Source organism: Lissotriton helveticus, chromosome 6, assembly GCF_964261635.1.
Source record: "Lissotriton helveticus chromosome 6, aLisHel1.1, whole genome shotgun sequence".
Taxonomy (NCBI): domain Eukaryota; kingdom Metazoa; phylum Chordata; class Amphibia; order Caudata; family Salamandridae; genus Lissotriton; species Lissotriton helveticus.
The window spans coordinates 1,690,431,210-1,690,575,388 of NC_136067.1; the positions used below are offsets into that span (position 1 = coordinate 1,690,431,210).

The window sequence follows — 144,179 nt, forward strand, 5'->3', positions numbered from 1 at the left end:
TTTTGTATCATAGTTTATTTTATTCTTTTCCACTATTTTTCAGCAGCAGCTTTGTTTACCCACTGGTCCTGACGAAAGCCTATATACTTTTTTAGATGTAAAGGCTGAAACATGTTGACCTCTCTATACACCTAAGCAGTTTATAATTGATACTGCGTTGCACTGCTTTTTAATCCTGTCACTTTGGAAGAGCTAAGGAAGACTTTTTTTCATCTACACTAGACAGTTTTAACTCACTTATTGAGCTGCACTCTCACCACACCTTACTACTCACATATGGGATTTTAGCATCCGTAACAACTGTTGACAACGTAAAAAAACATCCCAGAGCTCCTACCTCATAGTAAGGGAGTTGTAGCCCTCAGTGGGACCAGGTTTTCCCACTGGGAGGAGAAGCCCATATGATAAAGCATGCCCTCTATGATAGGCGAGGGCATTCGTCCTAAAAGGGATTGCTCCCCTCTTTGGGGTTCTTTAGGGAGTAATATTGGTGCTGCCTTGTGGCCCCCGTGCTTGCCTAAAAACTTGAGGCCTGCAGTTGCTTTACTTACCTGCAAGCAGTGTGTCTTCAAACACCCCTAGTCTCCATTGGGTAACATTGGGCCTGATCTTCAAATGTGACCCCTGCATCCAGCTGCCCCTGTGCCGCTGGTGGTGCAGTGTTTGTCCTTAGATTAACCTTGCCCTCTGCTCACCCTGCCACCCAAAGACTGGATTAGTAAATTGGTTACTTACCTGTGAAACCCCTTTTTTATTTTCTTCCATAGGTTAACATTGAAAAGACTGAAAAGTGCATGGAGTGTCCACTTGAAACTGACAATAATTCCTATTTAAAAACGCACTTACCTTTTTGCAAAGATCTTTGTCTTCAAATTAACCTTGAAAGAAGCTAATTTGATCAAATTGGTGTTGTTCTCCTTTTTGTTTTTGAGTCATGTGTCATTTATTGGTCATTGTGAGCACAACAAATATCTTATACTCTACGTAAGGCATAAGGCTGCTCGCCCACACTACCACAAATAGAGCATTTTGGCTTTGAATTGAGTACTGTACACTTCTGTGGGAATCTTGAGATTCTGTGCACAGTATACACCATGTGGTATACCATATACAGCGCCAGCTTCCTACAACATCCAACTATGTAAACAGGGCCATACTCTACTCTGGACATTTTTTGAAATATACACTAGCAAAAAGCAAAAATTCTGCTGTTCAGTTTTATATTGTCATGGTAACCCTAGGTCGTTTGGACAGGTCATATTCTTCCTCATTAAACTTTTCTTTTGCTTTCAGCTCCCTACGCAACAGCTTAAACATTCCAACATATAATCCCTGCCAGATCTTTTCTGTGGTGGACAACAGATAGTGTGCCTCCGGTGGCTTTGTCCCCATGTATGACAACTTTTTCCGCTTGTTGTTCTCCTGCTGACTTACCTGTCCTTGTACAAGATCCTCCGTCCTTTTGTGCAGTCTCCTTTTGTGTACCTCCTTCTTTTGTATCTGACTTTTGTTCCTCTGTGCCTAAAATAGTGTCCTTAACATACCAGTACATCTGTAGACATGTAGTTTTCTCCTTACCATTCCCAGCCTCCACCCCAATTGACAACATAACAGGGGCAGACAAAGTGGCCCTTACATCCTTACCTGGAATTAAAGTCAGTGCCCGCTCCGTAGTCTGTTGCCTTGTTTCTGTGGCCTTGCCAGTAGAAGTCATCTGCCCTCCAACCTGGTGTCAGTGGCTCTGGCCAGCACTGTGTCTATAGCCTGTAACCCACTAGGTGGACACTGATCAACAAACCCAGCCCCCACCACCCATGGACCTTCCTACCCCTTGCTGCCACCTCCCCTGCTACACCTTATCAGTCACATTACTGCCCTAGACTCGTCCTCCTCCAAGCTATCCTCCCCATAGTCAAAGTCCATACAACCCACCAATTCATCTTTCCTTGCCCACTCAACACGAGGTGGTACTGCCACCAGATATTGTACATTATACACCACCTAGGGTCTACATGCCCCCAAATCCCCTCCACTGGCCATTGTACATGCAGACCTTGCAGCACCCTTTCCAGCCCTTCTTGTATCCTCAGATGTAACCTCCAACCACTGCTCTTCACCTCCTACTTTCCCTTTTCAAATAACCCAGTCCTCTTGGGAAGACCCTTCCACTACCGCATATCTCTCATCTGACATTACTACACCCGGTGCCTAAAACAGGGATCACCCATTCCACTCCTCTGGCTTGCTTTTGAATCACTGTAAATCAAAGGAGGGACAAGGAGAAGTTATAATAGGTTCAGCATCAGAGCTCCTAAATGGACAATCTAAGTTCCTCATGGGGGGTGAGAGGGTAGATAAGGATGTTAGAAGGGACTGGCTGGTAGACCAGAGGGATCCTGGGGGGATGAGGAGGGGATCGGATCTGAATGCCCTCACACACGCCAAGGGTGTCATGCTTCGTCATTGGTCTACTCCTCGTCGGGCCGATGCTGCAGTGCCTGACAGGCCCCTCAGTGGGGGCTCTTTAGCTCAGATCTTTTGGTCTTAGCCTTATTGATGAATGCAAGTGAGGGAGTGTTAGTGTAGGGTGGTGTGTAGGTGACTGAGTCTAAAAAATTGCATCAATACTTGGAAGACCTAGGTTTAGCCTCTCCTGAGGAATTGGAGAGAAGAAGGCTAACCATTGGATCAAGATTAGGGTGTCCCAAAAGTCTTTTGGTGAGGGTAAGAAAAAGAAAGGGTTTGTTATTATCTCCACTGGAAAGATGTAGAACAGTCTAAGAAAAAAAAGTTAAAGAGTCTTTTAAAGTCCCACAAAAACCTGTTGAGGAGGGTGGGCCCAGAGGCACCTCACAATCCAAGTGTGGGTACCAGGGTAAGAACAATGATTTCAAAAAGGCTTGATGTTGTGAGGCCAACAGACACCTACATTGGGGCTGTTCCTGTCTCACAAAGGCTTCCACTAGGGCAACCCCAGTTACCACTGAGGTGGTGAGTTTCCAGATGGGATTCTTGGTGTGTACTAACCAGGTCAGAGGGCACACTGAAGCTACCTTAATCTCAGAGGCTGGGGTTGAGGCAACTGCCCTGGCTGTCTGGCCCAGTACCCTGGAGAAATGTAGACAACAGCCACATATCAATGGGGTTAGAGTGGAAGCACTGAGGGATATAGGTGCAAGTGCCACCATGACAACTAAAAAACTGGTATCCCCAAAGCAGTATTTGGCTGAATAAACTTAATTAGTCACCAACGCTGATAACCATACTAAAGTTCATCTCATGGCTATGGTGTCCTTAAAGTCGGGAGGGGTTACTAGCCAAAATTAGGTGGTTGGGTCCTCTGCCATCCCATTACAGTGTCTGCTAGGGAATGATCTAGAGCCATCAGCATGGGCCGGGGTAGAGCTAAGATTCCACACAACCATGCTGGGAATACCTGAATGGGTGTGTGTAAAAACAAGGAGCCCAGAGCAAAGCCCAAGACAAAAAAGAGGAGTTGGAGCCTGGAATAATGACCCAACCCTTCGAGAGAAAAGGTAAGAAGGCTGGGAAACCAACATCTGAGCAGCCACAAGTTCAGGTCTCCTTTCCTCTGGGAGACGACCTGTCAGCCCTAGAGGGAACGGAGCCCTGGGTACCTGGCCATTCCTCAGGGGAAGAGCTGTGCCATAAACAAAGAACCCAAGACTGCAAGCTGCCTCAAAGGGATATGCCAGTGGCTCCCACAAAACCTATTGGGAGGAGGTGTGGCGTCTCTGCAAAACAGAGTTCTCACTCTCATTGACCCATGACATCCCCTTAGCTGGGCATCTTAGCCAGGCAAATACTTGGAGTAGGAAAGTTGCCCACTTCTACTGCCCAAACATGTCCCAGAAAGTGAAGGAGTTTTGCAACACCTGTGTTACCTGTCAAGCCAGTGGCAAAATGGGTACCCACCCAAAAAAAAACTTAATTCCACTTCCAGTGGTTGTGGGTCCCTTTGAAAAGGTAAAACATCAGCAAACAGATTTATAAAGGTGGTAGTGGATAATGCCACCAGGTATCCTGAAGCAGTTCCTCTTGGGACAGTTACTGCTCCTGCTGGTGCCATGTCCCTAATCAGTATCTTTACTAGAGTGGGCTTTCCTAAGGAGGTGGTGTCAGTCAGAGGTAGTAACTTATTGGCTACCTAAAAGCCATATGGGCTGAGTGTGGGTTAGCATACACGTTTACAACCCCATGTAACCCACAAACCAATGGTCTAGTTGAGCAATTCAACAAGACCTTGAAAGGTATGATCATGGGGGGAGGAAGGGGGTGTTCTGAGCTTGCCTGGTCTCAAGATGGACACTTTCTAGGTAAGCTCCGTATACCATTGTATCATCCAAGCAGCAAATTACATGCTCGCTGCCGCACTGTAAAGTGCATGAGATGCACTGCCAATCGGTGTGCTGTCCAAGCTACTGGGGGACGGGGCAGCGCTGCGTCCTTGTAGGGCCTAGTGAAGACGAGCGCTGCAGTCTATTACCAGCTGAGACGTGGCGGCGCGGACACCAGTAGTCTTGGGGCCTGTGGCCTGTACCAACTTCCGCTGGTGAGCGGAGTACATATCTTGCCCTGATGGCGTCCTTGTGGCTGGCGGCGTCTGGCTCGTTGATGACTGGTCTGGGTGTGGATGAGCAGCCCGTGTGGCTTTTCGTGTGGCCCCATAGCCCGAGGCAGCAACCTCGTGTCCACGTTGGACGTGAGCGATCTTTGTGCCCAACCAGTGGACGGCGGATGGCACTGGGTCCTGGTTGTCAGCAGATGGGGGATATGTATGTGTCTGGGTGTGAGGGTGTTTGGTGAGGATCTAGCACGCTGCCGCTAGCAGATGGGGAGCAGACAGCGAGTCGATAGCAACTTGGGCCCTGTTATACTGGTTCCCTCAATTCGGCAGCGAATTACTGGGGAAGGCCTGATGAGACGGCTGGAGAACGGTGAGTGGGGACTTTAATTGCTGGCCGGCGGATGAGGGACACATTTAGATGGTATCGCTGGGCAGAGGGCCTGGTTACTCTGCGGCCTGGCACCAGAAGATAGACTGGGGACTTCCCATGCCCACTATCAACTGTTGCGATCTACTAACGACTTAGGGGTTGGATTTTCCCCCCTCTGGTATTCTCCTGTTTGTTTCCCTGCTGTGCTACCCCCACAGGATTTTATTAAGCAGAGACTCCTGCCTGGACCTGAAGATTGAGGTGAGTGTAGTGAGGATTGATTTGTAAACCCTTGCTGGCGTGGCCTGAGTATTGCGTGACTGGGAGCCTTGTGGCAGCTATGGTTGGGCTTGGACATTTAAAGACTATGGGCAAGGTGGATGAATCACAGTCCAAGCTGCAGTTTGAGCAGCGCAAGTCGAGACAGAGGGATATAGGCACTGACAAGTCTCACGATAGGCAGAATGAGGACACCAAGGAGTCTGAAGGTGATATTCACCGAATTTTGACAGCAATGCAGAAAAGCTTGTCTACTATAGATGGCAAAATTGACTCTCTGGCCTTCTGGATGGAATGCATGTCTGAGCGGCTGGACTAGCATGCCAAGTGCCTAGATATGGCAGAGAGACGGGTGTCTGAAGTTGAAGATGCTCAGATGGAAACAAGTAATGCCCAGAAACAGATGGGGTAGCTCCTTAACATCCTGCAGGACAAGGCAGAGTATTTGGAGGCTAGATAGAGGAGATGTAATATCTGTAACACAGGCCTTCCTAAATCTACAGCTATGGGCAATATGGAGGCGTTCGTTGAGCAGTTCTTGGTGCCACTCCTGGGAATCGACACATTTTCAGCCATGTTTGTCGTTAAGCGTGCCCATGGCTCCCTGGGTGCTAGGCCCCTACCTGGTGCTCCCCCGGGTCCTGTAATTGCTAAATTATTAAACGATAGGGACAGGTATGCTGCGTTGAGGCAAGCTAGAAAGAGACGCGATCTACAATTTGAGGGTTCCTCGATCTCACTTTTCCCGGACTTCACCATGAGGGTGCAGGAGTCGAAGTGACAGTTTGCTCCCTTGAAGCATCACCTATGTGAGCAGAATTTGGAATATGCAGTGTTGTACTCGGCCAGATTGAGGGTCATCATGGATGGCGAATCAAAGATTTTCACTGACCCAAGTCACAGCAGAAAGCCCTCAAGGAGTACATCAAGACTGATGGGCAGAGAAGAGACGCTGAGGAGCTGGCCGTGGTAACTGGCTGAGACCTGGAGGAGCAAGGCTAGCTTGGTTGACCTCTGGTTTTCTCTGAATAGGTATGTCACATACGGACTGTTGATTGAAGTGCACTGGAGGTGATTCATGGATGCCTGCTGCCCGAAGTTTGAGTGGATAACTTTCTATGCTTGTGTGGGGATGGGGTCAGTGTTGATTGAGATAGACATTGAGACTTTAGATCTGCCGCAGCTTGCTGATGGTACACTCTGGCCTGGAAGTAAGGCCTCTGAGTAGGCGGCAGTGAGACTACCTCTACTTCTTTGGGATCCAGTAAACTGTTGCTCGATGGATGTAAACAGTGTTCAGATGGCAAAGTTTTATTTCTGACTTTGTTGATTTCCAAGCGGTGAGCTGGTAACATCCACCCCTGTGTGTTACCCATTGTATGGCTATATGCCAGAAATGTTTCCTGTTTGTTACTGTAATCCTTATTGGAGTATTCTTAAATATGGGGGGGAGGGTGAAATTTAATCTATACCGAGTTGGGGATTGCATAGCGTGGGTGAGGTTGCGGGATATAGTGGGCTTTTTTTGTAATTACAGTGTGTATACAGTACTTACATAATTCTTGAGCAGTGCACCGTTATATGAGAGAGGGGTGGAGATGCATGGATGCTATGGATTGTGCAGATCCAATTAATGTAGCTTGGAATGACGCAGGGCCAGTGCAATGGAGTTCACTTCCTCACATGGAATATTAGGGGTCCTAATGATTTTAGAAAGACGTAAAAGATGATAGCTTATCTTATAGGCATGAGATTGATATCACCTAATTACAGGAGACCCATTTGCCTACAGATAGCAAAATGCTTACGGGTAGGCGTTTACATGGTCCCTTTCATGCGGCGTGGTTCACTACGCATGCCAGGGGGGTGCTCACCTGGGTCAACCCAAGATCAGGGATAAAGTTGGAGGCGCTTAAGGCAGACCCATAGGGCAGGTTTGTCATCTCTAGATGTCGAGGGTGGGGAGTACACCTAGTTATAGTTAATATCTATGGACCTAACTCGGATAATCCGCAATTCTATCACAGCTTGTTTGGGCGCCTGAAAGGGGAGTCCTCTCTACCGCAAATATGGGGTGGGGATCTCATCTGCGTGCTGGACACGGCATTGGACCACTCCAGGGGCCCTGCTCGGCACCCTTCGGCTGCAGCTAGAGTCATCACTGATGTGGCAACTCAGTTGAATATGCTAGATGTCTGGCGGACGTGCTCACTGGCTGCGGGGGCTTTACCCACTAGTGAGCCTGCATGACCTCTATACCAGAATTGACAATTGATTTGTCTCTAGACCTTTGTATCCTCAGATTCGCACCTGCTTGACTCACCCCTGCTCCTATTCAGATCACTCTCCAATAATGCTGGACATCGAGAGCCCTCATAAGAGGCCTGCTACCTTTACATGGCGGTTTAGGCCATACTTGTTAGACATTGTAACTTGACATACAATCTACAGGCTGTGTTTGGAGCAATACAGCATATTAAGCCGGAAACCAAAGCTGCTGCAGTCTTTCACAATGCTGAAAAGGCCTTTGACTCTTTCAAGTGGGCCGGCAGTATTGAGGCGGATGGATGTGGGAGAAGTTTTCCTGTAGTTAGTTGCGGTCCTATACAACTCCCCCACAGCCAGGGTAAGAGTCGGGGATACTGTCTCTGCCCCAATCAAGATATCAATGGGGCAGTCATCAGGTCTGCCCCCTATCACCTTTGCTATTCGCTCTGGTGGCGGAGCCCTTGGCATGTGCATTAAGGGACTATCATGGGCACAGGGGGATCCACTTCCCAAAATATAATCTCATAGTGTCGTCCTACACAGATGATACCCTTCTGTACATTAGGGATCCGGTGTCCAATCTGTCCCCAGTGTTGGATGAGGTGGTAAGATATAGTGAGCTCTCATGCCTCAAGATTAATTGGGCTAAGTCAACTATTTTCCCATTGTCCCCTCACCATGGAGCCTATTGAATTAAACTATCCCCTAACATGGACTACTGAACCTGTGTGCTACTTGGGAGTAAAAGTTCATACAGACTCTGAGCTAGTTCTCAGCGAGAACTATGGCAAAGTGACTGCTAAATTTGAATATGAGGAACACTGGATCCGCTTGCCCTTGTTTCTATTGGGTTGCATATCTCTCATGAAGATGGTGGTGCTCCCAAATTTTTTATTTCTGTTTCTTAATGTTCCGATGGTTCTACCTGCACACATCTTCAAGGTCATTCATTCATTATTGGTGAAGTTAGACTGGGCCGGGAAACACGCATGTGTCAAATGGGATATTCTCACACTACCCTACTCCATGGGGGGCCTTGGGGGCCGGACTTAGAATTATATTATTGTGCAGTGAAAGGGTTAACATGTGTACCACTGGGTACACGAGCAAGCTGGCTTCCCACATGTACAGATTGAAACAGTTGCTGCGGCGCCCTCTCCTCTCCCATTGTTGTAGATTCAGGCCTCTTCCAGGCATGCAGGTATTTTATGGACTCCGTTAATTCTGCTACTCATGCATGGCAAAGTTTGTTAAAAAGGCAAGCAGGCACTACCTTGTATACCCCTTTGACCCCAGTGGAGTGGTGCCACTGGCTGCCGGTATACCGGGAAATAGAGGTGGTCCACGCGTTGGCACAAATTAACATTGTTAAAATTGGGGATCTATTTCTTGAAGGCCCGGCTCGAGGATGGGCTGATATTGAGGCGGAGGGACATGTTCACACACTGCTTGCGCAGTTACACTTTCACAGGGTGAGGCATGCCATTCGCTTGGTGAGGACATGTTGGAACCGCCTGAGATACCTCCTTTTCTTTCCTACTGCCTACGGATTCTCCTAGTAAGATAGTCTCCAGTATTTATAACATATCACAGGACTATCATAGGAATCACTTCAAAAAGGCTAGGTTGGAATGGCAAAATGATCTTGGGGAGGCTCCCGACGTCACCTGGGGATATTGCTGTGAGGTCACGCAGCATGAATGGGAGACACCGTCTCATACATTTTAAGTTCCTTAATAGAGTTTATTATATGCCTGACAGGTAGCACAGATATGGCCTCTGAGACACAAATGTTAAATGTTAAATGTTGTATACTTGTAAAGCGCACAGCTGCCCCAGCAAAGGGGCGTCCCGGCGCTGTATGCCGCTGGGGAACCCGTCCTGGCTTTCCCTGTGGGATGGTTCCTACTGGGAATCCCCAAGGTGGAGCCAGGCATCCCCTGCGTTGATGGGGCCGTTGTGGAGATTAGGCAAGCTAATGCCCAGAGTTGCCGAGTGGGACACCAGGTTAGAGTAGGCACCAAGGCGAGAATTGTCGAGTCCGCTGACCCTGGTCCACGACCCTGCCGTGTCGGGAATTGAACCCTGGTCCCGGGCCGACTTCTGCTCCCGGGTCTGCCGCCTCAACCAGTGAGCCACACCACTCCACAACAGAATGTGAGCAAAGTAGAGTCAGCACAGCTGGGTTCTTGCGCATCGCCTGGTCGTGCCCAGTGATTGTGAACTACTGGAGATTCATTTTTCGCATGCTGAGCGAAATCTCAGGGTTGTCACTGCCATTGGACCCACTATTGGCTTTGCTAGGTTGTACAAGGCGATTGTGGAAAGATACACGCCGATTAATAGACATGGGTCTACTGCTTGCAAAACACAGTGTTGCGATGCGATGGGCTCAAGGACCAGCTCCTACTGTCGAAAACTGGTCAAAAGATATGGTTTATTGCAATACACAATTGGAATTGTATAGTGAATTACTACAGCCCCAGAATAGCCCTAAAAGTTGGTGGGTCTTTATCAACGTTATTTAGCTGGAAAGGAGACGGGTGTGACTGAAGGGGATGGCCCTGCCTGATGGTGCCGACTGAGACAAGGGTTTCGCACTGTGGGTTGATTTGTCGACAACCCTGTTATTCACTGCATGTGTTGTAACCCTGTACGTACTAGATTCTGCTAGTAGTTGATCAAACATTGGATGCTGTAAATCCATGTATATTTTATGCACTTAATTACATTGATGTGTCTCCACATAACATACTGAGTATACGCTTTGCATTCTTTCTATTACCGCATCGTCTGCTCAACACTGATGTACCACTGTGAGGACTTTTTGTTATCGTATTCACGAAAATGTAATACAAAAATTAAATTAAATAAATAAGGTATGATCATGGGACTCCCTGAAGAACTCAGAAGGATATGAGATGTCCTTTTGCCATGCGTAATTTTTACCTACAGAGAAGTGCCACAGAATGGAGTGGTATTTAGTTCCTTTGAGCTACTGTTTGGTCATCCTGTGAGGGGACCACTAGATCTAGCAAAGGCTGGGAGATACATCTCAAAGAGGCCAACCTAGATTTTGTGTACTGTGTGCTTGGACTATGCCAAGTAGACCCCACATTGCCCTTTTTGAAGCTATCTTGGTACATCATTATCCGTGACAGCTCCATTGTTTTTACTTTCTCAGGGGGATCACTTTAATAAAAGTCCCCTTGGTAATCCTTAAGCTATTTCCGATCACCAAGAAACCACCCTACACCCCCTCAATTGAATTTATCAATATGGCTAAGATCAAATGATCAAAGCTAAAGAGCCCCAGTGAGGGGCTTGCCAGGCACTGCAGCATCGGCCCAACGAGGAGTAGCCCAATGATGAAGCATGACACCCTTCTGAGTGTGTGATGGCATTCAGATCTGATCACTTAGAGACTCCCCCCGGATCCCTTGAGAACCCCACCCCTGTTCCTACTCTCACCCTTATCACCCCTATGAGGAACTGTACCCTTATTTTGTGCAAGATTGCCTGTGAATCGCTTTAGCCTGCTTCTGTGGCCGCACCACACTGCCCGTCTCAGTTTTGGTTTACTACCCTGGGGAAGACGCCTCGGCACCTGGCCTTCTTGCCATGACTTTTACCCCACCCCAACATGCCCTTCATTATGCTAGGTATCTCTGTTCCCCTGCAGGCCAAGAGTCCAAGCGGTAAGCGTCTTGCGCTGCACATGCATTGAGTTATGCCGCTTGTCTGCGGTCCTGCCACCCTCACCCCACTCCGACATCTCCCTGCTTTCAAAAGCCCTCCCTGAACCCACAAGCGGCCCGTCCAACTACCTAGGCTTCATAATGTCCACTGGCTCTGCCTTGGGGTGAAAGCCAATATTGCTGCAGCTAGCCGGACGAACCGACACAGAGACTGCTCCCCTGTCCAACAGGAAATCAAGGCACCCTACTTCGCGCAATAAGCGGAGCAACCCCTGCACTCTGTCTTCTGCCATGAAGTTGGAAGAGGTCATGTGACAGACTGTGGTAAAAAAAAGTCAATTAATAATCAACAATCAATAACAATAAGTTTAGTTCAAATGTCAATCAATAAATCTTTAAAAATATTAATGTGGATTGCATTTTCGCAAACTGGAAGAGAAAACACTGGGTGAAGGAAGAGCAAGGGTCTTTCCTGCATTTTCAAAAGGTAGCACTTTAATTCATAAGGAATCACTGGTCAAAGGAGGTGTAAGCACATCTGTCGAAGACTATAGGACTGATAAGGGAATCATAACGAGGGGGACCAATGTCATGGGTAATCTTTTAAACCACATATCACTGATGAGAACATGAAGGTGGCCTGTGCTGGGGGCTCCCAAATGTGAAGACTGTTCTTTAGTGATAGATGACTCACAGTGTCATAGGATGTGGGCATTTCCAAGGAGGCACTAGAACAAAATATTCAAAAAGAGGGTCTAAGGGGATACTCTTTAAAGACCACCTGGTATCAAACCCCCCATTGACAATATGACACAACAAAAGAAATACAACTGGTCTATTAATACGTAAACATGTGGAAAAAAAAAAAGAAGAAAAATGTCTGTGGTCAGTCTGGTGATGTTCGCAGGTGAGAATGAAATGAATCCCATCAGTCCACCCAACGACAGAGCATCATCATCTGGGATTTGAGGAGGAAGTTGGTCCAGATATAAGTGACTCACTAGTTATAAACGTGTGTCACCTTAATCCAAATCCTCCAGTGATGGATCATGCCAAGGACACGTGTGTATAGTGGTGAGTTTCTGGTTTTGCAATGAAAAACAGTGTGCAAAAAATCAGGAAAAAAGTGAATCTAAAATTGGCTACCACAATGTCAAGAGAAACTTTATTGCAGGAACATTGTGGTGTCAATAGTTAAAAGCAGGTGCAAACAGTTTTAATTAATAACTGTTGATAGTTGGACAAAAAATATAGGGGGGTCTACATGTTTCAGCCTAAATAGGAGTATTTCATTCCAAAGGCTTTCGTCAGGACCACTCAAATACACTACTGCAAAACAATATTAGTGATAAAAAGAATACCATGCATCCTACCATCCGCAGTTGTCTGGTGTGTAGGAGGTAAGTTTTCAAAAAGAGGGGGATTCTTTCCTGCAAACAAATACAAAAGAAAATACAGACAGTGAACCATAGACATAATATATACTTTAATCACATATAGGTCAATCATTGACACCTCTCTGTCATAATAGATCAGAAAAAGTACTTGGTAATAGTTATAACTCACCCAACTCGTCGTGGGAGAGTGCCTCACCTTGCCTGGCAACAGCTCAGGTATGGAGGCCCTGCTCTATATATGAATACAAAAGATAAAGGACTGTTATAGTCTTCCTCTACCGACTTCCATAATGATTTAAACAATGGTACTAATAAAGTGCAAACAGATGGGGCAGAAAGAACCTGGTCTCTCAAAAGGTGTATATGCTCTTTTAAATGCCCACTTGGGTGTTAGATCCAAAGGCGTTAATATAGCGCTAGTTGTCATTGATCTAATACATAGCGCACCTAAAAGCAAGATAATATGCAGAAAATATCTTCCAAAGCTGGGTCAGAGTTTCATATTAAGTCTATGATAGGTATCATAGAGTAGCATAGCGTAGCCAAAGGATACTGCTCATGTTGTCATTAATCAGGCAATGAGCTTGGAAAAACGGCAAAACATAAGGGCAGAAGGATCTAACCAGAATATGCCACCGAGATCTCCATCTCGTCCCCTCCTTCTCAAACTCCACTGGTTACCGATTCGCCAGCGGACGAAATTTAAGATCTGCTGTATTATTCATAAAGCACTATTTGGCCTTGGCCCTGGTTATCTGGCAGAAAAATTAATTCCCTATTGTCCCTCGAGATCTTTGAGGTCTAGTACTCATCATCTACTGGCAATCCCTAGAATTATGGGGAGAGAAACTAGGAGGAAAATCTCTATCTTATCTTGGACCAAAATATTGGAATGAACTTCCCTTTTCCTTAAGAGAATGTCCTAACCACGTGGCCTTTAGGAAATTATTAAAAACTACCCTGTTTTGCTTTTAATAAAATATTTCACATCCTCCGCTGCCTAGTTATGACGTCTTCATAAGTGCAGAGAAACTCCTCGGAGTCGATTCTGGCGCTATACAAACCCTTAAATAAATAAATAAAATAAAGAACACTTGCATGTGTCCTGGTCAGCACGGAGTGCCTAGAGGGCCAGGGAGCTGTAGCGCTGGTGGGTCGGAGGAGCAGGGTCCCTAGCAGTGGTCGGGGCGTGGACCAGGAATAGGAAAAAGGCAAAAAGGAACATGAAAAGGAAAGGAAAAATTAAAAGGCAAGAATAGGGAGGAAAGAATCAGGCACAGAAGCGGAGACAAGCAGGAGGAGGCACAGAAGCCTTTACCACCAACCTTGCAGCAATGGGGTAGGCACTCTATGGTAGTGCTGCATGAGGGGAAGAGTAGTGTTCTGACCAGGAGGTCAGAGGCCTTGGTGAATTAACTCAGCAGACAGCGCTTAGCGGATCACGAGTGGCAATTACAACTGGAGGCAGGGTAGGTTCTCTTCAACGAATGTGGATAAACTTGGCTTGATCTGTTTGCCACCATCAAAAATGAGCAATGTCAGCACTTCTACAGACTAGTGTTTCCAAGGCATCTCTCACTCATACGTGTGTTCCGCCTTAAGTGGAATGTGGGACTCCTGTTTGCCTTCCTGTCGATATCACTCCTGTCTCACACTCAAGAATATTAGGACCAACCTGGATAACTTGGACCCAGAGGACCCCAATTGGGCACAGAGAGAATGATATTCAGAATTTCCTGGGCTTGAGTATCTGTCCTCTGATGTGGCTGTGTCCACTGGGAGGACCTGCTACTGCAGTAGCAGGGCTGGGTTCTCAGCCTAGGCAGTCGAAAAATCCATGTCCATGCATGGAGATTGAGTGGCGACAGCTGAACACGTTTTTGATCTTACTCCAGAGGTGGTTGATATCCTCTTGCCAGCCAGTTATCTCTTAACTAAAATTAACAATGCCAGTTGTTGGGACAAATGTGTTGCCTGGTACAGTACTTGGAGCACAGGTGAGTGCGGACCTTCTATACAGATTGTACCAAAGACCATTAGGTGAACTCTTTGTGGAGTTCACTGGAGTGAACAGTCATCAGCGTAGCCAATAGGTTGCACTTTTGGGACCTTATAAGTGTTTAGCCGTGCAGCACATTATCCTGGGTGCTGTGCCACCAGGGATTGAAGAGCTATAAAATTATTGCACACTGGGTCATGCAGTCTGATTCAGGAATACATGCTTTCCTCAGGAAACAATTATGGACACATTCAAAAGATTTTTAACGCATAGACAGAGTGACAAGTGCATTGATGCAAGTCAACTGCTCAGAAAAATTCTGTGTGCAAATGAATCACTAGAGCATTGAACAGCCTATGAGAAAAAGCATTGAAAAACGTTTCAATGGTTGCGACGTCACATCCCTCCTCCCCCAGGCCTCTATTCACCAGGTGCCCTTTTCCAGAGTTTTCCATTTAAAACAATACACGCACCATCCGTTTACCAGCAGGCCACACTCCCGCCCTGTGTCCCAACTCCCTCGGTACAGGAGCACTAAACATGGCAACAACATCAAAATGCTCCCATTTGTCAGGAAATGGACAAATAATAAACTGTGGCAGCAATGGCTGGGAGTTCTAAACAAGCAAAAGGAAAAGTGGAGAATTTAGAGCAGTGACAAAAATGGATTAAAATACCGGACAATCTACAAACATTGCAAAGACCAAGAATTTAGTGAGGTATTGAATCATATCAGCAGACCACATAACTATGAGGGGGGGGCTATGTGATCCATTCCACAGTGGCAGGGGCAGTATTTGTAGTTTCACTGCACCCGAACACACGCCAGACTGTTCTAGGTGAGTGTTCCCTATAAATTCTGGTTTCCTGACCTACTTTTCCTCATTTTGTCACATGCAGCAAAGCCAACTACCTCTTGGCAGTATCCACGTTTCTACCGAGTGCAGGTGGTGAGAGATTAAACTAAAATGTGTGCAAGCCACTGAAAGCTTGAGCCAGATGCCTGGATTTGGTGCAGCGCATTGTCCCTTGAGCCCAAATAATCCGAGCTTCCATGTGGCTTCTGGCTGTCACTCATGCTGTAAAACTAAAGTGACACAAATTACAGAAAAACACATTACTAACATTAACCTTTGATGTAAACTATGAGAGGGCACAACATGCTCATCTAGTGGCTGAATGAGCAATGTAAAATCAGAAAACCAAGGATTTTTCCTGGCTTCCCCGCTTGACCAACTAGTTAAAACTGCTTGTGCCTGATGCTTGCAAGCTTAGAGTGATGTGCGTGCAAATCCTGCATTTCCAATCCCTGGTGAGTTGCACTGCTACTGATGAAACAATGCCAATGGAGGTACCATTGGGTGAGGTGGACTGGCATCAATGGTCCTGTGACCTTAGTGACAGTCACTGTTGCTCTAGGGTGTGCTGCTTCGTTGGATTGGCCAGATGACTGGAGGTGAATTGCAGTACGGATTGTGGTGGACAGGCCTTCAAGTTTAACCCACACTTACCAAAGCTAGGGTCCAACTGTTGGTGCTTTGACAGCAGCGCTTCTAAGATCTAGTGGGGTCTTCTGAGGTCTAGCATGGGAATGTGCTCCCTCTGGAGAGTGGTCTGGTCATGAACCATGATTCATAAGTTTCAAATTCAACAGCTCGGGCCATAGTGCCACATCCTCTACCGCACTGAACACCACACTGACCCACTTAGAGAAACTTGCAGTGCTTTCAGCTACAACCCTATTGTGCCAGGCTATAAACACCTAGATGTGACTCAATTCAAATTATGCACTAGGCAAGAGTAAGTATTATGCTGTCTGAAAAAAGTAACAACAGCCTTGAAAAAGTTAACACTCATAGTGAATGCAAGATTAAGTAAAGAATGTGAAATGTAAGCAGGAACAACGTGGTGATCTTTTTTATAATTATTCAGAAATCAATGAGTATTTTTGCCTGAAAAGTTAACATGACAGCAGTATGGTTTAAAAAGATCACATTCCTAAACACAGAGCAGAGGTACACATTTTATAAACTAAAGTTAAAAAAACAGATGACACAGATCACATTAAACGATTTCCACTCCACGCATCAACTAAGTATTGGAGTACTTCCAGGAATGGTGCGCTTCCCCATCTGGGTAAAACAATTCTGTTCAAACAAAAAGACCAAAAAACAAAGGTAGCACTTCACTTGCAAACTATGAAAAGTGGCGCTAATGTGTTTGGGTGTGAATAAAACCAATCTGGCAACTGTGCGACCAGCCTGGCTTGCTTTATTTAATTATATATATATTTGTAACCTTTTCCTCTCCCCGTCTCGAGGCTGCACTTTGGAATTCAAAAATGTCATAAAAAGACAACATTTCCAGCAAAAGTGTTTTTCTTTTTTGGGTCCATTTCAAAGGGGAACAAATAGAGAGACTATTAGGGTAAGAGTCAGTGTTTTCACCAAGTAAGGAGCGAGACAGGAAGAGAGGGAATAAGGGGATGGAGAAAGAGAGGGGGCAGCTGCCAGCAGCAGAGCAGAAGTGGAGACTGTCCTTGTCTGATCGGGCAAGAAGCAAAAGATAGTCCGTTTCCTTCTCAGCCCTCCCCGTCCATTCTCGAATGGCTGAGTCTTATCTATAGGCCTTACCTATTTCTGCCATTCTGAGATGCATTTTTTTTAATATTTCTTTTCTATTAAGAACAAAAACAAGGTCACAGACTTTTTTTTTTGATTTCAATAAAATTTTATTGATGAGAATAATGGTAAGAATAATGAATATACAATGCAATACAAGTGATACAATCGATGCAATAGAGATATGCAAAAAGGGCTAAAATTGATAGGAAAATCAAGATATTATATATATATAATGAACAATAGCCCATGAGAGCTATAGATTTCATTCAAGTAAAAACCTCTACCAAGGCATTAAAACAAATGTATCACTATCAAATGTGGAGAAGGGGATAGGGGAGGAAACAGAAAGAGGAAGAGAGGAGAAAAAGAGAAAGAGTAAAGAGAGAATGAGTAGGAAAAGAAGACAGTAAAGAGAGAAGAGAAAAAAGAGAGAAGAAGGATTCCCACAGGACTAACCCAGCCTAGAGACCAAATAACAGACAACAATTAGACAGACACATCAAAAGGAAATTGAGGAACCAACCCCTTGGAAGACAATTCCATATAATCATCCAAAGCTTTCCAAACCCCACTAGAGATAGATGGAGAGAGGTGAGCTTGATCAACCGAAGTATGAGCACTACGTAAAAAGGAGACCCAAGCCCACCACGTATGATAGGAAACCGATGAAAAGGATTTCCACTCCATAAGAATAATTTTCACCGCTACAGTCAGGAGAAGATCCAACAACTGTAACTCCAATGGATCTAAAGGAAGAGGAGTAGGGGCAGCCAGTGGGCCTAATAAAATTACGGGGAAGGAAAGTTGGAGCTCAATACCAAAGATAAGAGAGAGATGTTTCTGAATGAGGTTCCAAAAAGGTTGAAGCAAGGAACAATGAAAAAACATATGAGGAAAGTCGCCTGCCAACAGGCCACAGCTCCAGCATAAGTTGTCTTCTTTAAGGTTAAGTGAGTGAAGACGTACAGGCGTCCAATGAAGAAGATTAATAGAAAAAAACTTAGACTGCATTAAAGAAGGTGCGATTTTATTACGAAGAGAGAATTTACCAATTGATTGCCAAGTTTCAGAGGAAATATGTTCTGTAGTGGCATGATCAAAATGATGTAACCATTTACGATGAGCAACCGTCTGTTCAGGGAGTGAAGCAGAGGACAAAAATTTATAAATTTTGGAGGCTACATGACCAGATTTACTCCAAATATTAAAAAGTGAGATAGTAGAAGAAGTAGGATGAAGACGAACTTTAGCAATGGCCACCTTAATTTTAAGAAAAGTATAGAAATCAAGATTTGTTAAGGAATGGTTCTGAGCCAAAGTAGAGAAGGGTAATGGTTCGTCAGAAGCACCATATAAATGTTTAACAAGAGAGATTCCTTTGTCTGCCCAATAGGAGATGAGGGTGGGAGAAATGATAAGCTTAAATTTGGAATTCCTCCAGATAGATGTCCACCTGGTTTTATGCAACGGAATTGCCACCTTCTTGTCTATTTTCCTAACTGCCGCAATTGTATCAAGAATTATAGACCGGGAAAATAGGATATGCAAAGTGGATGCAGTGCAAAAAGAGGCAGTAGGCAAAGGAGATGCTAAATGCTGTTCTATGAGTAGCCAAGAAGGAACATGCAGAGATGGCGGAGAAAACCATAAAGCACCTTGAGACGCCAAAAAAGCAGTCTGATATTTCTCCCAGTCAGGAAAATTACAACCGCCCATATCACAAGGACGACGCAAAAATTTGTAGGCAAGTCGAGCACGTTTGTCATTCCACAAAAATGTAGAAGTCAGAATATCGATTTCGCGAAAAAAGGAATATGACAGTTTAATCGGCAGCATGGATGAAACAAAATTAATAATCGGCGTGATCATCATTTTGAAAGTTTGGAGGCGACCCCACCAAGAAATATGTTTCGGAGACCATGTATCCAAAAGACGACGCACTTTAAGTATAGTCTGAGATTCATTATAGGCAATAGTGGTAGTCAAAGTAGAACAAAAATAAATCCCTAAGTATTTCAAGTGTGTAGACTGCCATTTAAAGCCCGCTGATCCCATATGCGAGGGGAAACAATAGGCATTTAAAGGGAACATTTCCGTCTTGCCTTTATTTAGGGTATATCCTGAAACCGAAGAGAATAGAGAAATGATGTTAGAAATAGCCGGGATTGCCAGAGCGATATCATCCGAAAAAATAAGAACATCATCTGCGTATGCAGCAGTTTTAATACAGTGAGGGCCAAAAGAGAAACCCTTGATATCAGGATGTAGGTCAATCAAACGAAGAAGAGGATCAATGGATAATAAAAATAAGAGTGGGGATAAGGGACAACCCTGTCGAGTGCCCTGACTGAGATTGAAAAAAGAAGACGTCGCACCATTAACTCTAATGTTAGCTTTGGGTTGAGAATATAAGGACATAATCATATTAATGAAAGAGTCACCAAGATTGTGCGCGCATAAAACCGCACGAAGAAACGGCCAAGAAACCTTGTCGAAAGCCTTTTCCGCATCAAGGGCTAAGGCCGCGGCAGGAAGTAGAGAGCGTTTGGCAACACCGAGAACATGACAGAAAGTGCGGATATTGTCTCGCGCAAGACGGCCTTTCGCAAATCCAGTTTGGGAAGGATGAACAAGAAGAGGGACAAAGGATTCTAGTCTTTTGGCCAATATTTTAGCAAAAATCTTTGCTTCCATGTTAAGGAGAGAGATAGGTCGGAAGTTTTTTGGATCCGAATGATCTTTCCCCTCTTTCGGGAGCACTACAATAGTAGCTTCAGCGGCCGTACCCGATACAGACCCATCTTTAATAAAAGAGTCAAAAACAGATTTTAATTTGGGGACAAGTGTAGGGAGAAAGGTTTTATAAAATAAGATTGGATACCCATCAGGACCCGGAGCTTTACCAGACCGAGTAGCTTTAATCGCAGACTCGATTTCGTCGGGGGAAATCGGTTTATTTAAAAAAGAGCGATCAGCATCAGAGACCGACTGAATCGGAACCGATTTTAAAAAGGCTTGACACTGGTCAAAAGAGGACTGATTAGAGGGAGTATACAACTTTTTATAAAAATCACGAAAGACTTCCAGTATCTCTTGTGGTTGGAATTTTTTAGAACCGGCGTGGTCAGTAATAGAAGAGATCTGCGAGGATTTAAAAGAAGAGTCCTGAAATTTTAGTGTAGCAGCCAAGATTTTCCCAGCTCGATTTTTTAACAGCAACTTCTTTGATTTTTGAGCTTGTACCCCAATATAGGCTCTTTTAGTAACAATGGTATTATATTTGTATTTAAGTAACTTTATTTGTTGTAAACAAGTTGGATCCTTAGAATGCCTGAAGGAAGCTTCCAAAGTCTTTATTTCAGATGACAAGTCCGTAAGTTCTTTTTTAATAGCCGAATTACGTTTGGACATACATTTAATGACCTGACCACGGAAAGTACATTTAAAGGAATCCCATAAAACAATTGGGGAAGAGACAGAGCCTTCGTTCTCACGAAAAAAGGTATCAATATCTTCAGAGAATTCAGCAACCTGAGAAGAATCATGTAAAACTTCGGTATTCAATCTCCACGAGCGAGCTCGTGAACGAGGGGAAAACGATGATAAAGTAAAAGTGACCGCAGCATGATCAGAGATTAAAATAGGATGTATAAGCGGAGAAGACGAAGATGAAACAAGAGAAGAATGAACTAAGAGATAATCAATACGAGAGAAGGAAGAGTGAGGCGAAGAGAAGAAAGAGAAATCACTACCAGTGGGGTTATGAAGACGCCAAATATCTTGAAGCTGAGTAATGGAACACATGTTAAGCATTTGTTTGTGGGATTTAGGAGGACGAAACTGGAATGCAGAATTCCTGTCTAACAGAGGGTCCATTGGTAAATTGAAATCACCACCAACAATAAGATTGCCAGAGTGCGGGGTGTCATTTAGTTTTTTGGTAACCGATTTCCAAAAGGACGAATCATCAATATTAGGTGCATAAATATTCATCACATACAAATCATGCTGACCATCCGACAATTTAGATAATAACCAACGACCCTCAGAGTCATGCTCAGAAGAAAGGAGCGATAACCCAGAATTCTTTGAGACTAATGTAATAACTCCATTTCGTTTACCCAGGGCATCAGAACAACAAACATCCGAAACCCATTCCTTCCTCAAAAACAACGCTTCTTTGTTAGTGAGCTTGGTCTCTTGAAAAAGAACCAAATCACACGACAAGGATTTACAATAATCTAAAATTTTTGACCTCTTCACCGGGTGAGTTAACCCCTTAACATTAAGGGATAATACATTCAAACCTGGCATGGAAAAACATAAAAATCAAAAAAAGACAACATGGGTAACAGAAACAAGACCAACGACAGAACTACAAGGAGCCAATGATCAAACAAAAGAACCACAGTAGGCGGGTAAATTTGGGGAATCCAAGAAAAAGAGAAAGGGAGAAGAGAAGAAAAGAGACAAGAAAGGAGGGAGAGAAGAAGCAGGAGGGAAGGCCTAAAAGAGACCAACATCATATTAGGGAGAACGTGGAAAGGCGAGTAAGGGACCCGTACTAGGCAAATAAATAGGTAATAGCAATAGCCCGAAAGAGCTATGGTGACCAAATAGCAGGAATAGGGGAACTGGTAAGAAACAAAAGTAGCAGCGCACAACAACTGAATAAGAGAAATAAGTAAATTACATCTAATAAAATACATAAACACATTTAGTTAACAGTGTAATAAAGAGAAACATAGTTATAGTACCAAATATAATAGAACAAATTCTAAAGAGAATAATCAGCAAGATGTAAAGCAGGAACACTAGAGTACAGCATGGCAAACAAAATTTAAATCCTACAAAAGAAAACTGCATAGTGAATAAGCAATTTATAACTGCATATAATAGCACTAAGACTTCGACAGCATATCAGGGAGAACGTGGAAAGGCAAGTAAGGGACCGTACTAGTCGAACAAACAGTTGATAACAATAGCCCCAAAAACTATAATATCCGGATGGCAGGAAAAAAGAAACTGGTAACAATCAAAAAACAGTCCCGCCAAGCAGCTTAATAACGTAAATAATCATACTCTAACTGAGATATTGCATAAGCACATATAAAGCAGTCAATGGCTCGAAACATAGCTATATTACGAAATATTATTAGAAAAACCTGATAAGAAAAAGAAAAGCATGAGGAAAATCATGAACAGTAGATTAATGCATGACACGCAATATGTATATCCTAAAAAAAAAAAAAAAAAAAAAAAAGAATACCTACATATTCAATGAATACACTATAACTATATATAAAAAAACATTATATATGTGAGAGAAGAAAAGTAGGAAAATATCAGAATATGAGGAACAAAGAGAAAAAAGAAGAATAGAAAATGTTCCACACAGAAAAAGCAAAGTAACTTTGAAGAGATGAGCATCCAAGAAATGGAGAAGGAAGTCGAAAGAAAAGATGACAGAGATGAGAAATAAGAATAATGGAAGACAAGTAAAAGAACATCATAGAAGAAACGATTAAATGAGTAAAAAGAAAGAACAAAAAGTTGAAGAAGCGGAGTAAAATAGGGGGAGAAGAACACATTAAAGAGATATTAAGAGGTACTATTAGAAAGAGAGCGAGAAAGGGAACAAACAAGTATGAATGTCAGAAAGAAGGATAGAACAGAAATGAGTGTGAACATAAGAAGAACAGAAGAATATCATGAACAGGTATGGACAATAAGGTCGGCCCATAAGCACAACAGGAGAGAAGAGAGAACCAAACATGCAGAGAGATACATCCAGAGATAAGAAGAAGACAGTTCAAGTGCCCGAGGCACCAGGAGACTGTGAAGTCGCTTTTTGAATCTCCATCTCTATCTCCAACTGGTTGTCCAGAAAAGTATTGAGATCAGCCGGTTCCTCAAAAATTCTAGAACGTCCTTTATAAGTAATGCGGAATTTCGATGGACCAGAAAACGAGATGGGAATACCCATCTCAGAAAGACGTTTACGAAGATTCAGGAAGCCTTTTCTCCTTATAACCGTATCTCTGGCAAAGTCCTGAGAAATTGAGATCCGATTACCTTCCCAGACGACTTGTTTAGCTTTCCGCATATGAGAGAGAATCAGTTCAGTATGCTGATGCCTCAATGGTTTAAAAATGATTGCTCTTGGCTGGGTAGCTGTCTTAGACCGAAACGTTGGAACACGATGTGCTCTTTCTATCTCAAAGTCTCTGTGGAAAGAGATTTGTAGGGTATCCGGAATCCAATGGGATAAGAACTCTATCATAGATGAAGATGATTTCTCTGAATCTTCCGGCAGCCCAAAAATGCGTAGGTTAGATCTACGATTACGATCCTCCTGCTCAGTTAGGTCTCTGCGCAATGCCGCCATTGAGCGCTCCAAGTGGTTGAGGGATCTGGATTGTTTATGCATACCATCCTCTGCACAACTGATTCGTGATTCCGTAGCAGATACATGAAGAGAGAGGGCTTTAAAGTCATTCCTGATAGCAGACACCTCCACTTGTAATAAATCCGTGTTAGTTTTCGTGGATTGCGCAATATCATGCACCTCATTAAGGCGCGTTAAGATGGTGTCCAGCGTGGAGGTAGTGTCTGACTGAGCAGACTCAGGCGTAGGAGACACCGCCTTAGGTCTTTTCAGTGACGTACCAACATCTTTAGCGTCTTTGTTACTCGTGGAGCGACCCATACTTGTAGCCATGAAGGAGTAACCACAAAGAAAAAATATATAGGCACTTGAAGGAGAGAGAAGAGCAAAAACTGCGCAGCCTTCAGCCCAAAATAAGAAATACAGCACACTGAGCTGAATGGGCACTTATAATAAAATAGCGGCGGACTTATATGTAAGGCAGACAGGTAGCCAAAGAATGATAAAGCTACAATTAAATCAGGAAGGCACAGCACGGAGTTCGCAGGAAAAAAAAATCTCCACACCTGAATGAGAAAGTTGCACTGAGAGAAAAATAGCGCGTAGACAGCTTAATTCCCAGCCAAGCAGCAAGAAAATAGCATAAAATAGGCAAAAACGTTACCAAGTGCAGGCAACATAGAAGAAACTCACTGGGCAACCCCCACGACCTGCAACATTGCAGCGAAGCCGGCACTCCTGAGGAGATAATGTCACTGCGTCAAGGGAAGGAAATGGCGGCCATCCGTGAAGAAAACGAGCGTCAGATACAAATCATGCAGCCGGTGTCAAAAGCAGCAGGAAAACCTCAGCAAACAGCTCCCCTCACATTCAGGGGCAGTCGGGGAACAGAGAAATCAGCCCGACGGGAAAGCTCGCCTCGGAGCTCAAGCGCAGTCCGCCATGCAGAAGCGGCGCGCAAGCCACGCCCCTCACAAGGTCACAGACTTACTATAATTCAGAGCAACAATGCGAAATCAATAGTACTTAGCATACAGTGTTGTACATACTTTTACAATGTTACCAGCAAACATGAATTATTAAGGTGCTGACTCTACTAAGGAGGGTTGCATCAGCATAGTAGGTGGTTGACAAATATTACCGCTGTAATCTTTCCATTTGAAATGCATTAATAAAAAAAAAAAATTTAAAGGAGGAGGCGAAAGAGTGACATGTCCATTTGAATGGGCAGTTTAGGTTTAACCCTATTGTGTCATGGGGGGATGGCAGACTGTACTAGGGGGCACTGGGGAGGACACCAATTTCACCTGTTGGCACGAGGCAGTGTTATGGCAAGAGCTACGAAAGATTTGTGAATAAAAAGACCCTGCAGACGAGTGTAGCAGGGATTAAACAGCACACCTGGGGCACTGTGATCATTTGGGTTACCCACAAACCAACATGCTTGGCGACATGCAGGGCCCGACAAGCCCCTCTCCCCTGACTTAGCCATCTACTTCACCTGCCTTCCCCTCAGCTTGCTGCCTCCTGCTTCCCCACAGCAGCAACCACGAAGTGCACTGAGGCGGCCCACCAAGGCACTAGAAGACGCCTTCCACTGAGGTGGCCATGATCTTCACATCGCTCTGGGGCGGTTACCCGAACATGGCACTCTCACGCCAGGCCAATAGGGGTGCTTCCACACACTCAAAGAGCTACAGGACTCCCTGCCCAGCCCCAGAGGCCTACAGCTACGACAACCTACCGACAAGCTATAGTGAGAGCAGTTAGATGCACTAAGTGACAGGATAGCGCATTCTATGTCTGTGTAGCGTGTTAATGCTCCACAATCACTGGTAGTGGTAACGCTGCCACGGAAGCTTCAAATTGAATGGTAAACAGTGTTGCCAACAGTGTTGCCAGATTTTGAGATCCGTCCCACAACCAAAGCCGCTCAAGTATAAGCCCAAATTCAGCCCAGCGCAGACCAGTGTCAGCCCAAAAATCAGCCCAAAGTCGTAACTCTCAAATTATGCTGAAATAGTCATCAGAAACCACTTCAAGGATGAATGTAAATTATATTCAATATACAGATAGTGGGAGGGGGCTAACTGAGCACCTCTGCTAATGCTACTCATTTTCAAGACCCGTCCCCACTGTGACTTTGCAACTTGTAACAAGCAATGCTAAAGCTACAATAGCAGAAAATACTGAGAAAGGCAGGAATAGTATTTTGTGCTAATTACTGCTCCCTCTAATTTGTATTTTAAGCAACTCCCAAAGTTAATACCCCGTAGCCCCCGTTTACCTCATAGCCCTCAAGCATCCCTCCCTCCTTCCCGAATGGAGTCCGACAACCTCCACTTCTATTTCATCACCAGCATATTTGTCAACATTTGGAAACAAATCAGAGGGAGATTCAGAGACAAACCCAGAGTTAAAATAATTACCCCTTTTACTTGTATTTTGGTTGTGGGGACTTTAAGAGTTAATTACGTAAAATACACCTTTTAGCTTCCAAAATGTGCAGTCTCCTGCCTAAATTGAATAGTAGTACCACCTATCGGAGAGGATGTGGCGTTACGGCCACGGCCATGTGTTGGCGGCAGCAGTGTGTACTTCCCTCACACAGAACAGGTAACACACAGACAGTAGCTCAGCACCCTTCACGTATTTATTTATTTGAGAGTTTTATGTAGCACTAGCTAGACCCAAAGATATCAGAGCACTTTACAACAGCAAATGTTCACATCAAAGATAACAAGTCTATACAGAGCATCTGGGTCAGAGTGCTTTACTTATCATATAGCAATCATTCCTACTCTTACTGTAAAGAAAAAAATTGACTAAATCTATCCTGTGTGTAACCTCCGTTTCTCAAGTCCTGATCACCAGAGGGTCAATCTTATAGCCCTTGCAGCTCTCTCCTGTTGTATATCTTGAATCCCTGTGTCATGCATGGTCGTCAATACCTGCGGCATAGATACCCACACCGCTAAATCTTCAGCAGCTGTTTTGCCTCTTTTGTTTGACCTCATATGTAAGCAATTTAGCTAGTGACCATTCTATGTCTCTGTTGTTAGTGCTCACTGTGGGGCCTCATGGGCGAAGCCAGCTATTAGACATTCATCGCTTGAGTGTAATCATTTTTTACTCATTTTTAAATCCATTGAACTTTGAGCACAAATTGGGTATCATCAGGGGGCGGGATGGGAGTGGTATCAAAGTTGAAATTTCTGCTTCTGGTCGGTATCACTACCCCTAACTCCAGGCATTCCGAGATGAAATCCACTGAACAGGGAATATCCTACTTCACCCTGAGTTAACTGATAAAAAACTAACCAACGTAGGAAATGGGGTCACAGAAGACTGCTGTGCGACAGGCAAGGAGTCAGAAGAATGTGAGTGGACAGAGCAGGGCAGTTAAGGGTACATAATGCTGCGGAAGTGATAAGGTGACACCTTGGCTGAGACTGTTCCCGGACTCAGCCTTGGTGGTTTTACCATGAGTGTCTTCTCACCAGTTAAAACCAGGCTCTGTATTCATTCACCAGGTACTTCCAGGTGTGGAAACACTGGGCCACTCCGAAATGGCCAAAAGCAGAATCACCCTTATAATGACTGCCTTAATGCGAAATTAGGTAAGCCCTTGCTGTCTCATTCAGGCCCCATGCTGCTTTCCAAATTCAGCCTTGTCCCTTAAAGACCGAGTAAACATTCTTTGGTCATCTATTCTTTTGTGCACCTTTGTGCTATCGCTTTAAGTTCCAAATCAGCAAAACCTTCAACCCCTCATCCTTACCACACTCTACTGCTCTTCTCACAACACGTAATGCCCTTTCTATGCACATCTATGGTAGTTAATCCTACATTAAAAGTTCTCTATCAATGCAACTCCTTCCAAACTCACACGTTTCACTTGCACATGAAATACAGGTGCTGCTAGAGAAACAAAATATGAGGGCTATGCTGCACGGAAGGTGCATGTTTTAACACTGCAGTGAACAATCTTGTGTTTGTATATTAAAAAGATGTACTCCATGGACCAAGGAACGAGGCTTCTATGAGAGCAGGAGGGTACTGTTCAGTTTTGAACAGGTCTGGTTAGTTTGGAGGTGTTGCAGTGAGTTAGCCTTTTACCAGGCAATGACAACCTGCGATGGCCCATACATGTTACGCTGCTGCTGTCTCCCTTTCTGGATGGAATGAGGAAGGTCAGCAGCGTTGTGTAGGGCTCCTGGTGATGAGAGTTAAAGTGTTGTTTTGGTCCTATCAAGGTGTGGCCACGACTGCCAGCTGGGCCGACCCTTTTGATTGTTGCCCGAATACTTGTGTCTGTGACCAGGTATGACATCCATACGGGGACGCGGCAAGGCCCACCAGCGTATAGTGTACCAGTTCAATACGTTCACACGCTCCAAGATATTTGCAGCACAACATGCGAAACTTTTATTGCACTTTTAGTGCCATTTTTGCACTGCTTTATTTTTTTTTCATAGTTGTGTTTCGGATTTTAATTGTAAACATGGTCATCTTGTTAGAGGATATATCATTGTTCCCTAATATATCTTAATGGCTTGTGGGTATGCACTATTTAGATATACATGCACATCTAACCTCTTAGTATCCTGTGCAACAAAGAACAGTGTGCTCTTACTTACAGTTTATTGCGCATTTAACACATTTTAAAGGGATGGTCACACACAATAAAAGCATTTGTAATAAATGGTCCTTTGGAATAGATGAAAATACTTTGCCTCTTTGTTGCAACGGATGCTGTGTGGATAGCTGTATAATTTTAGAGCACACTTTTGTAGTGTAGGTTTCTCGTCAAATCAAAGGCAATTCAGTTGATACGAGGATTTTCGTAAGCTTTTTTCACTTCTACGTAATGCCCGTATATGCCTGTTGACAATTTGCCTCTCCTTTTTCTGATTTTATTTATTGAACCATTGCGCATGTGAAACTTAAATTTGGCTCCAGCTTAAGAGCAACAGAAAAGACTCCACAAGGACGTGCGCATATGCGTGTGCCTATAAGAGAGTCACGCTTTTAGTTGCTAAATTGGATTCGAGCACAGATCGGGGGCTATATCTGATGTACTCATCATTCCGATCTTAAAGCGGTCGCTGCAATGCTTTATAAAGCAAAACCGAACTCGTTATTACTGAATCAGGCATTTTGTCCTTCACCCCTCTTTCTTCCTAATGGATTATTCAGCTAAACACACATTTCCCAAATACTGACCATTTATTTGAGCTATTGCTGATGTCTATAAATGAACTTACTTCAATTTGTGACTGCTTCTACATGCTGCGGCCAGGCCCCATGAGTCGATGGCCACAGCAGCACAGAGCTGCACCACCAGGCCGGGTCCAACAGTCTGAGACTCAAGTTAAAAGTGGCACAGTGCATAGCTGCCACGGTTTCAGATTGCTTATGTGTGACATTTTCATAATTTCAGTGTAATTATGAGTGACATTCAACGACTATGAGTGACACTTTCTCGAGAGCAAAACTCAAGTAATGAAGATGAGGGAAACATATATATATATATATATATATACACATATATATAACAAATTACAGCCATTATAGCAATGAGAAACCCTACGAAGATCTTAAAAGTAATGCAAAACACCAGAAATGGAAGGGAACTATTCAACATGAAAACACAGACTGCATATAGCTACCACGTTTTAAGAGTGCTTATCAGTAACATTTTCATGGGTTCAGAGTACTTACATTGACATTCAACTACTAAATGTATGACACTAAGAGCAAAATCAAGAAATTAAGTTCATGGAAACATATATACATAAGAAAAGGGACAAGCTATGAAAACAAAATGAAACTGCTGCAAATCACCTGATCCTACTGACAAACGAGTGTATGCCCACAATCTAAATCCTACATGATTTTACACTTGTGATCAGTACTGCTGCTTTCAGAACCACAGAGAAATTGCATCGATGGTGTAAAGTTGCCAGACTATGACTGGGAAAGGGCAAATGCTAGCAGCAGTAGAACTTAAGTTACACAGTGTGCTATGTGTGTCTTTTAAAAACAGCCTCACAATGACAGGAAACAAGTCAATTAGTTTACTTTGCCCATGCCCTAAAAGCAGGGCTTTAAGTGGGCTGGGTCTCAAGGGGTCTGAGCACCGGCAGTTTTTTTCAGGGGGCCTCGAAACGGGTCTATCGGGCTCTGTTTTGAGCCCTGTCACAGTCGGGCCGTTTTTTTCTCGGACTGCAGTGACAGCAGTTTGCTGTCCGCTGCTCACACTGCTCACTTCTCAGTAGTAGAGAAGTTACTGACGTTATGCCAGGTGAGCGTTGTGGGGGAAGGGAAATCCTTTAAGAGTCATTTTCTTTCTGGATTTCTCTTCTCTTTCTGAAACTCAGGAGTAGCAACATTGTGCGGTAGGGTCACCAGGGATTTAATTGGAAGCTTTGTCAATATTATATACAAGTCATAATTGCAGCTTATTTATCTTCTGAAACTAATAACCATTGACAAAGCCAATATTCTTTACTTATTGTAGGTATGTTACTTGTATCAAATATCTGGATGCACTGACAAACAGCAAAATACAAGTTGGGCTGCACACTATGCTAAGCACAGATTTTTTGCGTAAGTGATTTACAGCCACGACCCTAATTACACTGGCCACGCCCCTTTGCGATAACCCCCCCCCCACACACACACACACACACACACAGTTTTTTCATCCCGCTTAAAGCCCGGCCTAAAAGGGTCGCAGCAATGACTTCCTAGGGCCCGGCAAAACTTGCGGAGACTCTACGTGGCGTGTGTGACCGCTCATTGTAAAGAGCGCCGCGCGGGCTGGTCAAAATGTATTGACAGGCCGTCATTGGTAGCGCTATCGCTCGCTATAAATTTGACGGCCCAGTGACCCCCTAGACTGTACACCCACAGTACCACTATGCTAGGTTGGCTGCCAACACGTTGCAACAGCAGCAGGCGCGCTTGCAGTGGGGTGCTGGTGGGAACGACGGAACAAGGGCACTTTCCCTTATTGCAGTTTGTGCTGACTCTGCCCCCTGTGCCTCGGAAGCAAAATCTCCCGATGGCGTGCCAGCAGCGCCGTAAGGACGCCGTTCATTGAGTCCAGGGGAAGGAAATGATCCGTCCTCCTGGCGTCAACTGCGACGGCTGATGCAGCTTCCACTGTCTCAGCCCCAGCCCCAGCCCCGAGGCGCACCTGAAACATGAAAGCAGCCGCGCTCGATCTTCGGTGAGTTCAGGGCGAGCAGCGTTTCAGATCCCACCCCCCACTCTTAGCTCGTCACAGTGGCCAGTTAAGCTCCCCGCCGGTCCTCGCCGCCCAGCGACCGGCTTCAGCCTGCCGCCATGTTCTGAAACTGTGCATCCCCCCTGGCCCCCTTTCTAGTTTTGAACTGTGAACAATAGGGTACCTGGGATTTCCCGTTAAAGTCAATTTCTCTTCCTTACAACTTTCAGTTAATCCATACACTCCTTGTAATTGTGTTATTCTCCCCCTTTCAATTTTTGCACCTTATGTGATTGTGTGAATCCATGTGTTGATCTTGCCACAAAATGCTACTAGTGAAAGGATTTTTTAATAAACTTGAAGTTGAGGGGTGTTGATTAAGCATGCACAGAAATTGACTGATTAATTGAGCCTCCAGTGTATATCTGATTTACGTACGATTACATAAGTAGTTATTTGTATTCTACATATATAGTGCAGCCCTAGTCTGAAAGTACAGAGCTGGACACCCAGATCAAAAAAGGTATTATTGAGCCACATCTGGGCTACCCCAGTGAAACATGCTGTATCCCTGTAGTTTGCGGACACTAAGGGTAGCGGGGAGGGGGGGGGGGAGGGAGGTGGGAGGTGGGGCGTATGGGGGATCGGAGGATCTGTGCTGCAAGTGTTTAATCACATTAGATGTGTTAACATGAAGTTTCTGTTTGTGACTAATGAAGACAGCCAGAACGGGGCATGTGGTGGACACACTCTGATGAGCTCCCACCACAAACCATGTATATATCCTTTAAACATTAATAAACCTAGCACCAATCCCGACATGTCAGCCTCTGACAGGGCCTCAACATTTAAGCAAAAAAGTGAGGCACAACTGCTGTTGGTGAGGGAGGATGAGTTGCTTTTGGGCCTTGACTAAAGAAACAACAGAACAATTGGCCTGACGTCCCATTCTCCAACAAGTTGGCCACCGGTCTCTCATTTATGTCACCAGACTGCAGCTACAGTGACGACTTCTATATGTGTTCATTTTTGAAAGAGGGTGGTTTAAATCTAGCCTGTCACAATTCACTTCAATCACGAAACAAGGTCTACAGGTTGATTTGAAGAGAGGCAGTTTAATATGCTACCGACTAAGGCAGTTTCCTAACTGAATACTGATCTGGAAGACTATTTCCAAAGGACAGGGGTCAGCTATGATCATGGCCTCCTCGGTAATCAACAAGCTGATACCTCAGATATCCCCTCCATTCACGTAGACAGAGCTTGAAACTCGAGAGCCTTATACTATAACAACTGGAGACCAGCCCCAAGGTACCTGTCAGAGTTAAAAGTAGCTAATCCCTGCAGCAATAGTCTGAGTCAGAGGGCACTCTGCCTCGCAACAAACTAACATGGAAAATACAGTAAATGAATATCACAATGTACATATATATGGTACAAACGTAGCGTACGAGAGTTAACCGTGATCAAGGTGTCGGAGTACACTGAAACGTGTTGGTTAGCGATGACCTGAGATTACTTTGAAAGAATAAAAGAAAACACTTGGAAAGTGCCCGTGTGTGCGATTCCATTTCTTCTGAAAAGAGGGTGGAAGGATATATATATATATATATCTATATCATATCTCTACTGAAAATAAGTTTCCCGGAATGTTATAATTAGGCTCACATCTCACTCGAATGTGAATAGTCACATGAGTCTCTGAGTGCATCTGTAAATGGGCTTATGTGAGTTTATAGATGGGTCTCTGAGTGAGACTGTGAGTGGGTGTATGAGTGGATATGTGAATAAGTACACAAGTCTGCGACTGTGGCCAGCGAGGGTGTTTATAAAAATACAGATACTTTGTGTTTTATATTTCCACCAATATTCGAGGTGTTGCTGCAGTACTTGCAACGCCCCCACAACGGTACATTGGCACCATGCTGGTGGTCGCTGCGGCGTCTCGAAAATTGTACATGATTTAAAAAAATCAATTTTGGACACATAACTTATGTCACTAACACCCCCGTTCTTCAAGCATAGGGTCAGAATACCTCCAACCTGGTCCCTTATGTTACCTTTTACAGATATTTTCAGCCCGGGAACAGTTTCTGATCGATAAAATGGCGGCTGCAACTGTCTGTGCAGGGTGTGTCGAGCCAATCACAGCATTCGCGTTTTTTTAAATTAAAAAATTATATTTTTATTAAACTTTCAGTTTGGTGAATACATTTTTGTACAGTCATCACCACATTTTGGGAACATATTTGTTACATCGCATATGTCCTGAGGGTGTTACAGAATCATCACTGGTTACAACAGTGATGTAATTTCAGCACAGCATGCTGTATACACACAGTATATCTCAATAACTGTTGCGAATGTGGGTAGACCACTGTTGATCATAACATACAGGCTGTTGCGTTATTTTATGATTCATAAAGTCTGTTACCAGCATAGTGGGTGTAGCTATGTAGTTGACGAGAACTGAGAAATCAATGAAAAACATTAAACCTAAAGTCAACCGGAAGCACCCCACCCACCACCCTGCGCAGATCTGTTTATAACTTCAGTGTCTGCTGTCTATGCGTTCCCTCCCTACTATGGCATGTAGATGTGTATGTGTACGGATCAGATGTATAGCTCGTGTCAAATTGTCACAGACCATTTGGGACTGCGGTGCACACAAGCGATTTCTGTCTGCAGTGTTATTCTACAGGGGGTTTCCCTCCCTCCTCAGCCGTGTTCTGTTGTATCTCTGCCAGGATTGCATCCCAATATGTCACAATCGGGACCTGCCGTAAACCCATAGTTTCTTCACGTCTCATAGCAATGCTTTCCGCTTTAGCCCCTGCTAATACTGAGGGATGTCATGCCTGTACATGGGGGGAGGGGGGGAGGCCGGGAGGCCAGTGGGTGGGGGGTGGGGGGCGGGAAGTCCAGTGACTTCCATCTTTTAGTAATCAGCCTCTTGGCTGTCACTAAGCCTAAGCCCAGAGAACAAGAGGTTACCTTGGTGCTGGGGGTTCTGCGGAATATATGTAGGAGATATGTCGGCCATTCAAAAGGTATCTTGTGCTTGGTGCAACTATACAGTATGTCGGCCACTTCCCTCTAATGTGTGGAGATAGGTGCAGCTCCAAAGCATGTGTATTAAATCGGCATCTAAGACGGCTCATCTCGGGCACACGGTGTCCTCACTGTGAAAGTACCAATTAATTTTGACATGCGTGAGGTACGCTCTTTAAGTTATGTAGTACCGAATTTTCCTCCACCGCATATTTCTGGGGATACGTGTCAGGCTTTCTAGCACCTGAGCCCACTCTGACTCTAAAATCTGGCAGTCTAGATCTTGTTCCCGGCTGCGCCGTAGCGAATGCAAGCCTACCGCTGCATGCGTCCTGAATGAGGCTGCGAACCATCGTGTGAGGTGGCTGCCTTGTCCCATTACATGTAAGTATTGCATGGTAAGGTGTGACTGCGGCTCTGTGTGTTTGTCGCCCCACTGGGCTGTGAGCGCGGTTATAAGCGAGTGGTGCAGCATGAATTGCCCTAGCGGAAGTCCCTCTTACTCTACCAATGTCATGTATGATATATGCGCTCCATCACGGTATAAGTCTCCAAGTGTTTGAACACCCGCCTCTTGCCATTCCCAGAGTTCAGCTACCGTGAGTTCTGTCTGACCTCTGGAGGACCCCTCTAAGGGCTTCGCTGGCACATAAGGCATAATACGCAGGACTATGTAGACTCTCCTGCGAAAACATTTGTATGCCACTCCGAGTAGCAAAGGCTCCGGAGACCTCGTCTTTGTGCCAGGGTGGAACAGTCTAACAATCTGTGACAGTAAGTAAGGTGGCTGCGTGTTTGCTCTGTCTTCACAATATGGATCGGCCAGCCACCTCGCTATCCATTGCAGCTGGGCAGCCAAGTAGTAGTGTTCGAAGCATGGGGCCGCTTAACCTCCCTGGTCTGCGGGCAAATACAGTTTCTTCAGTGCCACTCTATGCCTGGAGCTGACCCATATAAAATTTCTGACTAGCCTCTCCAACGTGACAAAGAAGGAAGCAGGAATATACACGGGTAGATTCGTAAAATAGTATAAAAACCTCGTAAGAGTGACCATTTTAGTGAGCGCCACTGCCCATTACGGTAAGTGGAAGTGTGCTCCAAAACTGCATTTGGGATCTAATCGCTATTGTTGCTCTACCCAGATTCCCATCAAATAAATCCTTTAGCTGACTGTATATTTGTATACCTAGGTAACGGAATGTGTCTTCATTCCACTGTACCCTTCTGTCACCAATGACGAGGCCCGGGTTGTGTTTCCCCTTGCCAAATGAGTGTATACAGGACTTGTCTACATTCACCTTTAACCCAGAGATATTGCCAGCGCAAAAAGGAGGGGAGACGAACGGCACCTCTGCCTTGTCTCCCTCTGCATCAGAATTTCGTCCAATATGGAGGGGTCCATTTTGACCCTGGCAGTTGGTTCGGTGTAGAGCAGTCTGGTTAACTGAGGAATGTAGGGCCTAGATTATACTTTTCAAGCGATGCAAACAGGTAATCCCATTCTGAGGAATCAAAGCCCTTCTCGAGGTCTGATATCAGACAACTAGCCCTCGGCCAGGCACCCACAGAGTCAGCTGCCACCCTGAAAAAGCAGCGTAGATTATGGGAAGTGTTAGGAGAGGGCACAAAGCCGTTCTGGTCCGTGTGAATAAATGTGGGAACCACCTGTGCTAATCTGTCTGCCAAAAGTATCTTATAATCAGTATTGAGCAGAGCAAGGGGCCTGTAGGATCCCACCTCCATGGGATCTTTGTCGGGTTTCAATAGGGATACTAAGAGCGCCTCTCGTAGGGAGGGAGGGAGTCGACGCCCCTCTGCGGGAGCTGCGTATAGGGCATGGAGGCGCTGCGTGATAGATACCTGATACGCCTTATAGTATTCTGCCGGCAGTCCATCCGGTCCTGGTGATTTCTCCGTGGCCAAGGAAGAGATGGCATCTCTCATGTATTTCACGTTGTGTTTGAAGCATGAGCCCCTCATCATTCCATAGTGCACCTATCGGTGTGCGTGTGTGCTCCTGTCATCAGCCAGGTGAGCATATGACCTGCCCTATCCCTGGTGGCGTGTGTTCGGGCCGTCTGTGATGCGTAGTTGTGGCAACTAAGGCATTCCAGGTGCTCAGCGTGAACTGCGCGCAGTACCGCTTGAAGGCTCGAGTCCCTTCCCACCCCCTTACCTACCTACTCTTTCTCAATAGCTGTGACATTTTTTCTTGAGCGAGTTAGACAGTTGCTTACGGATATTCCAGGTGGCTCCCCTGCAATGTCCTCTCATCCTTACTTTGAATGCTTTGAATGCTTCTCATTCTACTACTGTATTACTTGTTGTGCCCTCTTGTATTTCGTATTATGCCAAGATTGCTGTCCCTAGTGATGAGCTAAATGCTGGGTCTTCCAGCACAGGAGGCTGGAGTCTCCAAGTGGGGGACAATCTACCTCCCAGGTGAGCTGTAACAGCAGGGGCTTATAGTCAGAGTGCGTCTGGCCTAGATATTTTATTAGTCAAACAAGGGGGAGTAGTACTTGTGGTCCCACCAAACGGTTGAGTTGCACATGGAGACTATGTACTGCGGAGTAGTGTGAGTAAACCCACGTGTCTGAATTGAGGGTGCGCCATATGTCTAGTAGTGCCCAGTGCATGAGCCAATCTGTCAGGGCTTGCGCGTTGGATGTGGCGGTGGTACTATTGAGGGGTGGGAATGAGCTATCTGGTTCTACATTTAGCACTGAATTTAAGTCTCCTCCCAGCAGCCATGGAATTCCACTCCATTGGGAGAGTGCACCTGTGAGGCGGACAAGAAAAGAGGCCTGTTCTACGTTCGGGCGTAGATGGAGCCTATCAGTATCATTTGACCATTAAAACGACATTTTACGAACACACATACCTGCCCTCAGTGTCAACCATTTTCCCATCGCATATGAACGGGACTCCAGCTTTTATCCATACTAATGTGCTATCCGTGTGATCTGAGTAAGTGGTACCATAAACTTGGCCTCTCCACCTCCTACACAAGCGTTCTAATTCTACATATGTCGTGTGTTTCCTGAAATAGAGCGCTGCCAGTGGAGCGGCACAACAGATATGAAAAGATCGAGTATCTACGAGTAGGTGTGTGCATACCTCGCACGTTCCAGGTGACTACATTAACTTGTGTCATGCTTGGATGTCATATCAATTTGAGGGAAACCCAAGGCAAACAGGACATGATGGTTCATATGGTGTATGTGTGCGCTCCGGGATAGTACTAATAAAACCAAAACATATGTTTGAACAATAACATACATAACTGTTGGCGGCGAACTCAGTAGTCACGTTCCTCCAAACTGGAGTGCCCAACTATGGCAATATCTATTCCAGTGTGGTTTCTGGTAAGGGTATATGTGTGGTGTGGCTGCTTAGGGTGTAGTTGTCCCTCTGTGTCAGAGTGTTAGTGCCTACCATCCCAGCTGATACGTGCTTGTGGGTGCATGCGAAATTTGTGTGTTGGTATTCCTGGAGCTTTGTGCAGTATGTGTATGCGTATTTCCGAAGCATTATTATCTAACAATGTTCATACAAACATAAAAGTATCTTAGCGAGGCATGGCCTTCGGGGCCAGTACTTGCATGTACAGTTCCTCTCTCTGTTCGTTGGGCTAGCGGACAATCTGATAATGTCATCAGCTGTCAGTGGGGTGACATTAGTTTGTTGTGGATCGTCTAGATCTTCAAGCCTGGGACACTTTGAGCCACTGGCAGTCGTTGATCCAGAGGGACTCCGATCCTGGTCTCCCCGGTGCACTGCGGTCCCGATCGCTGCAGCCACTTGTATGGTATCTTGTCTTCCATCCTCCACTGTTCAGGATAAGGGGCTGTGGAGGCCAAGTCCACGTTTTTGGGACCTCCATGTCGACTATTTCTTCTGCCTGGCGTCTTAGAGGAATCCACTGCAGGGGGCCTGGGACCCGTCCATAGCCGACTCCTCCAACCAGTCCCAGACCTCAGCAGGCGAATCAAAGAAGCAGATCACACCTTTCGCCACCACTCTGTCTAGCTGGGAACAACAGGGAGTATCTGAGCTCCAGTTCACGAAGCTAACGCTTCACTGCGGTGTAAGTGCTCCTGCGTCGCTGCGCCGTGTAGTCCGGGAACACCATAGCTGGCTTTCCACGGACCTTGAGATCTGCCATCTTGTGGGTCTCCCACAGCACAACATTTCTGTCCCTATAGTTGAGGAGTTTGAAAAGGAAAGGACACGGACGAACACACGGAGGAGGTCTGTGGGCCGGCACTCGGTGCGCCCTCTCAGCTATGAAATGAGACTACAGGGCTCTGGGAGGCAGGATAGCTTGGAGCCAGCTTTCTATGTATTCGTCTGGGCTGCACCCTTCTTCGACATCTGGAAGGCCCACCACCCAGACACTGTTGCGTTGAGAGCACCCTTCTGCATCCTCAACTCTGTCCTCTAGTACATGCATGCGGTCCAGCAGGTCTTGTAGCGCCGCAGTGTGGCTTTGGGTTATGGGTTTCAGTTCCGTTAGGGATTGGTCTTGCGAGCTGACCCGTTCTTCCAATTTATGATGGTCAGCGCGCAGTAGGGTAAAGTCCAAGATGACCGTATCGATTTTGGACTCCAGTGAGCATCTTTTTTGGTCTAACGTGGCCACGATCTTCTCCACTGGCACCAACACAGAGTCGAGTTTGGCAGAGAGCGAAGTGTGCGGCACGTCGCTAGCATCATCTCAATCTATGCGCGCTGATTCGGAACTGCCAGTGCGGGCATTAGTTTGCTGAGTGTTAGTGCGTAGACGGCCATTGCTAGCTGCTGTGCTGAAGGCATTCACCATGTGCGGTCAGCAACTGTACCAGTAGTGTAGTGTGTGTCAGCTTGGGCTGCACTGTCCAGTTGAGACGTGGCGCGTATCGGGCAGTTCTTGGGCCTCCTGCAACCAGTTGTCCGTTTGTGGCTCTTGCCCAGGCGCAGCGCGAACAAAGCCTCCCCAGGGAGGCGCAACTCCAGTGGGCTTCACCAGGTACTAGGCAATATCCCCTCCTCACGGAGCGCTCCTGTAGTGCCCCTTCGACTGTCAATAACGCCTGCCTATTGTCCTTTCCAAGGGACATAGTATGCCTCCAGCGTGTACTGAAAACGCCTTGTCACATGCGCACCCTGTCACTGTGACCTGGGCCCGATCCAGCCCCAGTGCTCACCGGGCCATGCTGCTGAAAGGAACACAAGGTGCTACTCCATAATGCCATCCAGATTGTTCCGGAGGGCCGCCTCCCCTAAGGCACAGCAACAAGGCCCGTTGTCTGGTCTACAAGAGGCTCCTTTCTGCTGCCAGCTCCCCGACTGCGCTCAGGTCGTGACCTTGGTGCCCCGCTCCTCCATATGTGGGCACAGCTGGTTATGTGTCTCGATGGGCTTGGTATCGTCTAAGTGTGCAGGCAGGTCCTGCTGCGCTGAGCCTCCCTCCGTAGCTTGTCGGTTGAGTCTTCCTGCCTCCTTCACACATGGGCGATGAGTGCACTGCGGAGATCTTCGCTGCGAGCCCCCGGCTCTCCCTCACACAGCTCCTCACCTGGCGTTGCTCGTCACTGTCCGGGATCAGCTGTTGCCACCCAGGCTCGAATCACGGAGCTCCATGCCTCCTCCCGCATGCGCTCTCAGAAGGTAACGCGGCCCGTAGCCGCCCGGCGATCTCTCCCAGCAGAGGGTCAGTCCTCAGTCATAAGGCGGCTCCACCAGGCTTTCGATATTGTCTGTGTATATCTTGGAGCTCATGCCTGACCTCAGCTCCGCATTGCCACAGTTGCGAGCATCACTGCGGTCACAGCCATTTCCTCCAGCCGCGTTTTAGGTGCTCGTACTCGGATCGTAATACCGTATGTGTGAAGTTGGCCTGGTATATGATGTCCACTATTCTAGTGAGCACCTTGCACCAGTCAAATCGACCCTTATTGATGGTAGGTTGTAAAGTCAACCTTATAGAAAGCTATGCTAGTGGTAGCTGTGGAGAGCAGCCTTCAGGCTAAGACTTGGAGGCGAGTTAAGCTAGTTATTTTATCAATTATAATCTCTTGAATGATCAAATGAAAGCACACCACACAAGGTATATATCAAATATATATGTATTTATTCTAAGCACAACCCCTTTGGACTCTTTATGAGGTCATAGGTAAAAGTACAATACAAGGAAGTTAATTAGCAGACGATAAGTTGCACAGTATACGTTATGCCCTAGGGGTCTCACAAACCATATACTAAAATAGTGGTATAAGAACCACGTGAGAATTAGAAAGCAGGCCTAGGGCCTGTGGAATCGCTGGGGCTGCCTAGAACCACAAAAAGTTGGGATGTAGGAGGCCCACGGGAGTCGCGTGCAGTGTCTAAACACAGCAGCGGGTTACCATTGACTTTCTATGGAGAACGAACAAGTTACAATTTTACAGATTAAGGGCACGGCACTTCTAGGTAAACTACGATGGAACCCTTTTAGTCCAGGACACTTCGAGAGTCAAGACCCACGGGAGCACCGGAGTACTCGTGTTACCTCACCCAGGGAAGCCGGTGCATAGGTGTCTTTTGGTGTCGGGTTTCGTCGTCGATTCCAATGGAGAGCTGCGAAGCAGTGCTGCAGGCGACCAGATGAAAAGTGTCCAGGTGGATCCAAGGGTGGATTGGAGATGTGAAGAACCTGAAAGCAGAGGAGACAGAGTCTGGGTCACTAGCCAGTGACCAGGATGGCGATAGGAAGATGCCAGCCGATGTCGGGTGATTTCAGGTGAAAAGGTGAAGCTTGTCTCTTCAGCCACGAGGACCACGAGGCGTCGACGACGACCAGGAGCTGGATTCGAGCTGTCCCACGAAGGATATAGTTGACTGCGGTGTCTGTATCCGGATTGGATCCAACAAGCCTTGGCAAACGCAATCCACGCAAGATGTCGAGATGGGCTTCGGTGCAGACCAGCAAGGTCTGAGGAACTCCTCCTTTGGAGAGTAATGGGAGCAAGCTTGGAGCAACCAGGAAAGCTAAAGAAAGTGAAGATTGATATTCGTGTCAGCTCACTAGCCAATGGACTAGGAACCTCAAAGACGCGCCGAGCTGAAATGCACAAAGTGGGCCTCTGAGCTTCGGTGCAAAAGGTGCTCGGGGCAGGGGCTTCAAATAACCCAATGCACAACTTTGGGATACCTCGGAAAGTAGGTGCAGTAGCAGAAATACAGGATGTCCAGGAGTTCCGGTCCCACGTCTCTCGTGTCCGCCACAGGTCTCAGCTTTGATGGTCAGTGTCAGAAAGTCCGTGCCCTGTGTCGCAGATTCTTCGGGATCCGGCGGGAGCCTCGAAAATGCAGACTGGCAAAGATGAAGTTGGTGCCTGTTTGATTACAAAAGAGGGGGTAGGCCCAATAGACAGGACCCAGGTAGGGCCTTATATAATTTAAAAGAGAGAAATCCTGGTATCCTAGTTATTTAGTCAAAATTTTTCCAACAACCACACTATATTCTTTTGGTGATTGGGTCATTTTTCAACCTATTTTCTAAGGACATTGTCCTTCATGTAGAACACATAAATACCATACACATATTTACATACATCTCAATTTACACAATACTTACAATGATGTACAAAACCAACATTTTTTACAACATACACAATATTTTTTGCACAAAACTTTATACAAACAAGACTACATCAAAACAAACCAATGTGCCACATATACTCAAGTAATAGCTTAATTTAGATATCATTAAGCGTTTTTAGACTTTCAATTTAATCTTGAATCAATGATACCTCTTTTTTGATCCTTCATCCGCTTCCTGCTAATTTAATAGCAATTGCCGACGCGTTTCGAGCCTCACAGATTCTTTATGGGCTCTCATCAGGGCATGTTACTTTCCACACATTGGACACATCTAGAACATAAATGAAACACAATATGACTTATTAGACCTAACCCTTTTCCTACTACTTCCTGTGCCCTTTATTGGAACTTGTGCACCTACCTGCCAATGTCGCTAACACTTCTATTTTTTCAGTGTTCATGCGTCTTTCTCACTATGGATTAGTTGATCAACTCTTCGTGATTTTCTGTGAACAATAAAGTTCTATTTAAAAAACCTGAACCGATACTCAATTTGATGCGTGGCACAGCTTTTTCATGCTAAATAAACGTACCTGCGGTGGCGATACACTTTTTCTGTGAGCTTGCTTTTTCTTTATCCACATGTAAAATGGCTCTGTTGAGGAAAATCAACAACCCCATAAACGAGTGGCCTTTTATTTATAGCACATTCGGTAGGGGGAGAATGGATATTCTAAACGTACCACTCGACAGTGACACTCGTGTTTCCCAAAAACATTCAATTCCCATCTGCTTCGCAATATTTCTTTATTCCTGCGGATCAAATAGACATCGGGTCTTTGTTAAGCAGCCACACGTCTTTCATTGTGCCCATTTAGTTATTAGACGGCAGTTTTAACGCTACGCTCACCTCTCATTTGCTGCTTTCGTTGGCCTCCAATCGCTTCACTCGTCTCCCCTCGCTCTACCAGACCATCTCATAACGGAAGGCGCAGAGTGCTGCAGCCATCCGGAAACATAACCAGCAGCGCTAGTGTTGCTGGGAATTGTAGTACTGATACGATAGCCACAAGTACTACAAAATTTGACTCGTATAACGATTACATGGTGCCGGTATATAACCTACCACAGTGGCGAGACCTATTATTTTTAAATTTGGAAACACCTTGATATTGTTTTAAAAATCATGCGAGTTCTTTTTCTTCCGCACTCAGAGTAATTATCGAAAACACATGTGGAGACATAACTCCATGTGCTGCTGGGAATTGTAGTTTGTGATTATAAAACTTAAACCCCTGCGCAGGATTCTAAACAGCTAATACCACAAAAAATATCAATTGATGACAATCATTATTCTCATATTGAATTTTGCAATAAGCATGATCACAAATCTGATCTGAACTTGAAAATACACCCTGCAGATTCTGATTGAATACACACTATAGATTACAGTTGCATGCCAGCATATACAATATTTATAACAAACCAATATCAGATCCTCGAGATTTCTGACATTTCATTCAATCCTGACTGGACACTGCTGAATCGCATAATCAAATACGCCTCTTTCTTCAACAAAAGAGACTCCACATCTGCCACCTTCTTGGATATGTTATGTTATGTTAAAATACATTTATAAAGCGCACATACACCAAGGAGGTTTCTTGGCGCTACCATGTCTTCAGAGCCCAGGTTCGAATGCAAAATTAGAAGGCTTGGTGAAATAGCCAGGTTTTAAGACAGCTTCTGAATTTAAGAAGAGTGTCACAGAAGCGTATGTCGGAAGGGAGAGAGTTCCAGAACATGGGCGCCAGGACTGCAAACCTGGCACCACCAGTGCGTTTTAGTCTGTAGTAAGGTGACGATAGCAATAGTTTGTGGGCTGAGCGCAGGTTGCGGGAGGGAGCGTGTCTGTGAATCAGTTTATTCACAAATTTTCGACTTTTCCCATTAAGGGCCTTGTAAATGAAGCAACCAACCTTAAAGGCACAGTGCTGGATTATACGTAGCCAATGCAGTTGTTTCAAAAGGGGGGTGATGTGAAGATGTCTGGGTGGCGAGTAATCAGGCGAGCCGCCTGGTTCTGGATCATTTGTAGGCGTTTGGAAAAGATAGATAGGAATGCCATGGTAAAGAGAATTGGCATAATCAACATGGGACATGATCATAGCCATAATCACCTGGATTCGTGCTTCATGGGTGAGGAACCTGCAGATCTTTTTTATTTTCCTAAGTTGGAAAAAGTAGGTAGAGATCACTGAGCCGATCTGGGCCTTCATCGTGAGGTCTTGGCTGATCATGACCCCTAAGCTTTTGGCCGTGGACGATGGAGAAGGAGCTTGGCCAAGTTCCTTGGGCCAAAAATGAGGGCCCCAGGGGCTCTTGGTGATACCTCCGGTAAGAACAAGCTCTGTCTTATCCGGATTGAGCTTGAGATGATTACTGTTCATCCACTGACTGATTAACAGTATAGTGGATTGAAAAGTGAGAACGGACTCCTGAGAGTTACTAATGGGGAAGATAAGTTGGAAGTCGTCTGTATAGTTGAAGGTGCAGACTTCACATTCTCTCAGAGCTTGGATGAGGGGAAGAAGATACAGGTTAAATAACAAGAGAGAGAGTGAGGTACCCTGAGGGACTCCACAGGAGATGCTCATTCTGGGCGCAGTAAAGGGTGCAGTGCTGACTGCCTGAGATCGATTCTCCAAAAAGGAGATAATCCAGTCCAGGGCGGGTCCCGTGATTCCCGCGTCTCTGACACGATCGACCAAAAGATTATGGTCGACTGTGTCAAAGGCCGCAGAGAGGTCTAGCAGGACAAGGGCCTGCGAAGAGCCGGAGTCAATCTTGTCACGAAGAGGGTCTAGAACTGTGAGGATCACCGCTTTGGTGGAATGAGCCGGGCGGAACCCAGCTTGGTTGGAGTCAAGAAATTCAGAGTCTTCTAGAAACTCAGTGAGACATCTCGTGACATGCGCTTCCAGAACCTTGGCAAGGTAGGGTAAGAGGGAGATAGGGTGGTAATTAGTTAACAGTTGGGGGTCAGCCCCGGGCTTCTTTAAAAGAGGAGTGACCATGGCTATTTTAAAGGAGGCAGGGAAAATACCCTGGGAAAGTGATTGGTTCAGAAGATGGAGTGCAGGGCAAGGAAGGGAAGTGAAGATTTCTTTCAGGATGCTGGGGGGGCAGCAATCCGTGGGAGAGCCTGACTTGACTTTAGAGAGTAGGTCCAAGAGGGCAAGCTCGGTGATGCTGGGAAATTGCGAGAAGGTGGTGTGGTTTTGGACCACGGTGGGACAAGGCGCGGGGTTACTGCAGGGTGGGATGCTAGCCTTAATCAGTTCAATTTTTTCGATAAAGAAAGAGTTCAAGGAGTTGCAGAACTTTTGCGAAGGGACGGGTCTGACGGAGACTCTGTCAGGATTGGACAACTCATTTACTATAAAAAAAGATCTCTTTAGTGCGGTTGGAGGTGGACAGAATTTTGGAAGAGAAGTATGCGGCTTTGGCGGTCAAGATGGATTTTTTTATAGATCTTTAATGAGTTGATATAAAGGCGTTTGTCTTCTGGAAGGTACTTGCGTCTCCAGGTTCTTTCGAGTTGCCTTAGGCCTAATTTCTGAGTTTTTAACTCGTCAGAAAACCACTTATGAGCTTCATGGCGACGGGGGGCACGTGCTTTCTTAAGGGGCGCAAATTTGTTACTATTGGCAAGCAGGCAGCCGGTGAGCTGTTCGGCAGCAAGGTTGATAGAGGGGTTGAGAGGGGGAAGGGAGTTATTGAGAGAGCTATGGAAGGATGTTTTGTCGCTTATCTTCCAATTTCTGTAAGTGCCCTCTCCAGGGCAAGATGATTTGACCGAAAAATTGTCAAAGATGGTGAATTTGATAATATAGTGGTCAGACCAAGTGCATGGGAGTACAGACACAGGGGACATGGCTATATTAACGGACCAGATCCGGTCAAGAGTGTGCCCCTTGATATGGGTGGCAGTTGTCACTTGTTGCACCAGATTGAGCCCCAAGAGTAACTCACCGAGTTCGATCGATTGGGGGCCACCCGAAGGGTCATTGGCCCAGTAGTTGGAATTCACCAATACGCATGACCTTCCCATGAGTGGCCACTAAGTGTGCAACCTGTTCGCCCAAGGAATGAGGGACCAGGGGCATCCTTAGGGGGGCAGGACACATACTAGAGGTGTCGTGATCGATTCGCATTCAAGTTTGAGCACTAGATTGTCCACCGAGGGTAGGGTAAGGGGGGGAGCATGGAGTATTTGCAGTCATGGCGGGTGATAATAGCCACTCCTCCGCCCACTTTTCCCTGAGGGCGATTCGCTTGAATGAAGACTTAGTCAGAGGGGAGGGCAGCTAGGATGTCGGGGGAGGATTCCTGAGACAACCAAGTTTCGGTGAGCAACAGAAAATCAGGTTGCTCAGATTTGAGCAGCAAGAAGATGTCTAGCTGGTACTTGACCAGGGAGCGGGTGTTAAGGTATATAACAGAGAGTTTCCGAGCGCCGTTCGGCTCCGGAGTCTGGGCGGGGGTAACTGGTTGAGAGGAAACTAATTCAGGGAAAGAGGTTCTGAGCTGCAGGATCCCCTGAGATTGTAGAGTAGTACATGTCAGGGTATCAAGGACAGAAGGCAGCGTGTGCAGTGCCAAGAGTTGCATAGTGCTGTAACGGATAGAGATTTGGGCATGGTGGCAGGCCCCAGGCCCCGTGCAGGCACGGACGGGCTCGGCGCGCCCGCTGCGCGCTTCCGCGATGTGGTCGGCATGCAGTAGCCGCTGGTGGTCTAAACTCCGCCCCGCCTGCACTGCGATTGGCTGAGGGAATCAGCTGTCAGTGGCAGGTCCTTCCTCGCTCGTGAGTCAGCGAGTTGCAGGAGATTTTACCCCAAGGTGAGTTGATTCCCCAACACAAATGTTTTAAAATAGCAAATTTAAAAAAAAGCACAACACAGATTTTAGCAAACGATCTTGGCGGTCATAGAAACAAAGATATATTTAATGCAGTCATCACAGTCCATTTAAAATCCCTTTCTGAATGTCCTGCTATCAGAAAGTGCTCTACCATTGGAGCAGTTATCACTTTTTTTTTATCCTGGACCTGTGTTGTGTTATCCTCTGATTAACCTGTTGATTTGTTTTCCCCATGTACAATTTAGCATAAGGGCATACTATTGCATACACAACGTTCTTAGATTTATAATTAGTGAACATTGTGTGCTTCCATTTAACCTCTCTATGCATAAACTCAATGCCCTCTATGGTAGAATCACAAGCGACACAATTGCCACACTTATGGTGGCCCTCCACTGGTTTTAGTCCCCATTGGCTGCGCAAGTCTTTGTTGGCTTCTTTTGGAAAAATGTCAGACCTAACTATCTCTTGACCTATGCTCTTGTTCTTTTTCTATTTCATAGCCAATAAAGGTCTGGGGAAAGGACATTCCAAATTATCCAGTAAATGCCAATTTCTTAGCACTATTTGTTTAAATGTATTTGTGTCCGATCCGAATGTTGAGACACAAACCAATCTCTCTAATGGTGGTTTTATCTTTTCTTCTAACAATGTTTCCCGTGGTGTGAACCACGCTCGCTTCTTAGCGTGTTTTAGCATTTTCTTTGGATAACTTCTGGCAGACATTTGATCACAAAAGTTACCTGCGTATTGGTCAAAGTCGCTCTTCGCAGAACAATTACTACGAATGCGTAGCAGTTGGCCGTAAGGCAAGTTGTCTTTTAAACTCTTTGGGTGTGCACTATTATAGTGTAGAATTGTGTTCTTGTCAATTGCTTTTTGGTGTAATGCTACTGTTAGTACCTTCTCTTTAGAGACAACTTCCACGTCCAGAAATGTTATTCTGGTCTTACTTTTGGTGTAACTAAACTTGATGTCTGGATGCCTGCAGTTCAGCCACCCGAAGAAACTCTCCAGGGTCTCAACTGGGCCGACCACAGGCACCAGACATAATCAATGTAGCGGAGCCACTGCTTGACATTGTGCGAGAAGGGATTATTGTCAAAAATGAATTTGGCCTCAAACTGGGCCATGAAGAGGACCGCCATCTCCGGTGCAAAAAGACATCCCATGGCGGTCCCCTTCGTTTGCAGGTAAAACACATTGTCAAACTTGAAGTCGTTCTTTCTAAGGGCTACCTCGGCTAGACTAAGAATAAAGTCCGTAGAGACTCTATGTGGCCTTGGTCTTTTTTCTAGCTACAACTCAATCACTTCAAGAGCTTCGTCTTCTGGTATCTGAGTATACAGGGAGGTGATGTCAAAGGTCACCATCCACTGTTCAGACTCATCAAACTCAACTCCCTCCACCTTCAGGGCTCGACAAATCTAAAAAATCTTACTTGACCTGCAGGTCGAGTGAGTAGACTTTTCTACTCGACCTAACAGCAATGCACTCGACCCACAAACTGATCGCATATGAATTTTTTTTCAAAACATTTGCAGCGCCAACAACCCAAGAAAACGTTGGCCAAATTAACAGCAAATGTTATTAATTTATCACCCAGTTACCTCCCTATGTGTGTATCAAGGTGCCGTGGTGAACGTTTCTGCAAACGTACATGGCAAAAAAAAAACATAAACTTTATCATGTCACTGAAATAACACACATAACAGTTAAAAAGTTCAGAAGGTTGGTATTCTGTCTCGGGGACAGGCAGGGAGTCCCACAATTTGGGAGCTAGATAATGAAAGGAACGTCCGCCCAGTCGGGCTCGTCGGACAAGAGGAACAGTTGCCAAGGCCAGGGAAGCTGACCTCAAAGTGCGTGGAGGCATATAAAAAGCCAGCCTGTGTCTAATATATTTGGCTCCAATGCCATGGAGCGCCTTGAAGGCTAGCATGAGAGCCTTAAAAGCCACGCGCTTTTTGATGGGGAGCCAATGCAGTTTTTGTAACAGTGCCGTCGCGCTTGTTCTGCGGTGGAAGCCAAAAATGGCTCTAGCAGCGGCATTCTGTACAACTTGCAGACAAGAAATGAGAACATTTGGCAGGCCCAGGTAAAGCACATTAGAATAATCCAGGCGGGAACCTATCAAAGCCTGGACCATCACTTTCCGGTGACATAGAGACAACATCGGGAGGAATTTTCTGAGCATTTTGATGATACCAAAACACTTGCCCACGAGGTCCATGACCTGGGGTTTCAATGTCAATCCATCGTCAATCTGTACACCCAGGTTCTTAGCCCTGGAGGATACCGCCAAGGGAGGGAACATGTCTGGTGGCCACCAAAACTGCCACCTGGGGTCTGATGGACAGCCAAAAAATAGCAGCTCCGATTTATTGGAATTGCATTTCAGGCTGTGTTGCTCAAACCATTGGAAAACCACTCCTAAGCAGCCACTGATCTGCACACCGTCGAAATCAGCACCCTTCGGGCAAGTAAAAAGAAGCTGGGTGTCGTCAGCATAGGACATGATCTGGGCACCATGGGACTCCGCCAGAGCCGCCAGGGGTGCCATGTCGATGTTAAACAAAGTAGGGCTCAGCACAGAGCCCTGCGGCACCCCGACCTCCAATGGCAGCATCTCGGTGGAGAACGGAGGGGCCCAGACCGATTGTCGGCGACCAGCAAGGAAGGACTTACACCAATTGAACACTGCTCCCCTCAGCCCGATCTCCTTAAGTCTGCACAGCAGTCCGCCGTGGGGAACGGTGCCAAAGGCCGCCGACAAGTCCAGCATAACCAGCAAGGCCTTACCTCCCGCGTCCAGCACCTCTCTGATGGCATCTGTGACTTCAAGTAATGCCGTCTCCGTGCTTAAATTTATACGGAAACCCGACTGAGTGTCATGCAAGATGTTATTAGTTTCCAAAAAATTGGAAAGAGAGGCGTAGACGTGCTTCTCCACGACCTTAGCCAAGGCCGGGAGAAGGGAGATAGGCCTATAGTTGGCATGCAGCAAAGGATCTAGACCAGGCTTCTTCAGAAGCGGCAAGATCAGGGCATGCTTCCATGCCTGGGGAACCACACCCGTGCTGAGCGAACAGTTCAGCACTGGGTTGACAAGATCGTTTATCACTGGGGCCATTTTGCCCAGGCATGTTGCAGGACAGGGGTCCAAGGGTGAGCCAGATTTAGGCTTGGACAACAAATCAAGAGTAACAGTTAATGAAAGAAACGGGAAATTGGCAAAAATAGGACCATCATCACGGGAAAGAGAGGGGGAAGAGGCACTCATTACAGAAGGCGTGATCGGGATATTGGTGGGGAATGAGTTTTGAATATTTTGAATTTTTAGAGATAAAAAAAGAGGCCAGCTCCGATACCCAAAATTCAGAGTGTTGGTGCGTGGGCAAAACAGAACTGGGCGCAGTAAATTCTTTAACTATAAGAAAGATTTCCTTACTAGCTACAGTGGCGGCCTCAATTCTCCTAGCAAGGTATGCTTTCTTTTCCAGGATGATGCTGCCATGATATGCCTTGATGGAGTCTCTGTAAACAATTTTCTCCTGGGGATCATAATGACGGCGCCAAGATCTTTCGGCTTTTTTACAGCTGCGTCGCAGGTCCGCAAGAGAGGCTGTGAACCATGGGGCAGATGCCCGCTTGCCGCTTTTGCGGGGGTCGAGGCAGGAGCAAATTCATCAACTCGATGTTAATTCGTTTTCGAACACTGCCTTTGGAGACTGTCTTCTCTGCAATCTTGCTTTTTTTCTGTCATCTTACTAACCCCTGTCCTATTCCCCACTACTTGCAAGTACTTCCCACATGTTCAGTTTTACAGTTGTGACAGCATAATGGCTGGAAAGCACAATGCAGTCTGTCGTTACTACGAGAGAATTGTTGCTTCTAGGAACAAAATCCTCTCTATACAAATCTACAAAATAAATACTAACTGATCTACACAGGAAACTGAGGAGCTGCCTTGGAACGATTTATCTGCAAATCAGGGTCAGGTAAAATCACTCTTAGAAATAACACCACTACACTCAAATCACCGCCCCTCAACCTACCCTAATCTATGCCCCTCCACCCTACTGTACGCCCCTCCATTCTACGCCCCTCCGCTCCACGCCCCTCCGAGGCCCCTCCGCTCCACGCCACTCCATACCCCTCCACTCTACCTTACGCCAGTCCACGCCACTCTACACCAACATACACCACTCCATACCAATCTATGCCACAGAGTCATGACATTATGCCACTCCACACCCCTCTATGACACTCCACTAACAATTGGACATGCTGAACAGCAGCCACACTGGTGTACAATATGGCTAAATGACCTAAATGACATTGGCAAAACCAATAGCACCTGCAGAGGTGAGACCAAAGCTTGGTTGACTATTGTCCCAGTCTTAATATTTCTGCGCACAAGCTGGGCCCATTCCACACAAGAACAGACAATATCGCATCAATGGATGCAGAAAAACTAACTGCATAAAGGGGGAGACAATTCTGCTCATGGGCCCAGTCAACCGAGCCCCCTCTTTTCGTCATGGCCTGCACCAAAGGGCCTGTCCTCTATCTCGCTGGATGAACACCAACCTGAAAATTTAGTTCAGGCTGTCCCTCTAAATCTACTTCTTTAACTCGGCATATAATTTGTACGGTCCTACATGGAAATTCAAAAGTCCCCCATCACCAGTCAGGCCATGACTACTTTTCTCCAAGGCTTTTTCATCATGCTAAGGGGTATTCAGAGGAGGGTATCCAACATAATTTTCCTGGAACTAACCATATCCCTGTCATATGGGGGCGTAAGGCGCGCTTTTACTACTGCAAAAGTTGAGCTTTTCCTTCCGGATCGCAACAGAGGGGTAACCAGGCCTTTAAGTGGGCCGGGTCCTGCCAGTGCTCAAACCCGCAATTTTAAAAAGCAGGTGCTGAGACGGTTCCTTATCATGATAGGATCTCTGTTTTTGCCCTCAGCCGCCGGGAGAAAAACACATTTGAAATGATCAGCATTATCACCCTTCATTGCCTTTGAGCTAACTTCAAAGAAACACATATATAGTACTTTCACAGTCTCATCATGTCGGAACGGAAGTATTTTCAATATTTTATATAGTTATGCCAAAGGTGTTGCTTATTTATCTTATGCAAATAACGATTGACAAAGCCAATGATCCTATATTGTTGTGGGTGTAATGTAACATGTTGTGTTATATGTCTGGATGCAATGACCGAAGCAACAAAATACCAGTGCTCAGCACAGATCTTTAGCTTAGGTGTTTTAAGCATTGCCAATAATGATATCGACCATGCCCCTTTGAGAGATCCCCAGTTTATTCATCCCACTTAAAACTCTTGGTGTAACACAGGCTATAGTACGTTGCATCGCCGCAACAGGTGGTCCCTGATTTAAACTAAAGCCTTTGAATACCTGTGACACATGACTCTTTGGCCTGGGACCTGCATTACGTTCTGCAGGGACCCCATCATTTTGTGTTATACCACTAATAGATTCCCTGGTTTTGTCAATATTAGTCACGTTGGTGACTGTAAGGACCACCCAGTATCTTTCTCACCTTAGTACCAACACTTATCAAGTGCCTTCACTTATCAAGTGCCTTCATCCAGAATTCACTTTTAAGATTTCTCCACCAGCATTGTAAATGAAGTCTTGGGCTAGTGCTGCTTGTTTCATGCAGGGCCATAATGCAGCACTCTGCACCCTCTGTAGCACGAGGGCACCCCACCCTTCAGAGTTCCCAGGCCCCATTCACTCTAAAACCTACTTATATGAGTAAGATATGGACGGATATGGTGCTCTCATCACATTTTGCAGTGGCATTCCCTCATTTGCGTTACACCACCAGTCGATTGGTTTCTGTGTGTGAGGGCAGGACTCTTCCACCGTGCTTATTCAACTGTACATGTAAAAGCCATTGTGATGTGCTCCACATATGTTTGTGTTGCTTCAACATTTATTTTTCACTCCGACTCTGATCAATCGAGGTATGCCTTCAAAGTATACTTCCACTTCATACCCCCACACATAGCAGTGGGACGATTGGACGTCCCGGTGGTTCTGTCAACCTCTTGGGTATCTTCGGAAGGAAGTAAATTACTGGAACCCGAGGGTACTTTTTAACTAAAAATTCAAATTCTCTAGGGCCCAGCATCCTGTTCAAAGCCTTATTTCAGAATCTCTGTGAGTTGGCCTTGTATGGCAACAGTCGGGTCAGTCTCAATCTTTCTGTAACATTCTTGATTCATCATTTGAGATATAGCTTCCTTCATGTACATTTCTCAGGGCCAGATCACAAGGGCTCCCCCTTTATCTGCCTGGTTGATTATTACAGAGGTGACATTCTTTAAATCATAAAGGGCCTTCTGTTGGTTTGACGTGATGTTTTTCTTCCAATATTTCTTTCGTTTCTCAAGCTGTGTTATTGAGGACATGACAGCCTGCTCATAAGCTATAATCTCCTTTGGAATGTTTGGACAGGGTGGTCACTCCTTGACCACAAGGGAGATTTCTTGTGTCTTCCAGTCGAAATGGAATGTCGAAGGTCCAGGAATTATGTATCGGAGTTTCGTCCAGGGTAATCTAAAGTCCTAGGGACTGGGGTTCTATACTTTAAGCAAGTTTAGGGGTTGGACTAACTCGAAGGTCCCTCCTATGGGTGAACCTGGGGAGAGGTGGTTACACCCCTTCCCCTTTGTCCAATTTTGTGCCAGAGCTGGGGCTGAACGCCCCAGCAACCGGTTTGAACTGGGAAATGCATGGAGCACCTTGTGTGTCCCAGGCAGTGTCTGAAAAGCATTCACTGAATGCAACCCACCCTTCCCCAATACACTAAAGCCTGTCTGGGGAGTTGCTAGCACCTCCCTGGACAGGAAACCTATTGTCCAGGCCTCCCCTGTCGGAGTTTCGTCCAGCAGCAGGAGGGCAGACTCGTGTCTGTGGCAGAAGCATCCATTTTGTGATGCTGGGGCTCTGTTTAACTTTAACCGGGTTTACCAGTAACTACATGTCTCCTCCCGCTGGAAGGGTGGAATGCTTCCCCCGCCGCCAGAACTGGCGGGGGGGGGGGGGTAGTATTCCAAAGTGTTTGACACCTTACACGACATGTTTTGATAAAGCCAAACCAAAGTGAGCATTAACCGCGAGGTTTATAATGCACTTAAGAGTATAAGGTATGGCTATATCATAGAACAGCTATAAGGAGATGGTTCCGAAAGGATTGTCAGGGCCTGCCATAGGAGTGACTTATAGATTACTATGTGTCTATATATAAGGTAGATATAGATGTACTATATCTAAGTAAGGGGTGATTACACCACCTTACACAGGCTGTAAGGCTAACCAGGGGTGGCACAATACATGCTGCAGCCCCTGGTAGGCCTAGGGTGCACCTATGCCCTGGGTACCCAAGGTACCATATACAGGGGCTCACAAGGGTGACCCAGTAACCAATCTGGTATGTACCTAAAGTACATGGTATCATTTTATAGAGAAAGCAGATAGACTGGGGCCCTGAATAGCAGGGTCCCAGTCCAACTAGGTCGAAAACCAGCAAAACACCTGGCAAAAAGTGGGTGTAACAAAAACACAAGGAATGCTAAGCATTCCTTGTGTTTTTGTTCATGGGTAGATTTGGGGGATAGGATGCAAGCTGGTCTTTAAATTATCTTTCCCCTTAGACCCTCCTCACGTTTTGTTTTTTTTTTATTTGAAAAAGTGGGGGTAACCATATAGTTAGATTTCCACCTTCCTACATCGTAGGCCTCAGAAGTCTTTTACAATGGGGCATTGTGTTCACACGGATTTCTGGGATCACCAGCGACGGCCGTGGTAGGTTTCCAGTCCACCCCTTCGTTGTTCAGGGGAGGATGGCCCAGGATGCATGAGTTTTTCAGGGGAACCTAGGAACTGAAGACAGAACTCTTGCTGCTCGCTGCCGCCACGCTGGCTTTCTAGCCACACCCCCCCCCCTCCCCCCACCCCATCACAGGTTTCCCGTTGGTGCACACAGTCGTGTTTAACCGCAAAATTGTCACAAAATATCCATGGTCAGAGATATTATTATAATTTTTAACTTGCGTTTCTCTAAAACTACTGGCATTTCCTTCAGCAGTTATAGCTGTAGGTTCGATAGCACGTTCCTACGGGAATTAACATTACAAATGCACCCTGATTTTATGCCTCTATTTCTCGGTACCCACTGCATGGATCATACCCAAACTGTCCATGAGACACAGACCTACCTTGACACTTTTTGGGGATATTTTCATGAAGATTGGTGAAACGACACCAAAGTTATAGCCAAGTCAAAAAATGCTTTTCCTGTGGAAGCATGGTCCTAACTATAAATACCTACTGGGCAAAAAAATATATATACATATCTGCTGTTACCTCTAGTTAGCCCCACACAGCTGGATTGCTGAGAGGCGGTCCGAGGCTACACCCACACCTTTCTTCTCCACCACTCTGCAAATGCACCTCCTGGCGCACTGCTGCTTGGGGGATGAAGTCCACGTTGGTCCTGAGGACGCAAACGGACCTCATTTCCCCACTATCAGACGCGCAGAGAGGCGTGTTTGCAGAGTGGTGAAAATAGTGGCGTGGCCTCTAGCCCTCACCCAACAATCCCACTGTGTGGGGATTGCTGGAGCTAACAGGTGAGCTAGTTGGCCCCTAAGGACTCTCAGCAGCAAAGGAGACTTCGGCTCCCAACCAAGAGCATGCCAGGCGGCACGTTTGCTGAGTAGTGCAGAAAGGGGGCGGGCCTCTGGCGAGTTGCTGGCTTCTGATTTTTTAGGTCTCACCTACGCAGCGCCATCCGCTGCATAGGAGACCTTTAGCAGTCGTACAGCTCTTTTTACAATCACATACTCGTGCTTGTGGCGGCATACAGCTTGCGGGAGTGCACAGCGACGCGCGCATGCGTGGCCAATGCTTGTTGGCTTTCTTTTCGCGGCTCACAGTGTCTACATATCTTGTGTGTCGTCAGCTTTCCCCCATTAACATCTCTCCCACAACAATTCCCTCGTGCAGCCCATGCTGAGTTATCCGCTATAATGTGGCTCGCCCAAATCCTTTTTTTATTTTAAATTATATATTTTATGAAGCGCGGAATGCTGCGCTCGATCTTTATGGTGGCCGTCTGCCTTTCTTTTATTTTGGCCAACTCGTCGCACAGTTTTTTGCAATATATATTTTTTTAAACAAGAAGAACACTGCGCCTGTTTTGTTGTGTGCCTCGGCGTCCGTATCAGCACGCCCTGCTTCTGGGATGGCGTGCTTCATATTTTTATCTTTTATTGCAATGCAAAACAAAGCTGCGTGAGCGCTCGCCAAGCTTGAAAACAAGTCAATAAAATTTACTAATAAGGAAGATCCCTGTGCCACCCCCCGCACGTCACTGCCTGTAATTTTCTGTGATTTCATATGTCGTGGCGTCAGCTCTCCCCCTGTTAACTTCTCTTCCACAAAATTCCCTTGTGCAGCCCACGTTTAGTAATCTGCATTAACATGAAAGAAGTTACCAGTTTTCGTTTTATACTTTAGATTGAGATAGATTCCTGAAAGTGAAAACACTGGTAACCCCCAGCTTTAGAATGATGCACTGTTTCTTTGATAGACATCGAATGATTTAGGTTTGGGATGCCACGGATGGTGTGCCCAAGCTCATAAGTCACACAAAGTATGTCTGCTTGCACTGTCCAAAATATAATGGAGCTCACCCAAATTAAAAAAATCTTAACTCTGCAGCAGTACCACCTTTTACTGCCATTCAACTTCAAAGAGACCAGTTACAATTCTTTCAATCTCATTATTTCAGAACTGAAGCATTTTCAATATTCTTTACAATGAAGCCATAGTTGTTACTAATTTATCCTGTGCAACTAACAAGCATTGACAAAGCCAATAGTCCTGGCTTGTGGTAGGTATAATGTTGCTTGCGGTATTATATATCAGAATGATTGATAGAAAAAGCCAAATACCAGTCAGGAGGCACACTATGCTAAACACAAGATTTTAGATTAGGTGTTTTTAAGTCACAACCATAATTACATATGCCATGCTCCTTTGAGAGACCCCCCAGTTTTTTCATCTGACTCAAAGCCATGAATGAATGTATCTATGCACTGTTATTGTAGTATAACCTAGAACAAGACTTCAAGACCTAGTATGTAGTATTTGTATAGCTATTCAATCCCTGATGGCACAGCACCCAGGATAATGTGCTGTATGGCTAAAAACTTATAAGGTCCCAAAGGAGAGACCTTTTGGCTATGCCAATGGTTTTTTTTTTTTTAGGGAGGAGGGGCTGTGCGACCCCCCTTCTCTTGATCCTGTTTCGGCCCTGGGGACCCCATCCCCCAGGGCCTGACTCATTGAGAAAAAAAAAAGTGGGGGGGGGAGGGGGCCTCCCGAGGCCGATTTCTGCCCAGGGGACCCCATCCCCCGAGCCTGGGCCATTTTTTGTAGATTTTTTTTTTAAGGGAGGTGGGCCGCATGGCTGACGGCTGCCCTTTATTATTTTTTTGGGAATTTTTGGATGGGGGGCCACCTGCGACCGATATTGCCCCGGGGACCCCATCATCCCCGGGGCATGGCCACATCCTTTCTTTTTTTATAAAAAGAAAAATGGGTAGGGGGCCTGCATGGCCCGCCTACCCAGGCCATTTTCGGCCCCGGGGACTGCCCTTTATTTTTTGGAGAGGGGCCCCTCCTGCGGGCAATATTGCCCTGGGGACATCATCCCCGGGTGCATGGCCACATCGCAGGGGACAAGGTGGGAACCTCAAGGCCCCCGCGGTCCCTGCTGGCTACCCGCCTCCAGCAGGAGCCGGCATTGCTTTTTGGCAGAAGGAGCTGCATACATGCAGCTCCTTTTGCCCAAAAGCAATTCTGCTTCGCGTCATGGAAGCGAGAGCATTTTTCCTGCAAAGCAGAGTTTGATATTGCTTCACCAAGTCATAGCAAACTGCAATGTCCCAGGGGTGGGCACCCTAGGACATTGCTAGAGCCGGCCCTGAGGGTGGCGGTCCCCTGGGCCATGGAGGGATCTAGTAGGGGGGGCCGTGCGGCCCCCCTCCCATTTGTTAAGAAGCCCTGGGGAGGTGGTGGTCCCCGGGGCTGCGTTGGTGGCTTGAGTCCCCCCGCCTTATTTTTAACAAACCCCTGGGGAGGTGGCGATCCCCGGGGCTGCGTGCCCCCCCCCCCCCGCATTACACAGACAGGCCAAGGGAGGTGGCAGTCCCCCGGGCATGCGGGGGCCCGCACAGGCCATCGCATCTCATTTGTCATTGCCCCCAGGGACCTGGCCCGCCCTGGGCCTTAATGAAAACTAAGCGCGGGAGCAACGCTTTGTTATTTTGAAAACATTTGGCCGGACTTGCGGATCCAACAGGAATCTTGCCCCCCCCCCAAAAAAAATTACAAATGCTTTTTTTTGGCCCTGGGGGTCCATGTGGGACCCCCTGAGCAGGCCTAGAGGGTCAGGGTGTTTCTACCCTGCCCCCTTTTCTTGATTTTTTGACCTTTTTTCTTGTGACATCAACCGAGTAACAAGATGGCTGCCAACACTTCCTTGTTCGAAGGGTTGGCAGCCAATCAAATCTCAGGCACAAGATCGGGACGGCTTGCGGATCCTCCGTGGCCATATTTTTATATCTGAACCAACTTTCTGCCAAATTCGGTTTCATTCCGTTAAGCAGTTCAGGCTGTAGCTGTGTCTAAAGTTTCCTATGGAGATTAACATGGAGGAAAAGCATTTTGGGACTACCCCTTTTTCTCATCTCCCGCTTGAAGAATCACCTTGACATTTTTAACACAACAGATGAAGTGAGTGGCCCATTGTTTTAAAAAATTTCACGAAGAACCGTCAAATCGTGCCAAAGATATTGGCAAAAGAAAACATGTTTTTTTAATAGAAACAAGGCCCTAACTAGAACTACCTTCTGGCAACTGCCAGTAGGATGTGTATATATATATATATATATATATATATATATATATATATATATATATATATTCCCACAGCCCCTAAATACAGGCTACCTTAAAATTATCCTTGCCACCCAAATACCCTTCCCTACCCTAAAATTACTATTGCCAACCAAATACCCTAACCCACCAAATACCCTAAAATTTCCCTTGCCACCCAAACATCCTTACCCTCCCTAAACTCTAAAATTACCCTTGCCAACCAAACACCCTTACCCACACTAAACCCTCAAATAACCCTTTCCACCAAAATATCCTTACCATTAACCCTAAAAATACCATAGCTACCCAAATACCCATACCTTAAACCCCAAAAATACCCTTGCCACCCAAACACCCTACCCACCCTAAACCCTAAAAAGTCACTTGCCACCCAAAAATACGTACCCACCTTAAAAATACCTGTGACACTAAATACCCTTACCCATCCTCTTTTTTTGACAAATACTCAAGAAGCTGATTGGGACTTGTGTATAGAAAGAGGAGCACCAGCACATTGTCAAGATTGCTTCAAATCCGTCCTGTTTGAAGCTGGCATCGAGGAGACTCCAGGAAATAACAAAGCATAGATGCTGCTAGAACTGACTCAGAGCAGCAGTGGTGGTAATGGCGTTAAAGCACACACAGACGCACTAGGCATCAATGGGTGGGAGCCCTGTCATGAAGCATGCCACTAACTAGTTTTAGTGGGTGAGGGTTCTTTTAAAAAGCAAACAGGAGTCCCTACTCATCTGAGCAAGGGGTCTAGGAAGATTAAGGTAACAGGCTCTTTTAGTGATTCTCATAATTTTATTAGTCAACTCTGCTACTCAGTTGAGTTCTCCACTGTCACATAATTCCAATATCCCTGGTTATATGTAACACATAGCAGTACAACACATGTAGTACATATTGGTCATTGCGACCTCATACTTTAGACACTCGACTCAGTTGGCTCCTAGAAAAATAGTATCTGGGACATAAGCCTTTAAGATCATCTCCTGGAAAGTTAATGCCCTCAATGACCAAGCATGGTACAGTATGGCAGTTTTTATATAGCTTTAACCCTGGGGGTACTCTTGCACGAGACACACCACCGTGGGAGATTCGGCTTCAATAGACTGTCATGCAGTTTTATTTAGGGGTTCCTGAGGGATGTCCATTCTTTTACAGAAGAACTTTAACTGTAACTCTGGTCCACACAAACAAGATGAGTATATTTGCTACAGATTCAGTATGATTAGAAGGGTATACTTGGACTTTGGTTCATGTGTACACAACTCACATTTTCTTATGAGACACAAGGAGAAATTAGAAGAATGCTGTTTGGAACGCCATTGGGCGCACGCATAATCGGGGGAATTTTAATGCCTCAGGGGACAGGCACTTCTCCATGCTGTTGATCTGGGCTGACTCATATGGGCTCTGTGATGTATGTGGGATAAGGCACACCTGGATAGAGTGTTTTTTTTTATTCTGGAGCACATCGCTAATTTTCCAGAATAGATTTCCTTTTGATTCCTGCGGCTGACTTTCGTCATGTTAAGGGGATAGGATAGCAATACAAATAGTATAGGCAACAGAATATGTTGCACTGACATATGAATCTTGGTCAAGGTATTTACAATATAGATTACCCGGCATAATAACTATATTAGTTCAACAAAGACCAAAATTGCTTCATGCCAGGCTGCGGAACCCGACATTGCTTTTATGAGATGCCAAGAATTAACTGTGCATTATTTATAGACTTCAAGAAAGTCTTTTGCTCGCTACGGTTGTAGTGCCCATGGCAAAACCTGCAAAAACTTTGTTTCGTCCTATCATTTATGGCTTTCATACATCTCTTTATCACAAGCCTTGGGCACTAGTGAGGGAAAATTGAGCAATATCATTCCCCTCTCCTATAGAGCAAGGCATGAGATTATGCTACTCGTATTTGCTTTGACAATCAAACCCCTGGCTATTCGGATAAGGAAAGATATAGGCATATAGATTCCTCCACATGTTCGGTGAGGGACTGGTGATGCAGGTTGCATCCATCTAGTCTGGAAGTGCCTGATGATAAATTGTCATTGGCAGAGAAAGTGCTTGATATTATCGTGCTTTCTCTGCCAAACTCTTACCAGAATTGTTTCCATTTGAGATGATGAGAGAAGAGGATTGCTCGCAACACGCACATATGCTGATAGGAATGGTCTGCCTACAAGCAAAAGAGAGACGTTGTCTAGAACAGGAAATCCACCCCCCCCCCCCATCCCCCCACCAATTAAGGCCCTTACGGACACTTGTTTGATGGATAGCAAAAATTATAGAATGGATTAGGTGTGTGAACCAATGTGCAATCGCAGACATGGTGGTACACAGGACACAAGTCCTAAAAAACGAAGTGGGGGGACGCTCAAAGTTAGATAGTGTCACTGGAAGTGACGTCACGACAGCAAGTGACGTCACGAAAGGTAGTCCCCTCTCATTACTGGGAGTCCTTTACTTTGACCCTCTGTCGCCCCTCCGTGCTCAGGGCCTGGCTGGCTGACTTAGTGCATCATATTTGTCCAGATTTATGAAATTAGTAGATTAATGATGCATATTTAAAGTGCCAAGAAACGACTGGTGTGTGCTTTACATATGGTTTTGTTATAGAGCCCCGCGATCTCACCAACTGTGGCATGGCCGAATTTATTCGTTTCTCTCCATCTCACGGGTCGCCCCGGCAGAGCTCCGGAGCCTTAGGCATCCAGCTCTTCCAGGAAAAAACTGTGAGGCAAGGGGGACGGTGTCCACCTGATAAAAACCCGTTCAAATAAGTGGGGGGACGCCGTCCACCCACGTGGTACCCCGACTCGAGCCCTGGTGGTACACCAGTCGAGAGGCTGATATGGGGACCCTGGTGGAACCATTTCAGCTTGATTTCTGACCAATGAACACTTCATATCCAAATGCGCCCTTGAGTAAATCCCTGCGATTGTAATAATGTTGTCTGAACCTATTGCTGCATAATCTGTGAAACTAATAAAATGTGATTATAAAAACAAAGCCAGAAGAGATTTACTACTGCATTTGTCTTTGATGCCAATTTATTTGGGCAGCGTTTTCAAAAAAAAAAAAACATCACCTCATGACTGCACATCCTAGTTCCACCCCCTTTCTGCTGCCACTCAATGACCCCCACGTTATAGTATCCCAGTTATAGTATCCCAGGGGTGCCGCTCGTAGTCGTGTGACGTGAGGAGCCTTTCTGTGCCTGATACCTTCACTGACTCTGCCCCTTGACCTGGGAGCCCGTGTGCTCGGTCACTGCTGCTGCCGGGAGAGGAGACCACGCCCTACCAAACAGGAGCGGGACTGCGAGGACCAGAGGTGCTTGCGCTGTAACATCTCGGGCACCTGGTGCCTCTTCCCGCCCCCTCATCTGTGGGACCTTTAAAACGACTCGCGGCCCCCGCTTCGCGGGAGCCGCTCGTAGTGGTGTGACGTGAGGAGCCTTTCTGTGCCTGATACCTTCACTGACTCTGCCCCTTGACCTGGGAGCCCGTGTGCTCGGTCACTGCTGCTGCCGGGAGAGGAGACCACGCCCTACCAAACGGGAGCGGGACTGCGAGGACCAGAGGTGCTTGCGCTGTAACATCTCGCGCACCTGGTGCCTCTTCCCGCCCCCTTCTATAAAGGCCGGACTCCGAACGCGGGACGCGCGCGAAGACCGGGCAAAGAGCGGGCCATTTAAGGCCGTTAGAGGCCGACTAGGGCCGGGCCGGGCCACCCCCCTAACTCCCGGGGCAATATAGACTTTAAAACTTATTCAAACTCAGAAGCATGTCCCCTAGAGGATCCAGAAGTAAGACTGCGGCAAAAAAAGGGCAACTCACTGGCCCCATAGATAGTTTTATAACGAGGGCAAACTCCTTTATAGACCAAAGTATTTCACTTATTGAACGCTGGGTATCCCAAGACCTACTAGAGGCTAGAAGATCATCTATGGGACACCTGGCAAATGCAAGAACACCGGTATCTCATAAGGATCAAAGACATAGTGAGGGTGGAAATAAAAGGCAGAGCCTTCCAAACATAGTTGACCTGTCGGTCTTGCAATTATCGCAACTCTCGGAATCCCAATTAACATCAGATTTAGAAAAAAACCCAGAGCTAGTCTCGCACCCCACCCCTGAAGAGGTAAGACAGGCAAGAGAGAGGAGGGAGGGAGCTATAAAAAAGAAGAAACAGGAGGCGATAAACAACATACAAACAGGTAAACAAACATCACCTAGAACAGAGATAATAGAGAACATACGTAGCTCCCCTCTACTGGAAAACCAGAATAGGCATACCGCGGTGATACACCATCTACACGATGTCTCACCTCCTATAAATCTAGAAACAGCATCTAATGCACCACTAACATACGAACTAGATCAAGAATATAACACAGATCTATTAGCCAAAATTGGAGATCTTCTACAAAAAACCCTCATACCAATACAAGCTACACTAACAAATTTAGAAAAAGCGATAGCTGAACTCTCAACCCTGATGAAACCGAAACTAAACTCTAACCGTACCCAAGAGGCACAAAAAACACACAAACCAGTGACGGCTGAGCCGTCTAGCCTAATTTCTGTGCCCCAAGTTAAAAAATCGACCCCTACACCGACCGTAGCATCAATGCCCACTAGTACGACAGTGGCTAAGAAAAAAGCAACAGACAATCCACCTGTAAACACCTCAACTGTAAAAAATAATACCCTTTGTGACCCCAAAAGTACAGCTACGAAAATAAAACAACCCCAAATAAACAGAGAGAGGGAGAGAAATCAACCGAGCGAAACACGCCCAGTAACCCTTCCACCAGAAGCAAGCCCATTTGTAGTCATCCTGACTGGCGTTCCAGAATTGGTGGATCTAAAATCCGAACCAAACTGGTTGCTAAAAAACAAGATTCAACATTGGCTTAGTATAAACCGCCCACCCCCCTCTTACTGTTCAACGAGAATCTTGATGGTTAGAAGAGCCCCTTGGGTTGGTCAGGGAAGAAAGACTATACAGGGCGATTGTATCTTAATCACATTTGAAGACCCTAGAATAGTGGAGCACATCTGCTCAGGGGAGGAGTTTAGCTTAAATGGGGGATTGGCACAAAGCGCCTCTCTTTTTTCTATCCACCGAGATTTCAGGACGGTCCCTCCCAAAGTGATGGACCCTGGTACACAGTGGGCCCCCGCTATCGGGGAAGAGAAAGGGAAGAGTGGAGGGGACAAGAACACCGGAGAAATTATAGAGAACAATCTCGCTGGGAGGGCTGGAATGGAATACCATTAATGAACATGTATAGTGGCTTAGAGTCAGTGGACTGACCATCACAGCCAGAAGACCCTGACTCCCCAATTCCACATAACCCCGACATTCATCACAATTCCCAAACTGATAACACCCCTATGAGTGTCTCTCCCCCTTTGACAATAGTTTCCTGGAACACTGCGGGACTGCGGTCCAAAATTGAAGATGGGAGTATCATGCATCTTGTGTGTAGACACCAAATAGTCTGCCTACAGGAGACATGGTCGCCAACAGTACTTCATGTACAGGGCTATAGGACGTATTTTTCACCTGCTTTGGTGGGCCCGAAGGGCAGGCCAAAGGGAGGACTAAATATCCATATAGCTAATACCATCCAACAAATGAAACTAACTACCATCGAACTGGACCATAATTTCCAGATCATCTACCTCTCATTACCTAAAAACGAGTCTGTTGTCCTTATTAATTTTTATAACAACCTTGAGGAACTGCAGCTCCAGAGAGTATTGGGTTATCTATACGAGAAACTAACCACCCTAAGGCAGAAAAGAGGAGCAAAGGGCCCTGTATTTATAATATGGGTAGGGGACTTCAACTTACACTATTGTAATCTCTCAGGAAAAAAATGTCCAGGGATGGTGATAGAGGAAGGTAACACCCCTACTCATTTTTGTCATAATAAGATTGGTGGAATAATGAATGATCTTATATCAGACCTTGATCTCCAAATAGCAAATACTCTAGATGGTAGTACCAAACGCCTGGAACCGACCTATTTGGGAAGGGGATTCAACACAACGGTTGATTATATACTAATATCCTTTGGTCTTCAAACTGGAGCGAAGCACTTTGAAGTTATACCAAACACCCTAAGTGATCACTCAGCCCTTAAATTGGAACTGAATTTAATCCATCAACAATCCTTAGCCTTGACAATAGACAAAGCACTGAGTCAGAATAACATAACTCTGGGCCATTTAAATGGATATACAATAAAGTGGGGGAAGATAAACCCCGGGGCACTTACTGAAGAGCTGATTAAATCAGTATATCCACAGATTAAGAAATGCCTAGATTTAATGACAGAAGACGAGGAAATCCTTAGTAACTTATCACAAATTATGGAAAAAATTAAATCTCTACTTGCAGCAAAACCAAAAACTGGTCCTCCTCACAATAAAGGCTGGTTCAGTCACGATTGCACCCAGGCTCATACTAAGCTCAAGGTAGCACTAAATAAAGACGATAGAGACCCCCTTCAAATAGCAACATTGAGAAAGGAATATCTCGCAATTCGGAAAAAGAGAAAGGCGGAAATAAAGCAGGCTTTGTGGGACGAACTTCATTCTAGCGCCCAAGAAAAAAATAGTGAAGCCTTCTGGAGAGTAGTGAGAGCGTCTTTTCTGGAAGACGATAAAACCCCAAAAATTGAAGTCGCCATAGAAGAGGCAGTATGGGTCTCGCACTTCTCCAAAATATTCCAAAGTCAAACAACAGATCAAGAATCTGAAGGAGAAAATTTAGCGGCCCCAACTTACCCTATTCAAATAGACTTTGAAATCTCGGAGGTCCTCCTGGCCCTGAAATTAAGTAAAAACCGAAAAGCTCCAGGGCCGGATGGAGTCCCGGTAGACTTTTTCAAGCACAATACAGACCTTTGGGCCCCTATTATTACTAGGGTATGCACGGCAGCTGCAAGGAAAGGAATTCTGCAGTCCTGGACAAGGTCCGTGATGGTTCCGATTTTTAAAAAGGGTAATCGCCAGGACCCTGCCTGCTATCGTCCAATATCCTTGTTGGATTCGTTGGGAAAGATAGCAGGTAGGGTGATCTTGGATCGACTCCAGCAGTGGGCGGAGGAGAGAGGCATCCTGTCTGAGCTACAATTTGGTTTCCGGGAGGGATTTGGAACAGTGGAACAGGCCCTAAATCTTCCTATCATTATGGGGAAATATATACATGCAAAGCAAGACAAACTCTACATGGTATACGTGGACTTGTCTGCCGCGTTTGATTGCGTCTCACACGCCAAATTATGGTCCGTGCTGTCACAAATGGGGGTAGATTTGCAACTTTTGAACTTTCTAAGGGAACTGTATTTGAAACCTTCTGCTAGAGTCCGCTTCGGCACAAAGGGCGAGCTGTTGACGCCATTTAGCGTGGAGCGTGGAGTTAGACAAGGATGTGTCCTGGCCCCTTTCTTATTCTCCCTCTATACTAACAACTTGGAGGTTGAGCTCTTGAAGGGTGCCCAGGACCTCCCACAGGCAAAACATCGCCCGATTCCCGCTCTACTCTATGCGGACGACGCCGTCCTGCTGGCACGGACTCCTCGTGAACTTCAGAGGGTACTTACCAGATACTCTTTGTTTATGGGCAGCCTTGACCTCCACATGAATGTCACAAAGACTTTCGTGATGACGGCAGATACAGGGAGGAAACACCCTAAAGACTTAACCCTTAAAAAACAAAAAATAGAGTTTACATCTGAATACTGCTATCTGGGCATTATAATAGATAAGAAATTGACTTGGAAAGTGGCAGTAGAAGCAAGGAAACACTGCATAAAGAGAGCCATAGCAGCCCTGGTCTCCTTCTCGCAAAAACTGGGAAAACGACCACCCTTGGAATTACTAGAAATATATAGAGCCAAATGCCAGTCAGCAGCTCTATATGGGGCTGGCGTATGGGGACACATGGATGTCTCAGCCCTACAGATTGCAGAGAATGTTTTTTTAGGTTCCTCCTGATGGCCCCAAAGCGATCCTCAACGTATGCATGCCATGTTGAACTAGGCGTTCCATACATTGAGGATCTGGCAAGAATACAACCTCTACTTTTATGGCGCCGTATCTGGACCTCGGAAAAGAATGCTCTCACCAAGTTGATAGTGGCAGATGCTATGACACTAGACCACGCTCTAAAAATAAAATGGCTAGCCTACATTAAGAACTTTTTAATTGACCTAGGGTTAGAGAAATACTATCTCACTCCTGAAAAGATCTGCGAACTTTCGAAAAAGGACCTAAAAGTTCTGGCCCTGGGACATTTGGACAATTTAAGGCTTCTCTCTGAAGCAGGTAAACCATCTGTTCAACATGCTATAATGGTACAATCCACCTTCTCCATTCAGCCCTATCTAAATCTTGAAATCAGTATATTTGATCGTTTTCTTCTGACAAGATTTAGATTAAACCTATTTCACAGATTAACAGCATTCCCACTAATGAACGCATGGGATCCAAATCTACCCCACTGTCTTGTGACGAAAAGTCCGCGCAATCCACTCTACATGTAGTTATGTTCTGCAAATTCTATAATGAACATCGAAAACTGTGGCTATTATCCCTGTTAAAATCTTGGGGTTTTGGACAATGTCGTCCTGCCCTGCTCTGTCTACAGCTCCTAGACACAGAAATTACCTGTTATCACGTACTAAACTTTTTGAAATGCATATTTAGACACAGGAAAAATTTGTAAAGTAATCTCCATTTGATTAGTGCACTCTAAATGAACTGTGAGTAATTGCCTTCTGATTAGTGCACTTCAAATGAACTGTGAAAATGATTTTTTGTACGTGAAATTGTATTGTATTACATAATTTTATGATCACAAATTTTTAAAGGAAGAAATTATTATGTATTAATACTGCTTTTATGGATTTCTAATTTTTGAAATTCCGAATGAAGAAATTTTATATAGTATCCCAGTAGAATATTTTTCAATTTTAACCCTGAACAGGCAAGTCCTTTGCAGACTCCTTGGTCTAATATTTTGGGAGGTACTCAAACGCAATGACTTTTAATCGGTACACTAAAACGTCAAACATTGAGTTTTTCTATGCTTGTTTGTCGGTGCAAGCAGCTATAGCTGTGCTATAATCAGCGTAGTAACGAGTTTTTTTGATGTTTTATTATGTTTTTCGGTTTACTGAATTGTTATAATGGGCCATTTTGGATGCAGGTGGCATAGATACCTTACACTAGCACTTCTGCAATATACCTTACACTAGCACTGCTGCAATATACCTTACACTAGCACTTCTGCAATATACAATATTATTTTCCACGTTTTCTGTAATACCAACTGCTGATGGTTCTTGTTTGACATCGCGCTGAAAGCGCTTGCAGTTTTATTTTCCGTTTCTTCTTCCCAAAGCACAGCTTCTGTTCAGGCGTTCATTAAAATGTTTGCCTTGATTCCTCCTGTCTTGCGTGAGGCATTTGCCCTTTTCTGATGCATTGCAGCCATGTCTGATATAACTATTGGCCTAATTAGCACTGCTTGGTGATTTGAAACTCCTGTCAGGCACCATTATGCTCCCTGGAACGGGAATGCGTGTACGGCTAATGCTGTGATCTCATCCCCATTCAGTCTGAGGCGCGCTGAATGCTGATTTGAAAGGGGCTTCTAAACTTGCTAAGGGAAAGCATGTCGCGGCTCGCTGGCGTTTTCTCCCTGTTCTGAGATCGGTGTTGGTCTTACAAGAGTGCCTTGGTGACTTTCTAAACGATGCTCTGCAGAGCTAACACCCTGTTTAAACTCGTCGTATTCTTGTTTTGTATCAAGCCCCCTCCCTACATTTGCTGCAGGTTCTCTATTCTGTTTTTTTCCCCTCATTTTCTGAAGTGTTTATCATATCTAATGCTAAGGCAAGGGATCCGCCGAAGGGAGCTTGCATATAGCACCCTGAAAGTGGGGTTGTGAATGATGAGATTTTAATGGTATTGCTATTTGGTGACAATGCGCAGCTGGACCAATCGTGGCCAGCTCCTTCAGCGATTGGCTCCCGGCTTCCATCTGCAGGGCTGTAATACCTGCTCTCTTCAGAGCTAGAAACGCAACTTCAGCCAGCCAGGCGGTGCTCCTCGCTCGTGCTCAGGCGCGAGCCTGCTTCAAAACGAACGCAGCTGGCAGACCGCGCGGCACATGCCAGCTGTTTTGTTCCGTGTTTCAGGCAGCTTTAGGGGCAAATGGATTTGGAAGTCGTGAAGAAGTGGCTAAGAAATGAAACCCCGGATCAGACTTGAAGCGGCCGACTGGTTTATTCCATGGAAAAGGTCACCTTGTCTTTGAGGCGAAGCTATGGTTCTTTCTTACTGGGATTGCCTGACCCCTTGGGTTTCCGCTTCATTTTCTTGAATGCTCTAGACCTATTTGGGCTGTCAAGCTGTACTCATGGTAGATGCCAAGGGAAAGAACATGAAATGCCTCACCTTCTTCTTAATGCTTCCAGAGTCTGTGAAGAGGTCGAAGAAAGGACCGAAGGGAAATGCCAGCAGCAGTAGCAAGTTGCCCCCAGTTTGCTATGAGATCATTACCCTAAAGACCCGAAAGAAGAAGATGGCTGCGGAGATCTTTCCGAGCAAGAAACCGGCCAACTCCAATTCAAACACCCTCCAGCTGTACCACCAGCAGAACCTCAACAACAACAACACCATCCCCGCGCCGAACTGGCAGGGGCTGTATTCCACCATCCGAGAGCGGTAAGAGAGCTGTGGTGTGCATTTAGGCAGATAATGTGCATGCCAGAGGGAGACTTTTCTTAGGTTTACGGATTTGATGGTGGGTGGTTTTAAAAGGACTGTTTTGAATGAACAAAAGCGTACACACGAGTGTGGCTCACTCAAGAATAGTGAAAGTAGTGCATGGGGTGGGGGGGGGGGGGAGTTGTTGGAGTGAAATGGCCTTTCCTTTTAACTTGTTATAGTTTACAACTTGCTTCGTTTTGTCATCTTTTTTGCATTTGATTGTATTTATTTAAAATGACTTTAAACTTTTTAGCAAGTTACAGTAAGCGTGACACAGCGTAGTAGTGGATTCTTAAATAACACGTTCCCTTTGTTTCTAGAAATGCAGTGATGTTCAATAATGAATTGATGGCCGATATTCATTTTGTGGTGGGGCCACCAGGCGGGACAGAGCGGCTGCCAGGGCACAAAGTAAGCATTCCTTGTTCGTATATGTAATGTGAGTGTCCCCGGTGCATTTAAGACATCCTGCGGGATCTGCGCTAAAGCTAGTGACCTTTCTGAATGGTGCACAGTCTCTTCTTGGCTATGTGTTGGTAGAAGGTGCACACTAGAAGACTACTAAACAGATCTTTGCAAGCACCGTTTTCAGCTCTTTGCTGGGCTTATTGCAAATGTTAACAGCATGGCCACTTACTATATACAGTTAATAAAATAAAAAAAACGGGAATCTTGTCTCTTTTGTTGTTTAGATGCTTGATGTCCTGGTTAGGAGATGCTAGTGCTCGCCCTCTTCCTACTGCAGGCAAACCCCTTAGGGGTTATGTATGCTTTATATCTGACCCCTAAGAGACCACGTAGAAGTGAACCTTGTTTTACAATCCCGTTAACGGGGGGGGGGGGGGGTCTAGCATTGTGTACAGTGTGCTGTCTTGATTGTTTTTGCTCGATGTGGATTAGCTTTTGCAGTTTGCTTCTCGTTAAAAACTGACATAATAGCCAATGTGCCTTTACTTCAGGTGCTTCTTTCTGCTTGGTGGTCTAAACGGCCTTTTACTTTCTCGTTAGTATGTTTTAGCTGTTGGGAGTTCCGTATTCCATGCAATGTTTTATGGAGAGCTCGCGGAGGACAACGATGACATTCGCATACCCGACGTTGAACATACTGCATTTCTCGCTATGTTGAAGTAAGCATTGTTATGTTGCCGGTTAATATGTACAATACATTTCTTATCATACATGTTAATAACAAATGCAATCACGCAGTGAATGAGCTGCGTTCTGCAAACGTGGCATTTCTGCTGCATCCAGTTGTTAAAACGTGCACACAGCGAGAAGCGTCCAGCTCAGCAATGCCTGCCTCAGGATGAGGGACGCAGATTTCCTATTTCCTTACCCCACTTCCTGAAGAAGACGGACGCTAAGCTGGAAGCAGTCCCTAATCGCTGGCCGCCAGAAAGTGTTGCTTAAGTTTCTTCAGCATGCTGCTGCCCCCGCATCTCTCTATGGCAGATATCTTAAAGTAATGAGATTATCGGTCTGTCCTTAACAACCCTGGTCCAATTATTGAATCAAACGCTGAACTGTGGCAGTAGTTTGTCATCTGCGCATGGAGCTGCCTTTCTGGTTAACGGAGATAAACCTTTTCCTTTGTTGTAGGCAGGTTATCCTTTCGATGTGGACGTCAGTGTGAGGTTTTCATGGTGTGCTTTAGAAATCACAGCCGCGTTTAAACCGCTATTTCAGAAACGATTTCCGAAAAATATTACATGGAACTCATTTATCTTCTAATTACAGCAATGCATTTTGTTGATATTAGGGTAAATCTTTTTGCTTTTCAAGATTTTCCAATTATTCTGCATAATAATTACGATAAACAGGCATTTAAACAATGTAAACTGCAGCAAATGTAGCCCATCCGATTACAGTATTTGGAAATACATTTTTGTAGAAAAGTAACATACCAGCCTTGGAACTTTTTTTCACCCTCAAACAGGAAAGTGCTTGCTAATGAATTAAATAGGGCCATCTACCCTGCAAATCGCACCACCCTTCTAAATATTGGTCACCTCCATTGCCTTAAAAGAGAGTACCTATCACAAACACTTTCTAAGAGACCCAATAGGTTGAGTCGTATGAAGTTGCTATGTAGCTTTTCACTTAGAGAAGCATTAAGGTTGCATAAGAATGAGCAGGTCAGTGTGAATATTAATGGTAATCGTACTTGTTACAAGATTAATACATTTCGAAAGTAACACTTGCTCAGATCTTGAATTCTTTTCTGGTTCATCTTCTCCATATTTTATTAAATGAACAAACCTTGTTAGAATTTAAATGCCCAGCCAGAACCACAGTCTATTGTTCTTTCAGGCAAACTACTAATTGTGTATTTTTCCTATCGTGTAGTTGCTCGAAGCACTGGTTCTGGTGTGAATGTATGACATTGTTCTGCATTCTGTCCATCAATTGTTCTTTTATCATCTGCCAACCGGAGTGGGTCGGGTATGACCAGATGTGGATCCCGTGCTCTCCATGCCACTGGAGTCAAGCTATCCTGGCTGATGAGGGGTGAAATTCCAAAACCAGTCCTAGGATGCTTGTTTCTAGTCCAGGGAGAACCTGGCCTGGCAGTTCGGGCTGGACTTTTCCCATGAGGCTAAGGGTCAAGACTGATTTGCATATGGCTGGGTTCAAACTGGAATGGCATGGTGAGCAAAAAAGCGATGGATTTAGGCCGAGAGCTCTGTATGACATTGTTCTGCATTCTGTCCATCAATTGTTCTTTTTGCTCTGCGATATTGGTCCATAAAGTACAGATACCAGGATGTCCATCTTTAATGAACTAAGATGGGAAAATCAAAAAATGAGGAGAGCTAGAAAGGATTATCGGGAGAAAAAAAGTAAAATAAGCAAATCTTGCCAACTTTTTACAGCCTGTCGACCCCCCCTCCCCCCCACACACAATGAAATAATGTGAAGCAGCGGTCCATCCTATGTATGCCCCCACAAAAAGGATCCCTCTCCATCCTAGCTTAGGGAAATGCCCTGGGCTTTAAAAAAAATCAGTTGAATTTCAAAACAAAGGGAACTAATCACAGTATCATAAACGTAGTAGTGACCTATTAAACAATCAAACTCTGCTTACATTGAAAATACAAAATGCAGAATAATAATTTTAGCAATATTAGATCTCTCTCGCTCTCTCTTCCTCCCCCCCCTCAAAATGGAAACAAAAGTATATCAGAGTGCCATGTTCATGTCTAGAGGAGACTGCCCTTATATATGGCCACCATATCGTGCTAGACCTTAAAGTTGTACTTATTTGGTTGCAAACTTTGTGTTAAGACCTGGTTAATGTAGTGGCATAGGAGTTAATTGAGCTTATGAGAGGTTACTATTCCATTGTATCTTCACAGCACAAATTGTTTGTTGAATGGCACTGTATTCTTTGTCCTGGCTCTGGTTTGAAATTATATACTTTTAACTTAAAAAAGCAACCATTATGAACAGGAATTTGAAGTTAGCAGAATACATGTTTAACCTACAGCAAATTAAGAGTACGGATGTGTCTTTGACATATCGCAATTTCTGATAGATACTTCTAACTGCATATTTTTCACCTTTAGATTATCCACAGGTGCTAGACTGGATTTGGAAAAATTTCAGCATAGCACCTGCATGTCAGTAGGTGGTGTTGTGCAGCTCTGTCTTCGCACCGCTACACCCTGCAAGTGACTGCTGGAGCCACTTATAGGCAGCACTCAAGCACTGAGCAAAACCAAAGGGGATGATGGACTGAGTGTTGAACAATGCAAGCACTCACCCCCAGTCAACCGATCTGGGTTTAATCCATCATCATTTTTTAGCTCACTCCGCCACCCCAGTTCAGACATGGCCATATGCAAATCAGTCTGACCCTGTGCCTCATGGGAACAGTCCAGCCCGAACTGCCAAGCCATGTCTTCCCTGGACCGGAAACAAGCATCCTGGGACCGGTTTCTGGCTAATCAGCCGTCATCAGCCAGGCTAGCTTATAGGCACCACTCAAGCACTGACATCGGCCCCTTTTTTTCCACACCATTCATTATATGTGGATTCAGAGCAGCCTCCTTACCTTTTTCTCATCAGTTAAGGTTTTTTTTCTCTCAAAATGTCTTTCTAGTCTGCTAGGGAACATGGCCCTCCTAAACCTACTACAAGGTTTAAGTCACGTACTGACTGCTGCAAACATATTTGCAACATATTCCCACAAGGTTTGTCTCTGGTGTTTTCGCCTCAAATCCAAGTAATTAGTGGCGTGTTCCCTAATGCACCAGAAGGCAATCCGGGAATGCAACGCCAAGCTGGTCACCAAACCTAGAAAAAGGCATGCAAGTCCCGTTCAAAGGATAGGACACAAACCCGTTCTCACTTTTTGGGCTATTCCTGCGACAGGCCGTCATTATATTCCAAGTCTTCAGGTAAGTCCAAGTCAGACTCTCCACTCTCCTTCTAAGAAGCCACAAGGCGTCCTGGTGCCTCTCGGTCTTTCTCCCAGATCCCCACTGAGGAGCCGATTCCGCAGCTGATCCTAATGCACTCTGAATTTCCAGGGCCGACGGCAATGCCACAACAGATTGAGGCGTTTAAGAATGCCGTGCTTCGATTCTTTGGGTCCCTACTGTTTCCCTCTGACAAGCCTTCGGGCCCCACTGATCCCCGGAGGCCTCCAGTAGGAATAACGTGAGCGGTCAACCCGCAGTGCTATCTGTGGCTCCTGAAACCACTTCGGGTTCAGCTCAGGCTTTGGAGCCAACTCTACATCTGCCGCCACGACCAATGTTGCTTCTGCCTTGTCGATGCCAGAGGAGGACACCAATCCCATTGTCCTGTCTGCCTCAGAATCAAATCAGTCTTCAACTCTTCCAAAGTTACATCACTGCAAAGTTTCAATGCACTTGGCCCCAGTGTCTAGAAAGAGTTGAAAAGAATTGAGGCATTTGGAAAGAGTATGTTTTACAAGCTGGCTTCGACCTAAGGTCAGTCAGCAGCATTTGCTTGTTGGGTAGATACTCCCAGGCATTATGTAACATGGTTGCAGAGATTTTGCCAGGAGTCCCTGAAGAATTCTTCACCAACTTGGCACAGACCCTACAAGATGGCAAGGATATGGCCAAGTATGTCATACGGTCATGTCTTGGTACGAACAGCTGTTTAGGTAGAGAGGTCGGAACTCGCTACACATGTCGGATCCACTGACTTTTTAGGTGACGGTCAAGCGTTGCTCATGGATATGCCTTTTGACAGGTCTCTACTTTTTGATGAGAGGGCTATCTCTGCTCTAAAGCGATTCAAAGAACGTAGTCACTGCAGACTCCCATGGTCTCTCCACACCGCATGGCCATATCCCATTTCAAGGCATTACTAGGTTTTTTGTCTACCAGAAGTATCCAGACTCGCCACCCCAAAAGCAGGCACCCCAGTACTTTTATAGGAGGGGTAGGGAAATCCAACAGACAACATCCCAGCTCGCAGAGACAGCAAACCTTCCAGCTACCAGCCCCTCCAGCAGCAGACTCCGAGTCACTTAAGTTTGTCTTTAGCGGCACATGACGACAGGTGTTTCCTGCAGATAGTCCAATGAGGCTACATCAATGCTTTTCTGCCTGCCCCATCTTCTGCCCGCCCCATCTTCTGCCCGCATCAAAGTGGCTTTCAGGGGACCATTTGTGCTACAGGAAATTCAGGCTCTTATAGAACAAGCATTTGCAATGCAGTAGGTCTCGCAATCACGCGAATTTGAGCTATTGGCATTGTAAATGACAATGCCTTTTATTTATGTTTTGGGTTTAAAGACATAAATAAAAGGCACTGTCATTTACAATACTTATAGCTTAACCTCTTGCAAATGTGAGACCTATTGCATTTCAATAAAGGTCCTTCTCGACCGCTTGTTAGATTGTAAATATCAGAGAAAGAGACTGGCCTGCGACATCTTCAAAGAACTGATAAATATTGCAGTGAGAAAAATGTGCAAGTGTTGTAAATTACACAGAAACAAAGTGTTTAGTGAGAGTTGCATATGGTCCAAACTATAAACACAAACAAAGCACTCCAACACCTTTTGCTCTGTGATTAAACTGTCGTGGCTGAGGAGGAAGAGCGTGGGGGCTATTTCCTGCCCTCCTAATTTGAGTGTGCAGTGTGGCATTGCGTAATGTCATTGCTTTCTTTAGGCCTAATAAAAACACTCCAGCTGTAGTAGGGCCCAGGCTTCACCTCCTGGTGCAGGGCGGGCTATGCTTTATGGCAGGCATGGAGGGAGGGATGTCTCGGTTGCAGCACCGGCCTCGTACAGTGCCCCCGCTATTACTAGTGAGCGAGAGGCGCTGGTATTGGTGGTATTGGTGGTGGCGGTATTGGTAATGGTGGTGGTGGTATTGGTATTGGTGGTGGTGGTGGTGGTGGTGGTATTGGTTTTGGTGGTGGAGGTACTGGTATTGGTGGCGGAGGTATTGGTGGTCGTGGTATTAGTATTGGTGGTGGTGGTAGTATTAGTATTGGTATTAGTGGTGGTATTGGTATTATAGGTGGTGCTATTGGTGGTGGTGGTATTGGTAGTGGTGGTATTGGCGATATTGGTGGTGTTGGTGGTATTGGTAGTGGTAGTAATGGTGGGGGTATTAGTATTGGCGGTGGTTTTGGATTGGTGGTGGTGGTAGTGGTGGTGGTATTGGTGGTAGTGGTGGTGGGGGTGTTGTGGTGGTATTGGTGGTGGTGCTATTGGTTTTATGTGGTGGTGGTATTGGTAGTGGTGGTATTGGTGGTGGTGATGGTATTGGTCGTGGTGGTGATATTGGCAGTGGTGGTGGTATTGGATTGGTGGTGATTGGTGGTAGTAGTGGTGGCATTGGTGGTAGTAGTGGTGGTGGTGGTATTGGTGGTGGTGACATTGGTGGTGGTTATATTGGTGGTGGTATTGGTGGTGGTGGTATTAGTGGTGTATTTTGTGGTGGTAGTAATGGTGGTGGTATTGGTTGGTGGAGGTACTGGTATTGGTGGTGGTATTGGTATTTTTGGTGGTATTGGTGGTGGGAGTGTTGGTGGTGGTATTGGTATTGGCGGTGGTGTATTGGTGGTGGTGTATTGGTGGTGGTGGTTTTAGTGGTGGTGGTATTGGTGGTGTTGGTAGTTGTGGTGTTGGTAGTGGTGGTAGTATTGGTGGTGGTATTGGTGGTGGTATTGGTGGTGGTATTGGTGGTGGTGTAGGGGGTGGTATTTACAGTGGTATTGACAGTGGTATTGGCAGTGGTGGTATTGTTACTGGTGGTGGCATTGGTGGTGGTGGCATTGGTGGTGATGGCATTGGTGGTGATGGCATGGGTGGTGGTGACATTGGTGGTATTGGTGGTGGTGTTGGCTGTGGTGGTATTGGTGATGGCATTGGTATTGTTGGTGGTTAGGGTCGGCTTTAACACTACTGGCCTGTGCGACAATGTTTGTTGGCCCCCCCCAACCACCTCTGCCACGGATTCCCACACCACCGCCCTTTAACAGTGCCACTCAAGTCTCCAGAGCAACTGTCTCTCGGATTCATTTAGTTTTATAGCCACATTCATACCATTGTAAGGTGTCAGAGCACTTTACATCACACACACATTGCACAGAGACAATCATAGGTGCTTAAAACAGTGTATAGGAAATATTACATCGGACAGGACTACAAGGTGTAGTGTAGGAGTTACAAGTCACCGATACTGGTAGGCAGTATAGTTTAGGAGTCTTTATTCTGGAAAAGCACAAATTCAGAATTTAAAATGTAACTCCATTGTTAGGGGTTCTCTTTAATAACAAGATTTATTCCAAATGAACCCTTTTGGCAAGATTAGGATAATGAAAGACTAGGCATAAAAACATATAGCTCTAACATAATGCTTGCAGTTTACAGACAGCTGTTTGATGATAATAGGTATGTTCCATATTAGGATTTTGACTTACAAACGACAAGTATCAAAAGGAGCTCTCTTACAGAAGCAGTAACCCACTGACCTATTTACATTACATGCACTTTATCTGCATGGTACACATTCTTAGCAGCAGTCATTTTAACCCACTATGCTACCTTTGGATTAGTCAAAACTTCCACTAGACAAACCTCCATCTATTTCCAGGAAGACGATTTATCACCGGAGTTATCTTGACGTTTTAATTATTGCCTGATAATTGCTAGAGGCCAGGAACGCCACAGCAGGTGCTCTTTGAATGACTATATACTTGCAAAAAAGGCGTTACATAAAAGGGTAAACCCAAAAATCACTCGGACCTGGGTATAAGACAGTACAATAGTGGGTGGTCCCAGTAATGGTACATCCAACAGTGTATAGAAAATATATAAACATGTTTTTACAAACTCAAAGAAAGCATATTTATATTTTTGCAGCAGTGTTATTTAATCATACTGAACATATATATAAATTGAAAAAACATTTAAAAAAATGCAAGCGCCCAGAGGGAAAAGGGAAAAGAATATTGAAAAGTTGGTGATTTGGGTGAGAGTAGCGGGGTAGGTGAAGTTAGAATATAGTGAGTATCACAATATTCTAATTACTTTGTATATCATTTAGCAGAAAGTTTTCACAGTTACAATGAATAATACAATGTATCATATAGCCATGTATAGCAAGCAACATAACACAGTAAAGCAAGTACTGTTGATTATACTGGCAACATATGAAGTGTTGACGTTTCGACCCCAGAATGAGTGTAGGTCCTTGCAATACTTACAAACGGGTCTTCCTCAGGACTGTGGTGATGGGAGGGGGGCGTGGAAGGGGGGGGCCCTAGGGATTAAATACAAAGTGTTTTAACACAACTAACCGCTAGAGAAGGAAAGTATACAGAATAAGGGTAACAATCCCCATTATTTATCGTGAAAAAATGAAGGGGGGCCTCACAAGAAGTAATTGATGAGACAAGTGGGGCATTAATGGCTCCAAGTGGATGAGAGCAGAAAAGCACCTGCAAGAATGAGGTGCAGATCAATAAACCCTTGCATTTGTTTGGGTTAAGTATATTGTGATCATTGATAACTATAAATCTCTTACTTGAAGGTTTAATCAAATAATTTCTGTCCAATCCATATAATTTGTTTATCAAAGAAAGAGAAATCTTGGTTGCCTCTCAAGGATTAAATCTGAAATAGTAGACAACATGGAACAACTGCTATCAAAGGGCCCGAAATAAAACAAAACACAAACGGTCGGTAAAGTACTAAGACCACTTTCTCAGGGCTAAAGTAATAAATACCTGTCTGTAGCTTCAAAAATAGAGTCAAAACCTTTGCTACCACAATCTGAAAACATAATGCAAAGGGAATATCAATGTCCTCTGTCTCAATTAGACTATTATATCAACGTGGATAAAGAAAGCAAAATTGCCCAGGAGTCTGGAAAAGCAAGCAAACTAACAGCGATTACCGGATTAACCGTATAAGCGATGGTGGTAGCGCAGTACTGAATCTGCAAATGAAGACAAACAGGGCCTCAATTATGGATAATACCTTCAGAGCATCTTTGCCTCAATAAGCGCCCGTTGCGGTGGCACCGATCGCACCGCCCTATATCCGGCCCTGATGGTGGTGGTATTGGTGGTGGTATTGGTATTGGCGTTCTTGGTATTGGTGGTGGTGGTATTGGTACTGGTGGGAGTGGTATTGGATTGCTGGTGGTGGTATTGGTGGTGGTGGTGTTGTTAATAAAACAGGCTTTTGAAAACAACCTGTCGGGTATCTTTAAGCAGATAACATGTAACACAGATGTGCTGTTGTCAGTTTCAGCCCATTAGCACAGGTTTATGTGCTACCTGGAATTCACATGACTTAATTTGCTAATATTTTCTAAATTCATTTTACTTGGGGAGGGGGAGGGGGGGGGGTTGAAAAAGACATGAGATAATGCTGGGTTAAATTGATTGAAAGCAGTTGCCTGTGTGACGTGGGCGGCTGTGCTGCTTGAAAAAACACAAGCGGTTTCGGCTGAAGCAGCGCATGTCCGGCCTGCAGTAAGACAAACTCAATAAAATTGTGCTGACAGACTAAATAACAGGTCCCGTGTAACAACCGAAGTAGAGGGGGCCAGTGGGCATGGGAGGATACAAATGAAGACTAGGCTGTACTAATGAGGGACTAACAAGCCTATTAACAAATCCAAAGGCAGGATTTACGAAAGACAATGGCACGAGACAATGAAAAATATGGGTGGAGACTGGGCGCGTCTTCTCTTCCATACTGTACTACAGCTGTCTCGCAGAGCGAGCAGCGCACGCACGCTGCCGCTAGGCTCGACCTAAAAAGGAGCCATAGAGAAAGTACCTGCCTATGAGATCGGAACTGTATGTTACTCCCATTTCTTCCTAAGGTCGGAAATGGGCAGAAGAATTCGTCCTCTTAGATTTTCAACTTCTCAGTTTATTCCTGCGGAAGGACAAATTCAAGATTATCATGCTGGCCATGGTTCCCTCTGCCCTGGATCCAGGAGACTGAATTGGCTAGGTTTGGACCTGCAGGACGCCTGTTTCCATGTTCCAGTCTTCTGGCCCGCAGGTGTTACCTGCGGTTTGAGGTGGGCCAAGAGCATTTCCAGTTTTCCCTGTTCCCATTCTGCTTCCTTTAGCCCTTCGGCGTTCCCAAAGGTGATGGCGGTAGTTGCAGCATACGTTTTGGAGGTCAGTGGTACGTGTCTAGGCTGTACCTCGATTTCTGCCTTTTAAATGCGGACTCGCCACAGTCTGTCGTAGACCACCTGCAGATGGCTGAACTTCTGTACATCGCTGGGGTTTACGACCAGATTGCCAGAGTCACACCTGACTTCTTCCTACAAGCTTCCTTTCATCTGAGCCATCCTTGATGCGTTGCATTTTGTGGTCTTCCTTCCTGATAAGAGTCCAGGAAATGCAGGTTATAATCTACATGTTTCAGCCTCAGTCAGTCCTATTCTGGTCCTACGTCTGTGAAGGTGGCTCTGATGGTTCTTGGCCTATTGACTTTCTGCTCGTCGATTGTGATAGATGGTACATGTGGTCTCTGCAGTGTGATCTGAATCCTTAGTGGGCCCAGTGCCAAGAGGACCTGTCAGATTCCGTCCAGGTTTCGGAGGAGGTTGCAAAAGATCTGCTCAACCTCAATTGGACTAGTGGCAGGTCCCTCTCCATACTACACCCAGTGCTAACAGTGGTGGCATGGGTGTCAGTGCTGGGTTGAGAGGGTGATCTGTGAGAGGTGGAGAGCAGAGGACTCTGGTCTCCAGTGGTGACCTGTCTCTACATCAGCCTTTTGGAGTTGCAGGCCATTCACTTGGCTTTAAAAGCCTTCCAGCTTTCCATCTAGGGGAGACTGGTTCAGGTCCTTAGTGACAACGCAACCGCCATGTTGTATTGCAACAAGCAGGGGGAGTGGGTCCTGGTCCACCTGGCAGAAGGTCCTGTGCCTTTGGAACCAGCTGAATCTCTGAGGCATTCCCTTATCATCCAACAGCTGGCAGAATCTTTAAACGCCAGTGTGGAGGAGTATGGCTCAATGGTTAGAGCGGCAGACCCTGATGCAGAGTTCTGGCCAGGGACCAGGGTTCGATTCCCACCTCGGTGGGGTATCGGGCTCAATTTCCTCGGACCTGTTAATTCTCGCCTCGGTGCCTATTCTAATCACGGGCCCCACGCTGCAACTCTGGGCAATAACTTGCTTAGCCTCCACACCGGCCCCAACAGCGCTAAGGATGCCTGGCTTCACCCTGGGAGTGCCCAGGAGTGGACACTTCACAGGGAAAGCCAGGAGGGGTTCCACAGCGGTATGAGTATCAGCGCCAGGAAGCCGCATAGGCGACACCGCAAGGTGACCGTCTGGTGACAGTGCGCTCTATAAGTACCAGGACATTTACATTTACATTTACAGAGTGGACTAACTCACCAGGTGATGCCTGTTGGATCATGACGGTTAACCCCCAAGGTGGTGCAGGCAGTTTTCCTGCAATGGGGCAAACCCTGGCTTGATCTTTTTTCCACTGATGAGAACTTGCAATGCCAGCACTTTTGCACGCTGAAGTTTTGAAGCAGAATTTCTCTAAGATGCATTCTGCCTGAAGTGGAGCATAAGACTCCTGTATGCCTTTTTGCCTCTTCGCCTCCTGCCCCAAATTCTGAAGAGCATCTGGAATGAACAGGCGAATATCATCCTGATGGCTCCAGATTTGACAATGAGAGTATGCAACCCGGAACTCCTGGGCATGAGCACCTGGTCTGCGATTAGGCTGTAGTTTTGGGAGGATCTTATGTTGCAGCAGTAGGGCAGTATCTTGCAACCGGGCCTGCGCAATCTACACCTCCAATGAGTGTAGATTGAGCGGCTTCATCTGACTATAGTTGCTCGCCCTCCCAAAGTGGTGGATGTCATCCCTGCTGCCATGCGTCCTCCTTCAAAGTCTGTGTACGCTGGACACATTTGTGGCCCAGTGTGGCACGCCAGACTGTTGGATGTGTTGCTGTTCCTTTTATCTTTAGCCCAGCAAGGGCTTTTAGCAAACATGTTTGAAGGTTATCTTTCAGCGTTTTTAGACATTTTACATTGACCAGACCAACCTTTCTTGCTCAAATCACCTGTTGTAATGCAATTTCTTAAAGGTTTGAACCACATTTCCGCCTAAATCCTTTGTGATGCCACTGTGGGACCTTACTGTGGTCCTTACTTTCCTTATCTGTACCACTTTTGAGCTGTTGCACAACTGTCCTCTGTGTCTCCTGACCCTGAACATGGTCTTTCTGTTGAAAGCTGGCTCTGTATATACTATACCAAAATGAGGTATAGTGTGCACAGAGTCTATTGAAACCCGAAAGGTAGGCAGAGGTAAAAGTAGATGGCACCTTACTCTATTTGTGGTATTGTGGTCGAGCAGTAATGCTTTATCAGAGGATAGTGTTAAGCATTTGTTGTACACACTCAATCAGCAAATGATATCACACATTTAAAGACTGAACCTCAGACCAATTGGGTTTGTATAAAAATATTCTTTTAGTTATTTTATTTCCAAGAACCAAGGAAGCCTGATTGCACAGGTAGGCAATAAATACTTTACAGTAGTAGTGCAGTTTGTAAACAGTTTGAATTGTAATTTTATATGCACTTTGATTTGATTACAGTAGAGCTACTAGTAATGCAATGCTTTTGATATACTGTACATATGCTTTAAATGGGTTTTCAATAGAATGTCGAAATAGATTACTTTACAGATTGCTTTTCTTACACAGTGTAGTATACCTGGATACTGCACTAGGACATTTCATGTAAACAGGTTAGTAAAAGCGTTTTTGTTATTTAGTTACTGTTTTAAAGGAATTCTTAGATTTCCAACTCCACACTTAGAAACTTTTTATAGAAAAACAGTCAATGTTAGCCTATGGAGAATAATAGGGTTATCGGTTCAAAGGTAAGCGTTCGGTTGTGGGAATTGGTATTCTGGGGTTAGACTCAGGGGTCCCCCAGGGTAAAAGATGCACTCGTGTTACACTCTCAGCTGCACTAGGGCGGCCAGGTGCAGTGTGCTGAGGCCCAGCGTTATCCATTGGGGTATAGGGGGCCTCCGGTTGGTGGCTGCTGACGAGCAGGCCACTGGGTTGTGGGAGCAAAGCTCCTGGACTTAAGCTCAGGGCAAATAAGGGTTCAAGCCAGCACACAAGGTGCACCCTCAGCGGCACTGGGGTGGCCGAGCGCAGAGTGTTGTTTTGGCGTCTGGCACCCTTTAGCTTTAAACAGGGATTCTCCGGTTTGCAAACTCACTGCAGGCTCGGGGACGAAGGTCTTCTGGGTGTGACCACCACTTGGAGAGGTAAGTTGGGATGCTGGGGCTTGGCTAGGCACCGTTGGTTGGGCCACCCAAGGCTGTAGGGTGTCTGGTGCAGGGTGCCTTTTAGGGTCGGATCTTTTTATCAGCTCCTGGTCACGGTTGGGGGGACCTTTCCGGTTTGAGGCTGCAGGCTTTGGCTGGAGCTTGAGGTAGGACATGGATTGCTAGATCTCATGTCAGGATCGCCGGGGAGACCTCCTCTTGGTGTTGGGCCACTCTAACTCGGGCCGTGAGCATCGGGTGCAGAGTGGTGCAGATTCTTGGATGCTGCCAGAGCTGTAAATTGATACTTGTATAGCGCACTACTCACCCGCAAGGGTGTCAAGGCGCTTGTACGAATACCGCTGTGGAACCCATCCTGGCTTTCCCTGTGAGGTGTCCACTCCTGGGCATCCCAAGGTGGAGGCCAGGCATCCTTAGCGTTGTGGGGGCCGTTGTGGAGATTAAGCAAGCTATTGCCCAGAGTTGCAGAGTGGGACTCCATGATTGGAATAGGCACCGAGGCGAGAATTATCAGGTCCGTGGAATTTTGAGCCCAAGACCCGCCGAGGCGGGGAATTGAACCCTGGTCCCGGGCTAGACCTCTGCATCAGGGTCTGCCGCTCTAACCATTGAGCCACACTTCTCCGATGGTGAACAAATCTGGTGTTCACAGGAAATAGAGGCTTTTCCTTTGACGGCAGGGCAGGTCCTCTGGTTTCTTGAGGCTGCTGGCTGCAGGACACACCGGGGTTTCGCTTCTGCAGGTTCAAGGTTGCGACAGGCCTGTATGGCTGGGGCCAAGTCAGTAGACGTCCTCCTTTTGTTAGCTTCAGCACAGCTGTTTAGTCCTTCTTCTTTTATTTCTTGTCTTGTCTGAGTTCCTGGTTTAGGGCTGCCCCCTAAATACTGTGTTTAGGTGGTGTTTTATGGGTCTCGAGGTCAGTAGCCAATGGGCTACTGACCTTAGTGTGACTACACCCTTGGTGTGCTCACCCCACTTGGGGGAGTGAGCACAATCCCTAATCCTGATTCAGGAGTGCCTGCCATCTGCTAGATTGCGGGCCCTGAAGAGTGGGCTTCACCTTGCCTCTCCCACCTAAGGGGTGGGGTTGGCAGAGGTGGGCACACCTTCTGGGCTGGCTAATTTTTCCCGGCTGTCTTCTTCCCGAAAAAGGAGGGGAGACAGGAAGGGGGCCTGCTCCTGATAGCAAGAGAGGCTGACGGTAGCCTGACAAAGGCTGCAAGGCCTTTGAAGCTCCCCTGCCACAGATGGCTCTTCCTGGCCTGGGGGAGGTGTGAACACTTCCGCCAGGAATCGTTTTGTTTCTGAGGTCAGGGAGCGAAGGCTCCCTCCTTAGGGATCCAGAAACATGTCTCGTGGTGGCAGGCTGGTGTGTACCAGTCAGGGAACCCACCCGAGGCTGGTCGTTTTTAAGGGGGCATCTCTAAGATACCCTCTGAGTGCATTTTTCATTAAATCCCACACTGGCATCAGTGTGTGTTTAATGTGCTGAGAAGTTTAACTTAACTGAGAAGTTTGGTGTCTTCATTGCAGCCAATATGGTACTGTAGAGTTCGTAATGACAACCTCCCACTATATACTCTTAATTTCAGCACTGCACTTACAATGTCTAAGAATTTACTAAGACATAGTAGGGGTACAGGGCTCATGCACCTGTATCCTCCCCACTGGTATAGTGCACCCAGCTAGAGGGGTGGCTGACCTATGCCAGGGCAGTGGGTTGTAGGCATGGCACACAATGGTGTGTGCCATGTCCGCTATTAATTTTATTCTGCACCAAAACATGCAGCCTGCAATGCAGTGTGTGTGTGTATGTGTGTGTAAAGGTACAGGACCTTCAAGCTTGGCACAATAAGTGCTGCAGCCCTCGTGGGCCTTTCCTGGCCACAGTGCCCTTGGTACCCATGGTACCTTTTACAAGAGACTGACACATGGCTAGAGAGGTCCCAATTGGGGGTACAAGGTACAGTTTTTGGGAAGAACACAAGCCTTGGAAACATGATTCGCAGGGACCCAGGGCACATCATGTCAACGTGCTTCAGTACTCTGGCAAAAAGTGTCGGGGGGGTGCAACAGAAACCCAGCTTCCTACACTTTCTCATCGCAATAACCTTAGCTTGTCGTGTGAGTGAGCTTTATCAGTACAACTGCCCTAAACCAGATTCTTTCCGGACAAACGAGTGCTGAGGACTAGAGTTGCCTTTATACCGAGGTTGTGATTCCCTCTTCTGTCAGACAGACAGTCACATTTCTGACATTCTTTGCCCCACCTCACCCTCGAAATAGAAGAAGAAACTTTATTGTGTGTACCCCAAAAGGGGATCTCAGCTTTTACATGGATCGCAACATCAGATGGATGATCAGCTTTTTGTAGGGTTCTCTGGGACAAAGAAAGGCAAGGTAGAGCAGAGAAGGACTTGCTATACGATGACCATGAAACCGACTCCAGAAGGATTGAGGGTCCATATTACCAGGGCCAAGGCTGCTAACACTGTCCAGGCACCTGGGGTGCCTGCCCTGTATATTTATTAGGTTGCATCATGGGTATCAGTGCACACATTGACAAAATACTACTTCCTTGAACACAAAGTCTGACGGGAACCGCATTCTGGCCATTCTGTCCTGCAGGAGTTTTTTTATCTGAGCCATTCTTCAGATCCAGCACTGTAGGAGCTACTGCTTTGATATTTAGTCAAAAAGTGACATATATGCGGTTAGAAGTATCCATCAGAAGAACAAATTATTTACCTTAGGTAATTCTCTTCCTGGTGGATACTGACGTACACTCTCTGACTGACACCCGGGGATATTCTAAAGGTAAGTAATTTGCAATTAGAGTATCCACCAGAAAGAGCGTTACCGAAGGTAAGTAACTTGTTGATCTAGGTCCACTGTTCTATCCATTAAGACAGTGCTATTTTGGTAATGCCACCAGGACAGTTTATTCGGGTCAGTGACTCTCTATACATAACATGTTCAGTTGTGTTCTAATAATTTTGGTTATGACTTATAAATCAGCCCATGGGTTGAAATCTAGGTTGCATAGCCATATTGTGGCTAGGTGAAACAAACAATCAGGGCTACATTCGGTGTTAGACCAGACCAGAGTTTTATTAATAATAACAATTATACATTTTATTGTTTTGATTAATCGGAAATGACAAACAATTAGATATCTAAAACAATTTCATATTATTGGTCGTATACACATGTAGCATAAAAAGGCATGATTACATAAAATACTAGGAAATACTTTCTTACGCCTTGCAGGTTTCAAGCAATATAATATTTAAAACATAATATATAAAAGGTGTTCGTAAAATTCATTATTTTAAAGAATATCAGTTAAGAGGGATGCATGTTGGCGATTAAACAGATAGGTATAATACTAAATATGCCAATTATAAGTAATGTAGCTTTAAAAAAAAGCAAAAAATAAAGTCTGTTGAAATGTCTTGGCATGTATGTCACCTCACAAATTTGGTGGGTTACCATGCCCAGACCAGGCCCTAGCAAGAAGCTGTAGAATTTCTTAAATGTCGATTGTGCGATAGTACACTGCATGTTCTGCATCTCATATGGACAGCGAGGTAAGAACACAATTTTTGCAATTGCCACATTACCTTTGACCGACAGGCAATTTATTCCAGAAACCTCTAGCCCCACCACCACCACCACCACCACCACCACCTCCACTCTGCCCATATTATATTCATACTGCTTCTTTGCTTTGTGTGCCACTTGCGTAACCAACTAGCAAAAATTTTCCATTTACCAGCGCAGGCCCGGGGGGCGTGGCCGAGAGCTGTCTATGGCGGACGTGTAGCTGAGGAGCTCCGTCCTGAGCCCTGAATACACGCGGATTATCCTGTCATCCTGCACTTTTACCTCCCCCCATCTGCACTCCCGAAGTTCAGGGAGTGAGCGGCGTACCTTCGGAGCATTCCACCCCTCTTGGACGCCGCTGAGGCACTGCGGACCTGCGGAGATCCTTGAGGCCTGAACCCTCGTGGCAAGCCGCGGACTAGATTGGTCTGGGGGCGGGGCTGCTGTGCTGCATTGGCTGACTGCTGGCGTGCTCCGGAGGGGAGCGAGACTGCGGAGCCCGGAGGCGCTGGCCGGGTCGGCGCCGGATGCGGTCCCCTCTGCCGCCGCACTATCTCCCTTCAATCTACGAGCCCGGGGGCCCGCTCCAGCCGACCTGCCCGGATCGCGGCTCCGCCGCCGCAGCCGCCCCGGCTCCTGCCCGGACAGCGAGGGGACTCCGCGCCTGATTGGCACCGGTAAGGAGCTGGGACCTGGGATAGACGCACTGCAGGCACTACCGCCCAACTCCTTGTTCCTGTGGTGGACGCGGGGATCACCCGCTCCGGTCTCCCGCAACCGCTGGGTCCGGCCGCCATCTTGCTTTCACCCAGCACCCCGGGCCCTTCCAACGCCCAGCGCGGAGCGCTGCATTGCACCGGGCGCACTGCGGCTGTGGGTCTGTCACAGCCCTGACACATTGCGCGCCCCCCCCCCCCCCCCCCTGCACAGTGAAGAGGGGGTGCCTGAACGTTCCTGCGGGGCCCGGCCACCTGAAACGCCCGTGGAGGTTCCCGGGCTACATAACTCCTCCGGCTCGGCTGTGGTGACGCGACCTCCTTCTTGCTGTCTTCCACCGGACCCCCCGTTGGTGGCCTATTGCCCCTGCACACCACCCTAGGTGGCCGGAACCACGACTGGGTGGAAGACCACCCACTGAGCACCACTGCACTGACGAGGATCCTGCGCTGTGGGCCTGGCGTGGCTCGAGGGTGAGACTCTTTATTCTTTTCTCCGTGGTATCTCTGGTGACTGCACGGACACCTACATACATTGCCCTGAGTGTCATTGCCCTGAGTGATATCAGGCGGCGCGAACCGTGCGCGTGAAGTACGTCTGCTGCCCCGCCACCCTGCACACCAGGTCAATGGGGAAGCCCCGAGGCAGGACCCAGGGACTTAACGCACCGGCGGACATGCAGTCCACCGGCTCGGAGGACCCCCTAACCTCATCCACTGCGGACATTATCCCCCCGACTGGGAAAGGCTCGCAGGACGCCAAGCTGGACCTCATACTTAATGAAATACGGGCCACGCGGGAAGCTCTGGAGTCACGCATTGACAACATGGCGACGGGCCTCTCCCTCCTCCGAGCCGACCATAACAAACTTGCAGAAAGGGTGTCGGAGCAGAAACTTGCGCTGAATGACCTCATTCCCCAGCAGACGGAGCACTCGGCGAAGCTGGAAGGCATGGAGAAACAACTCAGGCAACTGTGGGACAAGGTGGATGATGCGGAAGGGAGGGCCCGCCGCAACAACGTCCGCATCCTAGGCATTCCGGAGCGCAGCGAGGGGAGGAATCCCACCCAATTCGTGGAGGACTGGATCAGAAAGTTGGCGGGCCCGGAAGAACTCACGTCGCTGTACAGTGTAGAGCGGGCACATAGAATGCCGTCGAGACCCCCGCGACCAGGGGCACCCCCACGCCCCTTGATCGCCCGACTCCTTCACTACAAGGACCGCGATACTGTGCTAAGGCTGGCCCGGGAGAAGGCACCAATTCGCTACGAAGACAAGAACATCTCCATATACCCTGACTTCACGCCTACGGTACAGAGAGCTAGGTCCACCTTCCTGGGGGTGAAGCGCAGACTGAGGGAAAGAGACTTGAAATATGCCCTCCTGTTCCCCGCTCGCCTCAAGATTCTTTATGAGAACAAATCCCACTTCTTCGACTCACCTGAGGAAGCAGCGGAGTGGATGGAGGTTACGCTGACGCCGCCGACCTCACAAGACCCTCTTTCGGCATCTGGGAGTGCGAAACACAGGAATCCATCAGACCGGAGTCACCAGGCTTCTAATAGAGGGCGAGCCCCTTCACAAAAATCTCCCTCACGGGAACGGCCCGCTGGGAACCGCTTGACCGGCGGATCGTCGGTGGTACACCTCACTGAGGAAGCCCTCGCTGCTCATGATGCGGTCACTGAAGGGGATCAGACCGGTGTCTCCGGCACACACACTGAGGTGTCGGGGTCGGCGGACAGTCTACAATTGTTCCCCAAGATCACGGCGCAGACGGCGGAAGACTACTAACACTGGCAGCTTGCACCCTGAACGAGTTCCGGGTGGTAATGTATGATCTACGCATTTCCTCACATGCTGGGAGGTAACTAGCAGGTTTGGTTTCACGGAGGGCTGCCGCACCACCGCAGGCCAGTACAAGTTAGACGCGAGAGGCCCACTCTCCCCCTCCGTATGCACTTGGAACTGTTTACTTTCTGCCCATGTTGGGCACCCTGGTTTGGATCACGGGCCCGTTGGCCCGAGGACCTTAATGTTGAGGGGTTAGCTGTTTGCACGACACTCTTATCATATGGCATGCTGCGCTTGGCATGGTCGCCCACGGTCCCACCATGGTTACATTGCAGGTTTAGTCATGGGACCGCTTAACGTTTATGACATGTGCACCTGGAATGTGCGGGGTATGGGCTCGGTTCACAAGAGACACAGGATACTGGCCCAACTAAATCGCAGAGGCGCCATGATAGCCTGTCTGCAAGAGACACACCTGAACTGCGCTGAAGGCTTGAAACTCAGGAAGAAGTGGAGGGGTCAACTTTTTGCCACGTCCTACTCGGCGTTCTCCAGGGGGGCGGCAATTTGGTTCCGCAATTCTGTTCCTTTTAAGCCGATTGAACAGCGAATTGATAATGAGGGCAGATACGTGTTTGTGAAGGGCCTGTTGGATGGGGAAACGATTGTGATGGGCTGTGTATACTCGCCAAATTCTGGCCAATCTGATTTTCTGGTGCATGTCAATAGGGTCCTTGCGGATTGGGTGGATCATCAATGGGTGATTGGAGGAGATTTTAATGCTGTCTTGGATGTTACTCTAGATAGGTCTCACCCCCCCCTACATGCCACGGAAAGCAGGAGACAGGCGGATTCGCTGGCGCAGTGGGCGGAGGGTTGGGACCTGGCAGATGTATGGCGCAGCACACACCCACTGGAAAGAGAATACACCTTTTTCTCCCCCCCGCACCAGCTACACACTAGGATAGACCACGTATTCTGTTCCCGCTCCCTACTGGGATCGATCGTCCAAGCCCAACACATGGGGAAGACCCTCTCGGATCATAGCTCAGTGGAGCTCTCCTTGCAATGGGGCCGGATGCAGGCCCCTGTCCCGACCTGGAGGTTACCCATAGAACTGCTTGAAGACTCTGTCTTCCGGTCATCCATGGCGGACGCTATTGAGACCTACTTTACTTCCAACGCAAACACTGCCAGCTCCAGACAGGTAGAGTGGGACGCTTTCAAGGTCTACATTAGGGGGGAGGCGCTGGCCTCCCGAGTGGGCAGGAGGAGGGTGGTAATAGATGACCTAAAGGAGGTGGAGGGTACACTGGCAATGCTGGAATGCGAAGCTGCAGGCGCAGGCACACACTTCACTCCATTACAAGAGGCGCATATTAAGCACGCAGAATTGCTGGAAGACTTAAGGCTCCTAGATTACAGAGCATACACGGTCAGACAACACACGCAGGCGGATAGATCGGGCCCTCTGCTGGCCCGCATTATAAGGGACTCTCCGGTAAACCATCCGATCTTGGAAATATCGGACCAGGACGGATTGCTTGTCTCGTCCCAGGTGGGCATTAACTCCGCATTCCGGGACTATTATGCCACACTTTATGGTCCACACCAGTGCCTATCCGAGACCGCGCTGGAGGACTTTGTAAGGGACCTTGAATTACCCCAACTCACAGACGGGCAAGCAGCAGACCTGAAGCGTGACGTTACTATTGCGGAAATTAGGCAGGCAATACGTGCTCTCCCGAAGAGCAAGACCCCCGGAATGGATGGACTACCGGCTGAGTTCTACGCTGCGTACGTGGACCTGCTGGCTCCGCGCCTCCACACTGTTTACCTGGAAGCGTTGCGCACTACCTCGCTGCCCCAGTCCTCCCTCCAAGCCCTAATAACCTCCCTTTTAAAGCCAGGTAAAGATGGCATGCACATGGCTAATTACAGGCCATTATCTCTCCTCAACACCGACTGCAAGATTTTGAGCAAGATACTAGCGATGCGTTTGGCGCAATACATCCCGCACCTGATACACCCCGACCAATGCGGGTTTGTGCCGGGGAGGAGCACGGCCATGAACCTTAGGCGGCTTGCTCAGTTGATGCTCCGGGACCCGGCGGTACTGGGTTCGGAAGGTTGCATCTCGTTGGACCTGAAACAGGCCTTCGATTCCCTCAGATGGGATTTCATGTTCATTGCGCTTGCAAGGTTCGGGATCCCGTCCGAGTATATTGCATGGGTCAAACTGCTCTATACTCGTCCCACGGCCCGAGTGCGCACATCCAGACACATCTCTAGTCCAGTGGATATAGCAAGGGGCACCAGACAGGGCTGCCCGCTCTCCCCACTCCTGTTTATTCTGGCCCTCGAACCTCTGCTCTGTAAGCTCAGGGCGGTGGCTCCCCATTATGGGATTCGGAGGGGCACGACCACCCATGTGGTCTCCGCATACGCGGATGATATTATCCTGTACTTTCGTGATTTGAGGGGGGACCTTGCTTCTGTGTCTAAAATATTCGAGGACTTTAGGCTTTTATCTGGCCTCACCATCAGCGAGTCCAAGTCCTACGGGTTCATGTTTGCAGCACCTGACCAACCCACACCATTACCCTTCGCACCACACACGTTTCAAATGGCGGACTCCACCTTCCGCTATCTCGGGATACAAATCTACAGAGATGCAGATCTGATGATCGATGGCAACCTCGGCCGGGCTATGAGAGCGCTCAAATCCCAAATACAATTTTGGTTGTCCTTGCCCTTGTCGGTGGCTGGAAGGGTTGCCATCTCTAAGATGGTGATGCTCCCCCGCCTCCTTTACTATTTTACCAACTTGCCTTTTCTGATTCCCGCCTCGACGTTTAAGTCACTGGATACTCTCCTCACGGAACTCATATGGGGCCCAGGGCGGAGACGCATAGGCCTTGCCAAACTACAGCTCCCCGCCGGTGCAGGGGGCATGGGAGTACCTGACTTTCGGGCCTACAACTTTGCATGCCAGCTGCAATGGCTGGCCTACTGGCTAGCGGGTCGGAACCTGCACGAGGTCGACATTACAGAGGCAGACCACTCTAAAGGGAAGATACATGCCCTGCTGTTACCCCGCTCAGCCTTGCCAGGCGATACCCCGCCGCTGCTCCGGCTTGCCATCCAATACTGGCGGAAGGCCCTGAGATATACCACCCCGGCGACGTCCTATGCCCCCACGATCCCACTTCTGGGTGTCCCACTAGAGGCGGGCCCACTTACTACTCACATACTCACGCCTTGGCATGACACTGGCGTGACAACCGTAGGGGACCTTTTTGCCGAGGGGCGGCTACTGTCCTTCGAAGACTTTAGGACTACGCATGATGTCCCCGGGGGATCGTTCCTCATGCATGCCGGCCTTCGCCATTACGTGGCTACTAGATGGGCACCTGGAGGACTGGAACCTCCCACTAATCCCTTGCCAACGATGCTATATCTTATGGGGACGGGGAGCCATCTCACTAAATGGTTAGCTGCTAGTATTAAATCGGGGAGGACACTCCCGCTATCGCTTCTCAGGGCTAAATGGGAGGGTGATATGGGTAGACCTCTACGGGACAAGGAATGGGAGCGCATCCTCCGGTTCCCCAAAAAAGTGGCCAGAAATCCCAAATTCAAGTTCATTCAGCTCATGCTTCTCCATAGGGCTTACTTGACACCTCGCCGCATACACGCCATGTTCCCTACTGCTGTAGACACATGCCCCCGATGCTTTGCGGATGACGCATCATTGCTACACATGCTGTGGGACTGCCCCAAGCTGGGCTACTACTGGTCCGTGGTCGCCGGATCACTCGCCAGTGCAGGCGCCTTAACACGCACTCCCACACTGGAATACGCACTACTGGGGTTGGGACCCCCGGCGCGCGCTAGAAGTGTAGCAACACGCTTTGCTGACCTGGCCATGCTCTTGGCGAAGCGGGCAATAACGATGAGGTGGAAGTCACCTAAACCACCTGACCCCGAGCTATGGAGGGCGGAAGTGGCGAGGTGGAGCAAAGCGGAAGGTGAGGCGCTGCAGCGCGAAGAACGCAGAGGTCTTAGGAAAACGCCGATCTCCTTGGATTGGTTTGCCATATTGGGGATGTTCGAAGCAGAGGGGGATGGGGACTCTGCTGATTCGATGCCTTAGCACTGCACTGTGTCCTACGAATTCTGAATTTCATGTGCCGCGTCTATCTATGGTGCACTAGCTAATGGCGCGGGATATCCCGTGCTGCTCATGATGTTGCTCATGACTATCTGTATCTGTATTAATCAATACTACTGAGTGGAATAGACTCATGGGTGCCACCAGGCATGACCTAGCCTACACATACATGTATTACGAGTGTCGAAGGGGGGGAGGTTCCTGAGGGTGGAGGGGGGGGTTTTTGTTCCGGTTAGTTCGGGGAGCTGTTACATTATTAAGTATACCACAAACTACAAAATGTACGATGTACTTGCTGATATTCTGTTCACGAGAGCATGCCACCTTCTCATGCTGATCCTAACTGTTGCCTCTGTATTGATGCTCGTGTTACTATGCTAATAAACAGATTTTCAAAAAAAAAAAAATACCAGCGCAGGCCCAGGAAACTGAGTGGACCTGCAGTACCTCTTGTCCATCCCACAAAAGTAAGATAAGTGTCTTGTCCATATTCCTCCGGAGGCCTGACAATCCTGCAAAGGTGCACAATCTGCACTGCCTGTGCCAGGCTCCTTAAATGTACCAGTACATCATCTACATAGAGGGACACAATATGCTCAGTGCCCCCCACCTGTATTCCCCAGACCAGCATTACAATTCAAAGAAATGCTGCATCAGTGGCTCTATAGCCAGCGCGAACAGCAGGGGGCAGGGGACAGTCTTATCTGGTACCCCGCAATATCTCAATCTTGTCAGAGTCCTGCAACCCCGAGCGCACCCTGGATGAGGGCTCAGAATATATCAGGGCTATTCATTTGAGCATCAGAACCCTGTAGCCGAATCAAGGCAGCACCGCCCACAGGTATTCTGAATCACTCATGTCAAATGCATTCTCTATATCCAGTGCTTCCACCTAAGTCTCTGGTCCGGAATCCCGTACATAATCCATGATGTGTAAGCCTGCGGATGTTTTGATGGGTGCTCCTCTGGGGATTAACCTATATTGAGTTTTGTGTTTAAGCTGACCAATTACCACTTGCAGCCTATCAGCTAAGATCTTAGAGAGGACCTTCACATTCACATTGATCATTGACAGCAGGCAATATGATCCCAATTCCTCGATTTCACAAACTGGTTTAGGGAGCATGATGATGAGAGCTTCCCGCATGGTCTGGGGGAGGGTGCCCCTCTCATACGCTTCAATATTGTCCTCAAGCAGGTGCTCTGCCAGTACATCAGAATAAGTAGCATAAAACGTCATTGGGAGGCTGTCGGTGCAAGGGCTTTGCACCTCTGCAGACCCTTGATCACCTCCTCGATCTCATCTCTGGTCAGTGCCAGGTCTAACATTTCTCGTTGTGCTGGTTCCAACACATTCAGTTTTAGCCCCCTCAGGAACTCCTATACTGCAGATCCATCCCAGACGGCTCACAGACCATACACCAAGATATTGTTGTAGCTCCCTGCTAATCATGGGTTGAGTCATGTCAAATCTGTTCTACTCCAGCTGCAACGATAAAATTGGAGAGATCTGGCTCTCCCTGTCAAGTCAGTAAGCCAGGAGGCAACCTGGGCGGTACCCTCCCTGTGCAACAACAGACGATATTCCCTCAATGTAAATTTGTCGAGCCTATCCCAGGTTTCCCCCACCTCCTTCTGGACCTCCAACAGTCTGCCCTACGCCTTCTGGGCACCAGCCAGTGCATCCTCCCTGTCCCTCGGCTCCCTTCCAAACTGTCGCTTAATGCTGTATGCTCTAGAAAGACAGTCGCCTCTCAGTAACACCTTCGGGTGTCCAATTCATTAGCTTTAGTTCCGGTGGACCCCCAGTGGTCCTCTGGGTATCTCACCAAGGCTTCATAGATCTCTGCTTGGAATACATTATCCCTGCAGCACCTTAAGGCACAGCCTCTACAAGGGCATAGGCAGGAATCAACTCTTCCCATGCATATTTTTTGTTGAATCAAAACGTGTTTTCAGTCCTCTTCTGAGGACATTTCAAAGTCACCAAGTTCACATGCAGCATACGTGGGGTCCTAAAGCTAACCAGTCAATGCATGCTTGTTGTCAATAACTCGCACATTAGATGGACCATCAAATCAAGTAAATGCAATTCCAAATCATTCATTGATGGTGAGAGTACTTCAATCGTAGGCGTGGATAACATTAGTGACTCAAGCCAATCCTTGTGCAATTCGTCAAAGAGTGACTGGTGAAATGTATTTATCATAATTAGAATCTTGAAGTAAGAACAGATGTATTGCCCGGAATTTTCTCTGGTGTGATTGCAGCAGTTGCAGGAGCATTTCCACGTCAAGGAAATACACAGGTCTTACTTGTGAAGCATGTATTTTGCAAAGAGCCATCATCCAGCTTTTACCAAGTTCCGAATGCCAAGCATGTCCCAAATAGCGTGTTAGGTTTTCTCAGCATCTCTGTTTGGCTGGATAAGTGTAGTTCGTGTTATTGATTTCCTCGTCAGATCAGGTGAGACGAAGAGAAGAGAGTGACCTAGAGGGTTTCTGCAGCTGGATGTACTAATAAATGCAGGGTCCTCTTTAAGCACATGTAAGCAAAATGACATTTCCACAAAGGGAACAGATGTGAATTGTGCACTGTTTCGTACCAACCTAAATATTTATATTTCTCACAGTCCTGAAACTGAAAGGGTAATATGTATAGGAATAATACCACATATCAACCATGTAATAGGTGGATTGTCACTAACTGAAAATGGTGGTACTTCCATTTGTTAGACACTCAGCAAAGTGTATTAGTAATCTTTTTTAGCCAATTTTTTTGTGTTAAGTTCAAATGATAAGGCTCGAAAATGTCTGTCTCGTTTTGAACTTAGCAAGGCACAAAACCTGATCAGAGTGTTTGTAAGGTCCAGTTTAGTTGTTTAATTGATTGAGCATAGACATGCTGTAATAAACCCAAGTACCCTTAGAGAAGATGTAGGGCTGAAGACGTGACGTGGTTTAGTGAGTATACTCTTAGAAAGCCATTGTCCATAACTTTAAACATTGTTTGCAGGTTTTCTTGATCTATCTGCCCAATTCTCTCTGCTCCTTCTTTTTCTGAGTATTTTTTCCTTTTATTATAAACAGCATATATTCCTGTTGCTATGAATATTTTTTTCTAGTGGGACATTTTCCCAGGAGGAAATTAGAAAAGTCCATGTTTTCTTTAATTATGGATAGATGCACAGACGGAAGACAAGAAAATGCGATCATTGGCATAGGTTTCCCACACTGTGTGTGTGATTTTTAGTGTGTTACTGTATTAGTTATATAGCAAATCAGGGTGAGTAGCCTTAGGACCAGGGGTGTTGGAAAGAAAACAACGCATGCAGATATGGGAATCATAAGGCTAAACCTTCAGAAAGGAATTGTTTGGAATTATAGGTTCCATACTGAATCATATAATTTATTTCAGGATCTGAAATGTTCATTTGTGTTTACCAGTTTCCAAACCAGGTTAAGTTAACTTTTGGTATAGATGGTTTTTTTAAAGTCTGTCATGGTTCCACACCCTAGACAGTTAGTCTTCTGGATAGTTTTGTTAAAGAAAATCATTCCTTTGGGTTTAATGCATGCTCAAAACAAGGCATTTTTGGCTTGAATTTGCCAACATTTTGTACCACAAATGCTTTACTCCTAAACGTTTTCTTTCCAGTACTCTTATCCAAATTTTCATTAAATACGTCTGAATAGATCATTTTCTTAGTCGTGATTGCATTTTCTGGAGTTGTTGTGGACTTAGTAAAAATAAAAAGCTGAGGGATGTGGCCTGTCCTTGCTCTAGAAATAAGAACATTTCTTTACTAAAATGTGATGACTATTAAGAGGCAGAACCTCGCAATGCTCCCATTTTGTATAAGTGTATACTTCTCTAGGGTAACTAGTTCTATGTATGTAATAGTGTGCATATGATGAAAACAATACATTTCTTTATAATTCAGTGCATTAAAATAATTGTCAAATAAGGGTAAATCGGACCTCTTTCGTTTTCCAGTGTCTATGTCCCAGTCAACTGAAATAGATCCAGGAATATTTGTTTCAAATACATTGATGAATTAATTAAAGTTTCAACACATATGGTAGTTGGGTCCCAGTAGCTGATAATAAACCTTTTCCTAAGATATGACCCCGAACACAGGATAGACTGTGATGTTTGCAGCATAGAGATGTCTTTAAGCTCTGTGGGATCAGGACTGGACTGGCCATAGCGGGCACCGGGCAATCCCCCGGTGCGCCGCACGGGTGGGGGCTGGTTTTGGGCCCCCTGGGGCCGTTTTTGTTACAGGGCCGTTTTTGCAAAATCATCCCTGTACCAAAATCGGCCGAAAACCGGCGCTGCCCGGCAAAGAGCTCGGCAGCACCTCCAACCCCCCTTGTGTGGGATGAAAGATGCGGTTGCAATTCATGAACCGCATGTTGTGCTATTGTTCTTTCGTAATATAATGCCCACTCAGTAGCAGTAGAGTGATGAAAAGAAACATTCCTACAGTGATCCAAATATAGGACCAAGGTGGAATCAAATATCTGTCAAGGAATGGGGGCGTGCTTAGCCAGCTGCAAGATGGCCGCACTCTGAGTGGGCTCTGTCGGCCAAGCCGATAATCCGATCAGAGTCCTGCGGACAGTCTCTGTGCTGTCACCCAGCACCGTGCTCTATAGATTTAATTTGCTGCCTTCCTGGGCCCCCGTTGGTGCCCGCACGCTGAGATCTGCTGTTGGGGCCTGGCGGGGTTTCCGGGGCTACTTACTGGTGTGCGACTGGCGCTCGGCCTGGGCTGTGGCGGCGCCACCAATCTGCTGTCTTGCCCGAGTGGACTCCTGCGGGACAAGTCATCTGCCCGGGCCAGCCCTGTGATACTGCTTCTTTGGACCAGGTGAGTCTCTCTCCGTGGGGGTGACCTGCGGCGTGGGTGAGGGCGTGCGTGTCGTACCGCCGGGCCCGGACCTACGCTCCGCGCGGGCACCTTCGTCCAATTCTGGCACCCGCTGCCTTGGGCTGTTTGCCCTGGGCCCTGCAAAGTGGGCAGCGCAACTCCCCGCTCCTTCAAACGCTCGCGGGCTCCTGGCTGCCCCTCCTGGTGTTGGCCGCTGGGGACAGGTCTGCACCGCTACCTCCTGTTGGTGTGCTGCCGCGCTCCTACACCTTGGGCCTCAGTTGCTGCCTGCACGGCCCGGTGCGGCCTGGGACCCTCTTCCTTCGCTTCCATACGGACTTTGCCGGTTGGGCGGCCCCCCGCCGGGCTTGGCTCCGTGGCGGGCCGTCATAGTCTGTAATCTGGCTGCCTACTCTGCCCACCTCCCGCACACTCTGGCCTGCATAACTGCCACCCGGGCCGAATAGCAGCTGCTGCCTTGCCACAATTGGTGCCCCCTCATGCTGGCCGACTGCCACCCACTTCTCCAGTGTGCCCAGTTCCATCACTGGAATCGGAGCGGGGCCAGCATCCTGGGGCCCGGCGCTCGTTCTCTGGAGCTGCGGTGCTGCCTCTCCTTCTCCCGGGTTCTCCATCTCCCGCCCCGCCAGCTTCCCTGCCGAGGGGTCCTGCTGACGCCCGCCGCACCAGCACCTGCACCTGCTCCATCCCACCCCACTACCCGGGCTGCCTGCCCCCTCCTCACTAGGCCCTCCTGATTGCTTGACGCTGTGATCAGACGCCACCCGTCCTGGCGGGCTCGTCGGGACGCGTGGCCTCTCACCTGCTTCGGCCTACTCTTTACGCCTGACAACCACCACCTCCTTTGGCGCTCATCCCCGGCCGCGGACACTCCTGCCAGCCCCTGCCTCCTTGCACACCGTTCATCTGTGGTGTTGATCCGTGGGGCGCACAGGTGCTCAACTATGGGGCAGATGGACCCCAAGCAACCGAAGCTGGCGTTTCACCAAAGCAAGTCGTCGCATCAGGAGGGAGCAGTCATGGACGCTGCCGAGTCCGCCTGAAACTGGCCTAACCTGTGGGGATGATCTCAAGACCATCATGCTGGATGTGAAAACCACAGTTACTGGCATCGCTGTCCAGCTTGACCAGCTCTCCGTGGCTAATCCAAGTTGAGGCAAGGGTGTCCGATGCAGAGGATGCTGCAACCCGGGATCACCATGCACTCCTACAGATGGAAAAAGTCTTGTAACTCATTAAAAATAAGAATGAGGATTTGGATGCGCGCTCCCGCAGAAGCAATCTCCGCATCATTGAGGTGCTCCAACATAACCAAAATGGAAGACTTTGTTGAGCAGCTGATTTGGGATTTATTTGGAGAGGTCCTCTCACCTGTGTTCATGGTCGAGCGGGCCATCGCTCTTTGGGACCTCGGCCTGCTCCTGGCCTCCCTGCTCTGCCTGTCATCGCCAAACTTCGGAACTTCAGAGACCGTGATGCGGCTCTCCGAGCTGCCAGGGGAAAGGGGGAAATTCATCATCCGGGGAATCTACTATCCTTCTATCCTGATTATACCATGGCGGTTCAGGCTGCTCGCCGTGAATTTGTCCCCGCCAAACGTCTGCTGCAAAAACATGACATTTCCTATCCTACTCTCTGGCGTATCCGTCCAAGCTGCGTTTCAGTTAAATAAAAACCAAAAAAAAACAAGCTGCGTGTCAGGGATGGCTCGCAGGTTTACACCTTCCTGGAACCAAAGGCGACTCTGGCCTACACCACAAAACTGGACAAATCACACCCCTACCAGCTCCCAAACGGCTGCTACTGGCGATCTAAGTGACCATGACTGATGGCAACCCTCGCTCATACACTCTTTTCATGCACCGTATGGCACGAACTTTCCCTTTCTGGTCTTAGTTACTGTTGTTAAGCTATGGCTCATGTACTGACCCACATTTGTTGTTTTCATACTCCCCAGCTCATGGACCCTTTGGATCTTTTAAGCTGCTGTGACATTACTGCACTCATCTCATTTCTCTCTTATATAGCAACAGTATTTTCTTGCTCTGTACCTGCATCTTGAGTAAATTGTGAGCTCCGGGATACGGGGTGCTCCTTTGGGTCTCCCCCTCCTTCTTCCACAGTCTGCCGTCAACCACGCCTTGTCCTCCCTGTCCTTGCGGCAGGGTTGTACGCTGATCTGAGCCAATTCTCTATGGGATTATTCCCTTTATCTCTAACTTGGTTTTTCCCTTCCCTGTTGGTTTCCCTGGGTGGGGGGGATGGTCTCTCAACCTGCTTGGGGGGTTGGTATAGGTGGTGGTGGTGGGGGGGGTGGGGTTATGGGTTATGTTGCCTCTCCTTCGGGGCTTGTTGTTGGTTTTGTTCTATGACCTCATATGTACCGTGCTGTCTGCAACACTGCTCCTCGTGCTGCGCATCCTACCTGAAACATTTCTGGCTTCCAATTTACATCCATCTCCATCCGGCATTCATCTCCCTGACCTAACCTTATGACAGCCACTACGCTGTGGACATGGAATGTTTGCGGTCTTAACGACCATCGGAAGGCCCGCCTTGTAAATGCACACCTCTGGATCGATCTGGTGCTCCACTTCCCTCCTGCGCTCTCACCTAGCTGACAATTCGCTGTTAGATGCATGGCGCCACACCCACCCGGACGTGCGCAAGGGCACCTGTGTTACTGGCTCTTTAGGCTGCTGTTTCCGCTTGGATCTCTGGCTTATCACCTACGACGCTTTCGCATGGGTCACTTCAGTCGAACATATGGAGCGCACTCTTTCTGATCACGCTCCCGTTAGCCTCAGTCTGCTCCCCCCGCATGCCCCTAATCGTATGTTTACCTGGCGCCTGCCCCCCAATACGCTTTGCGGTTCTGTGCTGAGATCCAAACTGCAATAGAGAACTATATTGAACTTCATGCTGGTTCCGTGGACTCCCCTCTACACTATGGGAGAGCTTTGAGGTTGTGGTTCGGGGCGAATGTATCTCCAAGCAGTCTGGTGTTCTGCGCTCTATTCGTGGTACCCTTGAGCACCTGGAAAGAGAAATGAAGGCCCTAGACTCTCTGCACTCTCTCAGCCCCAACCCCGACACTCTTGCTCAGATCCGAGGCAAACTTTCCGAATTCGAGCAAGAAGCCGACAGGGAGCTTTCCCTTTTGGGTAGGGAAGCCAGGGCACGCCGTTATGGTGAGGTCGACCGCCCGGGTAAGACTCTAGCCAATCTTCTGCTGCGGCCTCATGCCTCCTCATACATCACAGGTCTGCAGGATGGGGGTCCGGAACGCACTATCTCTCCCACTGAGGTGATCTCACAGGTCACCTATTTTTATACTCAAATCTACACCGCCGGGATCACCCCCTCGCACGACATCCTGGAACAGTATTTCAACACTCGAGAGGTCCTCTGACTGGGTAACGGCCATCGGTTCCGACGGTCTGCCTGCATCTTTTTATAAAACCTTTTTGCCCATCCTCATCCCGCACCTCACCGCCATGTACAATGACTCCTTTGAGGCGGGCCCTTTCCCTCCATCACTTCGCGAGGCCCTGCTAACACTGCTCTTGAAGCTGGACAAGTCCCCTGAACTTCTGGACTCATATCGCCCTTTATCCCTCATCAACACAGATATTAAGATTTTCGCTAAACTTCTGGCCTCCCGCCTTTTACCCCTTATGCCAATGATTGCTCGCCCGGACCAGTCCGGTTTCATTCCCGGGTGTGCAACGTCGCATAACCTCTGCAAGATATTTGCCAAACTCCACCAGATCAACCCCGCTCTGTCAGCCGTGGCAGCTCTTTTAGACGCCACCAAGGCCTTTGATACTCTTGAGTGGCCCTTCCTATTTTATCTTCTCACTAAGATGGTAGTGCTCCCAAAATTTTTATATCTGTTCCTGAATGTCCCTGTTCCTCTTACGGCTCATTTCTTCCTAACACTCCACTCCCTCATCATCTCTCTCTCGTCTGGGCTGGGCATCAACCCAGGATTGCGTATGATATCATATCCTCACGCTTCCACTCGCATGAGGTGGGATGGGTGCCCCGGACTTTAAATTATACGCCCTCAGCGCCCAAGCCAGCTTCTTTTACTTCTGGTTGTACCCGACGCCGTTCCAGCCCCATGTGGTGGTGGAGGCTGACCTGGCGGCCCCCTGAACGCTACAGACCGCTATATTTGCTCCTGCAAACCCGCCGCGCTGGGAGATTGATACGGTAGAGACCCTATGCTGGGCCCGGGACGGTCTTAGAAAGTATTCAGGCTCCAGCCTGCTCTCCGCGGTGCCATGCCTGTTGCATACCACCCGGCCTTTTCCTCATTGCACACGGCCGGGATGGCCAAACGTGCGGCCGGCTTAGGTGCAAACTGGTCTCGAGGCTCTATGACATCACACTAGCGGTAACCTCTCTCTCTGCTGATCGTGCCCGCATTGCCTGGAGCGAGGACCTTGGCATCGATCTTTCTCAGGAGGACTGGCTGTATTGTTGTAAGCAGACCAGACGCCTATCTCCTAATTACCGCCTACGCCTCATACATTTTAAGTACTTGCACAGACTGTACCGCACTCCCCGCTCAGCTGTACAGAATGGGCCTCCCCTCCAGTGATAGATGTCTCCGGTGCTCAACCCCAGCGGCTGGCTTCTTTCATCTTGTCTGGCTGTGCCCCTTGTTTCTGCATATTGGCACGACGTCTGTACCGTCATTACTGGGATTACCTCCTCGCCTGTCTCGCCAGATCCATTGATCTGCCTACTCGGCTTGGTTAAGCACTGCCCAGACGCCTCCTGTCAGCTCATGGCCATGCTGCTTGTTCTCGGGGTTGCAGAGTTGCTATACATTGGGGCCAAGGGCCCCACCCAAGGTTAGTGCCTGGCTCGAGAATGCTTCACGTTGTCTGACGCTTCTGTCAGAATTTTGGGAATTAACGTCAGTTACGGGCTGGCCGCGTGATGTCTGGAGGCCGCTTGTTTTGTCCCTCCTCTCTCTGAATGCCTCTCCCTCTGCAACCTCTCCCGCGCTCCCTGCCAGCACTCCGCCCGCGGCGACCATCGGTGCTGGTCCGTAGAACTCCACCCTCCTCTCCCTGCTCTCTGCCGTTTCCTCACCCCCCCCTTGCTGGCACCCCACCACGGCCAATTCCCCTCTCCATGCACCATGCTCTGCCACTCCTTCCTACAATTGATGGTGTGCCGCTATTATACAACTGGCTTTCTGTGATTGATAACTGACGTGGCCTTTCTACTTTCTCTTGTGTTTTGCGGAAGTACTGCTTGATTACCTTGTAACCTGATGTGCACAACTTTCAATAAAGGTCTTTGAAAAAAAAAAGTATCTGTCAAGGAATCGGTGATAAACAAGACAAAATCTTCGGGCACAAAGTGACTTTAGAGTGGGGTGAAAAGTCCTCTGTGCAAAGTCCTTTTCATAAATAGTTGTTTCTCGAAAAAGGCATCTTCTCAATTGATATTGACTCTGGTGGAAGTACATAATAAATCATGGAGTTGCATTAACATTTGCAACTGTAGTGATGGCAGCATCAGACTCCTCTGTCAAACTCCTTGCTCTGTGAAGACGTGAAGAAGCAGTGTGTTCAAATAGCCCTGACTGGGAACTCAAGTTAGTAATGTTACTGCTCTCTTTAAGGGGTACTTCATTCCGAGTAGAGAGATCCTGAGAGTTTCTACTCTGAATGCTTCTTGGTGTCTGTGAAGGTTGGCTGTATAGAATCAGCAGCATCATCCTTTTTCACGTGGTTAATGTACAAGTGACTGTTTCTCATTGACCAGATAACAAGGAAGGATGACAGTTCTTTTACCTGAAGGACTTTAGCATGGTTTGTAGGAAAGTTCAGAAATCTACTTGCTGTTGATCTTTTCTTGAACTAGATCCCTTACTTCTGATGGATACATCTGCCAGTGGATTCCTCACCTTTTGAATATCCCTTGCACCAGCAACATTCGGAAACTTTTGTAGCTCTCCACGCCGACGAGGACGTAGACATCACAAAGGCACGACTCCGCTCGCGACCTCGCTGACGTCACTGGAGCCATAAGAGAGCCTCGTCGGCGTGATGACATCAGTTCCCTTTTTTCCGCGCCGTCGACGTCAATGGTTTTTGGGACTCTCTGTAGTTTGTTACTTTGTTTTTTTCCAGTTGTATCCTGTTCTTTCTTTTTCTCTCTTCTCAAGGATGTCTTCGAGAAAATCAGGTTTTAAGCCTTGCAGGGAGTGCGACGGACATATGTCTATAACGGATTCACACGACGATTGTGTATGGTGTTTGTCATCTGACCATGATGTCGAGGATTGTTCTTCCTGTAGGAAGATGAACCCGAAGGCTTTGAAAGAAATGGAAGCCAAGCTGTTTATGGCGAAAGTTCGAAAAGAGAAGAGAGGTCGGAGGAAATCAAAGGCCAGGTCGAGATCGAGGTCGGGATCGGAGTTGAAGTCTACGTCAGGTCATGTTTCAAAGTCCAAGAAACATAAGAAGAAGAAGAGGCATGGCTCTCGGCGCCGCTCGGAGGAAGTTCAGGCGTCGACCTCGAAGGGTCATCGACATCGGAAGGACTATATATCTCCTTCTCCATCCCCGGTGGGAGTTGTTGCTTCAGTCGATTCACCGGCGCAGTCACCGGCGCGGTCTGCGGAGCAGTCGCTGGCTCAGTCACCGGCGCCAAATCCTTGCCTTCTTCGGTACATTCTTTGGTTCCTGTGGAAGAGGTGCCTGTACCTGAAAGGCCATCGACTCCGGTGGATACACCATCGGCGCCGGCAGACCCGAATCCGGTGGCGCCTATGCCAGGCGAGTATCCTCCATTTCCTGGTCCAGGGCAAGATCCTTCGCATTACCTTAATGCGATGTACGGAGTCTTTGCGAGGGCAATGTACCCCTCTGGTGAACCTTCGGGTCCAATGGGTCCTATGGCATTCAATTTGGGATTTCCACAAGCTTATGCTCCAGCTCCGTTCATGCCATTTCTTCCTGCCGCTCCTTCATGGTATTTTCCGGCGCCGAAAACGCCGACGTCGATTCCTCCATCTCCGGCGCCGTCAGCGCGGCCTCGTTCGACGTCGAAGGCGCTGCTGGATCCGAGTTCGACGCCGGTTCCGAATCCGTCGGATCCGTGTATGACTCCATTGGCCCCGAAGGTGAGGTCAAGACTTGAGGCACAGAGGTTGCTGGGGGAGCAGCATTATTGAGAAAATGAGATGGAGGAAGGAGAGCTTCATGAGTCTGAGGACCTTTTTGAAGATCTAAGGGAGGCAAGTGGTTTAGACTTATCTCCAGAATGGCAACTTTCACCTCCTTCTGATGTTCCTTCCAAAGATGTGGTTCCTTACCATGTTGTGATTCATAAGGCTACTGATCTTTTGAACTTGCAACTCCCTACTACAGAATTTAAGTCCAATATTCTGACGGAGGTGCTTCATTCTCCTTCTACAGTCATTGAGCCCTTGCTTCCTTTTAATGAAGCTATTACAGAGCCGATTTTGGATGTTTGGCAAAAACCCTTTTCTGCTACTGCAGTTTCGAGGTCAGTTGCCAGACGTTATAGGACGGCTCCAGGTGATCCAGAGTTTTTATCTTCTCATCCTGCGCCTGAGAGTTTGGTTATTCAAGCTGCATGCTCAAAGAAATCGGCTGGAGCTTTTCCGCAGACTACTGGTGATAGAGAGTCTAAGAGAATGGATCAGGCTGCTAAAAAGGTATTTTCATCAGCTTCTATGGCTCTCAAATCCACCAATGCCACTTGCCTTTTGGACAGATATGTCCATGCTTTAATAGATTCTTTAAGTCAACTGCCTCCGAAGTTGTCAGAGGAGGACAGAAAGAACTTTGATGAGGTCTTGTCTGACACTCAGGCAGCTGCAAAGCAAGTCATTCAAAGTGGACTTGATACAGCGGACTCTGTAGCCAAGATAATGGGGTCTTCGGTTGCATCCAGGAGGAGTGCATGGCTTAAATCTTTGGAGTTTTCGCGAGATGTCCAGGCAACTCTTTTGGACCTTCCATTTGACGGTTCAGGTCTTTTTGGAAAGAAGGCGGATGCAGCCTTGGAGAGGTTTAAGGATAGCAAGGCTACGGCTAAGTCTCTGGGTCTGCAGACACAGTCTAGGAGTTCTTCTTATAGAAGGTACAGGAGCTTCGGAAGGTCGTTCTTTCGGTCCTACAAGCAGCCTCAGCAGCAGCAGCAGCAACAGAACGCCCCATATAAATCTTATAGGGGCAGGAATAGAGGTCGCCCACGAGGTCGTCAGCCCTCCTCCTCCTCCTCCTCTACCTCTCCCCCTCTTACCACAGGAAAGCAGCCCTACATTCAGTATTCCTAATCATGCTGGTCCTGTCGGGGGTCGAGATGCTCACCCTAGCGCAGGTTCTTCAAGCGCTGCAGCAAGAGGACTGGATGGTGTCGATCAACTTGCAGGACACGTATTTTCATATCCCAATCCTGAAGTCGCACAGGAAGTATGTCTGTTTCACGGTGGGGTCGCAACATTATCAGTTTGCGGCCCTTCCGTTTGGACTTACTACTGCACCTCGAGTCTTCACCAAGGTGATTGCAGTGGTGGCAGCCCATCTCAGAAGATCGGGGATTCCAGTTTTCCCCTATCTGGATGACTGGCTGATCAAAGCGGAGTCGCCAGAGAAGGTGCTTCATCATCTGCAGGTGACAACTCAGCTGTTGTACAAGTTGGGTTTTTCGATAAATGTGCCCAAGTCTCACCTGGTGCCCTCTCAGCGCAACCTGTTCATAGGGGTGGTACTGGACAGTACTGTGTGTCGAGCATTCCCTCCTCTTCAAAGGATTCTCGACATTCAGGATATGATTCCCTTATTTTACAATGGAGCGTTCGTTCCAGTCCTGAAGGTCCTTCGCCTGCTCGGTCTGTTTGCTTCCTGCATTCTGTTGGTCAACCATGCATGCTGGCACATGAGGGCGCTCCAGTGGTGCCTCCGCAGGCAGTGGTATCAGCACAAAGGAGTTCTCAGGGAGTCTGTGAGGATCTCCAGAGAAGCTGCAGCGGAACTATCTTGGTGGAGAGTGGAAGGCAATCTGTCTCAGGGAAAGCCCTTCCACTTACCTCCATCAAAGGCCACGATGATAACGGAGGCATCCACTCTAGGGTGGGGTGCTCATCTGGGGACCTGGAGATCAAGGGTCTTTGGTCTCCAGAGGAAAGGTTGCTTCACATCAACCTTCTAGAGTTGCGGGCAATACGTTTAGCGCTCAAAGCCTTCCTTACCTTCCCTTAGCGGTCAGTCAGTTCAAGTCCTAAAGGACAACACTACCGTGATGTGGTATGTCAACAAACAGGGAGGAGTGGGGTTGCATTGTCTCTGCGTCTCTGGTCCTGGGCTCAGGACCATCAGATTTGTCTGACGGCAAATCACCTGGCAGGAGTTCTGAACGGTACGTGCAGACAGTCACAATCGGCAGTTCTCTGCCGACCACGAGTGGAGGCTTCATCCGGAGGTGGTTCGTCATGTCTTCCGGACGTGGGGAATTCCTCGGGTGGACCAGTTTGCCTCTCAAGAGAATGCTTACTGCCCGTCATTCTGCAGTCTCCAGTATCTGATGCAGGGAGGTTTGGGGGACGCGTTTCAGTTGAGTTGGAGCTCGCAACTCCTTTACGCGTTTCCCCCCATACCCTTGATTCCTCGGGTTCTGAGGAAGATTCGCCAAGACCGGGCCCAAGTCATATTGATCGCCCCGGATTGGCCAAGAAGGGTGTGGTACACAGATCTTCTCCACTTCTCCTCGTGCCCGCCGCTCTGTCTCCCTCTCAGGGCAGACCTCCTCTCGCAGTCGCAGGGGCAGGTTCTACACCCCCACCTCCAGAGCTTACACCTTCATGCTTGGAGATTGAACGGGGTAACCTGAATTCTATTTCTCTCCCGCCTGACGTGGTGGATGTTATTTTATCGGCTAGGCGGCAATCCACCAAGTCAATTTATACTTACAGGTGGTCCAAATTTGTTTCATGGTGTGGGGAGAAGTCTATTGAACTCTTAAGGGCCTGTTTATCCAACATACTTCAGTTTTCTCTTTCTCTAACCTAGCAGGGTTTTGCTGTGGCTACTGTAAAAGGTTATTTATCGGCCTTGCCGGCATTCCTTTGTTTGCCGGACCAACCCTCTTTATTTAAGTCACCTATTGTATTACGTTTCATTTAGATCTTACCAACAAATATCCACCCACTCCTTTTATTGTGCCTCAATGGGACTTAAATCTTGTCTTAATCTACTTGATGGGTTCTCCCTTTGAACCCTTGCACAAGTGTCCCTTGAGACTACTGTGTTTCAAGACTATTTTTCTGGTTGCAATTACCTCAACAAGGAGGGTAAGTGAGCTTCAAGCTCTGACTTCAAAACCCCCATTCTTGACCATTCATGCTGAAAGAATGATTCTCAGAACCAGGGCTGCTTTTCTGCCTAAGGTGGCAACTCCTTTCCATCTGGGGCAGTCCATTACCCTTCCTACCTTCTACCCTCCCCCTCACCCTTCCAAAGAGGAGGAGCGGCTTCATCGCCTGGACCCTAAGAGGGCGGTGAGCTTTTATCTCGATAGGACCAAAGACTATTGTGTGGACGACCAGCTCTTTGTTGGATTTGCTGGCTGCAGGAAAGGAAGAGCGGTGCACAAGTGCACACTTTCCTGATGGATTATCTTGTGCATCAAAATCTGCTACGCCCTGCTGGTAAGGAATCTCCAGGGGATATAATAGCTCACTCTACTAGAGCAAAGTCGTCTACTTCTGCTTTGTCTAGGGGTGTACCTGTAGAGGACATTTGTAGAGCGGCAACTTGGGCCTCCCTCCACACTTTCGTGAAGCATTACTGCTTAGATTCCGAAGTGAGGAGGGACGGTCATTTTGCGAGTTCTGTCCTTCAGGATTTCTTGGTATAGGGGAGTGGACACTCTCCTCCGGGAGTGGGGACTGCTGTGGGATTCTATTCAAAAGGTGCGGAATCCACTGGCAGATGTATCCATCAGAAGAACAAGTTACTTACCTTCGGTAACGCTTTTTCTGGTGAATACAGTATCTGCCTGTGGATTCCTCACTGACCCACCCGCCTCCCCGTTTGCCCACTCTTCTATACCTGCAATCTTGTTATTTTATAGTGTGCATTGATTTTACACTATGTGTGTTGGTTTGAATACTGTGTACTGTGTGTGTATACTGTACCTATTTATGTCGGTCCGTCCGTGCGCCTCGGGGGCACCGAAAAAAGGGCGGAACTGATGTCATCACGCCGACGAGGCTCTCTTACAGTTCCAGTGACGTCAGCGAGGTCGCGAGCGTAGTCGTGCCTTTGTGACATCGTCTACGTCCTCGTCGGCGTGGAGAGCTACAAAATTTTCCGAATGTTGCTGGCGCAGGGGATATTCACAAGGTGAGGAATCCACAGGCAGACACTGTATCCACCAGAAAAAGCGTTACAGAAGGTAAGTAACTTGTTCTTTAGGGACACACCCATCAGCAGGGGTTACAACCTTCTGTTTGCTGGCGGTGTATTCAGACTGGTTAACAATAGACCGCTTGTCTCTGACTATCTCACAGAGTATCTAAAAGGTCAAACATTTTTCCAGGTCAAAACTTTCTTCATCCGCCACCTTTACAGGACTATCTAGGGCAGGCACATAAATAGGAACTCTGAAGAGCACCTTGTACGAAGTGCACCCTCCCAACACTCGTGTAGACACGTTATTTCATGCTCTCTGGATTCCATACAGATTATGGTACCAACTAAGACCTGAACTTAGTACCCTTGCAGTCTATGCTTGTTTAATCATGCTGTTGGCACACTCAACTCATCTGTTGGACTCTGCTTGAAATGGATTGCTGAATTGCAATAAACTCCCAGAGCAGGCTTTAACCCATGGAGGCAAACACGGTGTCCAGTCACTGAAAATACTCTACTTCACTTCCATTTCTCTTTGGCCACACCCAAAGGAATCGAGGACATTACTCAATTGCTACCAATATATTATTACATTGGTTTACAGAATTTATCAGGCCGTTGTGGTCCAAATGAATCACCCTGAAGGCAAGGTTAGAAGAGCTTTGCCAACTCTCTGTAGAGTCTCAGATCCAATGTCTATAAAGTTCAGGAGATCTTGGCCAGAAGGATTGTTTTCACCTCTTTCTTGAAGAGTGCAGTGGAGGAGATAAGCCTGGTTTCCGGAGGGAGCGCATTCCAGATCCTGGGTGCCATTCCTGAGAAGGAGCGCTTGTATGTTTTTTCTTTCCGGAATCTACGAGGTTTCAGGAGTAGATTTGTTGTACTTCTATTGGATCTCGACCCTCCTGATATAGCCAACTTTTGAGCGAGGTAGTTGGGTGCCTTGTGGTGCACGGCCGAGTGTACTCTTTTCCGAGTTGCAACTCTTTTCTAGCTCCCAGCAGCAGGAACAACCTCCAGAGGCCCAACACAGCAACAGGCACCTCTTGGCAGATCAGAACTCCCAGCACAGAAGTTCAGGGGAGCTGGTGGTGAAGTTTTTGTGTCCCTGAGACTTCAGAAGAGGAGGCAAGCTCTGCTTCAAGCCCTTGGAGATCCTCTTCAAGCAGGATGCACAGCACACAGCAAAGCCTTTGTCCTCTCCTTGGCAGAAGCAGCCACTGCAGGCCGACCCAAGACAGCACACAGCAAAGGGGCAGTACTTCTTCAGCTTTCCCAGTTTTTCTCCTTGGCAGAGGTTCCTCTTGAGTCTAGAAGTAATCTAAAGTTCTGGGTTCTGGGCCCCAATATTTACACAGTATTTTCCTTTGTTCTCTGGTGGCAGAGAGGCTCTGTGCTCTGTCAAAACCAGTTCTGTCCACTCTGGTCCAGATTCCCGGCAGGAGGTGGAGACAGTATTGTATAAGGCAGACCAGGCCCATTCAGACGAAAGGAAATCTCCTCCCCCTACTCTAAATGTAGCCCAGGTCTATTCAGCTCAGCCTTCACTCCTCCAGGAAAGGCAGGACACTACTTTCCCCTCCAGTGGCTGTCTGAAGAGAATGCACATCCCCAGCCCCTGTCACTCCAAAGCCAGGCAGTCAATCCACAAACCAGCAGAGGCACACAGTATGGCTAAGCAAGAAAATACCTACTTTCTAAGAGTGGTATTGTCTAACTCACAATCTAAAAATCATCTTTACTAAAAGATGCATTTTTATATTCTGAGTTCAGGCATACTGAACTGCATCTTTCTACCTTGTGTCAATGGGAAGTTATACTTACAAGATGTGATAAATAAACAAATATTGTATCCAATGGGACAGATAGCCTTTCAAAAGTGATAAACAAAATACACTGTAATTCACTATCCGGGCATGCCACACACCAGTGCATGTCCTACCTTTCATATATACTGCACCCTGCCCCCAGGGGGTACCTTGGGCCTACCTTAGGGGTGACTCACAAGGTTAGGCCTGGCAAGTGGGTGCACTTGCCAGGTCGACATGGAATTAGATACTGCATGCAAACACTGCAGTGGCAGGTCTGAGACCCCTTTGAGAGGCTGCTTGTGTGGGTGGCACAATCAGTGCTGCCGGCCCATTAGAAGCATTTGATTTGACTTACAAGCCCTGGGCACACACAGTGGACTGTACTAAGGACTTAGTAGTAAGTCAGACAAGCCAATCATGGAAACACCAATCCATATCCATAATTTACAGAGGGAGCGTTGGCACTTTGGCACTGATCAGTAGTGGCAAAGTACCCGTAGCATTTAGACCAGCAAAAAAAGAAATCCAACACACAGCAAAAATCCAGGAGGCAGAGGCAAAAAGACTGGGGGGAAACCATGCCAAGGATGCCAGCTCTAACACCAGCCTTCACTAATACAAGTACCAGGGCATGAAGTTCTGCATGTTGCGCACTGCTGTCGCTTAAGATCTTAGTGTGGGTGCTCTGCAGACAGAATTGACTACCTTTAACTACACCTTGCACTGCTGTGCAATCTTCAAAGTTCTTCTATTGTGTTCATACCGATGTTTGAGCACAGCAGTTATATAGAACATACTCTGATAAGACTCAGTGGGTAAATCTTGTGGGGTCGGAATAACATTCTGTTCATATTGGAGAAAAGTGTGAGCACTGTGTTGGATCATACTGAAACTCAACATCCACTGCACTCAAAAGAAGAGGCCCACTGCACCCACATCAAGCGTAGTGCGCAAGCATTACGAATGCTTGCTTTAGTGGTTGCCTCTAGTGCCGGTATGGGAGAAACCACAATCATTAGTTTTTCCTCTGCCAATTGGTGCTTCTTCAAAATAGCGGTCTATACAGCTGTAAGAACTTTTTCAGTGGAAACAAAACATATTTTGGCAGGAGAATACAAGTGGGACTTGTATGCTATAGAAACAGTCTGCCCTTCACTGTAGGTCTCATAAGTATAAACTCACTGGCTTGGTAGGACTCGGTAAGCACTAATTTGCTCTAACTATCCCTAGTTTGTAAATATTGTGTCTCTAGCATGTCTACTTGAAGGGCATACAAGATATCAGAGTGGGTTTTCGGTCAATGTTTTGCTTTAAACGTGAGGGAAATCAAGGCATTCAAGTGTTTCACTCCCTCAGCACAGTGAGGCATGAAAGTGTGTCCAAAGTTAAGGCATTCCAGCGAGGATTGTAACTTCAGAGTATCAGGAGGCTGCAAGATAGCACACTTCTGTAGGGAATCAGAAGTCAAACCTTTGCCATAATTGGATAACTTGTATCCAAGGAAGGTCACTGTAAAGTAGGCAATCTTTGTTTTTTTAAAGTTAATCTTGTAACCATGTGATTGTAATATTGTTACATTTATGTCCCCCATAGTTCGGTGTGCATTTAAATCATCATCATTGTAATAGATATCCTCAATGTGTGACAATATCTCAGTATCTGGTTGTAAGTTCTCAAGTGATGCGAGCTGAACATAACGCAGGACTGTTCTTATAGCCCATAGGCAAACATCGAAATGAGAACTGCACCCTGTCGAAACTAAAGGCAGTTAGATACTGGCTTTTAGGCTCTATCAGCCAGATTCATCAAGCGAAATGCGCTCGCAAAAGGGCCATATTCTGAGAATCTGGCCCTTTGCGAGTGCAATTTTTGCATTTGGGATTCATCATCCCAAATGCAAAAATCGCTAATAAAGAATTCGCAAATTTGCGAGGATTAGCATTTAAGGAATCTCTATTAGAGATTCCTTAAATGCCATTCATGAAACATTTAAAAATTGCAAATTCGCAATTTAGGACCGCTATTTACCACGAAGTCAAACCTCGTGGTAAATAGCGAAAACTTAGAAAAATGCATTTTAATGCATTTTTCTAAGTTGCATGTTACACACACATGTCCTTTGGACATGTGTGTGCACAACATCAGTGTAAATTCACATTTCAGAGGTGCTACAGGGTGTCCTTTGGACACCCCTGCACCCTTCATATCGCATCCTTATTTGCGATTAGCAAATTGCTAATCGCAAACAAGGAACATGTAGGAATCGCAATATTTTTTGCAATTCCTACATGAATCCCGTTTTGCAAGTCCTTAATAACGATTCCTTATGAATCGCTATTAAAGACTCGCAAAAGGGGTCTTTGATGAATCTAGCTGTAAGTTCTGACAAATAAAACTGGAGATATCCAAGATTGTTTTTTTTTCCTTACCAGTTTTGTTTGTTGTGTGGATTTTGTACTCCTTATGTGAGTTCATATTTCTATAATCTAAAACGATCCTATAGAATCAATTAGCTCTGGAAACGGAGAATAGGGCGCTGTGGGGGAAGGGGCATGTTCTTTGGTGAAAGACAAGGTCCCTGTAAGCCTTGATATCGCAATTGATTTATTATTGCTTTTATATCGCACGTTGCTTCTGGTGTTAAAGGATATTGAGCTTGCACTTGAGGTTCCCTGCGTAAGGGAATAACATGGGGAATAGAGTGTTTATCTGACCCTGCTTGGTTTCTGTACAGTCATAGATCTTCTGAGATGAAAAGCTGCTGCGGTAGCTCTTTTATAGAGCTTTGCACCAAAGCCATTTATATAAGCTGTGTCACCATATGGAAACTGTTCATACATACTCCTTCCTACATCAGTATGACCTGGACTTCTGTGCCAGAATAGACTTTCAGTTATGTCCGACGGCATTAAACCTGTTTTGGACTGCTTCTTCCTTGGAGACTTCGCATGTAAAACTGTAATAGATTTGTTACGTAAAAGTAAACAATTCATTATATGGTTGGATGTCTTGCAGGCTAATATTTGTCCCACTAGACCTCTTTAGGTCCAATTGGACTGCAGTTGAAGGATTGTGCCTATGTCCTGCTATTGCTTAACAAATATTTTTAACGTGGTGAAATCTATGGAAAAGTAATTATTATAATTCAATCAATATTGACTGTTTTGGTGACAAATAATTGTAAAGTGGCACTGGTCATTCCTTAATTGAAAAAGTAGATACTGGATCTGATGACGATCAATGATCAGTCCTTCTCTCGTCATCTCTTATCTAGCCTAGCTTTGTAAGTTTAAGAGCTGCTTGGATTGATCTTTTGTGTCTAGTGACTAGCTTGGTCACTACCAGGGGGCTTTGGACCTCAATTGGATGCAGACATGTGGTGGTCTTGGATAATTTTAATAATATTGAGTAACACAGTCAGATTTTCGTGAACTGATAGATACAGGCACTAACAGTATTTGTTCTTAAGTGTGTGTCCAGTCTCTGTTGCCTTACTCCTTTTATCCCCAGGGTCCTCAGTGTCCCATCTTTTTTAGCACCTTTACTGAATTTGACTACCGTCATTTGACCACATGCATTTAAGTTCCATAGTTTCACAAGTGGGATCCTATTCTGACTTAATTTGCAAGAGTACCAACATATCAGAGTACAGTAATTGGTGACCCAGCCCAAAAAAGTGGGGGTACTGTTTTTTCGGACAAATTGTAGCAACATTTTTTTTTTTACTGGAAGATTTTTCTTTTTTAACTCGTTTCATGCGCCCATGATTTTTGCCAAAGTGCTGCACTTCCGCAAAACGGGCGGGCCGCGTCGGCCATTGGCCGACTGCAGCACTGGGCAGGTAGTGCTGACGTCGGCCAATGGCCGACGGCAGCATGGAAGGGGTTAATGTAACCACCCCTCTTGCGTACGATGAACATGAAGATGCCAGTCTGCATCCAGCCCATTGCATACCCACCTTGGTCTCCGATTGTTTCGTCAGATGCGTCTCCTGGAGGAGGGCAATCTTAACATCATGCCTTTCTAAATAGGCTAGAACTTGTCTAATTTTTTTAGGGGAGTTCAGCTCACAAACATTCCACGTTCTGCATGTAATCATTTCAGTATCTAGCACTGTCATGTAAACTTGTTGATCAGAATACGTGTTGTATCTAAGGATTGGGGCAAAATATAGATCGACAGTGGTATCTGTGAGTTCCACTTAGCCACATAAAACAGTTCCAAATAACCCCACCTCCCATTACCTCCCCTCCTTATTTCAGCACCCCAACTTGCCAAAGCCATCCCAGAAACCCAAAGACAAACCCCAAATGCAAAACATATTTGCAGGTATATGCGGGGTACACCCATGGGAGAACGCTGGATCGCATTCAACCTCCCAGATGAGAAGAATGGTGGCCAAACCACCTAGATACATATCCCATAGCTCCCGAATAGCGAGCTAGAGAGGGAGGGAGACCAGCATTCTTGTTAGCAACAACATTTTCCAATACTTGTAAAGCAATAAAATTGACAGTCAGTCTTAAAGTGAAACCAAAATGCCGTAGAGCAAATCCCCCATTCACATAACAATACAAACGATCATAATACAGAGAGCCTAGAACACCTTCTGGTACAGTCTTGGTTCACAACTGATGCATTCTTACACAGAGTTCTGTGGCAAACAGTCCTCTTCGTCTGGTGTGCCAGAGATTTCATGGTCTCTACGTTTGAAGGTTTTTGCATATTCCATAGCTGCCTTGGGATTGGTGAAGATTTTCGATTTACCCTCTGCACCAATGCACAGCCGTGCCGGGTAGAGCATGGCGCGTGGAACACTTTCTGTCATCAGCAGTTTCTTAACAGTTTGGTATTCTTATCTTGCCGCTTGGACTGCAGGAGTGAAGTCTGGATAGAGAGCCAAGTTTCCCTGATAGTTTATGGTACCTTTTTCCCTTGACTTGTGAAAATTGAATCACGGTCCCTGTAATTCAACAGGCGAGCAGTAATCGGTCATGGTGGGGCACCTGGGGGAGGGCGAGCTGCCAAAGAGTGGTGAGCTCGTTCTACGATTAGCACTTGGGATAGATGCTCCGTCGCAAAAATCTCATGCAGCATTGCCTTTACATAGGACTCCAGTCTCCCTGTGTTGGTGGACTCCAAATACACATCAGGAGGGGTCAGTCGCCACAGCTCGAGGTCCGCCTCACACAATATTCACACTAATGTGAGCCAGAACTGTCAGTTGAGCCAATGTCTTCGTGCCAGATGAGAGCTTGTGTCGCAGTGAGATACGCACTCTTAGGAGTAGACTCTCACTTTACATACCTGGGGGCAACTGTGCAGCCATGTCACGCTACGACTATGCAGAGTTAGTTTAAAATAAAAATACATGACCTCAATCAGCCTGTGAGACTATAGCGGGGTATCAGCGGGCCCAGCTGACACAATGCTTGTAGGTAGAGCCAGCCACAGTTTCAGTTGTGCTGGATCGGCAGGAGCAGGCAGCGTACACGGGCGCCTCTAGCCCAGGCCTCCTGCACCATCCAGAATACTTATCTCAGGCCTCCCCTGGTAAGTGGGTTTTATGCGCAGACACCCACCAAAAGCAGCGGCCCGGCCCGGAGCATTTCCGCAGCTCCCAGAAGCGTTTGGTCACCACAGAGGGCCCCGCAATCACCACTCGTTAGTCGGCGATAAGGGAGGACGCGCAGGCTGTCCAGCGCCACCCGCTCAACCAGACTGCCGCTCGTGCACTCACCATAGCTCTCAAAGGGTGCTGGGGTCAGCAACTATGGCTCGGGTGTCAGCCGGGCTACATTCTTAGGGAATATGGCAGAGTGAATCGCATGTGAAGGCCCCCAGTCCGACAAGTCACGATGCACGATGGTTAAGGCAGCACACCACAGCTCAATCGTCTTCAGGCCGTCTGCTTTGTTACCACTTCATTTCTCTCTCATTTCAGGTTTTGGATGTTAGAGGAGAAGTGTGGCTCACTGGTTAGAAGCGGCATACCCTGAAGCAGAGGTCGGCCCGGGACCAGGGTTCAATTCCCGACACGGCAGAGTCTTGGGTCAATGTCCGCGGACTCGATAATTCTCGCCTAGGTGCCTACGCTAACCATGGGTCCCACTCTGCAACTCTGGGCAATAGCTTGCTTAATCTCCACAACGGCCCTAGCAGCGCCGGGGATGCCTGGCTTCACCTTGTGGGTGCCCTCTCACAGGGAAAGCCAGGACGGGTTCCCCAGCGGTATACAGCGCCAGGACGCCCCGAGTGATGGGGTAACAGTGCGCTTTACAAGTATACATACATTATATTACATTACAGAGGGAAAACAGGATTATTAGCAGATTGTCAATTCGGCTGGTGGAGCTGCACTACAGCGCAGCCATTTTGCTTCTGCGCCCTCTAGCGCCTCCAAAAGTGTAGCCGCATTGGGTGGTAAAACGTTTGAGGATCCCTGCAGATTACAGAACTTTCTGTCACAGCAATATGAAGAAAATGAATGATTGTAGCAGAGGGTTGAGGTTTGCATGGCATTCTGGGTAAGAAATGGAGGCAGGATCCATGAAAGTGCCACCATCCTGGACTCCCTTGGGTGTCTAGTTTTTATGAAGTTCTGGGTAGTAGCTGAGCTCAAGCCCAAATTCAGCAGCAACCCTCATCACCAGAATGGTTACTTTTTTCTGTTGAATACTCTCCACGTCTCATTTTGGGGGGTTTCCTGTCACGGGCTATAGGTTTCACCACACATTAAGGTACCATTTTTATTGGGAGAAGTGTTGGACTACAGAATAGTAAAATATTTATTATCAAGTAAATTTTTATCTGTTGTTGACTTCCGAATGTAAGCCAGTATGCGAGAAAGTAAACATTTTGCAAAATGCCCCTGAATAGATAACCTCAAAATCATAGTTGTACGAAAAAACACTGTTCCTGTACTCAGTATCTTGGACACATTTAAAAAATGCATAGGTTTTCTTCATACCCATTTTTCATTCATTACATTTTACCAAATGAACTGCTGCAAGATGGGCCCATGGTGAAAAATCATTATGTACTGCAGCTCAGTTGTTGGCTCTGCGTCTTGTGTGTTTCTAAAAATTGCTGTCCTAGAAAAGTCGCATGGACGTAATGGTTAATTACTTTAATGAATCTGCAATCTAGGTAGAAAATAACACATGAACATGTTGTCACTAATTTGTTGATTTACAGTTGCTGCAAAATGCACCTACCTACCTTCTTTTATATGCCCACAAATCCATTTTTCATTATTTGAAGGAAATTCACTCTTAAACTGGTAACTAGTTATGAGCGCTCAACGTGCTTTTTATTGTATTCCAACAAAGATTTAGTTCTACACACACATACCCAGACGCACGCACACACACGCACCTCCCAGTTTTTGAGACAAGGAGATGTTGCACAACCCAGCCTAATCTTTACACTCTGTTCATCTCAACCCTTTGGGTGTATCTTGCTTTAAACGTCTCTGGGACATTTTTGGCTGCTTATTATGCTATCTTAATAGGAAATATGACGCTCAAACTCAGCTTGTAATCTTTATTTAATTTTCAAAGGAAATGTAGGATTTTGTTTTAAATGTTCTGCTCTCAATCACCTCTAGGCCAAGAATCCTGGGATAGTGTATAGGTATATCATAGATGAATGTGGCAACAACCAGAGCATTTTGAGACTAGCAATTGAGAGATTATGCTTGAGGGGCGACATTAGAGCAATCCTGAAGTGAATACCTGCGCACTGAGTTTTCAAACGTTTTAGTTTAGCTGCATGGACCATGTAGTAGATTAAACGAGTATGTATTGCCAGTGAAAATAATACAGACATTAAGCTGTTACAACAATTATTTGTTAACAATAACTTTTTGTCAAAAAAATATTTGCTTTGTTTTTGGGGGGCATGGCTCTTGGCTGGTGTAAGCTGTTGTTTCTGTGCTAATATGCGACTGTCCTTACTTTTCCAGGTATATCTACTGCGATGAAATTGACTTATCGGCTGATACGGTATTGGCAACACTTTATGCTGCAAAGAAGTACATTGTTCCTCATCTTGCACGAGCATGTGTTAATTTCCTGGAAACTAGCCTCAGTGCAAAGAACGCTTGCGTCCTGCTCTCACAGAGCTGTCTTTTTGAAGAACCTGATCTGACCCAGCGCTGCTGGGAAGTGATTGATGCACAGGCGGAACTGGCTCTAAAATCTGAAGGCTTCTGTGACATTGATTTTCAGACATTAGAAAGTATTCTCCGAAGAGAGACCTTGAATGCCAAAGAAATTGTTGTTTTTGAGGCAGCACTCAACTGGGCTGAGGTGGAATGCCAGCGGCAAGACATGACTGTTTCTATAGACAATAAACGAAAAGTACTAGGGAAAGCACTTTACTTAATTCGTATACCTACTATGGCACTTGATGATTTTGCAAATGGTGCTGCACAGTCAGGGATCTTGACTTTGACTGAAACCAATGATATATTTTTGTGGTACACAGCTGCTAAAAAGCCAGATCTAGAGTTTGTAAGCAAAGCCAGGAAAGGCCTTGTTCCTCAACGATGCCACCGTTTCCAGTCTTGTGCCTACCGCAGTAACCAGTGGCGATACAGAGGCCGATGTGATAGCATTCAGTTCGCTGTTGATAAGAGAGTTTTCATTGCTGGCTTTGGTCTCTATGGTTCCAGTTGTGGATCAGCGGAATATAGCGCAAAAATTGAACTGAAACGGCAGGGTGTTATTCTAGGACAAAACTTGAGTAAATATTTTTCTGATGGATCCAGCAACACTTTCCCTGTGTGGTTTGAATATCCAGTCCAAATAGAGCCAGACACATTTTATACCGCTAGTGTAATTCTGGATAGCAATGAGCTAAGTTATTTTGGGCAAGAAGGAATGACTGAAGTCCAGTGTGGGAAAGTAACTGTCCAGTTTCAGTGTTCTTCTGACAGTACCAATGGTACCGGAGTTCAAGGAGGGCAGATTCCAGAGCTCATATTCTATGCTTGATAAAGATTTGAGAGAGTTTGGTATGACATTCAGTTGTGCTTCTTCAGTGACTAACAACCTTCAGTAGCTTCAGTATAAAGTAGATTAATTATTACAGTGGCACATGGGGTCCAAATCAAACCACATCTTTATTCATGCACTTCAGACTTCAGTGCTAAGGCTGGTATAGTGTGGTGAGTAAAGACATTCTGCAGTGGGCCTATCTGAACATGCAGAAAGAAGCTACATCCCTCTCTGGATGTTGCCAATCACCAATACAGGTCACCACTCTTTTTGTAGAACACCAGGAGTAAAGATAATGACACTATCAGGGAAGGCCTGCAAATCCATTGATCAGGAGGCATGTGATCAAGATGAGCCCTATGACCCAATTTAAAGTGTGTGCAGTGACAGTCAGTGTACACACAAAAAAAATCTAAACATTCAATCGCTCTTTACTGTGAAGCAGCTGTTCGATATTCCTGTAGGGCCTTTGAATGTCTAGACCCAAGATTCTGCTTGCATTTTAGACCTCCTGAATCTGGAAAATTATCATGGACACAAATACATTATTTCCACCCAGACACATGGGCCTCGGTCAGACACTTAGTCCAAGAATACCGTGGGCTTTTGAATCCTAGCCTTAGTCCTTCATGCTTTTATTTAGGCATAAAAATTGTGCATTTCAATTTTCAGTCTACCCATATCGCGCATCCTTTATGGCTCAAGAACATGCTTTGTTGTGTACATTATTATTCACTGGTTGCCCTTCAAATTCTTTTATTTATCCCTATTCAGAGATACAGCCACATTCATATTTTTATATGACCATAATTGTTCGAAAGTGTTTTTATTGCTTCATACCTAGCCTTTCAACTTCAAGATTATTGAATAATAAAACTAACCAAATTATGCAATTTCTAGAGCAGGTCTTTTTTCCCATCACATAGTTAAATGCCAAAGCACTGTGGCATGTGACCATTTTTCATACGAATTGGCCTTTGTGTAACTGAACTGCAGGATTGTAAAACCTGTGCTAATTTACATAGCTCCTGGAATAGAAAGAAACGTGCTTTACCAGAAGGCTACATTAAAGGCTTTGACATGGGTTACTGTAGTGGTGGCCCAAGGCCCACCCACATCCATACCGCACTCTCAGCGATATTTTCAAAGGCTTTTTGTACTGAGAAATGAGAAACTGGCACAAAAGGTGACTTTAAATAATTAAATTGCTAATAATTTCGTATGCCACTCTGTTCATGTATTTTTGTGGGATGTTTTTGTTTTTCACAGGCCATTCCTAGTAGTGTCTTCTGATACTTTACCAACCATTTCAGTTTGCAGCAAAGTAACGGTTTCTAATGGTTTCTAAATTTGAAGAAAAAAAGATTGCCAGAAACGCCATACCTTCTCACGAAACACTAACTCTTTAATGTTATCATTAATGCAAAAAAAATGCACCCACCTGCAGATAAGGCATTTTCGGTAGTGCATTAAACAAGTATTTAACAAGGGAAATAAGGCGTATCGCTTGTTCTCGTTTCTGCATGTCGTTTAGTAGTTTTCTACATATGCTCATGCCGCCCTGTTTTTTACAGAACCATATAGATTTGCTGGTGGAAGCGAACCAAAGACATTTTCTCCTATGTGGCAGTTTACTGATTAGAGTTAGCTTTGGCTGCAATGTCACAAATGTATAAGTGCACAGTTCGCGTAAATATTTTAATTCGGTATTGCAATGGTGATGTGAAAGAAGTCTCAAAATTCCTTTTTCTAAACAATATTTTATGCCACCTGTTAGATTGTTGACGATAGCTTCCTCTTGCTGTACTTCTTCTAAAAAGTCTTTCATGAACTCAAGTTTTCAATCATTCCTTTTAGTTTCTATTAAATTGTCACTGAACTGTAGATATGGCGGCAAGGATAATATTTCAAAAAGACAGTTGAATGGTGTGTGCTACACTTTCTGGTCTTATTTGCTTTGAGTAGAAGAATTTCAGATTGGACAACAGCTAAACAAAATGACATTTAAAACAGTTTATGTGCACAGGTGTTTCAGACTAGTCTGACTGTTCAATGACCTCCTTCTAATCTAACAGTGCGGGTTTGTGCTATAGCTGCAATATTGTGAGTTAACCTAGCAGTTTCATTTGCTTTTGTCATTACTCATTCTTCATGACTATTTAGGGACAGTAAATTCCCTCACCTTGGAGGATGACCTATTGACACGTGCACTGGAAATGCATACATGATGCATATCCTTCCTGATCTGATCTTCGTTGTTTTGGTGCAACTGCAGTATCACATAAAATGTGAGATGTTCTAGTTTCGAAACAGCCAAAATTGAAGTTTTTTTAAAAAGTCATTTGACAGAGTTTTTTTTAATCTTGCAACATAATGTCTCCATCAAAGCATCCCACTGTTGCTACATTTGGCCCTCTCTGTGCACCTTGGTCTGTTAAAACAACGGCAGCCTGCAGTTGTATAATATTACAACAAACTCCTGTGGTTATATATTTGAGAATGCACCTTAGACTGCTTCCATGGGTAATGTTTTTAATGCTCTTCTCTTCTGTCTATTGTTACCATCTAGCTAGTTGGCACAGCTACATGAAACCCAATTGGGTGTTTTAGTGAAGCACAAATTTAGAGGAGAACAATCCTTGAATTCTTGGTTGACAAAGTAGTACTTGGCTCTGGCATTGATAAATATAGGTAGTGTTACCATTTGAAAGTACACTGGTTTGATTATTTGTTGCTCTGTGTTGCAAAGTAAGTTACTGATCTTTAATTTAAGGACTTACTTGGCTCTTTTGCATGTCTACTGGCATGTTAATTATCTATGGGAATTTTGGGTATCGCCCACAAAATGCCTATGAGCTTTACTAGTTAACTTCAAAAAATGTATGAAAACATATAAAAACTAATATTGCAATTAGGTATCGTTGGATAGCTGGTGGAGTGGAGAAAGAGTAAATGGCAGTGTTGAATGAGGTTGAACAGAATATCCACATGGTAGTCTGTCTCTTGATATGTGTGCCCGATGAAAGGTGATTTAAATTGAACGTTGCAATGCTGCCTTATTTAAGAACCCTTTAAACTATTTCATAGATTTTAGGGGTACCTGCTTTGAAATATATTCGTGTTATGCAGCTAAGAATTTGACATTTATTTTCTTACTCTTACCTCAATTGTTTCAGTATTTATCACTTTGACTTTGCATTTAATAAGAAATGTGTGGTGTAGCAATACCACTAAATGATAATAACGTTGCACATTTTTCTGAGTCTAATTTTTCTATCTGTATTCCAGAATAACATTTGAGAAGAGTTAGCAAATTGCTTTTTTGAACCCCGGAATTAAATTCCCCTAAAATCAAGCCCCCTCTGTCCAATGCTGAGGACATTCAAAGATAGTTTGCTTACTGCTATCTTGCTGATATGTATATAAACCGCAATCCTTGGGTTTAACCACTCGAAATGCTGTATTGTGCTGTCCTATCAGAACGTTTTGTGAAATCGTTTATTTAGAATTGCCTTTCTTGGATCGCAGTGTAGCTACTACCTTAATTGGGAATAAATACTCAGTCATATCCGTATTCCTACAGCTGGTTCAGTGCATACACTTTGCAACCTGCCAGCATATGTGTCTCATGTGTGCCTCAGTTTGGTTGTTTGCCTTCCAAGGTTGATATAAAATGGAACGGTGTTTGTTGTCTGCTTTTTCTTTGCTCGAGAAGTGTGTAGTCATTTTATCGTCCGGCCCAACCACTCACCTTGAAAAGCCTTACATGTTGCTTTTTGCTCCATGGGTCAGAAGACTAAAAAACTACTGTGCTTGTTATTTTCCTCAATAGACTCAGAGTAGCTGGCTTCTGCATTTGAGAATTGTTATGTTATTTGGCATTCTTTGCCTGAAAAAAAACCCTTGAAATGCAAACGCCTCCCTTAGCTGCCCGTTTTTCCTGAACTAACATTGTTCTCCATCTGAAGTGGCGTCCAGCGTAGGAGAGAGAAAATCTGACGGGAGTCTCGGAGTGCTTAATGGAGTTCACCAATGGAGAAAAAAGTTAAATCTAATACGGGATTGCTGTACTCTGATTAGTAAGAACCGGAATAGATTTGAAAATCATGAATTTCCATTTATAGGCATGAACAGGTCAGAACAAAATGAAGTATCTGTACAGTGTACCAAATCATGTGATTGCAAAAGACAATCCCTTGCATCTCATGCAGTTTTTACTCCAGGCTCTGTCATTAGAAGTTGGTACCAGGTGCCTAATCAGTATCCCCAGTTTAAAAAAGCTCCCTTCCCAACTTGGTTTCAAACAATTCAAGCTAAATTCCCAAAGAAGGTGGCCTGACTTTGTAGTTTCCGTTTATTCTAGAGGTAGCCAACACTGCTAAGTTGTACATGTTTTCCTTTTACTAGGGTACCATATAGCAAGCATAAAGAAAGGCATGGCAGCAAATATGTGAAGCTTGCAAAGTGAGGTTAGTAATCCTATTGGTGAGCTAGCAGTCTGTATGGCAACTCCATTAAGGTCATGGCCAAACAGTACTTATACATTTGGGGAAATTAATAGAACCACAAATGCATACAGAGGCAGTTACTCTTTTTATTAAAGAGTGCAAATATAACTTTCATATCAAGATGTGTATTCCGCAAAAACAGTTGAATTCCAGTGGCAGTTTTTGCTGTTCGGAATCCTTTTGTTCCATGCATACTTCTTAAAGCAACAGAGATGGTATGTTGTTAATGATGGTAAAGAATACATAAATTCTACTTCAAGATTCCCTACTCTCACCTGCTGGCTGACTCTTCAGGGATTTTTAGTGCTCAAGTCCTCCTTTTAGGGTCAAACACATACATCTCAGATGAGACTACCTATGGTTTTCTCATTGTTCTACTTGATGACAAGCTTCTTTAAATTGACTCATGCTAGTTTTTGAGATTGCATGTTCCCATCTTTCCTTCACACACAGATCTCTAATGGATTGCTTTATGTAGTCATGATGTTCCTTGAGCTTGATACTACCAAGCCCATCCCAGAAGAATTCTTTGCTCCATTTTTCCATCTTGCAGTTTGAGGAACGTTCTCTAGATCTCTTGTGAATCCTTAGTTTACTCTTGAGGGTTTCAAGTGTTCAAAGTTGCATTTGTCAGTTTTTTTTCTAAGCAGTTATGATAGGCTTATCAGTTATATTCAGTATTTCTGCCGGATGCCTCCTAGATTTCCCCTGGTATGAGGTGCCATGCAGTGTTTTGTAGGGTGACTGACTCTTCCCTTTAGTTTAAATGCAACTCTGACTTGACCACCACAGTCTTGTGGTAGCTCATCAGGCATTCCATGTATGTTAACTGATCCTTATCTGGAGATTTAGCTGCTCACTGCATCAACACTTGACGTCTTCTCCAGTCATGCAGAAGCAGAGGATGTGGGTGTCCATAACAATTATTTTGTTAAAGTTTGTTCTGAAATGTTCGTGAAAGGCAATACTTTTTCAGGACAGATCGTTCGCTCGTTTAAAAAAAGAACTTTGCATTTGCTACTTAAACTTCTTTCTCAATATCAAGGATCTAGTCGCCTAGTCCCTGCGCTCACAATGTACAGCTTCTTGGTGGGGCCAGAGAATAAGTCTGAAAGGCCCATGTGTTCAGGTAGTTTTACAGGCCAGGTCTCTTGGTAGAGTTGCAGCTCAAGTTCAGTTTTCCTTTGAACTAGAGAAATTGCATCACCCTCTGCTTCTTCTTCTTGCTTATATGGTGTACTTAGGTGTGCTCTTCCTCTGGATTTTTATTTTAAGTTATAGCACAACCAGGCAACCATCATTACTTAAATCTCTTGGTTTATTTTGGCACGCCCACACAATCAAAACCTGAGCTAATCACATCCTCTCATCAGAGTGGGAAATGACTGCACATACATTTCTAGATGTGACCACCATCTTGCAGTCCCCAAAGTTTTGCATACCTTGATGGCAGTTTTCCATGTTTTGTATTGAGAAGGAGAGCAGCACCTTTTTCTGCCTGGTCAGTTAACCAACCAGACAAGTAATTCCTTTTGTTGTCTCAACTCATCTAAGAGGTTGAGGAATTTAAATAGTGCATGTTAAGCAGATGTTGTTTCGGCCTACGTTATTGGGTGCTGGACTTTCGCTCTCTTGAAAGATGCTCTTATTTTCTCCTTGGTTTAGGCAAACGTGATTGCCCTTTTTTCTAGAATTTCTATCAACTGCAGTGTCTATGAGGTAAGCTCAATTTCTGTACTTCTGTCCTAGGAAATTGTAAATGTTTTACGTGGGACCATGAGCATTCTTCTGTTTTAGACCCACAATATTGTTTGACCAAAAAAATTGAGATCAGCAGCGCAGCCAAGTAGGCTAATTTACTTATGTTTGCAAGCATGCATTTTGGATTGTCTTTCAAGAACTGATATTTACTTTGACTAAACTGTTCATTGTAACTTGTCTGTTGAAAGCTTCGTTTGGGCAGTTACTTTAACCAACTTCCAGTCACCTGTTTTTTAAATTGTTTCTGCTGGGAGGGAAATAGAGAGAGAGAGAGAGACTTGAGAAAATAGGTTGCTAGTTTAGTGTATTCTGTACTCTTAATTCATTGACTCTTTCTGAATTGCCAGTGCCCAGCTCCACCAGGCCTGTGTATAGTCACTGACGTATGTACAACCGATGTCAGACCCACTGTAAAGACTCTGTGAGCTTGATGTATGTGGTAAACACTGTTTTCAGTTCAGCCAATTTGAAGGAGTTTGCTGTCACAGTGCAATCGGATTTCCAAATTGTTAAGATTTAAGGAGTTTAGCCGAAGTATTGGTCTTATTGTAAAGCCAACTTTTACTTCCATGTTTCTGGATTGGCGTTACGACATTACCACAGTAGTTATGGAAAGAATGGTTATTAGGAAGCAAAGCTGATCTGCCCAAAGGTACAGTTTAAAGAAATGCATTGGATTAATTGATTCATCCATAATTAACTCCCATAGAGTGTCTAGTCCAGTGGAAAACTACAAATTGCAATCCTCTCTTTAGAATCATATCTGCTGCCCGGTCAGAGGCTGTCCATGCGATGTGCTATCTCTGTTCGCAAAATTTAGTGGATATCGCGCAAGCTTGATATCAAAGCTCTCCATACTGTCATTAATCTGACAATCCTTTTCTGCACTTTTTTAAAAGACACTTAAACAGAGTTGGGGGTGGGGGGGAGTTCTGAACTGCATCCCTATGTAAATGTGTATATGTGTACAGAAGTATAAAAAAGTTTTGTAGTGTACATAGAATTCTAAATATTCCTATTGTATGGAGAGTAGAATCAAGTGGCAATAAACTCAGCCATACGAGACGATCTACACGTGGTTTTTACTTTTACAGCATTCCATTTTGACATAAACTGTAATTAATATTTAATATTTCCAAATCTTTTAATCAGTTCAATAAAATGTTATGGAAGCCTTGCATCCATTTAATGGGACTTGTACAGTTTTGAGATGTAAGTATTGCTGCAGTGTAATGCTGAATCCCACATTTAAGCTCCATGCACAACTTAATTTACTTCATTTAGGTTCTTGAAACGGATGCACAATTTTAAATTGCTGAGCAAGGCGCAGTCACACAGCTGTTCCCTTTTTAAATTATCGAAATTAATCACGAACGGAACTGTTAAAAAGTAATCACGCCAGTCAATGATTGCAATGATTTTCCTTTGACACACATGCGTAGTTTGTCATTTAATTTTTGTTAAAGGTCCCCCAGTCATAAGGCACTAAATGTTCAAGGCTTTTAAAAGCACAACACATGCAAATGAACGTCATAAATTGCTGTTGGAAGATATGCCACAGAGTCTCTGTATAGGTATGTTAATTAGCGGTGCTGTTTATATGTCCAAATGTAATATAGATAAATGATATTCAAATTAGTATTTATGTCGATAGTTTTTATTTCTACATATTATTGCACTGAATTGTTTTACAGTGTCGTAATAAGATGTCGCCTAATTTCAGGCGACTGCTTCAAGTGTGTGCTTGAAAAGTACTTGGAACTATCCAGCTTACAGTATTAAAGAAGGAAACCTATGAAGTACCTCAAAGTGAATGTTAGTACTGTAACTTTGATGTGACAGTGCAAATGGCGTAAGACACATGAATGTGTATCAAATAAAGCATACGAATAAAAGTAATATTTCACTAAGTTTTTTGCTTGTTGTTTTTGCCAAATTAAAGATTACTTTTCTGTTCTATGGCATTCTCTGAATCAGTGTTTTTTTTAGCGGTGGTGGCGAGGTATATATGTCCCTGCTACTTGTTTATATGAAGAGCCCCTTCTCTACTTTTATTTGGGTTTGTGCTGTACTGGTACACTTCTATAGTGAATGTAAGATATCTGTTTAGCATTAGCCCATGTGCTACGTCATGGAGAACAAAACATTTTAAGGCCAGGATAACCTAGAGAAGTAGAGGTAGGAGGTAAAGATCTCCAGGCCACTGAACCAGGTCCCTGGCCATATAGATCCATCTGAAGGTTTATATTATAATTGATGGCTTTCGCTCTCCCTCGCCCGACTTGCTTGCTTGCCTGTTCTTCAGATAGAAAAGGCAGGAGGAACAGCATCAACACAGAATTTAGAGCCCTATACAGCCAGATTTCAATGAGTACTAAATGAACATGTGCAATTAGAATCATGTCTTATAAAAACGGCCTTTTATTTTGGATCTATATTTAAGACCCTAGTAGTTTAGAAGAATTTACTGGGGCTGGTCCTGGTGAATGTCCGGGGCCTCAAGATGGGATGTGGATGGTAAAGTGGTCAGAGAAGTCAAACAGTCAAAGTTCATATTTTTGAGTTAGCCATTATAAAAAGCAAATGTGGCACAAACAGAACATTAAACAAAGAAAAATAATATGTTCTTTTTCGTTCTATGAAGAATGGCTATAAGCTTACGTTCATGGACTGACCGCAACCTTTCTACTTTTCTCTTTATTTATTTATTTATTTAGAAAGTTTTATAGAGCGCGAACTCGACCCTTTCGGATAGCAGAGCGCTTTACAGGCAGTGATGAAAAATTATACAACAAAATAGAGAGAGGTTGAAACTAATATAAGTATACATAATGTGCAAACATACAGCAAATAAATGAGGTAGATCAGATATGCGTAACACGTGCAAAATAAAGAAAGAGAAAAGTGTGGGTCGAGAGAGCATCTGTGCAACGTAGGTTGTCTCTTTGCATGCATACACTAAAAGAACTACCAGTAGGGGTAGTGGAGAAGTCATGGTATCCTTAGGTGATGATCATGTGAATTTTTCCATGAGAATCGCCTTTACTTCCTTTTTGAAACATGCAGTAGATGTGATAAGTTTGGTTTCTGGGGGTAGTGCGTTCCAGATCTTAGGAGCCATTCCTGAGAAGGAGCGTTTATAAGTTTTTGTCTTATTGAATCTGAGAGGCTTCAGTAATAGGTTTTCTGCACTTCTTGTGGATCTATTACCCCAGAGATAGTGAGTTTCTGAGAAAGATAGCTGGGTGTCTTATGGTGAATGGCTCTGTGAGTCATGCAGGCTATGTTTAGGTGTATTCTGGCTTCCTATGGTTTTAAGTCGGGGGAGATGGACCTTTTTTTCGAGCCCATGATGAGTCTGGCTGCAGCATTGATGGTGGCTCTTAGTGGTGCTGTTGATGCTTTGGGGAGGCCGCAAAGAGAGACACTTCCATATTCAACCCTGGGGATAACTAGAGCTTGAACTGCCGTCTTGAAGTCATTTTTTGGTAGGAAGGGTTTCAGCTTCCTTAGAATATTAATCTGGAAATTTGCTCCCTTTGTTGCGTTGCCAATGGGTTTATGCATGCTGAGGTTGCAGTCAAGGGTTATACCCAATGCTTTTGCTGAGTCAATGATTGTTGGTTGAACGTTGAATGCCATAAGGTGTTTGAACCAGTCCAGGAGGAGGACTATTTTGGAGGGCGGAGCTATAAGTAGGAATTGAGTTTTGAGTGCATTTAGCTTGAGATGGTTCTCAGCTAGCCATGATTGGGTGCTCAGCAGCGTTTTGTTAAGTAGTTTGATGTCTTTTGGAATATGAATCTTAAGGTACAGTTGTGTATCGTCTGCGTACATGTGAAATTGGACGTTGGATGCTTGCAACAAGACAGTAAGAGGTTCCATAAATAGATTGAACAATGTCGGGTATAGTGCGGACCCTTGTGGGACTCCCAGAGTTACTGGTACGGATTTGGACAAGGAGTTATTGACCTTGAATTTTTTAGTCCGGTGTTTTGAAGAAAGGAGGTAAACCAATTGAGCACTGAGCCTGGTAGGCCCATTCTGAGATTCAGGAGGTCAATGAGGTTCTCGTGTTTGACCGTATCGAAGACTGAGGAGAGGTCTAAAAGGATGAGTAGGCATGATCCATTCTGGTCGAGTATTTGTAAAGCATCGTCAATAATGTGCGTCATGGCTGATTCGGTGCTGTGCCCTGCTCTGAAGCCAGATTGGTGATTGTCAAGCAGGTTGAAGTAGTCAATGTGTTTTGTCAATTGTTGGAGTACACATTTTTCCAGGAGTTTGGCTAGGGAAGGGCTTTTAGAAATAGGGCGATAGTTGTTAAGGTCCATCGGGTCAGCTCTGGGTTTTTTAGAATGGGTGACACTTGACCAATTTTGAGGATGTCAGGGATGCAGCCTTGATGCAGGGAGCTATTGATGATCTTGGTCCAGAGCGGTAAAATCAGAGGTGTTAGATCTTTAACCGCGTTAGCGGGGAGAGGATCGGTGGTATGATTGGCCGGCTTGAGGGTGCCAAGATTCGTGCCTACTGCTTCTTCAGAGTAGGTATAGAAGGAGGACCAGGTTGCTTCATTTTTTAGCTCGATTTTTGGGGATTCCTGTTGTGGCGGCGTTGGAAGAGTGGGAGGAATTTTGGTGTTAGGGCAAGACTGTAAGGTCATTGAGAAGATCTTTCTTGCTGTTTTCGGTTTTTAGATTAATGAAAGCAGAGAAATCGTTGCATGTGGGTTGAGTGCGAGAGGTGTCTTGTAGTTGTTGCGGTTCATCCTTAGATTGGGATTTGATTAATTCAAAAAGTTTTTGGGAACGATTTCCTGCTTGGTCTAATTGGTGGGTGAAGAATTCAGCTTTAGTGCGTTTGATCTTTCTATAGTAATCATTTCTCTTATTCCTTATAATTTTAAGGTGTTTGGAAGATGGGGCTGATCTCCAAATGCGTTCCGAAGATCTGAGAGCCCGTCTGTCATCGTTCAGCAGGTCATTGAACCAGGGTTTAGAGTTTTTCGATGAAACTCTCTTTAGTTGCAGCGGAGCGACCTCATTGATACACGCAGACATTGAGTTAAGGTAGTGGTTGGTGAGGTCATGTACGTTGGAGAGGCCTTCCGGAGATTGGAGTAGTTTGTGGGTGTCTGTGGGCAAAGTGTTGGGCTTGAGTTTTTTCAAGTCTCTTTTCCATATCTTTGGTTTAGTGGATTGGGCTGCGTTGAGTTTAACGGTTACCCTGATAAAGTGATGATGTGGTGGTCTGACCAATCACAGGGAAGGATTGAGTCCAGCTGAATGGAGTTATTTTTGGAAATTATTAAGTCGAGAATTGCACCTTTGTTGTGTGCGGGGCTGTTGCAAATTTGGGTGAGGTCAAGCGCGCCAATTACGTTTTTGAGGCTGTTGACCGTTGAAGTCGTTTCAGTGGAGATTGAAGTCGCCTAGGAATATTTGAGCGTTTTGACGTCCGGTGGTCGTTATGACCATGTCCATGGATTGTTCAGTGAAGGTAAGGCTATCACGAGGTGGATGATATATGATGTGCAGGGAACATACTGGCGTGCCATTGCTGGTGATGTCGATGCACATGTATTCACAAGAGGAGAATGTGGGGGATAAGGCTCTGTTTTCTGAGATGGTGCTCCGGTAAATGCATGCTATTCCTCCCCCAGTTTTTTCGCTTCGATCCAATCTGATGATGTTGTAGTTTGGTGGTACCAGAATGTCCAATAGGGGCGAGGAGGATTCAGTTAGCCACGTCTCTGTAAGCACAATCAGGTCAAGCTCATGAGAGATGATTAGATCGGCGATATCTACTGGGTGTCTAGCGGCCGATCTACAGTTCAGGAGGGTGCATTTAAGACTTGGTGTTATGAGGGAAGGGGTGGGATCAAGTGTGAGTGTGATGCTTCTAAGAATATTGACGATGATTCCTCTTGTTGTGAGTGGAGGACCTGTGTGGGTTGGGGGAAATAGTCGGGATAGTCGTGTGTGTGTCGGCGATGGGGGTGATGAGAGGGGGATTGTAGGAGAGTAGAGGGGAGCGAATATCATTCTCTAAGAATGGTTTGGTGCTTCGGATTGGGCGGGAAGGGAGATTGGGGGATGGAATGGAATTCCAGTTGGGGCGATTATGCTTGGGGGTGCGTGAGAGGCAAGTTGGGGGGTAGCTTGATCTGGACGTGTTTGCAGATCTGATGTGCCATGGCTGTCTAGCAGTCATCTTTTTGACAATGTGGAGTTCATCTTTAATTTGTAGGAGTGCAGACATAATCCTATCTAGCCTGGTGTCTGGAGCTATTGTGAGTGGGGTAAATGTGTGTGATGTTTCATCCATCGTGATATTCGGGGCGGATGGGAGTGGAGAGGGTGGCTGTGATATGCGTGTGTGGGTTTGCTTGAGCATCTGCAACTCACCTGCTAGACATGAAAAAAATCTATAGATTTCTGATCTGCAAGTGTCTGGAGAGTAAGAGTTCATCAACAGCGAGTGCTCCAGGAGGCAGTGGTTGTGCCGGGTATTTTAGTTCTTTTAATAAGGTGGATATTGCATTGGTCCCATTGTAACCAGGGACTTGAGATATATATATATATATATCTATCTATATTACCTACTGGCGGTTGCCAGTAGGTAGTTATAGTTAGGATTGTTTTCCAGAGGAAATCCGCAACATTCTATTGGGAATAACTTTGGCGCCGGTGGACGAATCTTCGCGAATTTCTCAAAGAAGATGGCCCGCTCCGCTCTGCTCCTTTCATGAAAGTTTGGGGGGGATTTGTCAAGCGGGGGCCGAGATAAAAGGGGGGTCTCAAAACGTGTTTTCCCCATGTTAATTTCCATAGGGCGGTTGGACTCACTTTTAGCCCGAACGACTGAATGGATTTCCACCAAACTTGTAGGGACTGGTAGCCCGATGTGCCTTTGCTATGTCTCAAGATATGTGCTCCAGTGAATTTTGAGTAATTTAGGTTCAAAAAAATATATATATCTATAAGCGCGCCCCAGTACGCGCACCAGGGCGCGTACCAGCGCGCTACGTGAGTACGCGAGCGGAAACCTGATTGGCTCTCGGGTGTCTGTCAACATTCCAAACAGTCCGGAGCGGCCGCCATCTTGTGTCTCGATAGGATCGAGACACAAGAGGTGGCAAAAACAAAGGGGGAAATGACCAAAAGGGGGCAGGGTAGACCCCCCCGACCCCCTAGGTTTGATGTGGGGGCCATAAAAGGGCCCCGCGGGACAAAACATTTTTTTATTTTTTTTCCATTCTCGCGGGGGGAGAGCCCGGTACGCGCACCGGGGAGCGTACCGGGGAGCGTACTTTGGTGAAAAATAGTGAAAAAAGTTAGAGTAAAATAATCATTTTGAGTGATCAGAGGTAGGGTAGCCCTGAAAAGAGCTTTTGGGTTCTGTGGCTGATTTAGATACCTACAATTAGGTTCCAATGCACAGTCTTAAATTCAGGAGGAATATTCTATTCCCCTCATCTGAGAAGTGCACACCATCTCCTCTGTAGATATCTTGCATGTTGTAACGCAAGTTATTGTTGTATATTGAACCCATTCCATAGTCTCTCATGTAAGCAGAAACAGATGTATTCACATGTTTCCGTGCTTTCTGAAATTGTGGACAAAATTGGTTGGACCACTTCCATTTCTGTCTTTGGCATATATTGGAATATACCAAGGCAGTTTGTGGAAAAAGTGCCATCAATTGCTCAAAGGTGTCCTTTAAAAGCATTTCCACACCTACACCAGTCAAAGTGCCTAGGTCATTTCCACCACAGTGCAGAATTATGAGCTGAGGGTGTGGCAGATGCAAAAAGGTTTTCACCAATGGTATCAATTGGTGACATCTCAATCCTCTCTGGCCAATCCACTTGATGTCCACATTTGGTAAATCAAGGTTGTGAAAATTTCTGATAGCTGCGTACCTTTGAGCCCAGTGGATGTAGCTATGTCCAATAATCCAGACAGAATACATGGTGAGAGGAGGTTCTGGTGCAGTCAGATGAAGTGTGTGAATGAAATGGCAGTTGGAACAGTAGGAGTTTGCAAAAAAAACCTGTGGAGTTTCAGTGCTCTTGAATCACAAGCAATGATTGGTGGATTCAGATAGTTGAAAACTGAAAGTTAGGGTGCATGGTTCTGTTCTGTGAAAGAAGTAATTTGAATGGTTAACAAAAAGTCATTTAAAGAAACATTGCACCGGATAAGCTGGTGTATTGAGAGGTCAAACATCCTTGCTGAGTTCATTTGCAACATTGTAGAATAAACTTTTAAACCTGAGAGCTCAGTGAGGAGGGAGTTGCTATGGTAACAGGCAGAAAGGGCTGTTTCTTTTCGATTTACGCGGGGGAGCGCCCCGTACGCGCACCGGTGCGCGTACCGGGGAGCGTACCATGGAGAAAAAAGAATGACAGTTTTTTAAAAATGTAGCATTTTTTATAAATTGGAGGTAGTTCCAAAAAGAACTGTTTTTTTTATTCTTTTTGTTTTATATTTTTTTATTGTTTTTTTGATCATTTTTTACTTTTTTGGCTTTTATGAACAATTTTATATTTTTTTTGTAATTTTTATGTGGACAAACAAAAAACAGGGAATTGTAAACGGCTCAACTGGAGCAAAAAAAATCAGGAAAAAATTAACGTTTCTTTCTGCAGATGTGGTTGTCTCCGGCACGGTTGATGAGTTTGATGCTTTGCTCCCCATAGGAAATTGTACCCCCGCAAAGCATACAAACTATTTTGTAATTTCCAAACTGGCGTTGGATGTTTGGGACCATCTCCCTTGCCTCTGGACCCGATAGAGTGGGTTCTTTGCTTTTGGAGGTGCTTGGAGATGATTGGGGAGGGTTTCTGGTCAGTTCTCTGACCTCTGCCGCAGCATAGTCTTCGGGTGCCGGCGTTGCATGTGGCGAAGCACTGTGTGGTTCCCAAATGAATATTTTTTGGCAGGGTTCCCCCTGGAAAGTACAGTGCCACAGATCAGACATGTCACTTTTGGCGCATTGACTTTCTTTTGGTCCTTTGAGATTTTAAAAAACTGCCACACAAAGTGCTCCTTAGGTTTATATGGGGGATTATCTTCAGGCAGGAAGTGCCTGTGCTCCTCCTCCTCCTCCTCCTCTTCTTCTTCTTCGCCACCACTGTGGTGTTGTGGTGGTCCTTGTGGTGGTGGTGGTGGTGGAGGTGGTGGTGGTGGTGGTGGTGCAGATGCTCCTGCTGCTGCTGCTACTGTAGCCATTTCTCAATGAATAGAAACAGGTCTTCCTCACTCAAAGAACAAAGTGAGAATGAGGAAAAAAGGTGGGGGCTTTCATCATTTGGAAAACAAAACTGTTCTGAACCAATGAAAAGTGTTATTTTCAGGTCACATCGCCCGGGCTTTCATCATTTGGAAACCAAAACTGTTCTGAACCAATGAAAAGTGTTATTTTCAGGTCACAGGACCCGACGCGCTTATGTTACGCGCCCTGGGGAGCCCCCGGATGCGCGCCCGGGGGCGCTTACGTAACGCGATCGTATGCACTCAGGCGCTTCTGGATGCGTTTACGCCGTGCGTCATAAGAAGCATCACGCGGCTACGCGATACGTCAAGTGATGTTTTCGTTCGCGGCAATAGCGCTAACGGGACGCTCACTGGTACGCGCACCGGGGCGCGCCGCAAGACTGCCATAGGTTTCACACCAGTTATAGTTAGGAATTAGCATTTAAAAAACCTATTAAATTCACTGAAAAAACCATAGGTTTGACACCAGTTATAGTTAACTGGAAATTTTACTGACATAAAACCATTGAAATTCCCACGTTATAGTTAGTTGGACTCACTATAACTAGCGCGCCCGCAATGCACTGCTGATGATGTCGCATATTACATCATTCATGACATGGTTAGTGACATCACTGATGACATCTCAAATGACATCACTGATGACATCACTGATGACATCATCCATGTGATAATACAATACACCTCCTCACACTCTAATCAAACCCATGATACACCTAGTGTTAAATACAAACTACCATTCCTGAAACCATTGACACAGTAAAACCACTTACCACATACGCACTCACTGATTTCTAGGTCTACACACACATCCACTCATTCACCCATACAATCTTTTATACATACAGTCACTCATCAATACAAGACCAACATATGCACTCATACACCTATACAGAGACTCTCACACTGCCACTCATCCATGGAGTTACTCATACACCTAGTCAGTCATGTAAAGAATCAATCACACTCCCATTTCCACACCTATACAGTTAAACACACAAAACCTTGCTTATTTAAACATATAGTAACACATACTTACTGTCTTTAACAATCACTGATACAAGTACATATTGATACATACAGTCACTTATGCAATCACAGGCTGTTATATATAGTCATTTATATATGACAACTCTCACATGCAGCAGCTTACACAACAACAAACATAATGATGTACACATTCAGACAGTTTAGTCACTAACCCATGCATTCACTAAGACACATTTAATCACTCACTCATACAGTCAGTCACGCACCTACTAAATCATTTATCCAGACACTCATACATACACTCATTCTTCAATATGTAAAACATATTTTAACTTTACAGAAACAGTCACTGGATGATGTCATCAGTGATGTCATTTGAGATGTCATCAGTGATGTAATTTGAGATGTCATCAGTGATGTCATCAGTGATGTCACTAACCATGTCATGAATGATGTAATATGTGACATCATCAGCAGTGCATTGCGGGCGCGCGAGTTATAGTGAGTCCAACTTACTATAACTATAACGTGGGAATTTCAATGGTTTTATGTCAGTAAAATTTCCAGCTAACTATTACTGGTGTCAAACCTATGGTTTTTTCAGTGAATTTAATAGGTTTTTTAAATGCTAATTCCTAACTATAACTGGTGTGAAACCTATGGTTTTTTCAGTGAATATCTATATATATATATATATATATATATATATATACATACATATCATCAGTGATGTCACTGACCATGTCATGAGTGATGTAATATGTAAGGTCACAAGCAGTGCATTGCAGAGTGCATGAGTTATAGTTAGCTCGGCTAACTATAACTGCTGAATTTCTCTGGTTTTGTTAAAGTGAAATGTGAGACTAATTATAACGTCCCTGTAACCTTTGTATTTTCACGTAATTTTTAAGGTTTTTTTAATTCTATTTCCAAACTATAACGCCCCTGTAACCTTTGTATGGGTGAGTGACTATGTTTTGAGAATGTCTATATCAGTCTGTCAGATGGTGTCTCAGTGGGCTGTATGGGTTGGTGAGTAGGTATGTGAGTGGCTATATGGGTGATTGATTCAGTGTTCAGTGTCTGAGTACCTGTATGGGTTTATGAGTGTGTGTGGTGGGTAAGAGGGTGTGTGCTTGCCTGCCTGGATGAGTGAGTGGTTGAGTCAATGGCTGTATGGGTTAGTGAGTGTGTGTGGGGCTGTATAGTTGACTGTTTATGGGCATGTCTGAGTGAATAAATGTGTCAGTGGTATATGGGTAAGTAACTGGATATTTGAAAGGCAATATACGTGAGTGTTGGAGTATATGAGTGACTGTGTGAGTGAGGGATTGTGATAGTGGCTATATGGGTGAGTGCTTGTGTCAGTGACTGTATAGGGGAGTGAGTGATAGAAATGGGGGTCTCCATTTGGCAGAGGTAGGTATCTTTGTATCTTTACCCTTCTTCTTAGTCAGGGTAAGGGAGTTACACTCCTAAAATAACTCCTGCTCACCCCCTTGGTAGCTTGGCACGAGCAGTCAGGCTTATCTCAGAGGCAGTGTGTAAAGCATTTGCACTTAACCTACAGTAATATTTTTATATATCCAAAACAAGACCAAAACGGTAAGAATCCACCATACAATACTTAAAAATATATACTTTGCAAGATATCCTTTAAATTGCAGAAATATCTCAAAAACACAGTTCTTCCGAGTCGGTAGCTCCGTCTGGGGCTACCACAATGATGAAAACAACAGAGTCTAACAATTCCAGCCGCCCACGTCGGTACAGGCCAGCTAAAGCGTGGACAGACTCGTGAACAGTACCTTTCTCGTTGTGGCCGGCATGTTGGTGCGAGTCTGTCGGGGCAACTGTCACGGTTGTGTTGCAAAATGGAAGAGGTGCAGGGTGTGGTGTCCTCACGATGTGGTGCAGGCAGCGGCTCGGTGATGATTGTTCAGATGGCCTTGGTGAGACCAAGGCTTACGGTGCGAAGCGAGGCGGTGCTCGATGCAGTGCTGGTAGTTTGCGCTGCTAGCAACAGAGCCGGTTAGCGTGTGCTGGTGTCGGTTGGCCCAGTCTGCTTGTGGGACGAAGAGGTGTGTCGTGAAACTAATGAGCGATGCCCCCAGCCACGAGTCAGTCACAGGTGTCGAAGTCAGCAGGCAGCAATGTCATCAGTGAGTCCAGGGCAGCGAAGTGAAGCGAGGAGGTGTGGACTGCGGTGCCCACAGGTCACGGTGCAAGCAGCGGCTTGGTGGCAGCATCGTTGGTGAGACCAGGGTTGCGGTGCAAGATGGGGCAGTGACCTCTGTGGTGCCTTCAGGACACGGAGCCAGCGGCGGAGTCGGTGATGGAGTCAGTTGTTTTTCCCTTCTCTGTGGCAACTGAAACAGCGGTTCCAGAAGCAGTACCCAGAGGTTGGTGAAGTCTTTGCAGTCTCTAAGACCTCAGAACAGGAGGCAAGCTCTACTTCAATCCCTTGGAGAGACTCCGCACAAGTAAAGAAAGTTCAGTCCAGTCCTTCCCCTGCCCAAGACAGAAGCAGCAAGCCAACACAGCAGAGCACGCAGCAACGTGGCAGTGCCTACTGACCTCTTTTCCAGCTCTTCTTCCTGGCAGGTTTCTTAGTTCAATATTTATACAGCAAATTCCATTGTTCTCTTGGTGCAGAGATGCTCTGTGCTCAGCCAAAACAAGTTTTTTTCTCGCTGTTCTGCTTCCTGGCAGAAAGTGGAGACTGCATTGTGCAAGGGTAGTGCAAGAGTTGTGCGCTATACAAGTATCAATTTACAAGGGAGACCGGACCTATTCAGGTGGAAGGGAAATCTCCCACCACTCTAAATGTAGACCAGGGCTATTTAGGTGCTATTGAAAACTCCTCTCACTACTCTGAATGCAGCCCAGGTCTATTCACCCCGGCCCTTACTCATTCAGTAAAGGGAGGACACACATCAAACCCCACCCCCCTCCAACATGGGCATCTGAGAGCATGCTCATCCCTAGCCCCTGTCACTCTAAAGTCAGACAGTCAATCCACAAACCAGCAGAGGCAACAGGATGGCTAAGCAAGAAAATACCCACTTTCTAAAAGTGGTATTTTTAAACACACAATATAAAAATCATCTTTACTAAAAGAATCTTTTTTATATTCGTAGTTCAGGTATCCTAAACTCTAACTATCTATCTTGTCCCAATGGGAAGGGATTATTCTAAGATGTTATAAATAATCTCCCATTCTATCCTAGGCAGATAGCCTTTCAATAGTGAAAAACAAAATACACTGTATTTCTATATCAGGACATGTCACACACCTCAGTACATGTCCTACCGTTCACATACACTGCACCCTTCCCATGGGGCTATCTTGGGCTAACCTTAGGAGTGACTTATATGTAAGAAAAGGGAAGATTAGGGCCTGGCAAGTGGGAGAACATGGCAGTCACAACTGCGCGGAGACACTGCAGTGGCAGGTCTGAGATACCTTTACCGGGCTACTTCTTTAGGTGGCACAATCATGGACACACCAATCCATAATACAATTTACACAGAGAGCATATGCACTTTAGCACTGAATACATCTGGTAAGGTGCCCAGAGTTCTAAAACCAACAAAGTCAGGAGGCCAAAAGGTCTGGGGGTAAACCCGCTGAAAAGGCCAAGTGTAACAATGAGAATGTGTTAGTTTGTGTCTGTATGAAGTGAGCGAGTGTGTGTGTAGAACTAAAGGTGAGTAAATGGCTGTGAGTTACTCTAGATGAGTGTGTAGGTGTGTGAGTGGCTCTATGAGTGACTGACAGCATGTGAGTGACTACGCATGTATGAACGGATATATCAGTGGCTGTATTAGTGAGGGACTTTGTGTATGGGTGACTGAGTGGATGTTTGTTTAGACCCTTAAATCAGAGACTGGGTGTGTAAGCACTGGTATAGGTGTGTTCATGGATTGGAGAATAGGAGTGTGGAAGTTGGAATAAGTGCATGAAAGGTTATATGGGGTGCGAGTAGGGTGCTTCAGAGATTCTGTGGATGATGCCATCAGTATTGTCATCAGTGATGTATTTAAGATGTTATCAGTGATGTCACTGACCATGTCATGAGTGATGTAATATGTCAGGTCATAAGCCGTGCACTGCTGGGTGCGCGTGTTATTGTTGGCTCAGCTAACCATAACTGTTGAATTTCTCTAGTTTTGTAAGAGTGAAATGTCAGCCTAACCATAGCGTCCCTGTACCTTTGGTTTTTTCGATGAATTTCTAAAGTTTTTTAAATGTTAAATCCTAACTATAACGTCCCTGCAACCTTTGATTTCTCCAGTGAATTTCTAAGCTTTTTTTAAATCTATTCCCCAACTATAACGTCCATGTAACCTATTATATTTTTATTGAATTTCTAAGGTTTTTAAATTGTATTATCTATCTAAAAGGTCTATTTTTATAAGCTTGTATTTTCTTCAGTGGATTATTAAGCGTTTTTTTTCCTTGACATTTTTTTGTTTTCGTAATGGCATCTCAATCCCCGATGTGACATCGCAAAAACGGAAACAAAAGCAGACATTCAATGACCACCAACACCAACCAAAAATAATATGTGAAAAAAAAACATTCTGAACATTGCACTATACATATTACTATATACATACTTCTATCAAAGCATGTTTCAACAAATATTTTAGAAATTAGTTTCTTTAAAACCATCTTTCAGACCTATTTTCCGTTTTCAGGGTTATTAGGGAAGTTGAGAAGACGCCGTTAACTGCGATGTTTGCGCCTTTTCCATGACGTGTAAAACTTATATATCCATACAGATTATGTATTTTACATACTAGGGGCTTCTTATGGTATTCCCTAAAGTCATGTTTTTCTAGAGAGTTTATATAAAAAACATCTCTAAAACCTATTTTCTGTTTTCGCAGTGATGACGGAGATTGCGATGACATCAGTAATCATGATCCTCGTGGACACATTGCAAAAATGGAAAACAAAAGAAGACATTGAATGGCCACCAACATTAAAAAATAACATGTATAAAAATCCATTCTGAACATTGCCCTACACATATTACTATATGCATCCTTCTTTCAAAGCATATTTACACTTATATTTTTTTACTAAGTTTATTTAAAAGCCATCTTTCAGATCTATTTTCCGTTTTTGCGGTTATTCTGGACTTTTGCAATGAGGTCATTAACTGAAATCGAAAACAGATATGCACATGTTACAGTATTTTACACACTATGGGTTTATTACAGTACACTTCAAGCTCATGTTTTTCTAGTGTATATCTAGAACAACCATCTCTAAAACCTATTTTCTGTTTTCACAGTAAGGCCGGAGATCACAATGACATTGGTAATCGTGATCCCCGCGGTTCCGTCGCAAAAGCAGGAATTTTACAGCCACCACCACATAAAAAAATTATATATATATATTTAATTCTAACCATCACTGTAAATAACTCACTATATAAATAACTCCATAAAAACATTTAGCAAAATCTCAATATCTCTATAATGATGCATATTAATGATTCACTGACATATTATTTTATGTTTCCACTAATATTCGCGATGGCATTGATAGTCGCGACGTCCCTGCATTGGTACACGCGGGGCCACGTTTGCAGTCACGGCGTCGTCGCGAATATTGCGTGTGGTCAAAATAAATACATTTGGGACACACTTGTGTCACTAACCCCCCATTGCTCACTTATGGGGTCAGAGTATTACACCCCAACCCCTAATGTGGACTTTCACACAAATATTCAGCCCCGGGAACCATTCCCCATAGATAAAATGGCAGACACAACTTCTTATTCAGATTGCGTCCAGCCAATCAGAGGATTCCAGTTGCTGCATGCATTCATGATCATCGTGAAACCACAACGAAATATCCGCCGCCAGAGATATCACTATATATATTTTTTTTTTATTTATTATTATTTTTTTTTTACTTACATTTCTCAACAACTACTGAACATATTTACACCAAATAAGCAAAAGGCACTTCCTTAAACTGACATTGTAGTGAAGGCCGTGTTCTGCCTGCACACATTGCTATGTTAGCATAAGCGCATTAGAAGTTTAAACTCATTTTTGCCACTTTGCCGCTTTTGCACACAGCACTACATGTATCTGTTGTTGTAAGTTAAACTGCTTGATTTTCTTCACATGAGAACGGTCTGCTTTCCACATCCCTATACTTACACGGCGACCTCAGTCTGTACACTTTGTGCTGCAGGCTTCAAGGTCAAATACCAATGTATGCTGTTGATTCAGGCTGATCGGCCCACGCTCTAGACACAACATGCATCCAGCTGCAAATAGCTGAAACTCGAGTGCCTTTAATATTACACTGCATGCATGTTTTCAAGCACTTGGAGAAAAACCTTTCCATCTACAGAGACCTTGCTGATCCTGTGATGTGATTCACCTCAGCTGATCTTGGTGGTATGGGGTTCCCCGTTTAAACCTAGAGACCTTCTATTATAAAAATAGCTCCGAGCCAGGGGAGGGTGGTACACAAGGCGCTATAAGACTGTTTCCACTATCATTATAACGTGATTTCTCCCTTTGTGTTTTATAGAATTGTAACAATGCTGATTGTCTTATTTCTAATCATATGCCTGCTTATGTTAGCCAAAATACTGCATCTTAGAGCACGTGGTTAAAATAAACATTTTAAACTTAACTGTGTCTCTGATTACTCATGTTGTGGACTTGTATGAGAATATAAACGAAAGAGTGTTCTTAATTCCCACCATTCCTGAGAGTATGCTAAGTCGCTTGTTCTGTGTTGTTTAATCATTGGTTGCTTTGCGGTAGGATGGAGAACGAATGAAACACTGATGCTAGTCGGATAGGGGTTCTGGGTACTGAGGTGAGTTTCTGGTGCACTCAATTCACTGATGTCCTGGTTTCCTGCGCATAGTTTTGTGCATGAGCAGAATCCCCGCAACAACATCTACCCTTTTGGTGTAAGTCCGTTCAGTATTTTGGGCAGTAGGTGTGGCTCAAGGTTCCTATGGGAATTAACATTACAAACACAACCTTATTTCAAGCCCCAAATTCTCTGTCCCCACTGCACGGATCACCCCAAACCAGTTGCGGTGCGTCCATTAGGACGCCTGGGCGTCGCCCAACAAGCCACCCACGCCTGCAGCTCCCTCGGCCTCTCTGAACTTAAGTAAACTCTCAGTTTACTTAGGTTCAGAGATGCCGAGGGAGAACAA

General features: G+C 45.9%; 1 protein-coding gene across 2 annotated transcripts; it reads left to right on the forward strand.

Annotated features, from left to right (window-relative positions):
* The first annotated feature begins 30,714 nt into the window (after positions 1-30,714).
* Positions 30,715-121,469, forward strand: BTBD3 (BTB domain containing 3). 2 transcript variants are annotated; one of them, XM_078649544.1, is made up of 5 exons: positions 30,715-30,848; positions 68,906-69,155; positions 69,521-69,611; positions 70,209-70,327; positions 119,390-121,469. In XM_078649544.1, the coding sequence occupies exons 2-5, from the start codon at positions 69,013-69,015 to the stop codon at positions 120,420-120,422; spliced, it is 1,386 nt and encodes a 461-aa protein (XP_078505670.1). In that variant the 5' UTR covers positions 30,715-30,848; positions 68,906-69,012; the 3' UTR covers positions 120,423-121,469. The 2 variants fall into 2 exon arrangements, with proteins under 2 accessions (XP_078505670.1, XP_078505669.1); XM_078649543.1 differs by lacking the exon at positions 30,715-30,848 and having other exon boundaries at positions 68,763-69,155.
* The last annotated feature ends 22,710 nt before the right edge of the window (positions 121,470-144,179 follow it).

Excerpts from the sequence above, each read along its gene's own strand:
- BTBD3 (XM_078649543.1), top strand. The coding sequence starts at position 68,848 with ATGGTAGATGCCAAGGGAAAGAACATGAAATGCCTCACCTTCTTCTTA. Across the intron at positions 69,156-69,520 it reads TATTCCACCATCCGAGAGCG|AAATGCAGTGATGTTCAATA; the intron begins GTAAGAGAGCTG and ends CTTTGTTTCTAG. Across the intron at positions 70,328-119,389 it reads GCATTTCTCGCTATGTTGAA|GTATATCTACTGCGATGAAA; the intron begins GTAAGCATTGTT and ends TTACTTTTCCAG.